Source organism: Carassius auratus, chromosome 49 (assembly GCF_003368295.1).
Source record: "Carassius auratus strain Wakin chromosome 49, ASM336829v1, whole genome shotgun sequence".
Lineage (NCBI taxonomy): Eukaryota > Metazoa > Chordata > Actinopteri > Cypriniformes > Cyprinidae > Carassius > Carassius auratus.
Genome location: NC_039291.1, coordinates 15,992,187 through 16,099,216, shown reverse-complemented (window position 1 = coordinate 16,099,216; position 107,030 = coordinate 15,992,187). Strand labels below are relative to the sequence as shown.

Sequence of the window (107,030 nt, the reverse complement as noted above, 5' to 3'; positions counted from 1 at the left end):
TTGGGCCGCGTTTGACCCATGTTCTGAAAAACCAACATAACCATGTTTCTTAAATAAAGATTTATGCAGACATTATGATCCCAAAAAAGAAGCAATATCTTGAAAATAATCATCATCAGATAATTGGATGATTATCTTGCATCATATAGACTTGAATATGAGCTCTTTCGACTCTATACACTAAGAGACCACCAAGTTACCAGAACTTGTGCAATTATCTAGCAATGCTAGCGTCTTGCTGGTCACAGTTCTACCAGACAAAAACATACAAAACTATACCTTTAACAGCTTGTCACTGAGACAGTAGAGACAAGTTTCTATCTTATCTACACCTAAAATGTGCATATGAGTACCTGGAGTATTACTATGAACCGTTAAGGGGTAAATACGGTACATAATTGTCCCTTTAAAAGTACTCTCAAAGTGAAAAGATGTTGTATCTCTGAAGTTACAGCTTGAGCAAAACTCATATTTTCTGCAAAAATATTCACATTTAACCTAAAACTCCACCCAGAATTTTACATTCCTCCATAAACTTCTCAGCCAGACACACCCTAAATAATATGCATAAATTTATATAAATAAAACAACATGCGTCAGGCTGTTTTGCTAGGATTTCATTGGCCAAGCGTCAGGCCCTCTATAACTTTACAGACTACGACAATTCCCTTTTATTCAACCATATAAAAGTCTCCTTGGTAAGAGGGACATTTTGCTTGGCACCAAATGACATGTGGTCTTATTTTCTCGCTATGCTTCAGTGAAATCTACAAGCTCTCATTTAGCATAAAACACTGCCCAACAGACCACAGACAGCAGCGAAGAAAATAACAGCGTAAGCTAAAAAACACAACATGGAAATAAACATGGCATGTGGCCGTGTACTGGATTACGAGACAATCCCGACATTACACACAAACCTATACTTACAGAAAACACTTTATGCAGTTCCTCATTCATCAATGCCTAAAAATGCTGTAAATCATGTTTATTAAGCAGTGCAAAAAGTACCATAGTGTAAAGAGTACAACATGTTGGATTAGATGTAATTGCATGTCAAACAGCCATTCTTTAAAAACACACATTGCACAAAGTGTTCATCTACTTTACAAGGGTTATTCTGAGGAAAAGCACGCTTGACCGAGGCAAAGGCATTGTCCAGGGCAAACACAACACAAGGAATCGCTCCCTATAGTAGAGCACTGTCCCATAAAACCATAATGAAATGTTAGAGACATTGACACTAGGCGTTGAGCACATCTGAAAGGCCATGGGAACATTTTGTTTGACTGTGGCTTCGACTGCGATATCCATGATAACATGCTAAACACCAGACATTCAAAGACACTTCATGAGTATGTGAGGAATGCTAATGCAAAGCTGTTACTCGATTGAAGATTAAATAGAGAAGAACCCAGCTGAAGTTGGTGTACTGCGTTAAACTTACACCCAGGAGTCAGGAATCTCAAATCCCTTGTAAATTACTCATCACTTTCAACAAGTTCATGGGGTCTGACTATTAAATGTGTTTAGGGGCACTAGTGTTCAGTCCATCCATTACAAAACCCACAAAACAGCTACCAGATTCAGATTTGAATTAGTCTGAACTGATTTCCTGCAAACAGCGTCAGTGGGCTGAACAGAACATCACTAGATAACTGATTGGATAAAGAGCGTGTGGTGTGGTCCCTTCATCAGTCAGGACCTTGTGATTGTGCCACAGATTGGGAAGGCCTGGTGTTTTCCTCCTCCAGATGTGCTGCGGTATATCACAGCCTTTCATGTTGTTCAGTGTGGAAGAGTCTACAAGATTGCTTCAATAACAGAGATGCAACAAGGGTGTATGCTAGGACTTTCTTAACAGTCCAGTCCCAAACCTATTCGGGGTTTTTCGCTCTATTTATACCTTTAGTTGGGATATCTAGAGATGCACATCTATTCTTATACAATAAATAATGACAGGACTGTGAACTACCATTGCCTAATATGTTACCTGTGTTAATTTTTTATGTATATTCCTGTTTTACATTATTCAAATTTATGTTCTTTTTTATGGGAAGCACTTGAGACTAAGCTAATACTTCAGTAAAACAAAACTGAGAACATCTGGGTCTTGAAAGAGCAATGAAATCCTCCGTGCTGTCCTCTGTTGAAGTGTGATCAGATGGATCTTCAGTATGAAAGTGAGTGCTACACGGCCATCAGGCAGCTCCTGATCAATAAAGAGACGGACAGAAGCTGTCACACACACAGTCTGTGTCTCTCTTATATTTATGTTCTGTGTGACTGAGCCAGTCCTGATCCAGCTAAGAAGCTATGTTCTACTCTACCGAGCATGGCCTGGGACATTTTTAGTTAGCAATAAACAAACCGCTTGACCACAAACTCACCGACCCCAGGGATTACCACAAACATATGAACTCAGACGCTTGCATGCGTCCCTGTCTGGCATCTAAAGACAACATCCCGGGAGATATTCTCCCACAGCCATCTCAAAAGACTGTCAGAAGTCCCTTAAAGCAGGCCATTTAAGTCAGGAACAAACACAACATATAGGAGGGAAGTTACACAAGTACATCACTATAACATGTAGACTTACATTACCTTCTCTCTTCATAAACAGCAATGCACCAGCAATCACTGAAGCTTATAAAGTCCATTTTTAATAGAACAAAAGGTGTTGACCATGCAGATTCTTCTAATTCAGCAGCAGCGTGCATATATGAATAATAGCGTTTCTGCTCTGTGTCTCAGCTGGTTGCACAGTGACAAGACATGCACAAAAAATGCAGGAATATAAAGCCTAGGCTTCAGTCAGAAGAGGTATTTTAACTCAGAATATACAACAAAAGGAACTAAAATAAGTGGAGCTATGTTAAATTACAGATGTAGTCTCTGCACTCTTCGTAAGTACAGGTTTGCTCTCTCCATAAGAACCCACTGCTCTCTCTGCTCTCTCACTTTACAAAACCTGTGCACTGCTCCGCTCTCTTATTACTGGAACGCACTGTTGAATGCACGGTAATAGTAATGATGAGAATAATCACAATAACTATAACACTAAGACAAGAGAGCAATACTTTGTTGAGATCACCTGTCCTATAGAGGGCGTCATCTGTGTGCTAGCAAATATTAGAAAATGCTTTAAAAATCAAGAAAAATATACCTTCATAATAAGTGGATTTCAAATAAAGGCCTGTAATTATTAATTAGTATAGATTTACATCTATTTAGATTAGGGTATGTAAGATGACAAAAACAGATTAAACAGTGATCAAAAGTCTTTGCACTTTAAATTAATATTAATAAAAAAAGGGTTTCTGACTAAATGTTAAATAAATGATTAGCTTTAACCAACACAGAGATAAAAAAAATGTATGCACGATTAATTAATGCTGGATCTTACCTCCTCTTTTAAAATTGCCTCCAGAAAAGTGAGTGGCTTGATTTGGAAAGATGACTTGATAAATGATTGCATGACTCTGAGTCTCCACTGGAGGAGCCATAGTGTCACTCACTGCTTATACAGCCAGACCCGATGACGTCAGAGGGACACGCCCCCTGATCACCCCGAGCCAAAAACATCCTTTCATGACTCTCTTGTACTGCTATTATTGTTCCAGTGTGCCCAAATGCACACGCCTTGTATTTTGCAGTTAAATTGCATTTTAATATAATTATGAGTAGAAAAATACACTAAACTGTACAGTACTGTAGTGTTCAATGAATAATGCAGGATAAACAGATCTGAATTAAGATTATTGTACAGCATCAATGAACCTGAGAGCTTACAGCAGAACGAGAAAGGGAAATGTTGTTAGTGTTTTTGACAGCTTCCACACCCTTCTGCTTTCACGATCCACCACAAATCCCACATGAACCTATTTGTGATCAAATCTGCCACTACAGAGATCAGTCTGTGCCATTTGACTGAGGATAGTAACAGGATCCTGACAGAACTGAGTTTATTACTCATATATAGATTTAAACTCTAATTAAAATGCCCTGCTAATCAAAATGAGGCATCTTCAGGAAGTGATAAACCTACGTCTCTTTATCTCAGAATGAGCAGCAGTGCCCCAGGACCATGTCTATGGTCAGGACCACACATTTGGGCTGATGTGAAAGCCCCTGCAGTGCTGACGCTGCTCTACTGCCATCTGCAGACATGACCGTGATCTGCTCCACGTGTTCATGATGCATTAGCAGTCTACTCTACAAATGAATGCTAATGCAGTGAAAAGATAACGGCCACTTAATCATCATTTAATCATCATATTTACAGAATATTTCATTAATCTTTCCTGTCTCATTGATAATTAACAGACTATTTGCACAACCACTTATGCATTCTATCTAGTACAGTTGGTGAGTTTAGCACACTTAGGCCCAAACCATGCACTCTTCAATGGCTTTTTGTAGCATAGACAGTGGAGTAGTGAACATTCCCGGATGGTGCACATTAATTACCATTAGAAGGTTGGACACTTCAGGACACTGATTATGAATGACAAAATAACCTTATATAATTCATCCACCTCATGGTTGAGTGCATAAGTACATAGTGTACATAAATGCACAGTGCACTGCGTTATTTGGGACGCAGCTGTTCCTCGTGAGAAAGCAGATTATTGCTATGTTTTAAGGCTGGCAGATTTTTGTTAATCAAATTCTCTGTGTTAACATGAATTATCTTCAACATGCTGAAATGTTCCTATAAATATATTTCCCTCCCAAATGTGCGTTCTGAATAATAATCTATATTTCCCCACTGCTGAAGTCCAGCGCTTGTCTTCTCATTAAGAGCTTCTCATTTTTCCTCTACCGGTCATATACCTGTTTTAAATTAATTTGACTGAAAAACACCCTTTTATTAGTCAAAGTGCATCATTTGTATTAACCTTTGTATAACCACAATTTTACTTCAAATACCATGGTTAAACTGTGGATAGTGTAGTATAACCCGGGTTAATTTGTGTTTACTATGGTTTAACTACAATTTTGGAGTTTTATTTGTAGTAAATAAAAGACTTTCTGGTCTCTGTAAAAGAGAGTCAATCCCATGTTAGAATACCCAACAATAACAGCAAAAAAAAAAAAAAAAAAAAAAAAAAAATATATATATATATATATATATATATATATATATATATATATATATGATATTATTTCATTATTATTATTTTATTTTTTTTGCAAACATTTGCAACTGATTTTTATCACTTAATTACAAGCACCACAAATTAAAATTATAGGGACTACTTAACAGACATCTAGAAGTTGATTTTAAAATGCAAGCAAAAAAAATAAAGCTATGTAAACACTTGCATTTTTACAGTACTGAGTGTGTCCCATCAGGTAATGAAAGTTCTACACACACTTGTGGTCTTCATCCTCACTTGAACACTTGAGCCAAATACAGGAAATATGTCACAGAAGTAGTGAAGACTGCAAGTGTGGGTTAGCCTGAGCTAACTTGATCACGGTGCACTAGGAGGGCGTGGCTTCAGCAAACAGACACCTTAGCTCCACCCCCACCCCGCCCCTTTGACCATTTTCGGTTACGCCAGCTCCTCATCTGAAGACTATGTGGTGTGTGTTGGAGCAGGATTGGAAGAAAACTCTCCAGGAACTGAGTTTGACAGCCCTGCATTACAGCACACTGAAAATACACAGAACCGGTAATATCTGAGCTGTATTCCTTCAAAACAGAAGAGTGTCCCAAGGGAGTAAAACAAATAAAAAATAAAGTAAGCTTGGGTGAGTAAACCATACGAAACAACATGCTTTGAGACATGCGTTCAAACACATATAAAACAAGTTAAACTAATGAATTAATCCTATCATGGTTAATATACAGAAGGCAAATTCTCCTGCACAGATGATTAATGATGCTCATAATGACAGCCAGCAGGGGGCGATGCTGTAGGTCAAAGTTCATTTACCTTTCAATGTACATTTTTGTACTTAGAATGAAACAATGACAGAATTGTTTTGTTTTGGAATATACAAACACAGATATCTCATATAATCATAAACATCTCTGACTGTGCTCAGCTGAAAGGTTTGTAGTATGTACTTGAAGAGCAAGGCAAGTATTTTCTGTCACAAAGTTTAGTGCACTGAAGGAAATCTGTTTGAAAGGTTGTTTTCATATAAGTTTGATTTGTGGCATTTTCTGATTTGTTCTTGGAAGTTAAAAGCCCTGCATGTGTTTCTCTCTGTACTAAATCCAGGTCTGAGCTGAAGAAGTGTGTTTCAGCGTCTCCATGAAGAGAATCGAGCTGTGACGCAGAAGGCTGATGATGGAGACTCTTCTGTGGACGTGTGCTGACTCTGACATTAGTCTGATTATCTGTGCTTCAGATGCCATTAGTGTGCTGAGGAAGGAGAGGGTTAATTATGCATTAAGTGGGAAAGACAGTGATGTTTTTCTAATGATGTGTGGATCACGTAGGCTGATATTAATCATGTTTGAAACTTTTTTTAGTTTAAATGCACTATTCAGGATCCAGAAGTTTTGAGAACTGAATTTCCTGAAGGTTCCTATTCCTGTTAACCCTTGTGCGCTCCTCATTTGAGAGTCTCACTCATGTCTTCACGGTCAAAAGTGACCGGACACCAGAAATGTAACTTTTTTTTCCTTCAGTAAAATCAATATAATTTTGTTCAATAATATTTTTTTCTCTTTTCTCTTGCATTTTGAGAGAACTTCATGGTACTCATTAATATTTATGCAATATTTATGATTTTTTTTTTTTTCTTTTTTCAATTAATGCAGTATTTCAGTTTGAGATAGAGACTAGGCCTTTAAAATCCACATTTTCATGGCAGAATAGCACCTCCTGGTGAGAGCAAAAAAAATTAATTAAAACCTGTAATGTCATGGTGTAACCACTAGATGCCTGTACAGGACTCTATGAATTTCCTACATGTTTTTATACATAGTTGTTTACTTTTATTAGGTTGCGGATTTAAATGTATATTAAGACATTCTCAAAAACTACTTTTTGGTCAAGGTTTATATATATATATATATGTATTTTTTTTTAAATGTTGATTTGAAGTGTAATTTATGTATTTATTTATTTTTTGCATTATTATAACTACATTCACACCTGAACACAGAAAGCTCTTTGTAACACAAAACATTAAAATTCTATAAAAATGTAACACAATCTGATTTTAACCTCTCCTTTCAGTCTTCAGAGTTGGTGTGTTTGCACTGTAGATGTTTTAGAGTCTCACCCCGTGTGCAATTTATTTCTGCATTTTGGGGGATTTGTAGATTGTACACATAAAAATGTTCTGTGTTTTTTCTTTTTTCCCACTTCCTATTTATTTATTGTCTGTCATTTCTGACCAAAGACCTTAGCTTTTTAAAATCATGCCTTCAATTTTTTTGTGTGTTCACATACCAGGTGCCATAAAAGCCATCAAGCTTCGTACCACTCTGGTGAAGCTACAATTAAACAAATTTTAAATGTAAAATTCTCAGTTCAGATATGACCGAAGACCACACAAGGGTCAAGAGATGAATTTGCATGAGTTTTCCAGTTGTTTACTGGAAAAGGATATTTATTTATTTTTTTTTATTTATTTTTTTACTTACAAAATATTTTAGAACTTAGCTTAACTGAAAAAAAAAATATATATATATATATATATATATATATTTATTATGAAAACGCCCAATTTTTTTTAGCTTATTTCACTTAATTCTAATTATTTTAAATCAGGTAAAGTCATATGAATGACAACTATAAACACATACAGCAGTGGTTCCCAGACCTGTCCTGCTCATTCTGTGTGTGTCTTATCTAACACAGCTGACTCCACTCATCAGCTCGTGAGAACTAAACTGGGTGTGTTTAGGATTAGGGAGACACTAAATGTGCAGGACAGGTTTGGGATGACAGAAATATGATGTTTTTATTCAAGCTTCTGTCTCAGACTCCCTTCTCTCTGGATGTTTCTCCTGCAGGAGTCTAATGTGTCCACTAGAGGGATGCAGAGAAATAATCTTGGCTCTTTATCTCCATCATATTTGAAGATTCTGTCTGCTGGGTGATTCCTGTCCTGAATCAAGACTGGAGACCAGGAGCAGTTTCCGGCTGACAGCTGACATTGAGAACAACTTGGTAGATCTGAGACTGGATTCAGAGCTGTAACTAGTTTGCTTTACCTTGTATTTCTCCTGTATATGACTGGTGTGCAGTGGATTCAGGATTCAGCTGGAGGCTCTTTCCTGAAAGTGAAGTAAACATCCCAGTATTAGCTGCTGTTGTGTGGAATGAAACAATTACACAGCATTCAGTGTGAAATCTGTCTGATTAAATGATTGCATGCATTCATGCAGTGAACGATGATGGCACAGGTTGATGATAGTACAGAGAGTATCGCGACGCAATGCATAAAACATGAATTTTATTCAGTATACTTTAATGTGAGTTCACATAAAAACACACTAAAGCACTATATTATCCTAAATGATTGTCATAAATATGTTAATGTGGCCTTAAAAAATGTTTCATGAAGAATGTTGCAGATTTTTTTAGAGGTTTGTGAGCTCCCAGCATGCCTTGCAGCATGAGCGAGAGAGAGAGAGAGAGAGAGAGAGAGAGAGTTGCAGTTCTTCTTTTGTTCAGCAGGTGGCGTCAGTGCACTTCTGTTTTTTGACTTGTCCTTACAGTATAAATTAATTAATTCTGTGTGTCAGTAGTTCAATGAAGAGTATTTTCTCTGTAAGAAATGTTTCTGGAGGAGAGTGAGTGCTCATGTTCATCAGAACAGAATATCCTCAGTGTATATAAAGCTATATAAATGGGAGGATTTCTGCGCTCCAATCTCAGGCTATTATCCCAGATCATCATCCAGACATCATCCAGACATCATCCAGACAGATTATGGCACTGGTTCAGTGCTTGATGAGTTCAGTCTGACACTGGGTGCTGATTCAATCATTAGGACACAACATCATCCAGCCTTTCCTCAGCAGGCCACTGATCCAGGGTCAGAACTAAACCCGAATCCTCAAGAGTTCTGACAACTTTCATTCGGCTTTTCATTTCCTTTCAGAACATGAGTGGCATGCACTTTATTATGCTATATACTATATATGTGGATACAATTTGTTTTTTAATTATTATTATTATTTTATTATTTTTTCTGTTGTCATTTGATAGCTTTGACTAGTATTGAGCGGGCCTACATAAATGCAAATGAGAAAATGAGATTTTTTTTTTTTTTTCAGTAAGTTTATTCTATTTCAAGCCAAGGTTTATTTATTTAGTTTAGGTTAACTATAATAAACCTGGGATAGTTGCATAAACATGTTCACCAATTTTATGTACCAGTTTTATGTAACTGAGTTAAAAGAAATTGTGACCAGTCTTGCAGAAAATAATCTAGTAATAACTTCTAAGACTAGTCTAAGCAGTTTATGTTTCAGAATTTTTAAAGTAAGAGATTAATATATTTTTTTCTCAATGTTATACATCTGAATTTTGAAGAATATTTTTTTAGGATATTTTTCTGCTTTCTGTTGCACATTTAATACACAGAAGAAAAGGAAGCAGTTTTCACTCAGAAACTGATAGCAAATGTCACATAATTAGAAAGAAACAACAAGTAACATTGAATTAAATGTGAAATTCATGTTATCAGATGAGAGCCGCACAGATGGTCAGAGCAGTGAGACAGCTATCACACACACACACACAGAGAGAGAGAGAGAGACACACAGACAGAGACACACACACACACCTTTGGTTGCATACAGTATGTCTGTGGAGATGAAGTCATCAAAGCACAAAGCTTTTTTGAGCTACATTTAATGTATATAATATTTTTTTCTCTCTATAATCAGTGATATGTTTAATTGAATAAAACTTTGAAAGACTTCAGAAATCAGAATAATATGATGATTTACTGCTCAAGAAACATTTCTGATTATTATCAGTGTTTAACACAGTTGTGCTGCTCAATATTTCTGTGGAAACTGTGATAGATTTTATTTTCCAGGATTCACAGATGAACAGAAAGTTCAGAAGAACAGCTTTTATCTGAAAATGTCTTTACTAACACTTTTTTATCAATTTAATGCATCCTTAATAAAAGAATTGGTTTAAAAGCCTGACCCCGACCTTTGTTGTTATAATAATAGTATATGCTTATGCCATGTTTATCTTTGATTTGGTTATAGTATTATCCATTACTCTAATTATTAAAGATCCTGATATGATGCTGGACAGAAAGCCTGGCAGTATTTCCAGGTGGATCTCCAGCTTGAACACTGATGAGATGGTTCCTCTTTCACCCGATCGCTCATTACACAGTGAGCACAATCATATTATGGGATGTTAAACGCGTTACTGTGTTAAATGTGACCTCCACTTCAGTTCACGGGACTGGAAAGTGATTTATATCGAAGGACCCCCACCTGTATACCCTCCATTGACTCGCTGTCAAGCATTTAATGATTTAGGAAATAGTTACCTATAAATGAAATACTTTCATAATGTGGTGTTTTGTTGTTTAAAATGAAGTACTGAATAATTTTCTGTTATTCTCGTCAACAAATAAATTTTTAATGTGTTGCCTATATTAGAAACTTTAAGACTTTCTCAGTGTAAAGTGCCAGACCCGGTTGAATGATTCTAACGTTGTGCATGCTAGGATATTAAATTCCCCTTGACAAGAAGGAGTGAAAGAACATGATAGATTGCTTACAGTGGAAGCAGGGGAAATGCTTTTAAATTGAGATTTAAAGTCTTCTCTAAATGCGTTTGCTTCAAAGTGTTTGCGTCAGCCATTTCTGAATGTATGGAAATAGGCTTCTCCATTCTGTGTGACACATCATATACAGTCCCTGAGCTGTCAGATTCATACAGAGATGACTGCTGGGTCCTAGTGCACCTGCTGTGTGGAGCCACTAAAACAGATTCGGGAATCTAAAGTGTTATATACAGATCTGAGCTCTTCATTTCACTGACCCTCAATATTACTGCTTGGGGATTTGACTTATTCTCAGTAACACTCGTGGAAAAAAAATAAGTTAATACCACAATACAAAAAGTATTATGGTTTTCACTTTTTTTTTTTTTTTTTTTATTATTACACGGGATAATTAAATCTCCTAGCCTTATGTTTTCCTGATTATTTTATTTTATTTTATTTTACAGACAGCAAATAAGTGATCTGTGAACATATACTGCCAGTGATTTTTTTCTTCTTCTTTATTACATTTTTCTTATTTATATATATATATATATATATATATATATATATATAATGTCATTAAAATTATTAAAAATGCAAATTTAAGAATGTGGGTATTGTAGTGACAAGGAACTGAACAGTTTTATATTGATATATAAGTGTAACTTATGTACAAATCTATCACATATTGTTTCCTTATAAATTATTGAAATGAACGTATATTGAAAAACTAACATTGACTCTTTGTATTATACTTTCATAACCGAATGAATCGTTCAATTTATGAATGTTTTAGAGTTTTTTCAGTATGTTGAATGCCTCCTAAATGTTGGAGATGAATTAGCTTTCCCTGTGGAGGTAGATTGGAAATAGATTTGTGTTTCCACTAATGGCTTTTTAGTTGTAACTTGCGGCAGCAGTGCGCTGCGTCAGCTTCTCTGATGCCGTCACATTACTCTGTTTCCCTGAGGAGCCTGAGTCGGCACACAACGGGAAGGGATTCTAGAATATACACTACTGTACATTCCCTTATGACAACTGATGCATGTGTGCAATTACACCGGCAGGCCATTAGAAGAGTGAATGTTACTTTATGTGTTTAGTGCCCTACTGCAAATAGATAAATATTATTAGATATTTCATTACAGAATGATACTAGATCATGTTGATGGTATCAGTACTGTAGGTTCATTGTATTATACGGTACTGTATGTGCATGTAAACACATAAATAATGCCATTATATAAAGTTATGATCATTTATTATCATAAAGCAGCAGTAATGAGGTTGTCCTGACCGTTATCTGTATTCCCTGACCTCTCTATTGTTCTGTAATGTGTTTCCTCTAATGAGAGATGTTCTGGTCAATAACCAGTGTGTTAATGGACTGAATCATGTTCAAACATCATGGAAACATTGGACTTCGTTAGATTGGGCTTCTTTTATGAATGATTTTCCCCAATTATACATCTGTGCTTCTGTTTTAATTTCATTCAAATTAGATTACATGTAGTTTCTTCAAATTCAGAGAATGAGTTCTGTTTTTGTAAGCATATGCCACCAATTTAATAATTCAGTGGATAGGACTGTGAAGGGATGCAGAAATATCCATTCCGCTTCAGAGCAGAATATTCCCATTAAGCTACAGCAAATATGTTGTGAAGTGTATGATAGGTGGCTGTTAATAAGTTTTGCAATTTATCAAAATTGATTAGGAATGAGAAATATAACATAACTGATTCTTCCAGAGAAGGCAGAAATAAGAGAAATGCTTTGATACACCAGTCTCAAATTGCTGAGGAAAATAAATACTAGAACACAGATAAGCAACAATGAGATAACAATAAAACTAGAGAAATAATATTTAATTGTGTTTTTGTGGAGGAGTTAGGATTGAGTCCATTAACAGGACTGAGGACTCACAGAGACAACATGGGTTCCAGAATTCTTGTGAATATTGAGAAAAAGAGGGAGCCCAGCACCGAACCCTGTGGTTCCCCCATTAATATTTAAATGAAATAGAGGCAATGCCCTTCCTCTGATGGATCTACCTGTGATGTAGGACCAGTTTGGAGAAGTTTAAGAGGAGGATCTAGGGGTTAACTATGTAGAAGGATGTAGAATGATCTAGCAAAAACTGGGCTGATCCTTTTGTAGGAAAACCTTTAACAATTTGCTGTCATGTCGTGCAAAACAACGCCCTTCAGCCATGATTTATTCACAATACATCATTGCCTCGAAAACCTTATTGCTTGGTTACAGTATGTCAGTAAAGGAGAAGTAAGAGAAGAAAGAGTGACTGAAAAATAGTGCTATATCTGCTGATTTGATGTTTAAGAAATTGTAATGCCTTGGTTTATCTTTTAGAAACGTCATTTTGTGACATTTTGCAGTTTTACTGCAATACTCGTACATCATCAGCTTGGCTCCAGGTTCCCATCTCAACTTGAGCTGGTAGCCATGTGAAGGCCTCGTTCAAAGGTTAAATGTTTAACACATGTCTTACACTGGCAGTATGAAGAAACTCTGTGTTCTGACTGCAGAGAAGGTTTTAGCAAACCAGCTGGACAGATGAAGGAATACAGTAATACAGAATACAGTAAGGAACGCTGCCTACAGTACCGATGAAACTATAGACTTCTCACTGTTGTGTTTATTTAAATGTTTTGGTTCATTTTTGACAGGAATTTATGGACAGGCATAAGTGTTGTTATCATTGACTAAAACTACGAAGGCTTTTTTTTTTTTTTTTTACATTTCCTTTAGTATGTAATTTAGTTTGAGCGAGAAGCCATCCATCATATAACATCATCCCTTGTTCAGAGAACCAAAGCAGGGAAAGTGCGATTGAGTTTCATGGACAGGCGATGACAGACAGTGGGGACATTTAGCTTGAGTCATGGCCCACAGAACTAATTGCATTCCCCCAGCTTCTCTTCACAAACTCCTGGCAACATAACAAGACAGTAGAGGGGGACTTCAATTCATCATCTCAACTCATTAGAGCCTTAGTCATTAGTGAGGCTACCCAATTAAGTGAAAAAATCAACGCCCTGAAACAAAAACACTAGCATGAACTCTCTCTCTCTCTCTCGCTCTCTCTCTCTCTCTCTCTCTCTCTCTCTCTCTCTCTCTCCTCTTCTTTGTTTAGATAAAAACTGCTGCCATGGCAACGGACATTGGTGGATGCACAGGGAGGACAAATAAAGCTCAGACAGACGCTAATTCTGTGTCATTTCTCTCAAGATCACTAGCACACTTGAAGCAGATAATAAAAGGAATATTGTTAAAGGGTTCAGTTATTCCTAGAGAGTTACATAAAGTTGCAAAGGTAACTTTAAGACTGGGTGCAGAAGATATAAATGTTAAGGTAAGACCTGTTAAATGCATATAGGATTAAATATATTTCAAGAAGGTACAGAGAGCAGAGCATAAAAAAGTGGATTGATGTTTCACAAAAATATAGGGAAAAAATAATAATCAGTAGCAAACAGGAAAATAACAAATATTGAGAAACACTGATGTAGATAGGATTTATATGTTTTCCCAACATCATCTCCATTGCTTTCTCTTGTCATCATAGTCATGTATATTCCCGTTTATACAACAGCTTTTTCTGTTTTTTTTTATTTTTTATTTTATTTTATTTTTTATCTGACTGGCTGATTTTGTTAAATGTTCCCAGAGGAGAAAGATTGTAAATGCATATAAATGCTGTAATTGAATTCAGTCAATATTATAAACAAATAGCATGCACTGTAAAGTAGAATTTAAATAGTTAAAATAAACATTTTATTTTGATTGTATAAAGTATATCGTTTTATTATATAAATCAAACATAGCAAGAATGTTCCAGGATATATTTAAAATAAATGCCATTTGGTTTCATATTTTTGTTTCAATCCACACACACACACACACACACACACACACACACACACACACACACACACGTTTTACTTTCTTTCTACGTTTTATATCCAGGTAACATTAGCCTACTTTGTACTGTAATTCAATATGTGCCTTTTTTATTTGAAGTATATAATAAGCGCTCGAATGTTCCAGTGAAGCCCTGGTTTTGTATTGGGAGGATGAGAAAGAAGCCCAGGGCTGTTTGTGCGCGCTCATCGCGTGCTGTGTTTTCTTCAGCGCTGGAATCAGATGCATTGCATTGTTGCGCGCGCGAGTCGAGCTGAGATGCAGGCGCTGTTCTCTCCTCAGCTTCAGCATGCTCGAGCTTCACCTGTGAACATCCACGCTTTACTGCTATGACACCTGGGTCCTGACAGCACCGGATCTCTCTGCGCCTCGGAGCCGACATGAAGCGCCATGGAGCGGCGGTGCTGCTGACGCTGTGCGCGCTCCTCCAGGTGGGTCTCACAATCTCACTCATTTCTCATCGGACTGCGAGGATCCACTTCACTGGCTCGTTATTGCCCTTGTTTCGAGCCAGATCGGTGCTGGCGCGTTTCTAAAGAGCCGCGTTACTTCAGTGTTTCATGTACAGTATGTGATGGAGCTAGTTGAGTCTTTGTCTCTGTCCTCTCCTCCTTCACTAAATCACAGGAGAGATACTGTAAAGACCACTGGTGGTGTCTCAGTTCAGTCAGATAGATAACCTGCATTGTGTTTAGATCTGTTTGGGGGGTTGTTTTATTCGTAGTTTTTCTTCTGAGATGAAATCAGACGTGCTAGAAGTGTTTTAGCTGTGTGTGTGTGTGTGTGTGTGTTTACATCATATGAATTGTCACTGATGGATTATTAAGGCCTTTTAAGTAGTCCACGCGTTCATGAAAACCCCATTAAGGAAGTTATGGGTGACTGAATGTAAAAATATATTCGTTATTAATTAATTAATTTATTTATTTATTTTTGCCCCTGAACAATTCACTTATTAAAAAAAAATAAAAAAAAAAAAATAATAATAATATAAAATTCTACCATAATTATATATATATATATATATATATATATATATATATATATATATATATATATATATATATGTGTGTGTGTATGCCCAACATTTTTTTTATCTCATTAAATCCCAAATTATAGTAGAAATCAATTTCATTGGATTTTTATTTTATTTTCTCTCTCTCTCTCTCTCTCTCTCTCTCTCTCTCTCTCTCTCTCTATATATATATATATATATATATATATATATATATATATATATATATATATGAGTGAACTGTCCAGGAGCTGATGCTATCAAACCTATAATGCTATTGCCTGTTTCTTGGAGAAATCGTATCTATTATAATGTAGAATGTAATGAGATCCCAAATATGTATATGTATAATACACACATTCCTGCTGAAATGCATATTTTTTCATATTTTGAAAATTTCAGTTAAAAATTAATTTTAAAACGGTTTAATCTTATTTAATTTTACCAGCATACTGATTTGATCCCAGTGGTTTTTTTTATTTATTTTTTTTTTTATTTTTTTTTATGTATGTATGTAGATGTGTACACTCAGCTGGTTTGCTGCGATCTGATTTAATGTATCTGTCTCTGTTAGCCGTTTTGCTGTGGGTTGGCTGTTTCTTTTCCAAATTACTTCCCAACCTTTGATATCTACAGCATTTACATTTCAAAGTCTCCTGCGAAGTTAAGGCATGAAGCCTCATCAGAGCTCCTCACTGTACAGCAGATACAGCGTGGTATATTTCACCTCATCATTACACTGGCCTGTCAGAGAAGAGAGAGGCACTTTGTCATAATCACTTAGATGGGACTACATCAATATGACAGCTTATTCTCTCATAAACTGTAGCATAACATCAAGGCATGCAGTGCTGATAGAGCTCTATTCTCACAGACACAGTCAAGCATGTTGTTTCTCAGTGTAATGATGTGGAGGCAGTGACTCTGAAAGATTCGTTCAGAGAGGAACGACACACATCTATCTGCCTGACTGATGATTTATGGCTCATATCCACTTGTGCCACAGATGGATAATCAGAAGAAGGCATTATGAGTTGTGCTATAGATGTATTTGTTGTAATAAGTAAAAACACTGGCTTCTTCTCAAGCCAGCCTGAATATTTCTAATTTAATCACCATCATCAAAAAAAAAAAAAAAACTAGCTTAATTTAGTTATCCTCTCGGGTGAAATAGTATTTAATAACCAGTGAATAATTAAAGGAAACCTTTAAGAAGTTGATGTGTAGCGGTGTGATGTACTGCATCTACATTTGTTTGTCACAACATATAACCACTTTATTAAGTAATGAAGGCAAAAGGGAATAAATAATGGTTAAAAAATATACTTAAACAAAGAAACTGTGAAATGCACAAAATTTGCCTTTTTTCCAAAAAAAAAAAAACTCTGAATTTATGGTAAAAAAAGGGAAGCGATGGTTTGAAGAACTGTGCTGAAGTTTAACAAATTTCAATGAATTTTACATTAACAAACCTGTATATGTCATTAACTGACGAATATTTTTTAACTTTATAATATACTGACAACCACCTTAAAATCACCTGCTAAGAAAAAACAATAATAAATATTTATTTGAAGAAAAAATCATGAAATGTTAGCAGTCACACAGAGAATTCTGGCAACGTAAAAAAATTATAATAATAAAATAAAACTGCAGATTTAGCAGCATGTTATTCTAAAATGACTTGAAATGTATCACAGCATTTTAATAGTCTTTTGCCATTGAAATCATTTTTACAGTGTAAACATCCATTATACATTCATCTGAATTTAAGCGTAAATGATGTTGATGAAATGCATGAGCTACTTCAGCTGAGCACATTTTAACCGTCTAATGAGAAGTATTGTGTTATACTGTAGTCTGTGTGTCAGTTAGGCTCATATCCAGCTTCCTGTTGTGAGTGCTTGACCCGTGTCGATTCCTGTCACTGAGCAAAGACTGCGGGATCAGTCAGAAGTTGACAGAAGACAGCAGGGGTTTGATTGGGTGATGTAGCATTGATACAGGGATTTGTGTTAATCTGTGAATCTATATTAACCAGAGACAGCGGTTTCAGCCTGATGCCGTGGATCCTCAGTTAACAGCCGCTGTCGCTCTCTGAACAGCAGGACTGTGTAGGCGGTCAGTGGTCCAGCGTTTGGGCTGACGTGTGTGTCGTGGAGCCGCTGGCCACAATAAAGCAGCTCTGTCTGGACTCATGCTAACCCCTGCTCAGAAACAACCATTCACCTTCAGTCAGGAAACAACCGTTTGCTCGCGTCTGTCATCTCAGGAGGTTTTTTGTATAAGCAGTGACATTACTGAAGGATGATAATGGAGTAAAACATAAACAGCTTCTTGAAAATATGTGCAGTTTATGGTTTGTTTGACAAGCCTTTGTTTTGTTTTGTTTTGTCTTGCATTGACTGTCTGTGCTTCATCTGGTCTACTGTAGAATGGAAACTCAGCATTGTTTCCAGATCAACATTATATCCAGGAAGATAGGTCTTTAGAAATGTGCTCTTTACATTCATATTGATTTGGCCTTGATACATGGTTGCTAGGGTATTTTGTTTGGTTGCTAGGGAGTGGCTTGGTAGCTAATGATGATAATACTCCAAAAGCGGCTTGCAGGTATTAATGATATATACCAACCTTCATGGATTTGGAGATATTACTCTTAGGGTTTTGGTTGCTAGGGTGTGGGTAGGAAGTGTTTGTGATTGGCTGTTAGCTGCCCTGAGTCAAATGATCCCGCCCCCAAGTTTCTAAGACACTTCTCTTTCAAGAGATATGCGTCTGTTTATCGGAGTCTGTGAAAGTCTACAGGATTTTTCGCCCACTGTGCAAACATCGTAAGCCTGATTTCTTACGAAAGTCATAGCACACCTCTCGTCAATAAACCACGTGATTCTTGGGTCCACGACAAACAGTGCAGGACGAGTTATGTGCAGAAGAACAGTAATAATAATGCCACAGCATAGTAATAATGATGGTTCACTGCGCATGCTCCAGTTAAATGAGTTGTTGTGTCAGTGGCCAGCCAGTCTGTGGAAGGCTTGGCAGACTGACCGCTTCTCTGGTCAGCATGCATCCGTCTGACCGTGGGCCAACCGTCTGAGAGGATGGTGTCACAGACACAAAGTCCTGATTCTGCACTGAAAAAAACGATTATGGCCCCAATTAAATTAAGCGTAAATCAATTTAGCTAGATTAATCCATTTAAATTTAGTTTTTGATTTTAATTAATAATTATTAATTGTTTTTAAACAAATTGATTATGATGGTATGATTCATTAAATTTACTAAAAAAATTATGGTAAGTGGTTGCAATCCATTTATTTTAGCTATATTTAAATAATTGTTTTTAGTAAATTCAATGAATCATTTTTTTTTCAGTGTATTTCCCATCATGCACTGGGGCATGAATAATTAAAAATGTTAAACTTTTCACAGTTTTCGAGTTGTATTTACACTGTTTTATGGTTGCTTTTGATGTTATTTTTAGTGACATTCATTTTTGTGATGCCTGAAGTTCTTTTTCTACTCAAAATGACCCATTTATACTCAAACACTATTCACTGATTGTTACCGTCATTGTGTGTGGTGTACCATGTATTGAGGTCTCTGAGAAATGGTGACTACTGAGTTACATTACAGGCACTCTTGTTTGAGAGAGCAAAAATATCTTGGATGAGAGAAATAAAGTTAGAATTAAAAACATTGGGTTTGCTTTATTTGTTTGAATATTAATGAAAGATACAATAGATAAAAATAAATTGGATTAAAACTATTTTTTAGTATGTAGAAATTAAACGATTAAATTGTTTAGGTTGCACAATTAATTTGAGTAAATTCTACTCAAAATAGTTTTAGCTAAAATTATGAATATAATTAATCTGAAATTACTGAAAGAGATTAATAAACTCAATGTATAAAATATAAGTACAACCAATTTATAAAATATAAGTAAACTCAACTTATAAAATATAAGTTCACTCAACTTAAAAAATATATCTGGATTTAGATAAATTTATTTCGTGCAACCCCTTGACGTAATAAAATTAAGTAAATTCAACATAACATTTTTTCAGTGTGTGAGGAGTTTCCAGTCTCCACATTAACTGGAACCATTTCCAATTTCTGCCTAATACAGAGAGGATTCAGGACATTACTGCAGAGGAAGAGGCGGAATAAGGTTGAGACACAACCGAATCTAAACCAGCAAACTCCCAGAGGATGTTCCTCCCAGCTGGCTTCTCTTATGAAACTGTTGTTCTTTAGCCGAGAGCAGTTAAGTGCATGTGTGATTCCTAGCATGAGAAGGTTGGTAATGACATTGTTTCTCTGAACCAAACACGCAACTCAAGCCCTGAGCTCTCACAAACAGCAGACTGCTTCTCCCGCTAGATCTCCCTGGTGAGAGGGCTTGAGATCTGATTGGATTTAGTCCTAAAGCTCGTATCGTTAGGTGGCCATGCTAAACGACTCATGGGAGGAACTGCCATCCTAGTCACGGCCTGCTTACACCATAAACTGTGACCTTTCGGATCTTCAACAGAAATTATGGACTGTTGAAATCAGCATTATCTTTCTCTTTTCATGCATAGTGGAATAATGTGGTCATAAGTATATTATGACCAAGGCTTGATTTTTATCCCTGAGAGAATCAGAAGGTCTGCTGTTTGTTTGTTTGTTTGTTTGTTTTGACGTGGATATTTATATATGAGCTGCACAGCAGTGTTGGAGAAACTGAATTTATTTTTTGGTAACACTTGAGATTAGGGAACTCTATTCCCTATGAACTAGTTCCTCATCAGCATGCATAAACAACTTCCTTACTAACAAATTAGGAGTTTACTGAGAAAAGTCATAGTTAATAGTGAATACCTGTACCCTGTTTTCAGTAGCATTACAGTATGTAGAGTTGTTTTCTTTTTTCTTTTTGAAAAATGACAAATAAAAAAATTAAGCAGACTAATGTTTTATTGTGAATATGAGATTGAGCTGTGAAGAAGAGTGTACAGTAGCTACTGTAGCCGTTCAGTGTGTTAGGAAATCTGTCCGACTGGATCAGCATCCAGATGAGTCATGTTTTTAAGGAGTGTTTTATGCTTGCTCTTCAGAATGTATTTTTAATGCATATACAGCATCTTGGCCACCGGTTTGACTCTATGATTCAGCTGTGCGTACAGTAAGTTGCTGGTAAAGCGGTGTTGTTGAGGACAGCTGGACGCACTAATGAAAGCTCTCGGCTGACTCGCAGGGTTAATTGGCCGTCTGTGACCTTCCTCTCGCTGTCAGATCTCAGTTATTTCTCCATGTGCCCAACGCAGTGACAGAGAGATGTTTGCTTCTGGATAACTCCACCCACACACATACAAGCCATTCCTCTGACTGGTGGATCTTTGTCTGCCTTGAATCCCAGTTTGCTCTCATTCGCCCGGCGAAACACAATCTCACGGCTTTATGAAATGTAATATCACAAGTTTCTAGTCTCGTGTACAGTAGCCAGACTGTTGACTGTAGTGCAGTTTAACATTCATGATCTGCTCACTGAGAAAGCTTATACATCACGTCAGCTAACATCATCAGCAAAACGCTTAGCAGGACAGAAACGCTCGGCACTCCACTATTAATTTAATCCAGCGTAGCGATGGCGGGGTTTTAGCACTCGTAATATCTTTTTTTTTTGTCTTCATCATGCTGCTGCTGCAAATAACATAAGTGCATGAATGTTGATTTTAGGTTTGCGTGTAAGAGTTGACATTAATTCAGCTCTTTCTGAACTCCGGAGGGTAGACAGTAGACGTTCAGATGGCTGTGTTGATACTGATACGCGGCTGATATCGTCCCAAGGCATCAGTGCGGTGAGACTAGATGTGTCTAATGCATATTCATCACAGACCTGGATTGCTTGGCAAACACTCGGATCTGTAAACAGTCTGTAAACTTTGGCTTTGCTGCTGTTCACAGTGTTAGTCATTACATGACTAATGCTGAAGTACTAACGCTGCCGTGGAAAACAGCCTTGGTTCAATTTCTTCCTGTTTTTTGTTTTTACTGGCACTTTCCACATGTGGGATTTATATAAATATAGAAGCTTGTGGTTTATACAGTTGTGGACATTTACACAAACACATCACTTTGCTTCAGCAGGCCTTTATTCACCCCCAGAGCCATATGGAGCATTTTTAATGATGGATGGATGCACTTCTTTGGGCTTTAAAATCACGGCCAATGCCATCATAAGCCAGGACAGTTTTTAATATAACTTTGACTGGAATCATCTGAAAGACTTTTCATTTTGGAGGTGAACTGATCTATCCATGTAATATGTGACCTGGGATCTGTGCATCTAATGCACTGTTGGAAGTAATTTTGGCATTTTTACATTATTTACATTACAAATAGATTATATTATATTCAGGAGGTCAGTATGGCTTCTGCTTGGTTGTGTATAAGTCAGTTTGTGTTTGTGTGTCTGGATGGTTACTGAAGTGTTCTGTGTGCTTCCTTACAGGCTCAGGTCAAAAGAGCCACATTATGTATTGATCAAGTGCAGTTTTCTTTCTTTGTTTTATTGTCCTCCAGTCAAATATTGCTAGTCCAGTCACTTAGAAAAGTAATAGAAAGTGGGCAGATCTTGAGATGTCATTCACATCTGTTGAACAAATGCTGCAAGATGAGTTAAAATATTAATATTTAGGGGTTTATTTTTACTTCTACTACAGTACAAATGTCTTGGATCTATCAGATTCTTTTATGTTTTTGAGAGAAGTCTGTTTAGTTCACCATTATTATATGTATACTACCACTATAAATGTATATATGATCAAAAATACAGTAAAAACAGTAATATTGTGAAATATTACTCCAGTGTGAATCATCTGTTTTCTGTGTGAATCTGTGTTAAAGTGTAATGTATTTCTGTGATGCTCCGCTGTATTTTCAGCATCATTCCTCCAGTCTTCAGTGTCACATGATCTTCAGAAATCAGAATAATATGATGATTTACTGCTCAAGAAACATTTCTGATTATTATCAATGTTGAACACAGTTGTGCTGCTCAATATTTCTGTGGAAACTGTGATTCCTTATTTAAAAAAAAAAATTTTTTAATGATGCTATACATTTTAATTGTTTATATAGCCTACTGGTAATTTTCTTCCAGGATATTTTCTATTTTCTTCCAGGATATGGAAAATGCTGAAAATTCCTTCATATTTCATGATGGTTGCATCATCAAGTTTTTGCCTTTCTGTGTGATGTTCAACAAGAGTTCAAACAATGAAATATTTGACAGTGATTCAAAAACTGGATGATATGGATGGAACTCGTTTTTTTCATTTCCTTGTATTTCTTAATGTTCAGCAGAAATGTTCAGTTTCAAATTAAATAACTAAATTGCACTGTATTTCCACACAAAATCATGTTTCATTCGCCCTCAAACTGAAATGAACACGAGTGAGCCAACACTGATCTGCGGTTTGTTTGGTTTGTGAAGAGTTTCTCATGAGCCACAGCAAGTTGTTTTAGTTGGAAGGCCTGGCTGAGGATGGCCAGATTACAGAGATTCACAGCGTGTGCTTTCATTTGTTTGCCTTTCATGTCATTGTCTTGTTTGATTCATTGCACACTCCACCTGCTTTGATCTTAGGCGTCTCCTTTAATGACATTGAGATGTTCTTAAGTGTCCAGAAACCTCAAATCAGGATGCAAAAAATGTGAATATGTAGTTAATTTACCCAGGATGTGGTAAATGTTATTAAAATAATAATCATAAAAGAATAATTCTGTAACATTTTCAGAATATTGTCTAAACATAATATATAATTGTACATTAAATGTATCTTAAGTTTAATGAATACATTTATTATTTTCTTTTTTTGCAGTGCATAGAAGCAAAGAAGTACTGCTGGTATATTGAAGGAGGATACCCCATCTATTTCATGTACGTACAATCACGTTTGTCTTTCTCTGACGGTTTCTCTTCATCTGGCAACAGTGGTTTTTTTATGTCTTTTATTTTATGACCTCAGACGTGCATTAACTCTGTTTTGTGGTGTACCACCGTGATGAGCCTCATTGGTTTGACCCAAGAAAATCTGCCATTACCTTCACTTAAGCTTCAAATCCGTGTTCATTAACACTGCATGCGCTTGTGGGTGACAAGTTAACATCTAGTTAAAGAGATAATGCCAGCTCTGGAAATAGAGCAGACAGACTTTCAGCCTTTGAAGCGTTCAATTAAGAAACATTGTAAAGAAGTAAGTTTTGAGGGCTTGGAGTGAAGAGATAACACAGAGATCCTGTGGAACTTTATATAACAATAAATAAAATAATAATAATAAATGAAGTATTTAATAATACTTTTTAAAGGTTCCAAAGGAGGTTGTTGAATGGATTCAGAGCACTTGCTTTATCTCAAAGCTTAAAGGCTCTGGTATCATTTATTGTCCTTGAATGTAAAAGAGCAGCTAGTTGAAGAAAGTTATACGGGTTTGGAACAATGACAGAATGATGGTAAATGTTTGATTTTTTGGGAGCTGTCCCTTTAAGAGCTCTAGGCTGATGTTCTGTCCCTCTGGAGTCTGTGAGGAGTTCATCGCAGGTCTCTAATTATAATGTTGCACGTTCTTTCTGTTCATAAGTCGAAGGATTCATGCTGTTGAACATCCGGTTGGCCTGCTTTTATCTCTGATTGTGTCCTGGTGTAGTAACTGCAGTGGTGCTCATTTGGGGGATATGATTGCATGGCTTTCTGCAGATAAAGCAGGAGTTGGGCTCAGTGGGACGTGCTGGATTGGTGAAGGAACACGCATCTGATCCGTGTGAGATGGCAAACCCATCACGCAGCTGAAGCCTAGACCCTGACACACAGAAAATTACACCTTACAAGAATTGTATATATCAATAACTCATTAAAAGGCACTGTAATTTACTCATTAATATGTCAGTATTCCATTCTTCATATCAATTACAGTGATATCTCTTACTGTGAATTACCGCAAATCAAACAGTGGTTTGTTCAGCAAACGGCCGTAAGATTAACTTATCGACTTTCAGTAAAGTTATCACTTCTTATAATTCAAGGAAAAATATTATCTGGCCATGAAAACATTATCCTATCATTATGAAATTTTGGTTACTGAAAAGTAAAGAGCTTGTAAGATCAGAAATTTCATTGACTCGTGACGTGAGCGTTTTAGACAGAAGCAATCATGAATATATATTGGTTTTTAATAATTGAACTAATAATACATCAAACTACAAATCACACAGAGTAAATACGCGTACAACAATACAGACAGTAAACATTGTACAAGACATAACGGAAACCAAATGAGGGAGAGAGAGAGGATGAGAGAGCGAGAGAGAGAATAGGCGCGATCACAGAATACGCTCAGTTATGCAAACTCACAGACAGTAACCTTTTGAAAGACAACAACGAATCAAATCACCTTGAAAAGGTAATAGACAAACTTTAAGCAGCATTTCAATCTCTCTAGAAAATAATACTTGCATGTGTCTCTTTGTGATTGGTGTGTTCTCTCGTGTCTTCCGGGGCTGCTGCGGACACGCACGATATTCCAAAGGTCCAACGAACGTAATGCGTCAGCGTTCGTCTTCCTCATGTAGAGAGGAACTTAGTACAGAAAACAAAAGAAAATGGAGATGGAAGCTCGACGGAAGTGCAGAAAAGAGAGTGGAGAGTAGACGAGGAAGAGGAGAAGAGAAGGAGGAACTTCCTGTGTCAGTTCTTATGGCTTGACTGGTTCACGCCTCTGTTTGTGTGTTGTATGTTACATTCATATGCAGAATTACACACATTTAAAGTTTGATTAACACACAATAAAATTGTATATAATCCAATTATTTATTTTTTTGATTATGGAAAACATGTAATGCACCAAAAAGGCAACACAGTCAATATGTTTAGAAATACGTTTTTAAAAGGTACCAGTGAGCTGGCTTTGCTGTTCTCTGAGTTAGGTCATAAAGTTTTACGACCTGGTCAGGGGGGTAGGGTTACAACTCATGCTTCTATTTGAGAACATTCATTCCAAAAACATTTCCAATTTACAAGTCAGCAATTTATAATCCTCGCATAACATGATTAACCATTTTATGCAACACACAAACCTATCAAAATACATCTTAGTAATTAAATGACGAAGGTAAAGAACGTTAAGAAAGGTTTGTGTGTGTGTGTGTATGTGTGTGTTTGTGTGTGTGTGTGTGTGTGTGTGTGTTGTGGAATGTGTTTCGTCTTTCCTTTGAGGCTCGGCGTGTATCTCTGGACTGTCTCGAAGGTGCAATAAATGTGACCCTGTCATAGGATATTGCAGGCACCCAGATGGTGAATTATGTTGGAAGATGTTGTAAAACGAAGGTCCTTGTTTACTCACGTTCTGGTTTTGAGTGCAGAATGTGTTAGAGAGTCAGGATTCATTAATATGGAACAGATGGTTGAAATACCATCCGCTCATTAGTGTTACACTGGCACATTTAGAAATGTTAATCCCTTGATTAAGTTGCTGTGTTATTGATATCTAAAGTAAATTATAGACCTTTCTCTGTAAGTCTATTAAACTTCAACCATAGTTCTTTATTTGCAGCAATGCTGTGTTTAAGGTGGAGTTTCTATCATCCCAAACTCTAATGTTTACAGGCTAATCGTGGCGAACAGACTGTGTTATTTCTGATGATTCAGCTTTCTGCCACTGTCTCCATCCCTCCTGAAAGATTAAAAGCTTCCAGAAACCCTTCTCTGATCTGCTCCAGGTCGATTCAAGCGTCAGCAGGCGTGCCGTGAGCATCGGAGCGAGCGCTGCTGTACACATTACAGATCTGAGGGATCAGGAGCTTTATTTGTCAGATCAGAACTCATAATGCTGTATTTCTGTACTGTTTTTTTCATGCAGTATCTATTTCAGTTGCTGTTGTGTGGACTGTCATCATTTATTGATCACGTGTGCTTTATACAGTATGATCTGTGTCACTTTTTAAATATAGATCAAAGATTTCTTTGAACAGCTGTAAATATTGATACAGCCTTCTTTTATATTTTATGAAGACTTTCAGTTTACCTGGACACAGTCTTGCATGTTTCATAGACGATCATATCATGGCAGGGATTTATTGCACATATTTAGACTTGCTGGTGGTGACATCAAATTGGGGAATTTATTATTACTAGATTATTAGAAATACTGTGCAGAATCCAGCTTCTTCTTTACTAACCATTGCAACACAGTTTAGTTGCTAAATGCATTTGTTTATATCAGACAGGCCTAGTGCCAGGTTTTAATCAATGTAAATACACAATATAAATTAAGGTTAATATTTTATGATTTTGATTTATTAAACTAAAAATACTAATAAAAATATTATATTTACAGTTGTAGTCAAAATTTGCATTTGCTAAATTTTACCAAAATAAGGGGGGTCATACAAAATGCATGTTTGTTTGTTTTTTCAGCACTAACCTTAATATGTGATTTCACATGAAAGATGTTTACATAGTTACATTTATAAAGATTCCCTTCCTAAAGTTTATACAGTATGTGCTTGATTTCGTAATACTGTGTTGTTAGCTGAATGGTCCACAGCGGTGTGTTTCTGTTTTGTGATGGTTGTGCATGAGTCCCTTGTTTGTTCTGAACCGTTTAACTGAACTCTGTTCTTCAGAAGAAGCTGTTTCTTCAGTTTTTCAGCATCTTTTGCATATCTGAACCCTTTTCAGCAGTGACTGTATGATTTTGAGATCCATCTATTCACACTGAGGACAACTGAGGGACTCAAACACAACTATTAAAAAAGGTTCAAACATTCACTGATGATCCAGAAGGAAACACGATGCATTAAGAGCCGAGGGACGATATGTGAACTTCTTTTGTTAAATATCTTATCCAGACCAGTACTAAATAAAAAATAACATGCATTTTGCATGATCTCTCTCTTTATTTTGGTAAAATAATGAACATTATACTGCAACTTTTGACCATAGCTGTGTATATTTCTTTATTATTTCTAATAATTATTTCTAAAGCATGACTTCTTGAGAGTTGCTTTACACCTCACTGAACGCAGGCTTGCAGTAGATATCAGAAAGTCTACGCTGGTTAAATCAAAGGGCTGTGCTGGTAATTAGGAGCTTCAGCTACAGATGTTCTGCTGAAAGCTCATCAATGGCTAATTATCTGCTTCAGCATCCACACTGCCACTGGTTTCACCCAGCATGCCAACAATCACAGGAATAGACTTTATATTGAGTTTTCAAAAATAAGACAAAGTATTGTCTAACTGTGTTTAAGCCTGCCGAGTACAAGCATTATTCATTATTTTTGAGATTTAAAGTGTAAGTTTGGATGAATTATGATTTGTTTCTCTCCATGTGGATGAATGGTGTTTTATCATCTTAAACCACTGCAGACAGCATCCATCATCATCATCATCATCATCATCATCACAGGTAAAGCTCTGAAACGTGAAGCTGTGGTCAGAGAGAAACATGTTGACCTCGAGCTCTGCTGGATGCTGAAGAACCAGAGCAGATCACAGCCAAGCAAGATTGTTCATGACGTTACTTATTTGAGCACATTTTCATTTTTTGCTGAACCAGTGCTGAATGTTGAGTTGGCGGTTTTTGTAAACATCACACTTTCTTTACCACCTTTGTTTCCAGACAGAGATTGGCTGAAGTGGGTTCGGTGAACTTTTTGGTCTGACCACTAATAGGTCTTCGTGCCCTCTGCCTTCTGACAAATAAATTTGGGATGCTGTTTTCCTGTCGTAGTATGGACTGTGGAAACAGAGGCTTTTGAAACGATGTAGCATGTTTAGTTTTGTATATGTCTATAGCAGTAATGTTAATTGCAGTAATGTGATATTCAAATTCAAGCCGTTTCTAAAGATATTTAATTTGCATGCTTTTCATATTACATTCCTAAAAAGACAACAGAAATGTAGAGCCAACACTGATCTGCGGTTTGTTTGGTTTGTGAAGAGTTTCTCATGAGCCACAGCAAGTTGTTTTAGTTGGAAGGCCTGGCTGAGGATGGCCAGATTACAGAGATTCACAGCGTGTGCTTTCATTTGTTTGCCTTTCATGTCATTGTCTTGTTTGATTCATTGCACACTCCACCTGCTTTGATCTTAGGCGTCTCCTTTAATGACATTGAGATGTTCTTAAGTGTCCAGAAACCTCAAATCAGGATGCAAAAAATGTGAATATGTAGTTAATTTACCCAGGATGTGGTAAATGTTATTAAAATAATAATCATAAAAGAATAATTCTGTAACATTTTCAGAATATTGTCTAAACATAATATATAATTGTACATTAAATGTATCTTAAGTTTAATGAATACATTTATTATTTTCTTTTTTTGCAGTGCATAGAAGCAAAGAAGTACTGCTGGTATATTGAAGGAGGATACCCCATCTATTTCATGTACGTACAATCACGTTTGTCTTTCTCTGACGGTTTCTCTTCATCTGGCAACAGTGGTTTTTTTATGTCTTTTATTTTATGACCTCAGACGTGCATTAACTCTGTTTTGTGGTGTACCACCGTGATGAGCCTCATTGGTTTGACCCAAGAAAATCTGCCATTACCTTCACTTAAGCTTCAAATCCGTGTTCATTAACACTGCATGCGCTTGTGGGTGACAAGTTAACATCTAGTTAAAGAGATAATGCCAGCTCTGGAAATAGAGCAGACAGACTTTCAGCCTTTGAAGCGTTCAATTAAGAAACATTGTAAAGAAGTAAGTTTTGAGGGCTTGGAGTGAAGAGATAACACAGAGATCCTGTGGAACTTTATATAACAATAAATAAAATAATAATAATAAATGAAGTATTTAATAATACTTTTTAAAGGTTCCAAAGGAGGTTGTTGAATGGATTCAGAGCACTTGCTTTATCTCAAAGCTTAAAGGCTCTGGTATCATTTATTGTCCTTGAATGTAAAAGAGCAGCTAGTTGAAGAAAGTTATACGGGTTTGGAACAATGACAGAATGATGGTAAATGTTTGATTTTTTGGGAGCTGTCCCTTTAAGAGCTCTAGGCTGATGTTCTGTCCCTCTGGAGTCTGTGAGGAGTTCATCGCAGGTCTCTAATTATAATGTTGCACGTTCTTTCTGTTCATAAGTCGAAGGATTCATGCTGTTGAACATCCGGTTGGCCTGCTTTTATCTCTGATTGTGTCCTGGTGTAGTAACTGCAGTGGTGCTCATTTGGGGGATATGATTGCATGGCTTTCTGCAGATAAAGCAGGAGTTGGGCTCAGTGGGACGTGCTGGATTGGTGAAGGAACACGCATCTGATCCGTGTGAGATGGCAAACCCATCACGCAGCTGAAGCCTAGACCCTGACACACAGAAAATTACACCTTACAAGAATTGTATATATCAATAACTCATTAAAAGGCACTGTAATTTACTCATTAATATGTCAGTATTCCATTCTTCATATCAATTACAGTGATATCTCTTACTGTGAATTACCGCAAATCAAACAGTGGTTTGTTCAGCAAACGGCCGTAAGATTAACTTATCGACTTTCAGTAAAGTTATCACTTCTTATAATTCAAGGAAAAATATTATCTGGCCATGAAAACATTATCCTATCATTATGAAATTTTGGTTACTGAAAAGTAAAGAGCTTGTAAGATCAGAAATTTCATTGACTCGTGACGTGAGCGTTTTAGACAGAAGCAATCATGAATATATATTGGTTTTTAATAATTGAACTAATAATACATCAAACTACAAATCACACAGAGTAAATACGCGTACAACAATACAGACAGTAAACATTGTACAAGACATAACGGAAACCAAATGAGGGAGAGAGAGAGGATGAGAGAGCGAGAGAGAGAATAGGCGCGATCACAGAATACGCTCAGTTATGCAAACTCACAGACAGTAACCTTTTGAAAGACAACAACGAATCAAATCACCTTGAAAAGGTAATAGACAAACTTTAAGCAGCATTTCAATCTCTCTAGAAAATAATACTTGCATGTGTCTCTTTGTGATTGGTGTGTTCTCTCGTGTCTTCCGGGGCTGCTGCGGACACGCACGATATTCCAAAGGTCCAACGAACGTAATGCGTCAGCGTTCGTCTTCCTCATGTAGAGAGGAACTTAGTACAGAAAACAAAAGAAAATGGAGATGGAAGCTCGACGGAAGTGCAGAAAAGAGAGTGGAGAGTAGACGAGGAAGAGGAGAAGAGAAGGAGGAACTTCCTGTGTCAGTTCTTATGGCTTGACTGGTTCACGCCTCTGTTTGTGTGTTGTATGTTACATTCATATGCAGAATTACACACATTTAAAGTTTGATTAACACACAATAAAATTGTATATAATCCAATTATTTATTTTTTTGATTATGGAAAACATGTAATGCACCAAAAAGGCAACACAGTCAATATGTTTAGAAATACGTTTTTAAAAGGTACCAGTGAGCTGGCTTTGCTGTTCTCTGAGTTAGGTCATAAAGTTTTACGACCTGGTCAGGGGGGTAGGGTTACAACTCATGCTTCTATTTGAGAACATTCATTCCAAAAACATTTCCAATTTACAAGTCAGCAATTTATAATCCTCGCATAACATGATTAACCATTTTATGCAACACACAAACCTATCAAAATACATCTTAGTAATTAAATGACGAAGGTAAAGAACGTTAAGAAAGGTTTGTGTGTGTGTGTGTATGTGTGTGTTTGTGTGTGTGTGTGTGTGTGTGTGTGTTGTGGAATGTGTTTCGTCTTTCCTTTGAGGCTCGGCGTGTATCTCTGGACTGTCTCGAAGGTGCAATAAATGTGACCCTGTCATAGGATATTGCAGGCACCCAGATGGTGAATTATGTTGGAAGATGTTGTAAAACGAAGGTCCTTGTTTACTCACGTTCTGGTTTTGAGTGCAGAATGTGTTAGAGAGTCAGGATTCATTAATATGGAACAGATGGTTGAAATACCATCCGCTCATTAGTGTTACACTGGCACATTTAGAAATGTTAATCCCTTGATTAAGTTGCTGTGTTATTGATATCTAAAGTAAATTATAGACCTTTCTCTGTAAGTCTATTAAACTTCAACCATAGTTCTTTATTTGCAGCAATGCTGTGTTTAAGGTGGAGTTTCTATCATCCCAAACTCTAATGTTTACAGGCTAATCGTGGCGAACAGACTGTGTTATTTCTGATGATTCAGCTTTCTGCCACTGTCTCCATCCCTCCTGAAAGATTAAAAGCTTCCAGAAACCCTTCTCTGATCTGCTCCAGGTCGATTCAAGCGTCAGCAGGCGTGCCGTGAGCATCGGAGCGAGCGCTGCTGTACACATTACAGATCTGAGGGATCAGGAGCTTTATTTGTCAGATCAGAACTCATAATGCTGTATTTCTGTACTGTTTTTTTCATGCAGTATCTATTTCAGTTGCTGTTGTGTGGACTGTCATCATTTATTGATCACGTGTGCTTTATACAGTATGATCTGTGTCACTTTTTAAATATAGATCAAAGATTTCTTTGAACAGCTGTAAATATTGATACAGCCTTCTTTTATATTTTATGAAGACTTTCAGTTTACCTGGACACAGTCTTGCATGTTTCATAGACGATCATATCATGGCAGGGATTTATTGCACATATTTAGACTTGCTGGTGGTGACATCAAATTGGGGAATTTATTATTACTAGATTATTAGAAATACTGTGCAGAATCCAGCTTCTTCTTTACTAACCATTGCAACACAGTTTAGTTGCTAAATGCATTTGTTTATATCAGACAGGCCTAGTGCCAGGTTTTAATCAATGTAAATACACAATATAAATTAAGGTTAATATTTTATGATTTTGATTTATTAAACTAAAAATACTAATAAAAATATTATATTTACAGTTGTAGTCAAAATTTGCATTTGCTAAATTTTACCAAAATAAGGGGGGTCATACAAAATGCATGTTTGTTTGTTTTTTCAGCACTAACCTTAATATGTGATTTCACATGAAAGATGTTTACATAGTTACATTTATAAAGATTCCCTTCCTAAAGTTTATACAGTATGTGCTTGATTTCGTAATACTGTGTTGTTAGCTGAATGGTCCACAGCGGTGTGTTTCTGTTTTGTGATGGTTGTGCATGAGTCCCTTGTTTGTTCTGAACCGTTTAACTGAACTCTGTTCTTCAGAAGAAGCTGTTTCTTCAGTTTTTCAGCATCTTTTGCATATCTGAACCCTTTTCAGCAGTGACTGTATGATTTTGAGATCCATCTATTCACACTGAGGACAACTGAGGGACTCAAACACAACTATTAAAAAAGGTTCAAACATTCACTGATGATCCAGAAGGAAACACGATGCATTAAGAGCCGAGGGACGATATGTGAACTTCTTTTGTTAAATATCTTATCCAGACCAGTACTAAATAAAAAATAACATGCATTTTGCATGATCTCTCTCTTTATTTTGGTAAAATAATGAACATTATACTGCAACTTTTGACCATAGCTGTGTATATTTCTTTATTATTTCTAATAATTATTTCTAAAGCATGACTTCTTGAGAGTTGCTTTACACCTCACTGAACGCAGGCTTGCAGTAGATATCAGAAAGTCTACGCTGGTTAAATCAAAGGGCTGTGCTGGTAATTAGGAGCTTCAGCTACAGATGTTCTGCTGAAAGCTCATCAATGGCTAATTATCTGCTTCAGCATCCACACTGCCACTGGTTTCACCCAGCATGCCAACAATCACAGGAATAGACTTTATATTGAGTTTTCAAAAATAAGACAAAGTATTGTCTAACTGTGTTTAAGCCTGCCGAGTACAAGCATTATTCATTATTTTTGAGATTTAAAGTGTAAGTTTGGATGAATTATGATTTGTTTCTCTCCATGTGGATGAATGGTGTTTTATCATCTTAAACCACTGCAGACAGCATCCATCATCATCATCATCATCATCATCATCACAGGTAAAGCTCTGAAACGTGAAGCTGTGGTCAGAGAGAAACATGTTGACCTCGAGCTCTGCTGGATGCTGAAGAACCAGAGCAGATCACAGCCAAGCAAGATTGTTCATGACGTTACTTATTTGAGCACATTTTCATTTTTTGCTGAACCAGTGCTGAATGTTGAGTTGGCGGTTTTTGTAAACATCACACTTTCTTTACCACCTTTGTTTCCAGACAGAGATTGGCTGAAGTGGGTTCGGTGAACTTTTTGGTCTGACCACTAATAGGTCTTCGTGCCCTCTGCCTTCTGACAAATAAATTTGGGATGCTGTTTTCCTGTCGTAGTATGGACTGTGGAAACAGAGGCTTTTGAAACGATGTAGCATGTTTAGTTTTGTATATGTCTATAGCAGTAATGTTAATTGCAGTAATGTGATATTCAAATTCAAGCCGTTTCTAAAGATATTTAATTTGCATGCTTTTCATATTACATTCCTAAAAAGACAACAGAAATGTACTCACACTTGCTGTCCTGCGGCAAAACACGAGGCTATAGTTGCTTTTAAGAAAATTCTGAGTATTCATGCCAGTAAATGGTGAAATATGTCCTGCCAGAATATTGCATGAAACTTATGTCTGTATCATCTCGGTGAGGTTTACACATGCACAGTAAAGCAAATGTAATGTCTTTGCTTCGTGGTTAAGAGTGGCATCGTCATCCAACAGAGTTAGGTCATAAGGTCGTTTAACAAACGTTAGCAGCGAAACCTGCATTTAGCGTCTTCATAATCGCATTCTATATATAAAGTCTATTTAAATTGTTCAGATGAGCAAAGCACGAGTCTTTCCTTGCATAATTAGCATTTTAATTGTTTGGTCAGACAGTTCATATGAACGCATGTATTCATGTTCATAAGTCGGGGATTAAACGTGGAATTATGTTTTGTATGCTGAATATGGAAACAAGCGTATGTGCGCAGTACCTATAACTGCGCTTTGCATTTGCAAGATTGACATGCTAAACTGACCTGGGTCCAGAGGCTGTACCAGTTCATGGCATTTTCATCCGTTCATTCAACTCGACACGTACCGGTTCAGTCCTTTCGTTCACCAATGAGAGCTCTCGATCTCTTTCAGACTCATATGAAACTCGCTCAGTGTGGATGACAACTCTGATTCGTTCGCTTAAAAGATACGTTCAAAAAGAACGGGGATTTGCACGATCTCTGGCCACAACGTGTGGCTTGGAGAGAAGAGCAGCTGACACGATGACGCTTGTTGGTGCTCAGCGGCCGTGTTTGGTGGGGTAAGAGTGATCATGGGTCCAGCAGAAAGCAGCAGATCTGAAAAATCCCCGGTATAGATATCTTCGTTGGAAGGAAGATTGGGCCTGAGATAAGATGACAGACAGAGCGACCCAAATGCTGACAAACAGTCCATGCCTAAAAAGCGTTGTGGGACAGGAGGAAGGAAGACTGGATATATACACGCTTGTGTGCTAGTTAAGATGATTAGCTAAACGAGATGCACCTGTGCCAAATTGGATGATTATCTTATCGTGCTCCTTCCGAACTTTGTTAATAAAACCACATCGTCTACATCAGGTCGCTGTGATTTTGCCAAGTAAGACGTGTTCCTGGATCAACATTATTGTCCAAAAATATAGACTTAACCCAATCCCTGCCTCCCTACCCATAATTTATTCCTAAAATCAGTGTGAAATGATAGCTGGCTAACAAGGCTGTAGTAGCACCTAAACCTGATTGTGAGCCTAAAACTGATATTTCCTGTGAAGTTATATCTCAATTCTGATTGGTTGATTGGAATGTTTTTCCAGGATCTACAAGGATGTTGACCAGGAACATGTTGTAGTTGGTGAAATCAGGCTCACCTCTACATCAGACGGTCAGAGTGACCTTTCTATTCTATAAAAATAATTGTATATTTGTGTCCAAAAAACAGTAACTGCCTCCTAAAAGACATGACCTGCACTGCTTGCACTGTACAACTCTTTAATTTCTGCACTGTACATTTCATTAAAACAGCTAAATTAATAAATTTAAAAAATACTGTATATATACATATATATATATATATATATAAATTCTTATACTATATAGTTTTTTGTACAGGATCAATCATATTTGAAATGTCATATTTGAGACATTTTGTTCCCCAAAATTAAAATATACACGGTGCAACCGACATGAAGAAACATGCCAAAATAAATAGATCAAATAAAATAAAAATTCTAAGCAAATATTACAATTAGCACATGCTTTTCTCTTAAATTCGTTACATTAATGACAGCTGATTATTTTATTTATTGAACAACCTTAAGTAATATTTTTCATTATTTATTTGGAATAGAAATTTTCTATATCATTATAAATGTCTTTACTGGCATCAATTTAATGTGTCCCTGATTCAAAAAAAAAGTAATGATTTATTAATTTATTGAAGTGTGTAATTTTTTACATTAAAATCTGCAGAATTCTGAAGAAGGAATTTAGTTGTAGAAACTTATCGGTAGCTGAAACTGTTTCCGAAATATCCACAGTATGTAATAACTGAAGATGCAGGGACTTGTGAGTGACAGCTGGTGAAGTTCAGCAGTATTTCAGTGATATGAATTAGTTATGAATGAAGTATTACTGATGAAACTTCACTGCACTCCATCAGATACGAACGATGTGAAGTGTGAGATACGGCACTCTCTGAAACCAATGAGAGAAAATACACGCCATGCAGGAAATGAAGTCCCACTTTATATTAAAGATGGTCATCATGAGGATGATTTGCTAGCAAGATATAAATCACATCATATTAATTATGTAGTGATCAAGAGATTATCAAGATACACTTTTTTCCAGGACCCATATACCATTTTGTATCTCCGTCAGATTTGTATTTGTGATCATCTGATTCTATTAGTGCTTAACACTGCATTTATTTAATAAAAATACAGTAAAAAGAAAAATATTATTCTAATGTAAATGATCTGTTTTCTGTGTGAATCTGTGTTAAAGTGTAATGTATTTCTGTGATGCTCCGCTGTATTTTCAGCATCATTCCTCCAGTCTTCAGTGTCACATGATCTTCAGAAATCAGAATAATATGATGATTTACTGCTCAAGAAACATTTCTGATTATTAGCAATGTTGACACTATTTGTGTGGAAATAGTGAGATGTGGGAACGGTGTGTCAGAGCTATGCTCCAGTGCACTGTTCTGCAGATATTACCTGAGATATGAATATATGCTGAGAAGCTTTAATGATTAATGATCAGGAATCATCAAACCCTGTAGAAATCAAGGAGAGAGGCAGAAGATAGTGATGACACCAGTTCTTGGATATATTAGAGAATATATAACATGCATTCCCTGTAAAAATCATTTTCATAGTCGTAAAAAAGCGAAGATTTTCTACTTCAAAATGTCATGTTTCATTTCAAGTTTTAGCCATGTCTTTGTAATTTGGAGTTAAAGTTGCTTGTGGGTTCTAGATATTGTTGTGTTTTTTGTTGTAACGTCACACTGAGTTTTGTCAGTGTGAGATGATCTATGTAATGAACGATCTGACTGATTAAACATGAATGAAGGGCTCAAGGCGATGATGGATCATGAGCCGGGTGCAGAAGTCCTCGTCTGTCTGAGATGAGCAGACCATCATTTATTTCAGCTGTCATGTTGGGTTTTCTCTCAGCTGTTTCGCACTCTTCGGTCAGAGAAACGTTTGCAGAAAGCTGTGAAACTAAGTTTGATTCATTCTGCTCCAGACAGAACCAAAGGCGCTCTGGGAACAAAAATGGGCATTAATTATTGTTTGTCAGTGATACACAGTCATTTTATATATTTATTTAAATTTTAGTTTAAGTTTTAGTAATTTTTTGTGTTTTTGTCATTTCATCAATCTTTCAAAAAAATATTATATTTCAATTTAGATTTAATTTATTTTTATTTTCCAGTTATTTGTAACAACGTTTCTAATTTACATTTTGTTTTTTATTTTTTTTATTGCATTTAATGACAAAAAAAAAACATTTTACAAAATAAATAAAAAATGTATGGTAAATATTAAAATGTCTAAAGATTCACTGAGAAGCAAAGTAACAAGACTTCTCAGAAAACAATATTTAATTTCTTAATTTTGTAAATGTAAATGTTTCATGATTTAAAGATGTTTTTTGTATTATTTGTATGGTTAATAATCATACAGAAAAAAAAGTTTTTGCAGTTTATTCAATATTTAATGCCATGAATTTAACACTTTATTTTCTAATTTAAAACCTTTTTAAGGCTTGGGCAAATTATTGAGATTAAGACCTATAAAACCCTGTAATAATATAAAGTAAAATGAATAAATGGTGCATTTGAAAATTAAAAACTATAATAATTTATGTATTAATAATTTTTCTGTTTCTTCATTTTTCTTTAAAATACTACTCTACTCACCTTGTTTCCTTCTATGTATTTACAGTGTCCTAGTTTGAATAGAGTCATTTAAAGCCTAAGGGGGGGTGAAATGCTCGTTTTCACTCAATATCCTGTTAATCTTGAGTACCTATAGAGTAGTGCTGCATCCTTCATAACTCCAAAAAGTATTTAGTTTTATTATATTTATAAGAGAAAGATAGTCTGTACCGATTTTTCCCGGAAAAACACGAGCGGCTGGAGGCGTGACGTGTGGGCGGAGCTAAAGAATCACGAGCGCCAGTAGGCTTTTGCGTTGAGCGCGTTTGGAAGCTGTGACATACCGTGAGGACAAAACCAACCAAAACAAACCATGGCTAACAGTCAGATTCAGCCGTTTATTTATTATCCAGAATCAGATCCAGAGGCTGAAACTGAACTTTTTTTACAACTTTTTTAAGCTGTACATGTGTAAAGTGCAGTTTGATGACAACATCGCATGTTGTTTACTTGATGTGCTTACACGCCGATAGCTAAGTTAACAACACAGAGATATTTGAAGCAGTTTTACTCACCGCATGCGGTTCCAACACACGATCGTGACCCTTTTTCGTTGGGATTGCATTATCCTTAAGAAATAAACGATGTGCAAATCCGGCGTCAAACTGGACCTTGTTTGTAAAACAAGCATCTTCGAAATGCAGGGAACAAACACAAACACTTGCACAACTCCGTTGATGCTCTGTAAAAATAAACTCCATCCACTGGTCCCTTAATGCTGTTTCTCTTTTGGTAATCTGTGCAGGGTTGTCTTGCCCTGGCAACCAAAAACACACTTCTTTTGTGACATTTGGCGACGCTCTGGCTCTGATCAGTGAAGTCTGTTGTGCTCTCAGTGCTCTGCTATACGGGAGCGCGCTCTTCCGGCAGAAGTGCCTCAGGACCCATATAAGGAAATTCCGCTCCATCTAACGTCACACAGAGCCATACTCGAAAAAAACTTTCCCAAACTTGTGACAAACCGGAAGAGTTTTTTTGGAACAGAAATACTCCTTCAAACGTACAACTTAATTTTTGAAACTTTGTCCATGTTTAGCATGGGAATCCAACTTTAACAGTGTAAAAAACTCAGTGTGCATCAAATAGCATTTCACCCCCCCTTTAATGTGTTTTTAAGTCATTCTTTAGTGAACTCAAAGGATGAATCCAGCAGTTTTCTTTCTTCTGAGAAGACCTTTTCTAAACGGTGTGAAAAATGCAGTCAGTTCCCATCAAACTGAGACCAAATTTCTCCAAGCGGCACCATATTGTGAAATGATCCGAGTGCTGAGAGAAACCGATGAGCCCCATCAGAACGACTGTGATGCATTAGCATACTTAATGAGCCATTAATGAGGAACCAGCGAGAGGAGAACACGATTATTAACTTCAGACTGTACGAGAACATCATCAGAAATGAAGAAAAGCAGAATTACACCAGTGTTTTCACTGATTTGATACCAGACAGCACTAGAGAGATCAACTCTAATCTCAGAAATGTGTTTTTGACTCTGATCGCTGCAGGTTTCTGAACGGTTTTTAGTTGCGCAAAATGTGAAAGGAGGATCTTAAACTCCTGTGAGCACATCTGATCTCCTCTGCTCCTTCATCTTCTGATGTGTTAGTGTTCACTTGGCCGTGGCTTCATTCATCATCGTGTGTTCTGTAAGCGAGATGTTATGGGCTCTCGGTGAAGGGCTCGGATCCATGCACACGGTTGGTTGGAAATGGAAATGAAGCGAGCTGTTTTGACTCTTACTCCTGGTTTCTCCACAGATGTCGCTCGTATGAGGATTGTTGTGGGACTCGCTGCTGCATCCGAGCGCTTTCCATCCAGAGACTCTGGTACTTCTGGTAAGAACCGCCTTTTTTTATTTACTTTTTTATTTTAAGAGCAAATTATACAGCTTATACAGCTTTTGTGTGTGTGTGTGTGTGGTGTGTGTGTGTGTGTGTGTGTGTGTGTGTGTGTGTCTCGCAGGCTGCTGCTGATGATGGCTGTGCTGTTCTGCTGCGGCGCTGGCTTCTTCATTCGCCGGAGGATGTATGCGTCTGCGCTCAGCGAGGAGCCTGCCTTCAACGTGTCCTTCACCAGACACCCGGTCAGCTCGCCAGGTGAGCGTTCACTCTCCATCACAGATCTGGACCCTAACCATCACTGACGCTCTCCAGCGTAGCTCACAAAACCTGATCTTCCAGAAGATTGGACTCATTTATAAGACATTCAAGGAGAGAGAGAGGAAACCGCTTCAGATTTTACTGGCATAATGTGACATCTTTACAGCAGGACCGGATACTCCATGAGGCTTCACTTCATTATGTCCAAGAGGAATTGATTGCGTTGTGGAAAGTGGGTGTAAGCTTCTCGAGTTTGCCATCGATCGCGGTGTGATTTCCCTCTTGAACCAGCACGCAGACGCTTGTTAAACTTGAGCAGGAGAAACAGAGAGTCATTTCTGAGGAAAAGCAGGTTCTTACATTACAGACGAAAGACTACAAGATGAACATTTCTTTCTTTTTTAAACATGAACTGATCGATCAAACGCAATAAGAGCAGGAACTTCTATTAAGAAAGTGAACAAGGTAGATATTGACTTCATAGACCATTCTAGAGTAGACAGCGAAGTTAGGCAACAACCTTCCTTGAAAATACTATCTTTATTCACATTACTGTTCAGAAGCTACATGGATTTGATCAAATATACTGTAAAAATTGTGAAATATTATTACAGTTTAAAACAGATGTTTTTTAGGTGAATTTCTGTTAAAGTGTAATTTATTTCTGTGATGCGCAGCTGATTTTTCTTCCCTAACCCCGAAGCCAAGGTTGGCACTTCACCACTGACCTGATTTATTCCCCATGTCTGTGCCAAACCAGCAGAAAACTGAAAATGAGCCATTCTGGTGATTGTGGTCATAATTTCAAAACAATGGAAAACTTGCACATTTCAACGTTTATTTGCATTGCTGCACACTTTCCTGCTCGGCTTTTATTATACATGTATAAATCACATACGTGTTTGCATGAAGAATGAGTCGAAGTGAGTCGAAGTGATCGGACACAATGCATATGATGTCAAATAATGTACAGTGCATACAGCTGACATCAGTTTCCATGAAAACACATCCCTGTTGCTTATTGAAGAGTAGCACTCATTACATTTCAAGATAAAAAAATAGATGTGTACAATTGGCAATATTCATTGTGAAATATTAAATATTCATATTTTTCCAGCCACTAAAACTTGCATTAAGAAAATAGGTCACTTTAGTTTGGCTCTCAAAACTATCTGTACTGAGGGAAAATGAAGAGACTCGTTATATTTGCTGCTCGAGAGGAAAATTGAATTGAGAATCTGATTAAGACGGCAATTCCCTGGTTTTTATCTCTTAAAGAGTTTTATTTAGAGCACAAAATAACATAAAAAAGGAAAAGCTCTCATTTATCTTAAAATAGATCACGAAGCTGAGAAACAAAGTGCTCCATTTTAAGAAGAAAACAAAACCTAACTGGCATCAATAGGAGACTGAATCAAAGTCCCCAGACCAGCTTGAGATCTAGTTTCCTTCATCTGAACGATAGACTGCATCTACAAACATATTATAAAGCTGAAAAAGCTCCATGTGAATCTGTGATTTAAATAAATAGAAAGACATGATTAATATAAAACATTGTCTCGGGTTACGTATCCTGAAGGAGGGAACAGAGACCTTACATCAGTGACTGACGAATTGGGATCTCGCTAGAGAGACAAATCACTTCGAGTGTTAACAAAACAAGCTAATGAATGTTGGCGTGCGAGATTTGCATCGCACACCTCGCCCCGCCGCGCGGGTATGAAAGGAAAGCGTGAGCAGTCGCACATTCAGTTTTTCGCTGAGGAGCCGAGACCGTGTGCCTCGGCCGTACGGCAGTGGTACAGTAACTGTGGCGATGGAACGTAACATCTCCTTCAGGGAACGAGGGTTACGTAACCAAAATGTTCCTTTTCAGTTGATTTTTTTAAACTACTTTTCTGTAGTTCGTCAATGGCTCTCTGCATCTTACCGATGCCGTTACCTGAGCAGTTGAAAGCTGTATTTATTGCATGGACGGAGCAGAAAAGCAAGTGTCTAAATCATACGCACAGTTCCATTGAATGACAAATGTGTTTTATCAATGCTGATGAACCGAATGTATGACTATTAAACTAACTAAAATAACCACAGCATTAACAACGATCTTGAAATAAGAGCGCAAGGTTTATCTCATAATCAGATGCATGAAGAGCTTTAAGAGCTGCACAGATTCAATTTACTGTTGCACACGTATTTTCATTCTCAACTGTTTACATTCACTTATTACATAACCGATGAGGGTTTATGTGTATTTGACCATTTAGGCACGACCTTGAGCTCAGCGCTTTACATGCGCAGGCACAGAAAGCCTCCTGAGCAACTGCGCAAATTCTCTTTCGTGCTTGAAAAACATGGATAAATCTAATCAACTTTAATAAATCAAGCACATCACTTCACAATACTTCACTGATTTGCACATGAAATTGGGCTTTTATGGAAGAGTGAAGGCGCACTGCTGGGAGTGGGTGCAATAATTGTTTTATCTGTTATTGTATTTTCATAATTGTTGGAGGCTGAAATTGAAACTGTACTTCAATTAATTGCACAGCTCTGATTCCAGTAACAGCATGTTGACCTACATCAGTAAACCTTGACTTGATTTCAATCAATGTTTTTCCAACAGTCTCTCAGCAAGCGGGCATGCAAGGCTACGGTGACCCCTGCGGCGCCATGACAACGACCCTGACCCCTGCATACCCGGGTCAGCCGGCTCCATCACACATGCTGAGCTCGTACCCTCCGCCGCCCTCCTACTGCAATCATCCACCTCCCTCCTACGAGCAGGTCTTCAAGAACACAGAGAAGAAGAACCACAGCCAGTCCTCACAATGAGAGACCATCGTCTCCAGGATCTCTCCTTTTTATTTGCTTGATTTCAGGACGCCTCTTTCTTGCCTGTTCCCAGTCTGTTGTTTTATCGTTTGACAGGCGCACTACGGAGGAGCCAACAGGAGAACAAACGTCTTGATGGATGCACAGTTTCAAACAGACTTCTCTAGCTGAGAGAGCTTTGAAGCGCTGTCAGGACGTGAAGCATTGAAGATACTGAGAGTTTCCCCTTTCTTTGAAAAGTGGCTCATCGGCTGAAGTGGACCTCGACAAGGTGGAAAGAACCCATTGACCTTCTGGAGAACAGGATGAGATGCCGTGGAGAATACATCTATCACCCGTCCATCAGAATCCTAACGGCAGGGAGTTACGTACTGTAGATAGTGCTTCTTATCTCCGATCATGCGTTTTATCGTATTACAGTATCATGCGATAATGATGACGGGTCACAGTACTCATGGCACCTGAGCCTCCCAAACACCACTGAATCAAAATTAAAAAGCTAAGTGTGACTTTTATCTCGCAGTTCTGACTTTTATGTGACTTCAAGAAACTCACAATTGTAAGAAAACAATATTTGAATTGTCTTTTTTTTTCTTAGAATTGAAATGTATAACTTGACTGTTTATCGAACAATTCTTAGAAAAAAATTCGGAATAATAAAAAGGTAACTGTGACTTAAATCTCATAATTCTAACTTCTAGCAATCGTGAGTTTACATCTTGTATTTCTGTCTTTACAATTGCTAGTTTATATGCCACAGTTCTGTCTTAACTCAGTTTATACCACAAAATTCAAAGAAAAAGTCTTAATCGCAAGTCAGAACTGTGAGATAAAAAGTTGCATTTTTATTTTTTATTCAGTGGTGGAAACGCCTTTCATACAAACAGGAAATTGTCCTTTTGTTCCCATCCCAAATGGGTCAGGAATCTCTTCTGTGGGTATTCATTTGAAATAGATGATGAACTCATGGAGCGAGTCTGTTGAAGCCAGCGATAGGAAGGTTTATTCACATCTTGTACACTTCATTACACCCATAGTGCCCTGTTTTTGTGGATGGGTCGGAAAATTGCAAAAGCTTGTTTTGGCTTACATGTCTTGTTTTGTTGGAGTTCACCCCCGATAATGGCCCTCTGTGCAAATTAATTATTGAACTACATTTACCATTGAAACATGTGCATATGATGAGAAATACAGCTGAGTGTTATTTGGAGGGAGTGATTTTATTTCATTTCAGGCCTCTTCATTAGAATAGAAAAGGATCAAATGTGAAGCAAATTGTCACATTGCAATGCCATCACTGGATAAACATATTGCTTGCTAAACTGTTGTTTTACACTAAGAGTGCAGAATGCAGCAAATTATGGAGAAATGTGTGGGTCACATTTAAAACCTGAATTAAATTAAATTAAAAATAAGAAATAATAATTGGCATCAAATCATGCATATTTTTAGGACCATTAATTAACCTTTTTTCTACACTTATCTACACATTAAGCACTGTAAGAATAATTTGGGCAAATGTGATGAATTAGCATTACAAAAAAACAAAACCAAACTTTGAAATATATTATCTTCTGTTTTTAAGATGAAATATGACCTATGTTCTTCATAGCATTCATCAACATAATTTTTTTTAGGGATGCAAGATATATCAACCGATAAATGTTAATTTACCTGTTATCTTTATCAAACCGATAAGAGAATTTGGCCGATATCTTTGAGCCGATAAATAATGCATTATTTCCTTCAGACGCTTCAGATGCGCACTATTTGCCATGGTCTTTAATTGCTTGAAATATTATTGTAATCACTTTGAAAAGGAAAATACAGTGAACTGCAACAAGTTATACTGAGATCAATACCTACTGTAAAATAATGCTATGGAATGTTTGTTCACTCATGTTTCATCGCTTTGTTAGAGCACATCCACAAGGTACACATTCTGGTTAGCACGTTTAACTTGGAGTTCATTTGTGCATTTCTTTTTGTGCATATATAAGTTCTTTATATTATGTTTCTGTTGTATAAAGATCTGATTTTCATACAGTATTATTAGCCTGCTAACAAAGCATTCATTCAGCTCTTCAGCTACAGAAACACTGCTATTTGAAACAGTGTTATTAGTTTAAGATACTTCTTTTTCAAACTCACTGATATATTATTAATAATAACCACCATAGTTAAACCATACGACCATATAAACCATATTGTTTTGTTTTTTTCATCAATACGGTTTAATTAAAATATATTCATTGTTGTTGGTGCGAAGGTTATTTAGTCTAATTTATCCATGGCACATGATTTATGTATTGAGATATATATGAGATATAAATATAATTTATTTTTAGGCAAGTTATGTTGTCCAGTGACTTGTTTGCATTATTAAATTTATTTGTAAGGCTGATTTATGTTAGAGTTATGTTTAGGTGTTAAATGCCTTTTAATGGATAAAAATTCAGATTTATCAGCCAACATATCGGTTAAGTTTTCATATTAAAAGAATTATCGGTTATTGATATCGGCCAAAATTTTCATATCGGTGCATCCCTACATTTTTTTAAAAGCAATGGTTAAGTCTATTAAATACGACTGATTTAGAGAGAATTACTAGAATTCTAGAAGGGAACTTTCAATGTGGTCCTGAAGTTTTTATTTAAGCTTGCTTGATGTTAATTCAACATGTGATTTGTTTGGTACATATTGTGGAAAAAACTGACTTTAAAGTTACGTATTTTGCATATTTGAGTCTTGATTGATATAGTGAATGCTGGCTGGTTTCTATTCTTGATGTCGTGATTGAACAGAATGTAGCTTTGGGATCAGGACTGAACTCTCCACAGACTGGGTATTACAGTGCATTGATTGCATCATAGCAGTCCCCATTATAAACTTATTATTGACTCGAACATTAGCCAGCATCAATAGGATTGGCTTTACCTCAAGTACATTCAACTAAGTGTTGTTTTTGTAGTAGTGCTCACATGGTTCATGGTTTCTTGAAGCTGAACTATGCAAAGACAGACTGAGTCCATTTGCTGAAGTTAGAGTTTGTTTAACTTAAGATCAGATGGTGTTTTGTTTTATTTTCATGAACTTGTGAGCGCAGAGTGTCAAGGACAGCTGTGAAATTGTACTGACACACCAGCAAGCAGTCGAAGTGAACCGCTCTCGATGTCCGGAAACCATCCACTACAATAATAAACTGTTTGAGACTTTTGCTACTTCTCCCACAGGTGTTCACCTCACTGCTCGTCTCTTTCTCTGTGTTTGTTGTTTGTTCAGGTATTGGACGGCTCTCTCTGTAAGAGTTTAAGTTGTACAGTCCCAGCATTTCACTGGAAACAGCCTCCAGAATTAGCATTGCATCAAATTAATTCAACTGTTTAGGTTAAAGTAAGACAGCTTTTCTTGGCTGCTTCAATCCAAACTCAAGTCTTGGATAACCAGGTTCTCCAGCAGATGAGTAAACGTCACACAATCGTCTTGTGTTGAAATGTAATTGCTAATATATTCAAAAAGGGAAATTATTTGATGATAAAATGGAAGAAAATTGGCACAAATTTCTTCCTTTAACATGTTTGTGAGGGTTATTATAGCGCCCCCAAGAACTGAAAAATTGGCACCAAAAGAGCTGCAATTAATTGTACACATCCATGAAGAATTGCAAATGTAGTTTGTTACAAAGATTATTTCAGCACATTTTACAAGAAAATTACATTTCTATGAAACGGTGATGCATTGTTTTACATTTGCAATAAAATAAATAAATTAATAAATTAACTTAATGACCCCAAACTTTTGAATGCTAATCATTCTGTTGACTCAACTAGACATCTCTGGCTCTAATTTTGGATTTCTATTTTATTTATTTTTCTGGTGAAAGAAATACTTAAGCGAAGAAGAAAGCCAGAACATTAAATGTCATGGATGATTATTTCCTGAGTAATGCACTCTTCTGTAGAGAGGGGTCAAAATGTCAGAGCCAAATTACAGGGGTGTAAAAATGACTTCAGGAAGACGGCAGCATCATTACGGTTCTCTTCTAGTGACATTAGAATCTGAATATGGCTCCAGAAGGAAACTGTTAAATTGTACACATTTTCAGTGGTTTAAAAATTAAAACCAAATGTGGGACGATTTTTCTTTTAAAGAGGAGTGACTGAAGAACAAATAATGTTGAAACTAGTATTGTAGGTTGTTGATCTCTGTCAAAATAACTGCATAGAGCACACCTGTCAAGCAATGGTCAAGATGAAGCACATTCAGTGTGAACATGAATTATTCTTCAGACATTCTTCTTTAAATACAGTATAAGTTGTATACAAAGTGACCAACATTAGGTAGATCAGTGTGAAATGTAGCGGTTTTCGAATGTAAATGATGAGATATAAAGCCAATAGTGCAGATAAATAAAGTTACTGTCTCCTAAAGTAAAGAATCGACTCTGTCTAAACGAGTCATTAGTAGTAGTGACACATTTGCATAATTCCCGCCTTTGTTCGAACAGCTTGACCCCGCCCACAAACTCTGCAGCTTGTTGGTGTGGTTATCATCACGTCTAGAAGACGCGTGCTCTACGCTGTGAGAGTAAATTCATTTTATTTTCACTTCCAAAAGATGAGGCAACACAGAATCAGTGGTTGAAATCATGTTTTTCCACTGCACCACAGCTGTACAACCCCAATCTTTTTAAAGACTGCTTCTCTAATCTCAGGGAGATCAACAAGCACTTGCTCTTGAAAGATGAATCGGTCCTCGCTTTATTTGGACCAGCTGGCTCCACTGAATCACAACCTGTAATTATGATCAATAATAGATGTTTATAATTTCTATACAGCGTTCCATATATGGAACTGGCAATGGGTGTATCCCAGCAGACCAATCACAAAAGACTGGGCCATCTGACCAATCAGAGCAGAGCAGGCTCACGGAAAGGCGGGGTTTAGGGAAACAATCTTAGGTTCTTTTGAGAAAACTAAAAGGGTTTTTTGACCTTGCATGCATGTAAACCTATAGTAGTAGTCTCCCAAAACAGCATTAGGAACTTAAAAAAAAGGGTAAGTTTAAAGGGTAACTTTACTCACCGGCTTATTTTCATGTTTGGGTGAACTAACCCTTTAAAACCCTCTATCTAAAAAGGCATTAAGATATCTTTAAATCTTGAGTTATAGGTATTCAAACTTTGAAGAAAAACTTGAAAAGTGCTCTTTCCCTGTTTTTGAATGATCATCACCACTGCACTATAAGGTGACAAAGATTGCTAAAGTCATCATGGTTTTCTAGAGCTACCAATTTCTGTGTGACATTAAGAACATCACAGTAATAGCATGCTGCCAACTTCCTGAAGTCATTTTAAACCCTGTAATTTGGCTCTGAATCTCAAGTGAAAATCAAGTCACTTTGTCCTCTCTCTATAAAATAGTGGATTACTCAGTAAATATTCATCTATGACATTAAATATAGTGTTTATCTTCCTTCAAAATTATTATTGACTAAACCAAACATTTGAGCCGGGGAAGTTTGATTTGAATTTAAATGTTTTAATCGGTTGATTTGACAGAATTACAAAGAGTCTTCACATTCACATTCAATGCTTCACAGGATGAGTAGTTTAATGCCTGTCTTTCTGGTTTTCATAAGCTTTTTTGTTGATTTCTTTCCTTATTTTTCAAATTTGGTTCATAGATTATAATTCTAAATATATTTTTGAATCCCTACTGGGAAAAGGAATGTAACAAATACTTTGTTATATATATATATATATATAAACACACACTAGGGGTGAATTCAGGTAAAGTGGGACCCTTTCTGCCACGGAGAAGACTGGGGAAATAGATGTCCCAATTAACCTTAGTTGACCCAATATGGTTTTATAGAGATGGATGTACTGGATGGATATACATGTTATATATGAGATGTGTTTGTTCACACTTGAATAATGTGTCTGAATAGTTATAAACTCAAGCAATCTGAGAGAGCGAGCGTTCATCATGAAGCTGAACTCACTGAGGTCCGTCTCTTCACCCACTCAACACTGAACACAATTACACCTCGTCTCACATTACTGCAGGCTTATTTCACACAGAATAAGGTCAAGACATAGACAGACATAACCTTTACACAATGCACATTTTTCATTGCTTTCTCTCTTCATTAAAGGCACAGTTCAGCCAAAAATGTAAATTAGCCCGTGATTTACTTGCCCTCAAGCCATCCTAGGTGTGTATTACTTCCTTCTTTCAGAAGAATCCAGTCGGAGTTATATATAACATGTGCTGGCTCTTCCAAGCTTTATAATGGCAGCAAATGGCTGTTGAGATTTTGAAGTTCAAAAAAGTACATCCATCATCATAAAAGGCTCTTACTCACGCATTTGTGTGAGAAAAATATCCATATTTACTTTATAAACCATAATATCTAGCTTCCGCTAACTGTAGTACACGTGTTTACGAGAGAGACGTCCAGCCGATGACGCACTGTAGGACGAACTGAAGTGCAGCGGAGGAAGCAAAACAAAACTCCGGTCATGAATCAGAAGCATATTTGAGGATTTGTTAAGAAAAATGTGGGAGGATTTCCATAGAATCTGATAGGAGACTGGTTTTCCTTTGCTTTGAACAAAACGTGGCTCTCGCGAGACTAGCATATTCTCATCGGAGCTCACGCTGCGCCTGCGTCATCCGCTCTCTCGCGTGAACATGCGTACCACAGCCAGCAGATATATTACTGATATCATATTTAATAAGTCTATATCACCCATCCCTACTGCATTAAACATGGTGTCACATGACACACTTTATGAAAGTACATTTAACACTTTTTGTGTGGTGCAGAAGAAAAAAAAAGAAAGTAAAATAAAGTGTATTTTCGATAGTTAAAAACTTATTTTAATTCCTTTCTTTCCATGTGTATAACACTCCATTATCACATGTTGGCCAGATTCTGGTTGATTGCAGTGCAAGCCCAGTCCATGTGTGTGTTGAGTAACAAACAGAGCGGTGTCAGAAAATATCACAACATTCATGCCATATTTTTTGACTTTGATCTGTTATATTATTTTTAGGCTCAGCTGTACTTAATGTCATCTGCATATCTATTGTTTAAGGCTACAGTGATCTGTCAGGACACATTAAAGTGTGGCAAAACCACATTTATTGTTTGTATTTTGAGATAAATCAGACAGAATTTGAAAGTTTTATATCAAAAGTAACAAAGCACAAAGTTTATTGTGATTACTGTATGGCAGGCACTATGATTAGTGTTTTATTCACACATCGACAGAAAACAGACTAATAGCAGATCTTGGGAAAGATTAAAACAGAGAAACCAGTGTTGTCAGGTCAGTTCTGAGTGTTAGACAGTGAAGTCCAGCGGATTACTGCAATCTGACACACTTTACAGCACAACCTCGCTTTCATTTCAAATGCTGTCGTTTCTTTGCAGATCTGAGAAGACTCGTACATCAGGTGAATGAGAGCAGTTCAGAAAAACACCAGTTTATTGTGACATTCATTACACATTTTGCCTGAGGAAACAATATTTATCAGATCTTTCATTCAGGTATAATGGATTCTTTCTTTCATCAAGACATTTAATCAACGGCGACTGGAACGAAACACTGACATACGCACAGTACAGACTTGACAAGCACAGCATGTGGAAGCTGGATACATTTACCTACAGAGACACTGACACATTCTGACATGAGCACGTGCTGCCATCCTCATGCAAAGACAAAGAACACACAGACAAACGCTCCAGTGCGCGACAGACATCGCTTCGAGGCACTGCTGATAACCAACAAGCATGCAGATGCAACAAACACTGCTGTGCTGGAAGATGACCAGAGAAAAACCAGAACAAAATAATACTTTAGCATTAAATATTATACAAAAGAAAACAGCCGCATACTGATAAAGACTACAAGCTACGACGACCGAACTCAAGGCGGCATTCTTTCAAATTATAGGCTGAAGGTTGGGTTTTTTGTGTCCATGAGGAGGAAGAAATGGTCTTCTTCATTTTAAAGGGTCGGTCCAGAGCGATGTAACTGCACCAGCATGTAAAAGCATGTCAAGCTCCTAAAAAGAGTAACAGTCTATGCTTCCAAACGCACAGGTCAAAGTTCAAAAGCAGGGAAACGAGAGCCGTCCGGCTGGACCACATCTGAGAGATAATGGATGGCTCCTGCCATACCTACAGCAACAACACAACAACAGTCTGTTAGAGATGATTTACATCTTCTCACAATATCATCAGATCTCATGTGCTTAAAGGAGTAGTTCAGCCAGAAATGAGATTGTACTCACCTTCGGGTCATCCCAGATGCAGATGAGTTTGTGTCTTCATCAGGTTTGTAGAAATGTAGCTTTGCATCAGTGTCTCATCAATGGATGCTCTGCAGTGAATGGGTGCCGTCAGAATGAGAGTCTGATAAAAACATCTCATTAATCCACAAGTAATCTTGAGTAGTCTTAATGCTGGATGTGTTTCAGGTTTTGTCTTCTCCAGATGTTCACTGATGGACTGGAGTGCTGTGGATTATTGTGATGTTTTTATCAGACTCTCATTCTGACGGCACCCATTCACTGCAGAGCATCCATTGATGAGACACTGATGCAGTGCTACATTTCTACAAACCTGATGAAGAAACACACTCATCTACACTGTGGTTGGCTTAAAGGTGAGCACATTCTTATTTTTGAACTAAATATTTCAAATCCACAAGCAGTTTGTTTGTGAGGTCATGTTGGTCTGCAGAGGGTTAATGCAGGACCATCTCTGACCTCTAACTACAGAGAAAGCGGCGGGAACTCGAGCGACCAATCAGAGTGTGACTTTTAATGAGCATCTGAGTGCAGGAAGTGGGTTGCCATGACAACAGCCCAGATAGATCACTGCAGATGCTGAGCGTGATGCTGTCGGTGCATCTGGACTGAGCACAGAGGACAGTGGAGATATTATACTGAGAGAGAGGAATCAGGGAATAATGAGGGGTTCGATCCTCTGGGAACACATGATAGGTAAAATTGATAGCCTGAATGCACTGTAAGTATCTTTGGATAAAAGCGTCTGCTAAATGCATACATTTAATTTAATTTAATTTAAGATTTATTTTCAGCAAGAATGCATTCAATTGATCAAAAGTGACAGTAAAGACATTTCAACGTTGTTCAACACTGATAATAATCAGAAATGTTTCTCGAGCAGTAAATCATCATATTATTCTGATTTCTGAAGATCATGTGACACTGAAGACTGGAGGAATGATGCTGAAAATACAGCGGAGCATCACAGAAATACAGTACACTTTAACACAGATTCACACAGAAAACAGAGGATTCACACTGGAGTAATATTACACTGTTTTACTGTATTTTGATCAAATAAATGCAGCATTGGTGAGCAGAAGAGACTCCAACCCCAAACGTTTAAAGGTTTATATATTGTATATAAAGGATTAGATATATACACACACACACTATTGTTTATATAGTATACAATATAAATAGTTTTAATAAGCTACATGAAATTAAAAACCACAGTGATCAGTATTTCCACACAGAGAATGAGATCATGTGTAATGTAGAAAGGGGCAGAGAGCTTTAATGATGAGAACTGGCTGGAAACCACCTTCTTTTTACCTTCAAAGAGGGAATACGGGCGGTCAGGAATACGGCAGCCGTGGGTCCCATAGTCTAGACACCATTCAGCAAACTAGAACCAGATCAAAACAGAAAACCATCATTTGGAACACGAATTACAAGCTTGACCGTGCAAATCCATAAAGCATGTCCAATTCCTCATAATGTGATGAGCATGAATCAACTGTTGTGATGGAGCAATGTTTACTTCACTTTCTCCTTTTCACTCAGCTGCTGCACAAAGTGAAGAACTGGTCACCAAACTCTACATTTCATTAATCATCAGATTGATTCAAATAATGAATCAGAATGTGACTCAAGCAATTTGACTCTTACAACTGAAATCAAGAAAATAACAAAATACACAGATATCAGTATTATACAGAGATGAAACTGCTAACCAGCCCTGGATCAGACGTCATATATAGACTCACACAGAGCCGTGGTCAGGTGACCTGCTCTGTTTCCATGATGTCAGGTTTAATAACACGCCTCATTGGCTGTGAGCGGCATGTGTGTGTTCAGAGATGATGACCGCTTCACTAACCACACACAGTCACCTGAACATGCTTCAGAGCGGTGAGGGAGTGTGTGTGTGTGTGTTGCCGTACCTTGCAGGCCCGGTACAGGTACTTCTTGTCCTGTGTGGCGTGGTAGAGCGAGAGGAAGGCGTATCCGTTCCCCGCCGTGCCGTGACAGAGTCCATAACCCTTCCTCAGTAAACCTCTCTGCCAGATCACCTCTCCACACTCAGCTGCGTCTCGCAGGTACTTCTCCTCCTTGAAGATCTGCAGCGCGCACACACACGCACACACACGCACACACACACACACACATACACAATGAGCTCCTACAGTTGCAGACTGCAGACTCATTTGATTTCCTCTCAGAATCAATGACAAATCAGACTTAGTAAGCTTTAATTTTAGTAATTACATCATTAAAGTCAAATGCAATAATTGCAGACTGTGGCCTGCTCTGTATATTTACTGTCATAACCCTTTTGTGTGTGTGAGAGAGCATGAGTGTGTGCATGTGTGTGTGTGTGTGTGTGTGTGTGTGAGAGCATGTATGAGTGTGTATGCATGTGTGTGAGAGAGATTGTGTGAGTGTGTGTGTGTGTGTGTGTGTGTGTGGGTGTGTGTGTGTGAGAGCATGTATGAGTGTGTATGCATGTTTGTGAGAGAGAGTGTGTGAGTGTGTGTGTGTGTGTGTGTGTAAGAGCAGCTCCTGCCGTCCGTCTTCATTTGTCAGAGCTCTGGTGTAAAAGTTGCTGGAGGAAAAATTCACTTTCCAAATATAACACATGCTCAATTTTCTCTTTCAGTTCTCAGGCGATGCACAAAACAGAGATAAAGACAGACGGAGACAAAACAAGAGAGAAAAAGTACTCTTTCACACAATAAAACTCTTTCTTCTGATTCTATCTGACTACACATTTAAATGTGTGAACAAACAAGTCCAACTTTTGTGTGTGACATTTTTCATCATCACCAAGACGCCTGATAAATAAGGTTATGATGTTTAATAATGTGAGTGAGCACTAGATGTCAGTGCGGGCTGCTGTATGAAGAAATAACCTCACACATGTCCTTTAGAGCAAGTCTTCAGTGACAGATATCCGTCTCTACACTGAGAGAACGAGATGCTTTTGTTTGTTTTATTCACATCATAAAGGAACATAACAGGATATTGTGTTTATGAGAAACAGAGCCCAGAGTAAAATATCTGCTGTAAATCTTGATGTGGTGTGATCATGCTTCATACATTTCTATATAAATGAATGTAAACTTTGAGTATATTCATATACTCTTGCATGTGTACTGAGATGATGACGATGTGTGTGTGTGTGTGTGTGTGTGTGTGTGTGACTCACTCCGTGAGCCATGATGAGCATATGTATGACTCCAGGAGCTCCGTGGCACCAGTGCACCAGTCTGTCCGTCTCGTTGCTGAGGGATGATGGGTAATTACCCGAGCGAAACTTCTTGTGCCGCACGTAATCCACACTGGGCCGCAGCAGCTCACTCAGAGTCTCCTGACTGACTTTAGCACTCGGCTGTGAAGACAAACAGAGTTACACTCAATATTTTGTTTAAAACATGCTAAAAAAAACTTTTTTCTAGATTCAAGAATTTTATATATTAAATACAAAAAGGTATGAATAGCCTACTTTTCTGAATTACATTTCTTTTATTTATTTATTTTTGTCATAACGTCAAAACTATCCAAGTGAAGCTCGCCTGATATCATATAAGAAAAATGCTGCATTAAAAGATTGAAAATTTTATTACTTCAAGAAACTTTGCTCAAGACTTTATTATTATTATTATTATTATTATTATTATTATTTCTTAGAAAGAAAAAGCAAGCAGTTGTGTTACATTTGAAAATGTTTTACCATAACAAGAAAGGTACAATTGACATCTAAAAATATAAAATAATCTGACCTTTTTATGTCATGTGGAGTGACTTCTCAAAAGCATAATAAGATTTATGAATTATGTTAAAACCATATGAAAGCAATATGAATATGCATTTGCAGGAACTTGTGTTCTTCTGTTTTTATCTAGGATTGTTTTGTTCTGTGGCACAGATGTTGCATGTGTGTTGTAATGGCCCAGATTTGTGAAGAATGAAGTGATATCAGGAGCGTTCAGCACAGCAGCATCAAGCCTGCAGTGGTTCGGTTCTGTCAAGACCCACACACATCAATATTTATCTCATATTTCTCATTCCTGGTGTCCACTCTTGGCAGTTAAAGAGCGTAGCGCTCCAAGAGCTGCTGCTGTCTGAGTTATTAAAGACACAGATGCTCTAACACTGGAAGCACAGCTGGACCTGACACAGATACTGACCTGCTGCAGTGTAACACCAGCCACTGGACCACCTCCATCTGTGTCACCATGACGCACGCTCATGTTGCCGTGCCAACCAGTAGCAGGCCACACCCAATCAGCTGCAGCACACCTCACAGCTGATCCAATCAGAATCAACACAGCCCTGACACTGCGCTTATACTAGTGTTACACATCATACTGTCTGTCTGATGTTCTATTATACTGTCATCTACTAGCTTAGCATTCCGCTAATCAGTTAATGCTAGCTGTTCAATCTGCTAAGCTTAGCCTTTGATTCTAAACAGCCAGCGGTCATTCAGAAAGCGTCTCTGTTAGTGCACGGGATGAGAAATGAGGCATTCTAGTGCTTTTCGCCTTTGCTTTTCACTGTGTAGCCTGGAAACGGTCCATAAAGATGTAGCTTACATAGGAGCTTTATTTCACTCAGAGGAGCCATAATTTGCACCAAACATCTTCTGCAGCCAAGTATATTTCACTACCGGAAAGAGAATAAAGATGCACCAATATTAAAATCCTGAACAATGTCAGCAAGCTTATTCATGCTATGAACACTAACCAACAAATGTATGATTTTATAATTCTATACCATTTATTACTTTTCTATTCTATATGCTATTACTATTTAAAATAAAAGATTTAAGGCTAACCTGAATTATTTTAAAAGCTAAGTGAATTTAGGCTTTACAACATTGTAATGTACAGTAAAAAAAAAAATGGACATTGGATTTTACGATTTACTAAAGATTTCATTTAATGGTAATTAAACTATTTGTGTATTTAAATATTTATTGACCTTAAGTGACCATAAGATGATAGCAATAGATGATGAAATGGGAAAACTTCATTAAACATAAAGATTAAGTACTAATTTAACCCTAAAACGGGCGACATACCCTGAGGGATATGAACATTTGAGAAGCTGTGGGGAGAAGCAGTGAAAGCGTAGCTCTCATTTCTTGGTTTCATCTTGGAACAGAAACATTGTTGTGAATATTTAGATGAGGTGACTTGTTTTTTCATTCTTTGTCTAGCTCACAGGAAGCATTTTAAACTGCATGGCCACATGTCGTGGGGTAAAGGTGGATCTCGTTCACATATTTACACACTTTGGAGGGGACTTACCAGTTCAAAAAGCTTTTGCTCAATCAATATTTGCTTATTATGTTTACATTGACATTTTATAAATTAAAAAATGCTTATGTTTTTTGTAATTGGTCTCTAAATGTTTGTATCTCAGGGGATACGTCTGCCTTTTTAGGGGTATACGTAAATCAAGATATTAAACATACAGTGTGTCTTTTTGGCTTGTGCTTTTTTATTTTTGTAATCTTGACAAAACACATATTGTTGAACAGGTCTGACAGTCATATTGTCACACAGTTCCATATTTGGTGACTGTTTTTTAATAGAAGTCATGTTGTGACAGAACATGATTGATTTGTAACAGAAAACAGTTTGGGTGTAACCCAGTGGTTATTTTTGGTATAGCGTCCAAAGAAAATCTCACAAGAATTTTTGTGATATCAACTTCAAATTTGGTTAGAAATATGACCTTGATTTTATAGCAATTTTAGAGTGCAACATATTTAATAAAATATTTATATTATATAAAGTAAAAACAATTATCTTTACTGTAAACTAACTTTTATTACATTTTTATACTTACTTTTTTATGCTTTCACTCCAGCAATAATCTGCTATGTGTCTTCTTTAAAAAGAGACCAACGTTAGCTCTGTACTCCGAAGCGTTCAGGAATTACAACCATACTGTAACAAGCTCTGATAAACAAGTGTTCGGTTTCCAGTGAATTTATAGCCTCAAAGTGGCAATGTATGTGAAATAAAAACATTAAAATCAAATAGAAGAGGCAAGTTTAGAAAAAAATAAAATCATGAAATTGTAATATTTGACTCCCAATAAGATTTTAATTAATTTGCTGATGTCTCTTTATGGGTTTGCCCTTTTTAGGGTTAAATAAATCAAATTCTTATATATCATTGTGTCACCATTTTCCGTGGTGTACCTCAAGGATACATTCTTGGTCAACTTTTATTTCTAATCTTGCTTCCTCTTGGTCAGATCATTTAGGTTCATGGTCTGAACTCCCATATCTATGCTGATTGTAGACAAATGTATCCAACTCTCCAGCCCAATTCTGTTTTCCTCCTCCTACGATCACTTCCTGTCTACACGACCTCAATGCGTGGATGGCTGAAAACTTCTCATTACTGAATGCAGACAGAAATCACAGAAATCGTGTTAGAAGTCCCTAAATCTCCTCCCAACATGACATCTCCAGTCGTACTGACAGAGTTACAGTAAATTATTTACCCATTACACAGAATAGTATTTGATTGTAAAGTATGCTTTGGACCTCTTATCAGACAGCTTGTTAAATTCAGTTTTTTTTCCACCTTCGCAGCATTGTCTCATAGAGTTCAAAAGAACAGCATTTATTTGAAATATAAATATTATAAATGTATTTACTCTCACTTTTGATCATTATAACCCGTCTCTGAACTAACATGTGAACAGTAGTGTGTCTCTGCTTGACTCTTTACTTGGAGCAACAATTTGATTACAGACCTGCATCTATAAACACTGATGTGATTAAGACTTCACTAAAGGGTTCGATATTAAAACTTAATTTACTTCAGTTAAGCGTTGTTATCTGTCTCACAGAAGGGTGCTGTGTCTGCATTAAAATCAGCTTCTTAAAATGTGAACGATGCATTTGTGCGTCCCTCAAATCTGGGCTAAATGCGTGCCATAGTCCGTCCGGGCAGACGTCCAACAAATCCTGTTTACAGATCAACATCTTAAAGTTCAGGATAAATTATTCATCACCTCTGCGGACCTCTAATCAATCTTAGAGCCGACTGCTGTTAACTTTAGCTAATATAAGAAAGAGTACAAGAGTCAGCAGCTATTTTGGAAGAAGGAAAAAATGCTGTTTTTCAGTGCCTCCTGCAGTCAGTTATGCTTGAATAGATTATTTAATGTTGCATCCATCAAATAATTGGAAAAGTGTTGTATGTGACAGAAAATGCTCCCTGATGCAAAAGCGATGTGGCTGGGGGAAAATAAAGAAATACATGTTTTCTGCGCACTGTGTTTTACAGCTGCACAATCAGCTATCCTAAAGACAAGAAATTAATGGAACAAAGCGTTCAAACAAAAAGGCAACACTGCTTTTGAGCTGGTGTGAACCCTGAGAGTGTTTAAGTGTGTTTGGTTCAAGCCCTTCCTTGTGCCAAAACTTGCAAAAATCTTGCTTTTTACTGGAGGAAGTGTTATTCTGGATTATAGACTCTATGTGTTTGAGTTAAAATCATCTTAATGCTGGATGTGTTTCAGGTTTTGTCTTCTCCAGATGTTCACTGATGGACTGGAGTGCTGTGGATTATTGTGATGTTATTGTGACTCTCATTCTGACGGCACCCATTCACTGCAGAGCATCCATTGATGAGACACTGATGCAATGCTACACTTCAAGAAACAAACTCATCTGCATCTCGGAGAGCCTGAATTAACAAAACTATTGCTTGAATCAAATTTTTTTTGAACCTGGTTTCGCTTACATTTGTTGCACATTATCTATAAAAAATGAATTAATACAAAAACATTAACTCAGACTCCGAGATACCAGTTTGACTTCAGCTCAGGTTGTTGTTATTGACATTTTGCATAAATTGCACATGGCATTACAAAATTAGATGTAATTATAACATCACTTCCAGATACAACAGGCCTAATTCAATTATTCTAGTTCTGATTATTGAATGCTTCCATTAATGATTCTTTTACTACTTTTGTGAAGAAGACACACGACCCCCAGCAGCTCAGTTTCATGTGATGAGCTCATGTCAAACAGTGTGTTTGCAAACACTAAAGCGATGTGAGTCTCACCTGCAGGAGCATGTAGTAGATGCCTGCCAGACCGTGAGCTGCTCCCACATACGGTTTCTTGTGCCACTCGTACAGCAGCGGACAGCGCTCCGCCTTCTTCTCCTCTTTAGACAAGTTCTTTCCCGACTCCAGAATAGCTGTCACCACCTCGAGAGCAAGAGAGAGCGCACTGGGATTAGATCAAAGTGTCGGTCACTTTCCAGTAATCAGCAGGTTTATTCACAGCGGTTCAGCAAAGGTTGAAGAACTGATCAGCAAATGACTGCACTGCAGCAATGCCACAGAAACCTAACAGAACTGTCTAGAATACTGTAAATCTCACATCTGGACTATAACAATGTGTCATGCATGGATTCTTCAATTCTCTTGTGTTAAACAGACAAAATAACAACATGAGGGCTTAGCTCTGTGCGTCTCTAAACAGCGCTGTTATTACCTCGCTAGTGAGAAATGTCATGTGTAGTCTTTAAGTTGCTACACTATAAAGGCTAACTGATAAAATCATTAGGGCAGCGCTGACAACACTTTTGTGCAAACTGCGTGACTGTTATTACAGTTAACTATGTGAAGTGATATGAACAGTAACGCGGTCAGGAGAGCTGCCTGGAACTACACTCACCGTGCGTTTCCCAGAAGATAATCGCACACCTCAGAACGTTCGTCAGCCAATCAGAATCAAGCATTCCACGAACCCGTGGTATAAAGGGTTACACTCATGTTGGGTATGTATGTTTGAAAATGCATGCTTTAAATGTTTCTATGAATCAATACTTTGTAAAATGTATCATATTCTTGTTATTATATAAGTTATGTTCAAAATTATACCCTGCAAGTGCAGAACCATTCGGACCATGTGACTGATAAGATAACATCTGATTTATGAATTGGGAGGAGAAACGTATAACACCATGAGCAAAGACAATATCTAGTTAGTCAAGACAGCATTTGGGGTGAGTCTAACCAACCAGATTAAATACTCAGGACACCATCAAATTATGCTTTTTAGGTTTCTCTTTTTGCTGCACTGTGTCTTGATGCTGCTTTGTAGCACTCTTCTCCTCCAAAACCACGAGGAGAAACACTACTGCGTCTCAGTGACCAGCCGTAAAACAGTGATTCTGTCCAAATGCCCTTTAAAATCTTAAATGATTCCCTTTGAGCTAAACTGACCTGATCCCTTACAAATGAAAAGCCTCGCACAGTTTTCTGAAGCTCATTCTCTGCAGTTCAGAGCGAGACACACATGCAGTGCCCATGAAAAACAGATTCAAAACCAGGTTCTGAGTAATTGCATTCGCAGTTAACGTCGCTGAGGCTATTTCAGGCAATGGACCACAATACTGGACAATGTGCATTCAGCACAAGCTATAGATTCACCCAGGGATAAGAAAGACCTCCGGTCAGCAAAGATGAGGCGGCATCTCTCTCTCTGTGAAGCTGTTTAATAAAGTGTGAGCTACAACAGTGTGTGTACTCCAGCGTGATCAGCGACACGTCACAAGAGAGATGAAGACTGCAGAAGCATCTGAAGTTACGATCAAACAGATGCAGATGCTGAGAGCAGAAACACTACTACTGTGTGTGTGTCATCAGGCTATGAAGACCGTTATTACTCACAAAATCAACTTCAAAAATATGTATTCGGTTTGATGAAGTTGTGCTAAGTTAACAAATGACAGCAGGTTATTTAAGCAATATTACATGAGCATTAGTAATGCTGTACTTAATATCAGCATGTAGGGAATGTAATAATAGATTCAATATACTTTATTAAGATGTCATATAGTACATGTAATATATTCGGAAAATAATTTGTGGTATCTGCACGTCTAATCTATCTTATACACAAAAAAGGTTTTCAGGGAATAAGTGCAATAAGATTGTAACATCTAAAAGCAGACTTCCACAGTTGCATTGCTATGATATCAACCTTGGTCGGAAACTAGACATTTTTTGTCTTTGTGAGACGTGGCATTACTCAAATGAAAGTTACAATCTTAATTTGGCTTTGCCACCTGGATATGCTTTGATAGACCTCCCCTCACTGGTAAAGGTGGTGGTCTTGCAATTTTTCATTATTCTGATTAGTCTGCCTCTGTAATTAGCACACCTGTTATATCTTCATTTGAGTGCCTGGTGAAAATTAATGGCAATGCTCCTGTACTTCTCATACTTATTTATTGTCCTCATCAATTCTGGGTGTATGGGACTGTTATAATTTGACTCAGCATGTTGACTTCCCTACGCATTAATACAGCCAGACACTGGATTCAGTTTATACTACAGCTCTGACATGATGAATTGCTTCATGGTCTGATTGCGGAGCTACCTGTGATTGATTGTGTCAATCTTCTATTCTTGATATTGTGGTACCTTTAAAAGAAGGAGTTGTTTCTTTCACTCGGTCATCTCCTTGGTACACTAAGCAATTGCGTGCTCTCAAAGTAGAGGGAAGGAAGATTGAGCGCTTATACAAAACATCTAGTTTTACTGTCCGTAAATTGATGTATGATAAGCAACAGCTGAAGAATCATCTTGGCCTTGATTACGCCAGAAAGGTCTTCTACTCACACATGATTAATGAAGGTGTTGATAACCCAAGAAAGTTGTTTAAAACAATTAGCTGGTTTTTGAAAGTAAAGATTACATTTACAAGTGCTTGTCAAATAATTAGAATATCATCAAAAAGTTGATTTATTTCACTAATACCATTCAAAAAGTGAAACTTGTATATTATATACATTCATTACACACAGACTGATATATTTCAAATGTTTATTTCTTTTAATTTTTATGATTATAACTGACAACTAAGGGAAATCCCAAACTCAGTATCTCAGAAAATTAGAATATTGTGAAAAGGTTCAATATTGAAGACACCTGGTGCCACCCTCTAATCAGCTAATTAACTCAAAACACCTGCAAAGCCTTTAAATGGTCTCTCAGTCTAGTTCTGTAGGTTACACAATCATGGGGAAGACTGCTGACCTGACAGATGACCGAAAGATGAACACTGACACTTTGCACAAGGAGGACAAGACACAAAAGTTCATTGCAAAAGAGGCTGGCTGTTCACAGAGCTCTGTGTCCAAGCACATTAATAGAGAGGAGAAGGGAAGGAAAAGATGTGATAGAAAACAAGTGTACAAGCTATAGAGATAACCGCACCCTGGAGAGGATTGTGAAACAAAACCCATTCAAAAATGTGGGGGGGATTCACAAAGAGTGGACTGCAGCTGGAGTCAGTGCTTCAAGAACCACTACACACAGACGTATGCAAGACATGGGTTTCAGCTTCACATTCCTTGTGTCAAGACACTCTTGAACAACAGACAGCGTCAGAAGCGTCTCGCATCAGAAAGGACTGGACTCCTGCTGAGTGGACCACAGTTATGTTCTCTGATGAAAGTTAATCAGGGTCTCAGAGTCTGGAGGAAGAGAGGAGAGGCACACAGTCCACGTTGCTTGAGTCCAGTGTAAAGTTTCCACAGCTTCCAAAGCTACCCTTGCCTTGCCTTAAGGACCATGGCTTAATTGGCCAGCAAACTCGCCTGACCCAAACCCCATAGACAATCTGTGGAGCATTGTGAAGAGGAAGATGGGATATGTCAGACCCAAGAATGCAGAAGAGCTGAAGGCCACTATCAGAGACACCTGGTCTCTCATAACACCTGAGCAGTGCCACAGACTGATCCACTCCATGCCACGCCGCATTGCTGCAGTCATTCAGGGGAAAGAGCCACAACTAAGTATTGAGTGCTGTACATGCTCATACTTTACATCTTCATACTTTTCAATTGGCCAAGATTTCTAAAAATCCTTTCTTTGTATTAGTCTTAAGTTATATTCTAATTTTCTGAGATACTGAGTTTGGGATTTTGGGATGACCAGCACCTGTATATGAATGCATTAGTGAGAGTGATTGCGTGTGTGAATTATTTCTACATGGCAGCGTCTCTTTAGTAGTGACACCGTGGGATTTAGTTATTAACAAATATATGTTTGAACTTTACAGTTTTTAAGCAATTTTATTGAGAAATCACAGAACAGCGTTGACAGTACATTTCTTCGCAGAATGATTCTGTGTGGAGTGATCTGTGTGTGATGTACGAGCTGCTGTCTGTAATCTATGTGTGTGTGTGTTACATACAGCAGCGCATTAGATGAGGACAGTGATTAATTCACCTGTACAATAAACTGTTCAGAATGTGCATTCTCCCATTCAATTTCCAGCATCCAATAATATAATCGCACATCTTGTGGACCTTTCGGAGTATACATTTATTTATTATTTTAAATGTTTGGAAACGATGCGAAATTGAGGAAGCCCTTCAAAAATGTATTATTCTGTTGTGCCTTCTATAGGACTGGCGACTGTCGACCGTCAAGCTTAAAGGGGGGGTGAAATGCTCATTTTCACTCAATATCCTGTTAATCTTGAGTACCTATAGAGTAGTACTGCATCCTTCATAACTCCAAAAAGTATTTAGTTTTATTATATTCATAAGAGAAGGATAGCGTGACGTGTGGGCGGAGCTAAAGAATCACGAGCGCCAGTAGGCTTTTGTGTTGAGAGCATGTGAAAGCTGTGACACAGATCCAGAGGCTGAAATTTAACAAGAGCAGCATCAGCAATCAGTCTCTGTGTGGTATGTACTGAAACTGTATATATTTGCTTAGCGGTTTTGGAAAATGACTAAGTTCCACTTTGTCGTCTTTTTTTTTTTTTTTTAAGCTGTACATGTGGAAAGTGCAGTTTGATGACAACATCGCATGTTATTTACTTGATGTGCTTACGCGTCGATAGCTAAGTTAACAACACAGAGATATTTGAAGCAGTTTTACTCACCGCATGTGGTTCCAACACACAAACTGGGCCTTGTTTGTAAAACAAGCATCTTCGAAATGCAGGGAACAAACAAAAACACTTGCACAACTCCGTTGATGCTCTGTAAAAATAAACTCCATCCACTGGTCCCTTAATGCTGTTTCTCTTTTGGTAATCTGTGCAGGGTTGTCTTGCCCTGGCAACCAAAAACACACTTCTTTTGTGACATTTGGCGACGCTCTCGCTCTGATCAGTGAAGTCTGTTGTGCTCTCAGTGCTCTGCTATACTGGAGCGCGCTCTTCCGGCAGAAGTGCCTCAGGACCCATATAAGGAAATTCCGCTCCATCTAACGTCACACAGAGCCATACTCGAAAAACACTTTCCCAAACTTGTGACAAACCGGAAGGAGTATTTTTGGAACAGAAATACTCCTTCAAACGTACAACTTAATTTTTGAAACTTTGTCATGCATGGGAATCCAACTCTTTAACAGTGTAAAAAACTCAGTATGAATGAAATAGCATTTCACCTCCCCTTTAAAGTTTATGGCAGAGCATTGAAGTCGATTAGTTGGTGCAACCCCTAGTGTTCACAGTGTGTGTGTGTGTGTGTGTGTGTGTGTGTGTTCACTACTGTGTGTGTGCACTTTGCATGGGTTAAATGCAGAACACAAATTCTGAGTATGGGTCACAATACTTGACTGTAGGTCACTTTCACTTTTTCACTTCACTTTCATTTAAAGTACATTACTGCAAACTCACACTGCAGCACATCTGTTAGTTTAGTATATGGGTGGATGATATGGCAAAAATATCATATCACGATTCACAATTTTATCATGATTCTATTCTTTGTCATGTTGTTTTTACCATTTTACATGATGTCAGAGCAGCACAGTCCATTTTAGTATAATAATCTATGGTCAAATCGTAAAAAACAAATTCAGGGGGGATGGTGTGGTCAGTTTCTTTCAGGGTGGGGGGGTCCCAAAGCTAATTTTACACAATGATTACAAAATTTGTCTAAAAAAAGGTTTTAATTTCAAAAATGCTAATTAAACAATATTTTGCTGAATGTGTTTTTGCAGGCACCTTGGCTGCTTTAGGAAAGTCATGGATAAAGATGACAACAGAAATGCCCGCAGGTGGCACCAAATCCCTGTTTTAATAATTGATTTATTGAATCATTCAAATCAAACGATTCGTTCAAAACGGCTGATTCTGCTAGAAACGAAACAAGTGAATGGACCGTTGAATCACTGGCTCACGTTTCGTTCAAAAACAGACTCATCCAAGGAATTAAACACTGCATTGCTCGACACTGTTGAATAAAATCATTATATGTATGTGCTGATATTCAGAAAAGCATATAAAAACTTAAAAACTGAAACATGGGTATGTTTGTTACAGTACAGAGTTCTGATTGGCCAGTCGCTGTTATTTAGTTTGTGAATTATTAAGTAGAGAATTTTAACATTTAATTTGCACAGTACATTTTACATAATGCTTTTTGTGATTTTACTCCCACCAGGGGGATGCAGCTTTGAGAACCAGAAATCGCCCTCACGTCAGATTCAGGTCAACTACAGCTTTAATCTTCCATAACTACTGAAGCAAACATGCCACACAAGTGCATGACCCTCCTTCAACTCGCTGCTCTCGTCTGTCCACATACGCTGGGAAACTGGACACTGGCCAATGCAGAGACTGTGATGTGTGAGGTGCAGTAAAGCAGCCCACGAGAGGTGCAGGTCAGAGGATTAATGCATCTGCTGCAGACACACACACACAAACGCTCTCTAGAGACGCATGCAGACTCAAGAAGATGAGTTCTGCAGCCTGTTGTCTTTTCGTGTTTCTGTATGAATAGAAAGCATCTGTGATCATGAGTAGCGTGGGAATCACCTTTGTGATGGTGGTCTGGTCCACCGTGTCTGGCCCGAGCTCTTTGTTGAGGTACAGCAGGGCGTAGAGGTATCCGGCTCGTCCGTACAGGAGCTCATCAGGAACATCTGAGTCTGGACTGAGCACTGAACGCTGGAGCTGGAGCAGTCTGGAGCACAGACAGAGGAGAACCGTTATAACCCCTGCAGGACGGTACTGACCACTGCCAAAATAACACGTTACCAAACACTCTGTGCAGCACACGTGTTAAATGCAGCAGCTAACGTGTATCCATGTTGATACTGACAGGCCTTTTAAAATAAGAATTAATTTATCTAAAACAAGTATATTCAAATTATTATGTTTTTTTTATATATATCTGACAGTGTATATATATCATATATTTGCAGACACAAAACGGAAGAATAATTACTCATTTATCTATTTACTTTTATTTGTTTTTCAGTAGTTTAATTTGTAATTTTAATTATAAATTATAAATACGCAGTATGAATTTGTCAGATGATTTGAGCCAATGATTGTCATGTAATTTCACAGTAAAGCTGCTGATATTTTTCATTTTATGATTAATTTTAGATTTGTAGATAAAATGTGAAATATGTAATGTATTTCTGTGATGCTCCGCTGTATTTTCAGCATCATTCCTCCAGTCTTCAGTGTCACATGATCTTCAGAAATCAGAATAATATGATGATTTACTGCTCAAGAAACATCTGATTATTATCAATGTTGAACACAGTTGTGCTGCTCAATATTTCTGTGGAAACTGTGATAGATTTTATTTTTCAGGATTCACAGATGAACAGAAAGCTCAGAAGAACAGCTTTTATCTGAAATAGAAACTTTGTTACATTATAGATGTCTTTATACCATTTTAAGCAATTAAATGTAACCTTGATGAATAATGTAGTAATTATAAAAAAATAAATATAAAAACACTACTGACCCCAAACCTTTTCACGGTAGTATATTTCTCCATTATATAAAGCACGCTATTCTCTGGTATAATATAAACATTAAAAATACACACAAATAAGTTTAATATGATTTGAACATTATGTAGCATTTCTTCTTCTTCTTCTTTAACCTAAAGCTGTGTTTGAACAGTGAGAACACTTTGAGCCAGTGCTCATTCAGTAACGAAACACTGATGAGAGACGCTCAACACTTCAGCTGTGGCTTAGACCAGATCTATTTTGTGTATTGTGACTCAACATTTGTAGGGCGGCACAAAATAGGATTGTGTTTCTGCGCAGCTCGTCGGTGAACAACAGCTCGGTGTAGTAAACGCTGCTCCATGTGAAGGAACACACGTGTAGAGATTTAGCTCTGATTACAGAACCTGCTTTACTGACGAGATGCACATTCAATATAACATGCCTTTATCATGCAGCCCTAGGATATTGTATAGTTGTATAATATCAGTGTCACATTTGCAGTGGTGCAGACATTGGGGAGAAACAGCACTCTTGGTTAATTTAAGTTTTGTGCATCATTTTTGTTTTGTTTGCAAAACCACAGCAAGCTTCCCCAAACACACTCGCAGAGAGCAGACAGTGGAAGCGACCAGAGATTACAGACACAGAGAGAGTCAGAAACACTCTTACTTGGTGAGGCAGTCCTGGGACTCGCTCTGGTTCTTTAAGAGATGATGAAGCACTGCTCCTACAGCGAGCGGCCCGGCGTCTCCACACAGGAAGGACACGCGCCGGCCGTTCAGGTTCCTCAGCGCACGTTTGATGTAATCCAGAGCGCGCTGCAGGTGCGAGGCGTCCTGTGTCCCTCGATACAGCTGCAGGTACAGCAGGGCGATGCCTGGCGATGACATCACCACCAGCATATCACAACATCTCACCTTTCACATCACAGTTTGCTATTTCTTTACGTCTGAAACATTTAGATTCCCGGAGTTGAATGTCTGAGCTTCACAAATGCAGTCAATACTAACAAATGAGCACTGAATGAGTTTATTTTCTTATCTATGCTTCCAAATAAGGATCCAAATAATCTTACTTTTTAAACAAAAAATTAACAGCACACCAATTTATTTTTTCTGGGTATTAGTCCATGAAGCTCAGTACTTTAAGTGTTTGGTGTTCACCTGTCCAGCCCGTGTAGGTGGAGAAGTCGTGTGGATCTGCAGTCTTCAGGCCCTCCTCCATCTGTTGGAGAAGATCTTTGATCTTGCTTTGCACTTTCTTCTGAAAGGCGTCACTGATCTATTTTCAGGGAAGGGAAAAAAAGAGTTCGTGAATAAGATTCTAAGCTTTATTTGGCCAACCGTTGTTTTACTAATGAGTTCACATGAAGAGACTCTGGCACTGAATAATGTACAGCATTGTGTTTGAAAATGTAGCGGGCCAAATACAGAGCCCTGTGGGACCTCCATCATAAATTTCTAAATATATGGATACCCATGCATCAGTGTAAACTGCACCTTAGAGGCTTCTTTGGAAAAGCAAAGGCTTTTATGTAATGCACACACACTAATTCTACGCATTACATAGAGCAAACATCTGTTACTCAAAAATACTGATGCACATTCTGATGCGTTAGCTTTGCTGAGCATCGAGGCCTTCTGCTGTCTGAGGAAAATTAAATAAAGATGTATTTCTGCAGAGATCCGCTGAACCAGAGACATGAGAAGCACTGCTGGGAATACACAGAGAAATCCAGCGCAAATCTTCTGCTCGTTCCCCAACAACGCAGAAAACAGAGATTAGACAGCAATACCACGATAATCTGATATACAGCATGTGCTGAATGATTGCCATAATCATGTACCATGTGTTTTTGTGTTTGTTTACATGTCTCTCCAGTGTAGTTCAAACAATAGCATGGTATTTTCATACTGGATGTCCAGATAACCATAGCAACCACAGCTTTTGATCAAAATTAGACGATGCCTAAAAATATATAGCTGCACATTTTGTGACACTACAGTTCCACAAGCCTCTTTCTGCCATGGAATAATAATTAATAAAAAGGTATTCGCAAGTTTTTTTAAATGGCAATTCGAACTGCTTTTGTTTTGTTTGTTTTCTCCGAACTGCAAGACATAAACTGATTTTTTTCCTTATAATTTTGCGTTTACATCTCGCAATTCTGACGTTTCTATTCTTCTATAAATTCTGAGTTTAAGTGTTGCAATTTTCAGTGTGGAATAAAAAAATTTAATTCAGATTTTATTTCTCACAAATCAGATTTTACATTTCATAATTCTTACTCTAGGTCTTGTAATACAGATTTTACATCTTACATATCAGAGGTGTTGTTTCTTTCTTTCATTTTTTTATTCTTTTGTTTTGAGTTTGGGTTTTGTCATTCTTATTTTTATTTTTTGCTATTATTTTGGTCATCTCCTGATTCTGCCTTTTTTCGGAATCCAGAATTATATCGTGCGATTCTGAGAATTATAAGAAAAACGTCAAAAACCAAATGTGGGTCACTTTGCATTCTAACGCTACTTTTCTTTTTTAAAGATGGATGTCTGACAGGTATGAGCTAAACATGTGTGTGTGTGTGTGTGTGTGTGTGTGTGTGTGTGTGTGTGTGTGTGTGTGATTACAATTAATCATCAAAATCACATAATAATCTGCATAATCATGACAGCCCCAATCCCAATTTCTTTACGAGTAAATCTTTTTTAATGTCACAAACCCTCTTTATTTTCAGCCATCCGCTCAAATCTAGAGTGTCCCAGTTCCCATCACACACAGATCATCTGTGTTACTGGTCCATCGCTCGAGTGACAATCCTGAGTGTGAAGATCTGGAGTCAAAGCGGATTAACTGACCCTAAGAGCCCAATTCAACCAGGAGCATTAAACCACAACTAATCCCTGACCATGATGAAGAATCAACGGTCAGACAAGACAAAACAAGCCTGAATTCAGCTATTAGATTATTATAAACTGTAATCTGTTACTGATTATCACAGAAACTGTAGTTAGTAACAATCTTTAATCAGACTACTTCATGACTACTTTTGACACTTTACTTGATCACATTATTTTAAATAGGAAAATCTTGTAAAAATACAAAGAGTAATAAAGTATATTGCATTAATTTTAATTATCAACATAAAGTACATTAAACATTATATTACACCAAGGTTTCCCAGACTGGGGTTCGCTAAGGAACTGCAGGAAACTTATGAATTTAATGAAAAGTTTACAATTAATTATATCATAAAAATTTAAAATCATTTTAAAATAACAATAAAAAAACACTTAATAAAAAAGATTAAATATTAACCAAAGAAACTTGAACATGCAAATGTGTTAATTATTAAAATGTTTATCTTAAAATCTCAGGGATGCTTCAAATAAATATACAAGATGAAAGAGGTTCAAATGACAATAGATTGGGTTTTAATGAGTTTGACAGACAAGGGCCTTCTAAAGACACCGTAATTAAACAACCAACCGAGTGATAATTAATTAATTGCTATTCTGTGAATAACGTTAACGTTAACGTTAATAGTAACGTTAATCCAAAAAAAAAAAAAAAAAAAAACATTCTGATTACGAGTATTTTAAAATCTTATTTACTCTAATTACAAGTATTTTATTTATATCTGATTATGTAACGTTAACCAGTTACTGCCCAGCCCTGTTTATGATATAAAAGACTAGCTGTGAAATTAGCTATTAGATTAGATTGAGAGAGACGAGTGCTGATGAGTTGCGCGTCTGAACACAGATCTCGTGCGGCGCGTCTGACAGAAGCTAACATGCTAAAAACAAACCAAACCACGCGAGATCACAGACCTTCCCGTCGGCGTCGAGCGGCTCCGAATCACTCGGGGTCCCGGAGGCGTCCTGCTCCCGCTGCTCCCGGTGGTCCCGGTGGTCCGGGAACGGGTTGATGAAGCTGCGCTCCTCCATCTCCGCCTCGGAGCCCGTGACCAGCTTCAGCCGCTTCGACATGTTCTCGCCCATCGCGACGGCGGCCCGCCAGGGACACTCTGTCTCACTACGGCACAAACGCGTTTCGGTCCTGATGCTGCTGCTGATGATGATGATGGGGAGGCTACTGATGAAGGTGAGGAGTCACTCCGACAGTCTTCAGGGCTCTGTCCCTAAGGAAACGTGCAGATACTTTAACAGAAACTTAATTCGAAATAGATAATCATATTTACTGTATTTATTGAATCAAAACTACAGTAAAACAGTAATATTGTGAAATATTACAGTTTAAAATAGCTGTTTTCTGTGTGAATGGATTTATTTTTTTCGGATATTTTTTCTCCACCTTTATTGTTTTTAGTTATTAAAGTGTTTAAATGCTACATTCTATGCTATCTGAAGGTGTGTGTGGGTGTGTGTGTGTGTGTGTGTGTGGGCGTGCGTGCGTGCGTGCGTGCGTGTGTGTGTGTGTTATTAATCACCACAGTTATCAAGAGGCCACTTGTGAAGACATCATGCATATTAAATGAGAATTGAACTGGAAAATATTCTCATTTAATGCAATATGTAAAATTAAAGTGGTGTGTTGTCTATGATAAAAATAAAAACCTTTACATTGCAGTGATGATGTACGTCCATTCCACTTTAATAACTGATAAAGAAAATAATGTCATCAAATGGTCAAATTAAAGTTTTGTGCAAAGAAAAAATAGTTGGATACAAAGATCTTATGAGATGATGAAAATATGTTGTATGTGCTTCTATGGTGTAATATTAATATGGCATTATCCAACAGTAGCTGTGTTAATAGTCAGGTGAGCTGTGGAGCCCAGAACTGCTTCAAACATCATGATTCAATCAAAGTTCTGCCAACCACAGCACGATCTGTGATGAGGATGAGGAGGATGAGGATCTAAACCAAAGCAGAGGTCGCTCGTGCAGATTACAGGCGACACAACAGCATCTCATTCAAGAAGAGTGGACGCGTGCTTACATTCAGGTCCGGTGCAGAGTCCCGAGGAGATCAGCTGAAGCCGGTCCGGATCGAGTCAGATCTGCGCCTCCTCACACCTCAGCGATGATGAAGAGGATGAAGAGGATGAAGAGGATGTGTCTGCCTCTGTCTTCAGCTCATGTGGAGGAAACAGATGGCAGTTCCGCTCTCCCATCCAGGATTACACGGCAAACAAATCCATAAAGCCCTTCAGTCTCGTGCACACAATCTCTCGCGCGCGCCCGCGCTCACTCACACACACACACACACACACACGCGCGCGTTGTCGTTTACGGTGCAGAAGTCCTGCAGACTGGCGACTGAGCGATGACGAAATCTAAATATCCACTCCTAGCCTGTTTATGATGCAAGCCCGATATAAATGTCTCCAATCATATTAATTCTAGAAGAGTTGACTGCAGGAGGGATGATGCTCCCTCCATCCGGGCTCCTTCGAGAGCGATTTCATCTCACGCTTCTTTTTTCTTTTTCGCTTCGAGTTTGTATCTCCACTGAATCAAAATAATAAAGTAATTGTGAGTTTTTGTCTATCAATTCAAATTGCTCAAAGCTGTTGTAAAATACTCTGCTAAAGATTGATGAAATGTATATTATATTTGCAATAGATACAATTATTTAAACAGTGTGTGTGTGTGTGTGTGTGAGACTATTTGAGCCTATTTCCATGGCTGGTATCAATATTCTAATATCTAGATATCTTGTGTTCTATAAATAATTCTTCCGTCTGAAGACTTGACTAGATGTGAATAAGGTTATTGGACGTCCTGCGGTTGGGTAATACTGTTAAACCTGAAACATACGTGCATTTTTCCAGCATCTGTTATTGCTGTCATATTCCATAAATCACTGGGAGGAAGTGAACTCTGGTATAGTACTGTATGTGATTCTGCAGTCAGATCTTCAGGGCTGCTTCAGTTTTGGCCAAATTACAGAGAATATCGCTCTAAATATAGACTCCATCTGTGCTTCTTAGCAAGACACGTCCCTCAGCAGAGCTTCTGTTGTTCATCTCCATTCTTCTGTCGTGTGAAAAACACAAAACTAAACCTGTATTAGACAAAGATCAGCCGTCAGATTTCACATCAGCCTTCTGAGCAGTTTGATGCAGAAAACACTTAAAATAATGCCACCCTCTTTACAAATCTTTACTTTGAGAGTGTATTTAATTCATACATTATTGCATTTTCATTAGATTAACATCATCTGAGTCAGAAAGATATTAAGGAACTAAAGAAAAAACAAAAACAGTCAACAATATTAGTTTGTACACCATGTCAGACATAGTATTTACTCGTTACCATTGCATGTAGTACATCTCATATCTCAATATCACTTGATTTCATTTGAATTTTTAACAGTAATTTCTTACTGTAAACCAGAGATGGAAATAATTATAAATGTCTTACAGTGCAAATCAAGAGTAAGCATGAGTAAAATTTTATTTCATTTCAGTGTAGTTTTCTAGAAACCAGAAAATAATGAATAATGTTTTCTGGCACATGTCCTGATCTGATCTGTCTCGTCCAGCGGCTGCTGCGATGCCAATCAGTCTAGGAATCGCTTAAAGGTTTAGTTTTTCTTCTTATTTTACCAAAAAAGACTTTTTCTTACCTAATCACTAAAAGACTGAAAAGTAAGTCATTTTATACTAACCTCAGATTTGGAGCATAACTTGTTTAGAGTTATGGCTCTGATCTCCATGCATTTCTAGAGCAAAACATGGTTTGGGAAATGATTTGTGTGAAATGTTTGTGCTCCATAGCATTAAAGTTTAACACAGTTTAAATTGGAAATTTCATTTTCATCTCTTTACTCAAATTAGTGTTTAACAGGTTATAAATGGATCTTAACTCTTCCATAAATATAATTTGACCCTCCGTCCATCAGAAGGCCTTGGGTCGTCAATTGGAGAGACAGTGCAAAAGAACTGGCCTTGGAGAACATAAGCAGATGTATTCTGAGCATCTGGTTTCCTACAAGGCAGCACTGAAAGAGCTAAATCATCGTTTTATGCTAATATTATTGCTAATGGACAGTCTTTTGCAAGGACTTTGTTCAATACTGTTAACAGACTGTTGAAACCTCACAATACTGTTTCACTTTCTCCCAGTCAATGTGTGTCCTATTCTAATTTTTTAAACTCTAAAATTGACAGCATACATTATGAATTGGTTAATTCTGTTTTGATGTCTAGTGATTATCAAAATGGACTTAACCATATTTGTTGGTCTGCAAGTATTTTCTCTAATTTTGAACTGCCCTCAGTTGATTATATTACTCAGCAGATCATGAAGTCTAAGTCTTCCACCTGTTCACTTGATCCCTTACCTACTGTTTTAGTGAAGTCCTGTTTCTCTTCAGTTTCTTCTATTATTACAGCTATTGTGTGTTCATCAGTATCAACTGCTACAGTTCCCTCATCTTTAGAAATGGCTGCTATCACTCCAATTATTAAAAAGACTGGCGCTGATCCTAATGATCTAAATAATTACAGGCCTATTTCTAATCTCCTTTTATTTCAAAAATACTTGAAAGAACAGTAGCAGCACAACTTGAATCACATTTACAAAGTAATGACATTTACAAGCATTTTCAGTCAGGTTTTCGACCCAAACACAGTACGGAAACAGCTCTCGTTAAGGTTATAAATGATCTTCTCCTAGCTGCTGATTCTGGTCTTCTGTCCATTCTTATTCTGTTAGATATTAGTGCTGCATTTGATACTATGAACCACTCAGTATTATTGGAAAGGCTGGCATAGGAATAGCTAATATGTGCAGATTAAGAAAACACGTTCAGATCCTGTCTAAATTACTCATGGTGTTCCACAGGGGTCGGTGTTGGGTCCGCTTTTATTCATCATTTATATTCCACCTCTTGGTCGTATTTTTATTTCCTATGGTATTAATTTCATTTTCTACACTGATCACACACAAGTGTACATTTCTACAAGAACTTATGTTTCTCATCCCCCTCCTGACTTTACTAAATGTCTCCAGGACATTAATATTTGGATGACTAAGTTAAATACCAATAAGACAGAAGCCCTCCTTGTAAGATCTAGGTCTTTCTTATCTAAAACTCAACCCTGTACCTTGTTCATTGATAATTGTTCAGTCAATATTTATGCCCAGGTAAAAAGTCTTGGAATTATACCGGATGGTTTGCTTTCGTTTGGTTCCCATATCAGTAATATTTCACGTTCTGCATTTTTTTATGCAATATTGCTAGACTTCGTTCTTCACCCTCTCAACATACAGTAGTACTGAAATTATCATGCCTTGGTTACATCTCGAATTGATTATTGTAATTCTCTTTTATTTGGCATTCCTGAAAATCAACTTCATCGATTACAGTTCATCCAGAATTCAGCAGCTAGGATAGTTACCCGTTCCTGTCCTTTCGCTCACATAACTCCTATTCTTTTTAAGTTGCATTGGCTTCCTGTTCATTATCATGTACATTACAACATTAGACTTCTTATCTACAAAGCTCTTCATAATTTGGCACCTCATTATTTCCAGATCTCCTCCATTTGTACTCTGCTTTGCGCTCTTTGAGATCATCTTCTGCACATTTATCGTCTGTTCCTAACTTCAAGATGAGTTCCTGTGGTGGTAGTGGAACGTTTTACCTTTGCACATTCTCCAGCTGGATTCAGTTTCTCATTTTAAAGTTCAGATAAAAACCTATTTGTTTAGAATTGCTTTTTAATGGTGTTCTTGTTTAATGTGTTGTTATAATGCTTGCATTTTATGTTTTGTTTTATTGTACGGTGTCCTCGAGTCTCTTGAAATGAACCTATAAGTAAAAGGCATTATTATTATTATTATTTAGAATCCCCTAAAAATACACAATATTAAAGAGAAGAAAACATTATTGGACTAAAATATAGTACATCTATTTCACTCAAATAAGATATAAAGTTGCAATATAAAAAAGTAAGAGAAAAGTTTCCTGGAAAGCTGGACTGCTCAAGTAACCCATCCATCAACTTAAAAATTCATGTGAAAATGTACAATGTACAGCTGGAGATGCATTAAATATGAAGCGTCTGAGTCTCACAGCAGAGTGCAGAGAGATGTGAAGGCCAACAGTGTCCCCTTCTGGAGGAAGATCTAGATCTAGACTTCCACACAACCTGCTTTCATTCTCCAGCCTCTCACAGAGAAACAAGCGCCTCAGAAATCAGAGGAAGCTCGGACTGACCTTCAGATCACTGAAGCAGACTGGGGAAGAGACAAAACCAGAATCTAGTTTAAAAAGTACAAAAAATAACAAACAAAAACCAGTGTGAGGTGCAGTCACACCTGCAAATACAAAAAAAAAAAAAAAAAAACGATCACATTGTGATATATGAAGACTCAAATATAAGACACAGATACACCTCGCAGTTAGGAGAAAAAGATACAGTGCAAGACACACAGCTGTAGTTTCATGAAGTAAAGTCTGTTTGGGAGATGAGGTTGAAATTAAAAAATTAAAGGTATATTGTAAGATACAGTTGCAATTACAAGAAATAAATTCACATTGTGAGGCTGAGATGTCAAGTATCAAATATGAGAAAAAGTGATTGTTACAATGCAGTTATGAGAAAACTCACACCGTAAGATGTTAAGTCTCAAAAAATGAGAAATAGTTACATTGGGAGGAAGTGTCTAACAACGTAGCAGTTTCTCAAAAAAATAAGGTGAGATATATTGTGATTTTTGTCATAATGTCAGATATAAAGACACAAGAAAGAGAAAAAAAGGTAAGAATTATGAGCAATAAAGTCACATTATGAGATGGAAAGTAGCAATTCTTGTGAGAAATAGTCACTGATGAAAAAAGTCACAATGTTAGATATAAAGTAACAGTTATGAGAAATAAAGTCACATGAGATGAAGTTAAAAGAGATACTGTTGCAATTCTACAAATAATTAAAATCACATTGTGACATATGAAGTTGGAATTGATGAGAAATTTGAGCAGCTTTACAAAACTGCATGTGTCTACATTACACAGCAGAAGTGAATGTGTGTATTTCACAGAAACACACAAGTCACACACACTTAGCTTACATGAATTCATCTGATACAGAAGCTCATTAAAGCGATGATTACAGGTGTGATCATAATGATTACAGTAGAGAGGAGGTGTTGAGGTCACCCGGGGTCCTCGCAGGGGTCAGCATCATCTCCCAGAGCCCCAGACATCATCAGGAACACTACTCCAGAGTTTAGGAGCCAGATGGGAACGGGATCTCCCTTCTTCAGTGGACTTAGACATACTGGGTACTAGTAAAAGTCCAGCGTTTCTTGACCTTTAAGAGCCTGATTATAGAGCATAAGAAGATGTGTGTGTGTGTGTTTCATACCTTCTTATTTCTGTGCTCTGATGAGGAATGCTCTGGGTTTGGTGTCTATCCTCAGTCAAAGGTGTTTTTGTGAGCTGCAGATATCTGCTCCATCTCCATCAGATCCAGGTCTGAGACCGAGGAGACTGTGAGTGTGTGTGATCCTTTCTGTGAAGAGCACAGAAACAGAGCTTCTCTCTTCATCTGAAAGACGCTCCATCAACAAACTGGAGGAAGAGAAGCACTTTACGCTTGAGAACTCGACATCACAGGACTGAAGGAGCTTTCCAATCAGAGACCAGTTATAAACACATGATCGCTGAGGTCCTCACTCGACTGCGTCTTCCCTTCGGTGTTCCTTCATCGAGTCTAGTGATATTAAACCTGTGAAGGTGACTTCATCCATGAGCTCTCAGCTCAGAATTAAACTCCTGATGGAGAAATAGAAACTCTTTCTGTCTCGCAATTCGGACAGTTTCTCGGAATTCTCAAAAGTAAAAAATAACAGTTGTTTATCTCTTAAAAAAATTAATGTGAGATACAAAGTTGCAATTAGTTTAAATTATTTTTATTTTAAAAAAAAATCTGTTATATTGTAATTAAATGTAATTAATATTATAATGCTCTTCCTTAATTTACTGAACTGATTCTGGTTTGGAGAAATCCAGCTACATGACTGTAAAGCACTGTGTCTATAAATGATATACTGGATCATTACATTTCAGTTAATCAGCTACAAGTTTATCAAATGTGTCCCCAGATTCAACATTTAATTAAAACACACTGATGTGTCACATATTCATTATAAATACTGGCTGGACCAGACTGATAGAACAGCGTGAACAAATCCAGGAGAGCAATGAAGCCAGAAGTGTGTGTAAAAGTTGAATGTTTTATTGACACCCATCTCTACTTCGCTATGTTAGAAATCAACACAACATGGCTCTGCTACGAGTCCTTCACTTTCTCTTTCTCTCACATTACAAGGCATTTCTGTACAGCTGAGGAGGCATTAAAGGACAGGAGACATCAGTAAAGCACTTGTAATTCATACAGAACAGGAAAAGAACAGAACGAAAGCGAATAATGCTTTAAAGAAGGAATAATAACACAGAACACAATCCCAGCGACATCGAGTCACTTCAGCATCTCAAGAGAAACATACACTGAGGTATAAACACATTGGTCTTCAGAGGAGGTATTTTGACCTTTTCAAACCTATTTTTTTTTTTTTATTATTAATGTTCTTTATAATATTTTTTTTTCTTAAAAAAAGCAAGTGATGCAAACATTAGAAATAAGTCCCATGCAGTGCATCATTCCAGGTGGAATTAAAAAACAAGTCAAACTTAGGCACCAAATAAAACACGATAAAGCTTTCCACTTCCGTCCAATCAGCAGGTGAAATGCACCATGGGAAATTCCCCAGCTGCCCTTGAGTGACCCAGAGTCCTCCTCAGTTTCACAGTGTCTGTATAATAATAGCAGAGCGGTGAGATTAAGCTCTAATAACAGCACGATGAGGTCCGTCAGAACAAATACATTCATATAACGAGTGACGGCTGGCCGCTCCGCTCAGACGCAGACTCTTCTGACAGCGTCATATCGTCTGTCCTTCAGGAGTCACTGATGAAGAGTCTGGGTCATGGAAGGGCTTCGCTGGAGATGGGCTTTTCTCTGCACACCTGCACCTCACACCTGTGTCAGCGCTCCGATCTGGAGAACATCAGAACCACGTCGCTGCTCCAGTTTAACACAGAACGCAAAAAGAGATGTTTTGAAGAATGTCCCGCTGCTCTTCTGCAGTGAATGCAGTCAGATTTGTGAATCTCCAGAACAGGAACAGACTTCCCAGGGCTCACACTGAGGAAAAAACTAATTTCATACTCGATTACTCAAATTCGTTCAGACTAGTTTTATGATTGCAAGTTCTTTCTGAAGCTTGAGAGATTGATGATCACTGATATTGCAGTGTGGCCGGGCATTATATTCAATGGCTATTGTAGTTTTAATTTCACTCATTTTAGTGGACTGTAATAACCCTGATGCTGATTAATGTTAACAGCATGAGAATGAATCAGTGAACTAATCTGAACTAGTCTCTCGTTCCAGCCGATGGTTCTCGTCCTCCCTCCAGATCCAAACTGGACACATCTGACAAACATTACACATATTTATACACATGTACACATTATTTATAGACACTACGTCCTACATACACAGTAAAAAGTACTTCATTGAGGAACTGTGCATCTGAATGTGTGGCAGAAATCATTAATATGAAACAGCATCAATAATCCATCATAACACTTCAGTCCCTCGAACAAGCTTTAAAACACATGGTTTAAAACAACTGAGTTTAGTATGAGATGCTGAGTCCAGCAGAGACTGGTGATGCATAGCAGTGGAGTCTGACCATCAGGAGAGCAGAAACACTATTGCTCAACACGTGACATCACTTCCCTTTTCAAGCAATATCCCACTTTCAACACAAGTCTCACTACATTGACAGCATTCGTTGGTTTCACAAAAATGTATTTCCTTTAAAAACATCTGCGTTCTAGTGAGGTACTTACAATGGAGTTTAAACATACACTCACTCATCTTTCACTAACATTTTACAGCTTTGTTGTCATAAACCAATGGCTAAAACCTAGAAATGATCCTTTGCAGCTCCAATAATGGCCATCTATTTTCATTGTAAATGCCTCACTGTAAACCTGATTTTAGATTTGGAATTGTTCTACATGTTTTATTTAATGCTAATCAACATCAGGACACAAATGCTGTCGACGGAGCTTGACTTGCATGGATCTGTGAAGATTCCTTCCACGACTGACTATGAAGATGACGGAGAACTCACCAGAGGAAAAGTGCCAAACGCATGGATGTAGATAAATAAGATCTCAAGTTGCAGGCCTAAAGAAGCACCAGAAAGCAGTTGAGTTTGGCTCTTGATCCGTCCACACACACGACTGCAGCTACGTCGAACCCTCGGTCCTGAAGACAGACGGTTGTTACGGTCAGCTCCACGTTGGTCCCTTAAGACTCGCTCCGAAGAGTTTCAAAGCAGTCCTTGATTCTTCTTCTCATTTACATTCTATTAGAAAAAGTTGCCACAAAATGTTGGAAAACCTATGGCTTAGTAGATATCCTTGTTCTGTATTAGCGCAGCTCATCTCTAATCATACGTTTGGGCAACATTCAGTTTGAGTGTTTGTTCCAGCTCAGTGTGAGCAGCTGTGAATGAAGAGGTCTGAGAGTTGTGCTGCATCAGTGAGAGGATGAAGAAAGGATGGAGAACGCTCTCGTGAGGGTTGCTTGGTTGCTTGGTTCAAAGCAGTGGCACTTTCTGGTAACACCTGGCTTGGAAGGCATGGTTGTCATCGTAGTTGTAGCAGAGCAGTAAAAATATAAAGTGGAAAGGTTTCATCTATATTGCATATGTCACAGCATGTTCGCCAGGACTGAATGAGGTCATGTCCAGGTTTGTTTTTGCAAACACAGAATGCACGTATTTAAAGTCACGCCGACCTGAAGAGCTGCAGCGATGAGCGGAAACTAAACACCAGGTCGAATCAGCCAAACCTCCACTGGAGAAAAACCAAAGCCTGTATAAATAATAAAGAGTCCTTCTTGTGTTAGACGACGGCCCATCATCCTCAGGAGTCCGTGTTTGAGAGCGAGACGCAGACGTCAGGGAAAGTGCGGCGTCCTCTCGTGAAGACGGAGTGTGATGCGGTTCTGAAGGATGATGGGAAACTGTGGCGCTCTACATCTTGATGCCCTCCTGCTGGCTGAGCTGGGACAGTGTCTTCTTGATGCGCAGAGCCGTGAGACGAGCCGCTCCGTTAGCATACCAGCACTCCCTCATGATCTTAGCCATCACACGCAGAGCCTGGAGACACACACACACAATTCTCTCTTTTATTTCCTCAACCCAATAAAGCATTTTTTATGTAGTTAGTATACTGGAGATGAAACATGACGTGTGCAAAGAAAAATAAAATATAAATAGCCCAACATTTTCAATCAAGTTGTGATTTTGGTAATTTAGAGTGTGTAAGAGACTTCAGTTCTTAAAACACACACAAGGTCCAACAGCGGCCAGTTTGGCAGATTTTCCCCTCATGAGAAACTAGCTCACTGAAGAGTGTCATGCAGCTCAGATTGTATTTTGTACTCTGACGTGTAAATCACTACAGCTCCTGGAAGTCTTTCCAAGCAGTTAAATCAGTGTTTCGGTTCATGTCCTCTAAGAAACGCTAGAATAGATACAAATGCACTGCTTCAGACATTTATTGGTCTCTTGGCATTATTTTCACATCATCTTCTAATGACTCCTGCAGAAACGCTCATCTTCGTGAAGCTGGCAGGAGCGACTGCGTTTACTCAGTGCTGGGATTTTTATTAGATCCAAATCAGACAAAGCAAGTAAAAGAGCAAAGAGCTGCAGCGCTTTATACTTGGCACTGTTAGCAGCGGATAGATGCAGAACAATGTCTGCAGAGACTTTGGGTAATTACTGACACCCACATTTGGCTCTCAGGGTGAAAGATTTCCACCCAATGCAAATCAAATCATTTCTGTTTCTGCCGCAGACACAAAAGCACAGTTTAGTTCATCTAACTGCTCTCCAAACACAGAGGGTTATCCGCCGCGAGGAAGACAGTCCAGCCTTACGAAAGCACTTAGGACTATTTTGGACAATTGCGTCTTGTTTGTATCTATTAGTCAACAGGTAGAAATATGTGGTGCAGAAACATTGCTTTAATGTTGTTGAAAGATTATGTTGAATTAAAATGTTGCTTTCTGTACTCTGAAAATAGAAAGTGGCAATATACATCCTAAACAGTATTTAAACGCTACTGAGTACTAGCGGCACACCTCTGATTCACAGAGCGTTTGGCAGCTTTCATACGCTGGAGACGGATTCGATTTCACAGCGCTGTTATCTGGGATCAAATCGAATCAAGTCGTGTCACTTCCCCAGTAATAAAGAGGCCAGCGCTGTTCTGATGAACGCTTCAGTGATGCTCTGCAGGCCGCGGGCCGCAGTGATGAGATTACTCCGGTCCTGAGGGCAGATCTGTGCACGCCATAATGAAATGCTGCAAGAATTAACTTTATTGATCTAGATGGGAAAATTAAACATGCTCTTTCGAGAACAAGACGATATTTGAACACAAGAAATCCAAGCGCATAACTACACACACATTGCCTGTTGTTATATAGAGAAATGTCTGTTTGACATTACACTGGTCTCACTCTTCAGTGTCACGTATTCTGGATGGACAACATTCCTCACAGTCAGCAGAAATGGTGAAGGAGAACCCAGCTATCGCATGATGTAAGGGTCAGGTCATTCATTTATTGCCACTTTTGTCCATTTCATGACTTACTAATTGACAACGGAACACTGCATGCTCTTAGCTTCATTAACATCAAATTAACAACTCTCAACGTACTTTGGTAATTTCATGACTAATTTGCAAAGAAACTGTAGTGTCATAGGTCCGTAATTTCATTTCCATCAAATTAAGAGTTCCTTATACTGGTTCTGATAACCAGAATATGCTATTTAAAATGTCTAATTAAACATCAGCACATAATGAAATATTTCCTTGCAAGTGATATACAACATACACATCTACATTAACTAGTGACTAGAACCGTAACGCTGTAACTAGTGACTAGAACCGCAACGCTGTAACTAGTGACTAGAACCGCAACGCTGTAACTAGTGACTAGAACCGCAACGCTGTAACTAGTGACTAGAACCGCAACGCTGTAACTAGTGACTAGAACCGTAACGCTGTAACTAGTGACTAGAACCGCAACGCTGTAACTAGTGACTAGAACCGCAACGCTGTAACTAGTGACTAGAACCGCAACGCTGTAACTAGTGACTAGAACCGCAACGCTGTAACTAGTGACTAGAACCGTAACGCTGTAACTAGTGACTAGAACCTCAACGCTGTAACTAGTGACTAGAACCGTAACGCTGTAACTAGTGACTAGAACCGCAACGCTGTAACTAGTGACTAGAACCGCAACGCTGTAACTAGTGACTAGAACCGCAACGCTGTAACTAGTGACTAGAACCGTAATATGGTAACTAGTTACTAGAATAGTAACGCTGTAACTAGTGACTAGAACCGCAACGCTGTAACTAGTGACTAGAACCGCAACGCTGTAACTAGTGACTAGAACCGCAACGCTGTAACTAGTGACTAGAACCGTAATATGGTAACTAGTTACTAGAATAGTAACGCTGTAACTAGTGACTAGAACCGTAACGCTGTAACTAGCGACTAGAACCGTAACGCTGTAACTAGCGACTAGAACCGCAACGCTGTAACTAGCGACTAGAACCGCAACGCTGTAACTAGCGACTAGAACCGCAACGCTGTAACTAGTGACTAGAACCGTAACGCTGTAACTAGTGACTAGAACCGTAACGCTGTAACGAGCGACTAGAACCGTAACGCTGTAACTAGCGACTAGAACCGTAACGCTGTAACTAGCGACTAGAATAATAACGCTGTAACTAGTGACTAGTACTGTAACACTATAACTAGTGACTAGTTAGTGACTAGAACCATAACGCTGTAACTAGTGACTAGTACTGTAACACTATAACTAGTGACTAGTTAGTGACTAGAACCATAATGCTGTAACTAGTGACTAGAACCATAACGCTGTAACTAGAGACTAGAACCGTAATGCTGTACCTAGCGACTAGAACCGTAATGCTGTAACTAGCGACTAGTACTGTAACACTATAACTAGTGACTAGTTAGTGACTAGAACCATAATGCTGTAACTAGTGACTAGAACCATAAAACTGTAACTAGTGACTAGTACTGTAGTACTATAACTAGTAGGGCTGCACGATAAATCACATACGATATTTAATTTAATGAAATCATGCACGTGTAGAGATTTACCACTGATTACAGAACCCAGCTTTACTGAAAAGATGCACATTAAATATCGCATGCAGTATATCGGGCAGCCCTAATAACTAGTGACTAGAACTGTAACACTATAACTAGTGACTAAGACTGTAACTAGTGCCTCATACTGCAACACTATAAATAGTTACTAGATCTGTTACACTGTAGCTAGTGACTGTAACGCTGTAACTAGTAACTAGATATGTAATGTTAACTAGAGACTAGTGAATTGTACTGAAAAATTGTAACTAGTGACAAGAACTGTGACTAGTTACAGCATCTAAATATACTTAAAAAGATATACATTGTAACCTTAAATCATAATGTTATATAATCATAATGTCTTAAATGGTACAAGTACAAGTCTTAATTATGATTTCAAGTTCAAATTTGGTATGGGAATGACAAGAATTGTGATATGGCTTAATGTTAAGCCTAAACTTCAAAAGGCTATGATTACATTGAATAAAGGTTTTAAAGTCAGTGCTGCGCTGCTTTGTTTACAGTCGGAGAAACCGCTGTTTTTCTGCTGTTCAGACAGTGCCATCTGCTGGCAGAGAATGAATGTGCATTTTAGATAAGCACGTCTGCTGTTCGGTTCAGACCAATGCGAACATTCACCCATGTTGTTATGCAGCAAACACGCAGCTGTAGTAGAGCGATAAGAAGATAATACATTACAAAAATCTAAATTAATTAATTGTTATTTAATTAATATAATAATCAATTGATAATAATTGTTTAAATTAATAAAATAATTGATACTTTTGTATTTATATTCAATTTCTAAAAGAAAAAAACACTTTGTTTTATAAATATATATATATATATCTATCATTGTCAGAGACAGATATACATCCCTCAGTTTTAAGTTGTGTCCTCACCTCACAGCTCTGCCATCTGTTTGGGATGTTGGGCCGTAGCTTCTGTTCACACACGACTCTCCTCATCTCCTCCACCGACGGGTCGGACTGCACCAGGTCATGGTACGGCAGCTGGTAGTCCTCGTGAATGCCTGCGCAAAAACATGCTTCATTTAAGATGAGTCTAAATACTCATAACTACAGATGATGCTGCTGCTCAAAAGAGCAGACAAACTTCAGAATGCAACCTTGTCTGGTGAACTAAAACAGTTATTAAAGTAGAGCTCATGTCACATGAAGATCCTTATGATACCTCCGATAGAACATCTGCTGGCAATCTCCCAGAAGACCAGCCCCATGGCATAGATGTCTGCCCTCTTGAAAGACTCAAAATGCTTCATGTTTATTGAATCGTCAAGCACTTCTGGGGCCATGTACCTGTTGAAGGATACAAGGGCATTACTTTTGATGCAGCAAAGCAAAATCATAATGCAGAGATTTCGTTACAGAGATCGTTCCTTTCCAACACATTAATTCAATTTGACGCAATTTCATCTGCAGCATGCAAATTACAGTGGATAAATGTGAAACGTCTGCATGCTCTGTGAATCACGAGAAGAGCAGAAGTGAGTAATGCACAAGCTAAAGCAGAGCGAGACTGTTCCTCTGACTGACTCAGTCCACATCTGCTGCAGATATCCAAGCGCCGCATGAATCATGAGGGAAACAGGCTCAGGAGGACCACACTTATAGAGTTATATTAATATACACCAAATGAAGCAATGGCATACAGATTCAAGGTATGCACAAGTGCAGTCAGTAATCACACACAGATTAAAGCTGCGGTAGGGAACTTTTGACGCTCTAGCGGTTAATAAACAGAACTGCTTGCGTCTTGCGGAAGAACATTGTAGCCGGAACTACTTCTCTCTGTTTATGTCTATGAAGAATCACAAAGGTACTGGGTTACTCCGCCGCGGTACCCCCGAAGCAATCTAAAATAGTCCGAATATAAACACTTATTATAGGTGCACCCTAGTGATTCAGGACAAGCCAAGAACACGGTTTGGAAAATGGATTCATGGTGTATTCGCTTATTATATACATTTTTCTACATTTTGAACACAAACAAAGTTACGGACCGCAGCTCTGATTGGTTGTTTTTTACCGGGAGCGATGGAGTTTCTGCAAATGGCAATAGGACACTGGGAGGAGCCAGAGGAGCTTGATTTTTACACAGATTATCTGTCTCATATTCTACTGTCAGGACATAATGACAGGTTTCACAAATATGTAAAAAATATTTATTTACAAAAGTTCCCTACAGCACCTTTAAGAGCACTTTTCTCTTTTTCTGGGATTTATTTGACCTGCTATTTTAGGAATGTTGCTAATGATGCTTTCAGTTGAAGACTTTAGCAGCTCCAGATTTAAACCAGGCTTTCCTCAGCTTTAAACAGATAAATGTAAATTAAGGAATTAACGTTCTCTGAATGTATACATCATGAGTTCACTTCAACACCTCAAAGTTTGAAACTACACAACATTCAACTAGTGATATTTCAGTATCATCGAGGTATTATTATAGTGTTTTATTAATAATTAATAATAATATATATACTTTTTTTTTCTTAATGTTTAAGTTATTGTGTTGTTTATTTAGAACTTGTTGAATTAAATCATTATTTTGTTTTCTAAGGGCACAAAAAATAATTATCGTATGCCTTGAACGTGGTAGTTCCCTTGCTGTATATACAGCGTCAGAAAGCTCTCGGATTTCATCAAAAATATCTTCATTTGTGCTCTTAAGATGACATGAGCGTGAGTAATCAATGACAGAACTTTCATTTTTGGCTGAAGCTCAGGACCGTACCGTTTGGTGCCCACTCTGTGGTTGGGAGCGATGTCGATGGTGTCTGTGGCAGAGTCGTGACGCACGGCCAGACCCAGGTCTGCGATGCAGCACGTGCCGTTCTTCTTCACCAGGATGTTCTTGGACTTCAGATCCCTGTGAGCGATAGCAGGCTTGCCTGGAATCACACAGAGGAACACGGGATTAGAGAAAGAGCTGACCGTCTGAGGAGAAAGAGTCCAGTTCTCAGACAGATGAGACGATAAAGACTTCAGACAAGTCTTCACACTCGTGTCACTACACATGGACAACAGAAGCTCAAATGCGTGTTTAACTCAACGTTAACTTCTGTTGACCATCTCCATCCATGTTGTGAATGACTGCGAGTGTTAAAGACTCTTATATGACACGAGGGAGAGTAGATGATGCAGGAATGGTCATGATTGAGTGAGTTTTCTCTTGTAACGAGGCCAAAAGAAGCTCTTTTCTTCTTCGTGTAGCGTGGTACAACACTGTTTTTGTGGACATGTTGGTTGGTATTTCAGAAATAGACCTTCATGAACACATCAGATATGAAAGGTTTCTCCGGACAAATGTTTTTGTAGATATGTCCCATTCTAATAATGTTATTTTGCCATGTATCACTGTAATGCCATGATTTCTGACAAGTACAGTGGTCCCAGCATGGCTTTTTGTATAAATACACAGCCGTTCACATGTTTGAAAAGTCTCTTCTGCTGAAGGCTGCGTTTATTTGATCAAAACTACAGTAAAACAGTGAAATATTATTCCAGTGTGAATCATCTGTTTTCTGTGTGAATCTGTGTTAAAGTGCAATGTATTTCTGTGATGCTCCGCTGTATTTTCAGCATCATTCCTCCAGTCTTCAGTGTCACATGATCTTCAGAAATCAGAATAATATGATGATTTACTGCTCAAGAAACATTTCTGATTATTATCAGTGTTGAACACAGTTGTGCTGCTCAATATTTCTGTGGAAACTGTGATGCATTTCATAATATATACACACACACACACTCACATAACTCACTCCAAACCTACTTCAGACTTTTTGAACTGATGGTATATAGGTCAGAGAAATATTTATGATGATGAAAAGGAAAAAAATTACGTTGAAAAGATGTGATAAATGATTAAAAACATAATTCATGTGTAAAAAAAGGATAATTTTTTTAATGCATATTTTTATATAATTTTAATAATGAATATTACTGAGGTCTGAAGTGATCTTACCATGTCATAAAAGGTAAAGAACTGGTTTATCAGAGTCATGACTCAGTGTACCTTGTGTCCCCACGATCTCCATGTGCAGGTGCGCCAGACCGCTGGCCGTGGACAGAGACAGCTTGATCATGCCCTCCACCGTCACCGTGTAGCGGTTCAGATAGTCGAACAGAGAGCCGTGCTCGTGGTAGTCTGACACCAGCCACAGCTGCGTCCACGTGCCGTTATCTGAGAGAAGAACAGACACTGATCAGCTCACGGAGAGACCCATGGTCTCGTCCCAGCATGCACCAGTGCTGCTGACCTTTGTTGTCTGCGGCGATGAAGCCGAGGATGTTCTCGTGCCGCAGCATCACGGTCTGATAGATCTCAGCCTCTCTGAACCAGGAGCGCTCCTCTCTGGACGAGAAGATCTTGACGGCCACCTCCTCTCCTCTCCACTTGCCCCTCCACACCTCCCCGAAGCGGCCCTTCCCAATGCTCTCCTGCAGGATGATGGTCCTGGCGATGGTCCGCTGCACCAGCAGAGGGAGCCCTGACACACACACACACACACACACACACACACACAGGTTCATATTAAATACTGTTGTGGACACACAGGAGTCTTGTCTCTGAGAACAATGAGAAGAGGTGAGCGGAGGAGAATGTGTGGGCCGTCTCAGTTCTGCACGCTTCTGAACACGGCTTCAGTCTGCTGGAGGTCACACAGATGGAGAAGTGTGCCATGACTCAGACTCAGACTCAGACTCGAGACAGTGTGTGTGTGTGTGTCTCTGTGTGTGTCTGTGTGTGTCTCTGTGTGTTTCTGTGTCTCTGTGTGTGTGTATCTGTGTGCGTGTGTGTGTCTGTGTGTCTCTCTGTGTGTGTGTGTGTGTGTATCTGTGTGTTTCTGTGTCTCTGTGTGTGTGTATCTGTGTGTGTGTGTGTCTGTGTCTCTCTGTGTCTGTGTGTGTGTGTGTGTGTGTGTGTGTGTGTGTGTATCTGTGTGTGTGTGTGTGTGTGTGTCTCTGTGTGTGTGTGTGTGTCCCTGTGTGTGTGTCTCTGTCTCTCTGTGTCTGTGTGTGTGTGTGTGTGTGTGTCTCTCTGTGTGTGTGTGTGTGTGTCTCTGTGTGTGTGTCTCTGTCTCTCTGTGTCTGTGTGTGTGTGTGTGTGTGTGTGTCTGTGTCTCTCTGTGTCTCTGTGTGTGTGTGTGTCTCTGTGTGTGTGTGTGTGTGTGTCTCTGTGAGTGTGTGTGTACCGGAGCCGGAGCCGGACGTGGTCATGTCGTAGATCAGGTCTTTGAGGGTGGTCCCGACGGTGATGAAGGGGTGGTCCATGGAGGGGTCTTCCTCGTTAGGCACGCGCTGGTGTATGAGCGAGCGGCTGTGGCAGATGTAGAAGACGGTGACCATCAGGAAGCACACCACACACACGGGCCCCGCAATCAGAGCCGCGAACGCTACGGGCCCCAACACTGCCGGCTTCTGTGTGGGCACTGAGCGAGAGAACAGAGACACGTCACAAACACACACACACACACACACCTCAGTTCACTGCATCAGATAACACACAGCGCTCAGGAAGGAACATGCAGAACCTTATACAGGGATACAAGCAGACATTTATAAGCAAAATTATTTCATTGATTACTTTACAAAACGTACACTAGGTATTAAATATTTTAGCTTCAAATCTTCGTCATCAAGAGGGCTGTCAACAGCGCATGCACGAGGTGAACGATGAGAAGTGGCACTCGTCTGTGAGTCTGACCTGGGAATGAGGTGATGACGGGGTCCTTGTTGCACCAGTCGCTGTTGCAGCACATGGGGTAGATGCCGGTGTCCTGTTTGGTGGAGGGCGCGCAGACGAAGGGCCGGTCTCGAGGGATCAGCTCGTTCTCACTGATGCACGAGGTCTGCTGTGTGGTCGAGCCGCCGGATTTAGTGATGGACACGTAACACAGGCCGTCCGTGACACACGTGTGGTTCGGACACCGGTGACAGAAGCACTGTAAGCCTGCAAACACACACACAAACCACATCAGCATTTCAGAAGATTTCAAGCATTCATTTGGTAAAATTAATTATAGACAAAACAACGTGATTAAAGCATTTAATGCAGCTGTCCGTCCAGAGCTGACCGTCATCTTCCACTGAAGCGGTCTCTGATAATCATGATGCAGGATGAATGAGAATGACGTTATATGAGCCTAAAATTCAAGGTATGAGGAAAACCATCACATAGAGTATTTAAATCACATGATGTAGTTCGGCGAGAGAGCTGTTTCTCCACAGTATCTACAGCACTGCAGATGTGATGCTGATTTACACAACAGCTCAATAATCAAGAAGTTAAATGTTGTGTGACACTTTAGACACAATATTGTCCGCTTCGCTCAATTCCACTAGATATTTCCAATCAAAGTGTTTAATGAATCAAGTGAGTCAATGCTTTGTTTCTGAATGAATCAGCAGTTCGAACGAATCAGTTGAATAAATGATTCAGTGACTCACTCAATAAATTGTGACTTGCCACTTACTGCCGCTTTTAGTTTCATATTTGGAGTATTATTTTAAAATATATCTATATATATATTATATTTTATATATTAATATTAATTTCAAATCAGTCAAAATATATATTTCTAAAGCTACATTTTGTAATATCTAATGCATTTATGAATACAATAAATTATATTTTCAGGGGTAACTTCTCAGCACAAACTGATGTGTGATTAATTAGATTAATTAAATGGCACAATATACAATAATTAGATTTAAAAGTAGCTTTTTTCAATGCAGTTCTGGACCCGTTCTCAACTTTATAAACGTACCAAATCTAATATGTTGTAAATGGATTACAGTTACAGTTTTTTTTAAATAATCATTATTCATTTTAACTAATTACTCATTTTAATTAATTACTATTACTAACTTACTGATTAATAATTTTATCAAAATAATACTAATTTGAAGTTTGAAATGAATGGTGACCAAAGTTTTGTGAAAATTTTGTGATGAACTGAACTAGTTATTGAAAAATAAAATGCATCACAGTTTCCACAGAAATATTGAGCAGCACAACTGTGTTCAACACTGATAATAATCAGAAATGTTTCTTGAGCAGTAAATCATCATATTATTCTGATTTCTGAAGATCATGTGACACTGAAGACTGGAGGAATGATGCTGAAAATACAGCGGAGCATCACAGAAATACATTACACTTTAACACAGATTCACACAGTTAGTTAAAATCACAATAATATTTCATCATTTTTACTGCATTTTTGATCAAATAAATGCTGCCCTGGTGAGGAGAAGAGACTTCTTTCAGAAACATGAACTCCAAACGTCTGAAGAGCAGACAGCTTCTGTCAGTGATAATTTTACTGTTAAAGTGCAGAACTGCAGCTAAAAATATAAAACTTGATAAACAAAGAAAAAAACCCTCACAAACTGAGCTGTCTATAACACGTGTGCTGTCTGTCTGGCGGCGCTGCACTCACTGAACTGGTGTTACTGTGATGAGAACACTGACGAGCGAGGACAGAAACACTAGCGTCTGAAGCGCTGACGTCTGTGTGATTAGCATGCAGCACTGACGGGTTCAGGTGAGGTGATCTCTGCTGCTGCTGATGGTCTGTCAGACCCACACGGACTGAAGAACCCTCAACACAGACACACACACACACAGAGACACACACACACACACACACATATCAGTCCGCTCACTGATAAAGTAACAACAAAATTAAGATGATTGTTGCTGTTGATACAGTTGATCATACAATTCTTCTATCTCAAATGGAATATTTTGAGGGCATCCAGGGAGCTGTTCAAACCATATTTAACTAATAGAAGTTTCTCTGTTATATTGGGTAATTTTTCTTCATCGCCTGCTAAACTTTCCTGTGGGGTGCCTCAGGGTTCTATTCTCTCACCCATTCTTTTTCTTTGTATGTACTTCCTTTGGGCTCTATTTTCTATTTATGAAAATAAATAAACATGCTGGAATCTCTTTTTGCATGCCATGATGAAGTTGTGATTCATAGATAATAATGATAAAGATAATGACAATCATTATTATTAATATATTTTGTTGTTTGTAAAGTTCTTTCTCAAGTCACCGCTGATATTATGATATACATCTAGTCAAAGTGTGGTCAGGACACGATAGTATCACAGTCCTGTCATGAGGAGGACAGGACACGTTAAACATTCATCTCATAACAGCACTACAGTGGAGGGAGAGCTGCAGGGATATGATATTTAGTTGATTTGTCCTCTCATAGAGGAGACAGACAGAGAGGAAATGAGTCGTGACGTGAGTCTGGAGCACGGCTGAGCAAAACCACAAACTACAGTAAATCCAGCTCATATCTGAACATCTGTCCGCCTACGAGCACCTCAAACACCAGACACTTTCAGAATCACTTCCCTCGAGGCGATCAGGAGCGGCACACAGTTCAGCACTCTTGAGCCAGATAAATTATTAGCTGTACAACTCTTTCATGTTTGATACATTTAATAAACAATGTGTATATTCTCATATGTGTATACATCTTAATAAATGAATGTGTGTGTTATTTAAAACAATATTTGAATATTTTTTTATATTATTTTTTTTTGTCCTTAAGCAGAACACAGGAAAACAGAATTGTGTGATATAAACTCAGAATTGCAAGAAATTATAAGATAAAAAAAGTCACAATTTCCCTTTAAATTTTAGTTTTCCCCGTGGTGGAAACAAGTTTTCATACAAACACAATTCAAAAGTGTTTCATTCATGTATAATATTTGGTAAATATAACAAGATAATAACTAATTTTGAAGTGTAACAATTTAAAATGTATAAAACAAAGTTTCATGTATTTTATTGTCACATTTAACAAATGTAACGTAATTGTCTATTAAAACGGTTATTTATTAAATAATAAACAAATCCATCTCTCAATGGTAAATGGCAATCTTTTTATTTTAAAAGCACTATACGTCAATCAACATGTTAATTAATGTACCACTTATTCAAAATCATATCTAATTAAAAAACCTAGTCAATCTTACTAATTAACTGGTTCTCCCATCTCTAGAGACATGAACAGTACGGCAAGACACTTTAATAAAATGCTTTTGCAGCTGAATCTTGATATTTATGTGGATATCTGGCTCTGTGCGGCCCACGAACACAAGGTTTATCAGGCAAACGTTCACAAGCACAGAAGCCTTCAGAAGGTCCTCGTTATAAAAGCCCATGCTGCAGTAAATCTCATGGGAAGACCGGAAAATTAAAGATTCCCCGTCCATCAAAGGTGAGCTGGAGCTGAAGGAGAAGAGGATGCAGATGGAGAGAGAGACGGACACACACACACACACACACACACACACACCTGTCTGATGAACAAAGCTGAGGTGTGTGGCTAAACAGCTGCGCTCTCAATGCATAGCGCTGGGATTATCCTCTGATACTTTGAAAAGAAACCTTGGAAAAGCGGAGGACGTGTATGAAACCCAAAGGCAGCAGGACTGGAGCTGTTTGAATAGCATGCGCTGCTCAAGGTTTCTCTATTCTCTCAAGCAGCCTTGAACACTAGTGAGTCATGCAAACACAATCGATTGAAGAATAAATGATGTGGGTTTGCTAGAAACAGAAAGGGATGGATCTGTGAGAGTGTGTGTCCCGCTAACACTGTTAGCACCAAACAATCATCTGGATATACATGTTCTGACAGTTCTGCTCCTTTACGAACACATGCTTTCACTGAACAAACACACGTATAAAACAAACCAAACCAGTAACAATACAAGCACAAAATACAACAAACACAAAAGAAGCACAAACAAAACCAAATAACACAAAGCACCGAAATAAACCAAACCAAAGACAAAAACTAAATAAGCAACCAAACAAAATAAAACAAAGAAAGCACAAACCAATAAATATTTATATGTATTAATATATATTTAACATTATTTAACAAATATATACTTTTATAACTGTATTTCTGATTTGTAAGCTCTTATCTCTTGAAGAGAAACACAAATGAGTGTGGTTAGGATTGTTCTGATGTTCATCTCTATATCTGACACACAAGAGAATCAGATTTCCTTCCACAGTTTCACCCCAAACCATCCTTTGTGGTCTGCTTTGTGCTTTAAAGCGTGTAATAAATGAGAAGTTTTCTCTAGAGAGTAATGATAGCGTCGTGATACTGTAGATTATGAAGCGTAGCTGATTTATACAGTAAAAGACTGTCTGCACCGGCTCTGCGTTGTTTCCTCGAGTCTGTCAGTGGCAGTAAACACAGCCCTCACATATTCATATGTTTTTAGAAATACCAGCAACAGGGCAGATTTGATTTACATTTGTCTGGTGGAAATACACTGCAGTGTGCTCTGACAAGGTCCAAGTCTAAATGTAATGCGTCTTTTAGAGAAAACAGAAGCGGTCTAAACCCAGCTGAACATTACTCCAGTACTTCACACAGACACAGACAGAAGAGTCGTGATCAAAGCAAGAAACCAAAACCAAGGTGTCTGTTTCTCGATACCAAGCATAACTGTGTGACTATCATATTTAACCGCTTTAATTAACTCCTATAAACCCTAAAACTATGAAAATCCTAGATTTATATTCTGGCTTCTGATTGGTCAACCGTATTACTGTCCAATGAAGACACACCTTCAATAATCTCTAAAAATCTGATCGGAAAATACATTACAAAATAAACATCATACCAACAGAATTTTATCTCATTTTATTTTACTGAATTATATTTATAGGTAACCACAAACTAATGGCCTACATTACATGTCAAACATATCATTGACTGGAATAATAATACATTTAAATTTTATTACATTTTTGCAATAAATGCAATTTTTATCAATTGTATTTCACTAGTGTGTTATAATATTCCTCTGTCACTAAGGCTTATAGACCTTACAAACTTTTTCTTTGTCAGAACAATATTTAAAAAAATGATAATTTACTCATAACCCTCAAAACCAAACACTTGATGCAGCATCACTGAAAGTAATAGCCTGAGTTTCCAGGAGTCATTGAGTCTGTGTTATTGACATCGAATGTGTGTTTGCGTCTCACATGATCTAACACTTCTCCATCATCTCCACTTCTGTTCTCTGTGAGGAGGAAGACTCGGTCATGGGAGGATGCTGCTGTCATCTGTTGACTCTCACACGGCTGGAGTAATGAGGATATGAGATATTCAGCGCTCTCACATGAACGGAGCTTCTGATTCACATTCACTCTCTTTATTTTGTCTTAAAGGGACAGTTCATGCATAATCACAGATTAATGGATGAGATTCTTTCAATGGATCAAAATGTATTTAAAAAAAATGCACAATGAATGTCAATGGGGTCCAAACTGAACATTCAGCCACTTATTCTCTTCAGCGTTCTGCAGAAAAATGAAATGCATTCTGGTTTGGAAGGACATGAAGTGGAGTAATTCGAGTTCAGTTTGGGGTGAAGTATTTGGGCCATGTATTAGTCATCTTCATTTCTTTTCCTATCAGAGCAGTTCACAAAACACTTGAAATATATAAAGGGGTCATTTGTTTATTATTTTACACGTCCTAAGGTGCACTTATAAGCGTAACACGTTTTTTTTTCATCATAATTTTGAATCTCTCCTGATCTGAGTGCTCTGTTGGAAGGGGCGTGTCTGCTGTGTTGGCACACTCTCGTGATTGGATAATAACTTTGCATATGACATGAGCATTATGTGTGGAACTCATAAACCTTTACTGTGTTTTACTGTAACCAGGAAGAACTGATTATAGTGTTATATTTAGAGCATTGAAGGATGCAGCGCTGCACTGTAGCTGAGCACAAGATGATCCAATACTTTCATCATAACCAGAACAGTGAAGACAGTGTAAATCAGAGACTCGTTAGCAGATGTAACTGTGTTATTGATTATAATGGGAGTTTTGATGAAATGCAGAAATCAAATCACTGTTGGAGTTGTGCTTCTGCAGCGAGTGCAAAGAGAACGTCTTTGATCACTGTCTGTGTCACTATACAAATAACAGATGCTTTTCATGTTACCAACATAAATCTGGCCCATCAGAAGGGGAGAAGAGAATAACTCATATTTACAACTGAGGAGTTCTGAAACTTGCAGTATGTGTGCATTAATTGTGAAATAACCTCTTATATGTCTGATTATCAAGAACATTTTGATTCTCCATTTCATTAGCCTCTTAAGCACGCCTGCTGAAACATAAAAGAGGAATACTTGAATTACGTTGTGGAATACAACAGATCATTACATTACGTTCATGAAAAGCATGCTGTTTTGAGTCACTTAACTCAATAATGCTTTCAATGAACCCAGTTCAATCTGATTAGGAGCATCTATGAATGGACAGAATGTGTGCAGGATTTCAGCCTCAGAAATCAAAAGAATGGAAGCGGTTTCTAATGCCAAACAAAAACTAAACTCTAGACAATGAGTACTGATTTTGGAAATCAATTGCAATTGGATTTCACATCTTTGGAGCCTCTGGCTTGAAGCTCTAATGATCAGGGACTGAAAGCCAAGTGCTGTTCAATGTCTTCTCGTCAGAACGCCGAGGAAATCATCAGTGTAGTCCAAGCACGCAGCGGAGAGTCTGGATCATTGTGCTGTTTGTGCAGCGTCTCTTCAGCTCTCTGAACGACAGAAGAGCGTGTCGAGGTTTCAGAGCCCAGCTAATTCATCTTCATCCTGATGTAAATTGGTAAAGTGGTTGGGTGGGAGGGTTAGCATTCCTAACAACAAATCTCGCTCGATTGAGCTCGAAAGACTCTCCCAAACTGGAAAAAAGACCCGATACGAACGTCAGAATCAAACAGCTTCCATTTTACTCCTGTAACGGGGCAGGCTTCATTAAACTGGAAAATAACCAAGAAAAAAAGAAAAGGTTTTGCTGATATATGTGCAAGAAATAAAAAAGTTTTATAGCCACAAATCAGAAATCCGTTTAAATTTACCTTGAGAAGTAATCTTGGAAACAAATTCTTAATTCATCCTACAATCATTCACAATATAAACAAAAATACCCAATTTTTTAAGGTTTGAAATGGACCAATCAACTGTAATGTCACCAATAAACAAATATGAATTGTCATCTGAAGGACATGTTCACCACAGTATTGAGTGAGTGATTACCATGCTGCGTAACACTGTAACACAAAGAACTGAAACAATACTGTGGTATTACAAGTCTCCAAACTGCCATATTAACACGGCACAAGTCCAAAATCCAGCATGACATGGTAATATTGGTCATATTAATTCTGTAGTGCCAGTTAAGATTGATTTCTGTCGCTTATATTTCGTGATAGCTGATGGCGAAACAGTCACGCAGGTACTAGCAAAGCGGTTTCTCCAGGGCCATAATCCATCTCAATATTTTTAAGATTATCATGAAGACAGACTGTTGTAGGCTAAACACCAGAGCAGACTGTGTGCAAATAAACACACGATGAAGCTTCAAACCAGACTGAAATCAACACAAGACACACCAGGGTCTGGCCTGATGACCGGATTTAAAGAAATACACACTTCTGTAATAACAGATACGGTTTAGTTATGAAAGCCACTACCAATCTTAATACTGAGAGCTCAGTGGATTGTATATGTACTACTGTATCTCAACCAAATCATTACACACAAGCAGACATCTGTGCGTATAATTTGGCAAATAAATCTTCTTATCACAAGTTATGAGCATTATCCAGTCTTCCTAGTGAACACAACCATTTTTTTAACCATCTATAGAAATGTGAAAAATACTATAACAGGATAACAGAATAATTTTTTTTTTTTTTACTAAAGCACAGTTCTGTTAATTTTACTTTTTTATCAAAAAAAAAAAAAAAAAAATCCATATGGGTTCATCTTACATTTCTAATTTAGAAAAATTCAAATTTCATTGCAGCAAATGTTATGCATGTTATTTAAATTAAATGGTGTAATATCATAAATATTGGCCGTAGAGTAGATGACCTTGCTTTCTAAGATATCGGTCATCAAAAACCATAGTGGAAATTGTGGACTGCACTCATTCAATCCCATAATGCACCTCAATAACGAGCATACATGCGACGTACACTGAACAGCTAGCCGTTAGAGAATACCATGCATTATATCTGTGGAGTGATGTAGAGAACAGTGAATGAGGGTAGAGTTCGACCGATTAATCGGCACCGATAACTGATTACTGGAACAATCGCTTATCTGCCAAAATCCCTACCAATAATGTTTTCCGGATTGCTGGATCAGCTGATAAGGTCTGTACTAGAGCGCCCTCTAGAGGCAGAACTGTGCACAGAGAGGAAGACTTCACTGGCTTTTTGTACTAAGCTTAAACCCCATTTTACTGGAGTTGTTTTGTTTTCATTATCGGCCACTGCGGTCCAACCTAGTTATTGTTATCTGTAAAATCCACTATGGGTCAAACTCTAAATGAGGGAATAAGCGCTGATTCCAGATATAGCCAATGATTTGCGGTCAGTATAAGGGAAGAGGACATTTTCAGAATAGAGAGCATCTGATTAGACAAAAACCTTTGTGGTGTAGGATGTCATTAATATATCTGCTTCAAGACAATGACTGCTAAATGTGAATTGTCAACATCTAGGAGTAAAAGCTCATAAAGCTGCCTTTAAACGAAGGTTGTCTATCCAAGGCTAGCACAGTGCCCAGACAAAGGAAGGCTCCAGAGCCGGCTGGAGAGATTCAACAGAGGATGGAGCTCTGCGTCACGTGGGTTCTTCATCAAAGAAAGCCTCACCTTCCGTGTGCAGCCGAATTAATTACCCTGTGTCTCCGAGCAACCACAATCCCTGCACGGCCGGCTGACGGGGAGGAGCGAGCGTCACACACAGAGCTAGCATTCGAGACGCTCCCTTCCCCCTTCAGTGCGGTCCAGAAGACACATTTCCATAGGTCAGCGCTCGCCCCTGACCCCTACCCGCCCATTACTGCCAGCCTTTTGTCCCCGACAGATGTGGGTTCGGGTGTGAGGAGCTCAGATGGACCCCTCCACCTCCCCCACAATGCCTTCTGCTAAACCTGTCTTTGTCTGCACATGATACAGAATCACACTCTTGGTAAGGAAGGCCCTGACCGCTCTCCCTTATATATGCTCATTCACACACAAATCACAAAAACGCTTGCATTTTCAAGTAGGTTCACATGGGGGATGGATGTGACTGTGTTAAACCGAGCTGAAAACGCTAGAATACTATTAGCAGAAACCATTAGTTAATTAGCAAACATATTTAAAGCTGTGCAATACATAACGATTAGCAGCACCAAACGGAGCTACAATCTGCCTGAGCTACTCTCATTGTTAATCACGAGGATTTCTGTTCATCTCCATGAGTTAGAAAGCTAACGCAGGAATCCGTGACGACAGATAGGGGAAATACGACTCTGGACATGTTTTCATGAGCCCTCTTTGTTCCATACTATGGAAGTCAATGGCTACCGTTTACTGTTTGGTTTGCACTATTCTTCCCGATTTCTTTTTTAATGTTCAACAGATGAAACAAGCTCAAACAGGTTTGAAATGATATGAGGGTGAGTAAACGATGACAGGATTTCCATATCTGGATGAACAATCCCTTTAGAAACCGTTTGGGACAAATAATTGGGGAAAATACGTGCAAAGATGGTGGCACAAACGTTTCCAGTTTCAGTGAGTTTTTCTGGGAATATATATTTGATGTGTGCTGCAGTAAATTAGAGAAAACTTCAACGTGAAGCAATCACCCCAGCCAGCATATTTATTATTATCAGGTTTATTTAAAAGATGTATCTCATGAAGAGACAGATGACTATTACAAATATATAATCAACTCACAGGTCATTAGCAAGTATCCACCGTTTTCCTAACAAGATTACTGTATTCTAGATTATGTTTAGAGTCGTTCCACTCAAGAATAATGAAACCAATCATCTCACGTCATGAGGTTGGTGAGATTTAAGAAGAATATCTAAAGAGCTCTTTTTCAGTCTCCTGATTGTTTTCTTCACTGCATTTCACTGTCACAATTTGAAAAAGACAGCATATACTGCATATCTGTAGTTTAATTTACGACATATGCCATCAATAATTCTCAGACAGCACTGAAGAACCTTCTCCACTAATCTCCACTTCTCTTTCCCAGTTTGTTTCCACACGGATGCTTTAAAATTAAAATTGCCATCTTCGTCTAATCCCGATTAGAAGTGCTTCTGAAGCAGGTAAATACAATGATTACGTTCTGCCAAAACAAGTGAAATATTAGCACTCAGTGTTAATGTTAATGAACATTTTGGATTAAAGCAATGTATGTTACATAATACAGACATATTTTAGAGTTTTTGGGGTTATTCATGGTCTCTTCTATTCATTTCTTCCTGCTTTTACACTGTTAGATTTCCTTTGGTTGAATGCGAGTAGAATAATGAAACCTCACTGTGTTCAGTTTGTGGAAATCCTTGATATTGTGTTCATAGAGTCAATCTTTCACTGATTGTTTACGGTTTAACAGAAGTTACTCTCATGCAAAAAGCTTCATATGGCTGTTGGAAAAAGAGTGGATATTTCATGAATAGTGAAGAGTCTGGTGTCTGTACACACGGAAGATCACGGTAACTTCAGGATGACTCTTCTAAGCTTGGTTTATAAGACGTCAAATCAGAGCGAGCTGGTGTTTCAGACAGTGACCCAGTTGTGAGCAGAAGAGTTTGTGCACAGCTCCACGCTCGCTCCGTTTCCCGGGGACGTCTTGTCTTGTCTAGTCTGTGGGTGGAAGCCAGTGTTAGCCGGAGACAGCTTTTCTAGGACACTCCCAAACCTGACTGAAGCTGACGCGCTAACAAGCCTTCAGAGAGAAAGGCCAGGAAACCGTCGAACACACACTTCTCTGGCAGACTCTCTCTCTGCACGAGGCTCTGTTAATTACTAGTGTGTCAGAGCACATGACGGGCTGTTCTTCATAGATCCCCGGCGCTCCAGGGATCATAAACCTGCCGACTGGACTGGACCGTCTCCACTCGGGGAAACGAGCCGCAGGAGGAAGAGGAGAGCGCCGTAAAACCTGCACAGCTCTCTTTCAGATCAGCAGTAAAACTAATGAGTGCCAGAGAAGACAGGACTGAAGAGGAGGAAGAAGAGCTCAGCGGACGGACACTTGTTCTCTCTCACACTTACAGATTCATCTGACACATTTAAATGGTTAGTCAACTCGCGAAAGAAAACTCAGTCATCATTTACTCAAGACCGATTCTGAAAGTGTCGATATTAAAAAACAGTGTTTAGTGAAATCTTGAGCAAATTTTGTAATGAATATCCATTTTTTTATGCTGTACTTGCTGTTTTCATTTTATTTAGATATCTAAAGCCATATTCAGAAGTTCTGATGTCAGGATCTCTCGACCAATCGTGTGAAGTATGAAGTGTGAGATTTGTGAGCTGCTGTGAAATGGGAAGCTTCAGTGGAATGATGACTTTAATTTAGGTCTTTTCCTGACATAAAGCCACTGCGTGAGTTCAGGAGAAATACTGAATATTTCTTGCATTAGAATATAGAGCATGAGTCATATGAACCACTTCTATGATGCTCATCTCTGAAGAACAACAGCATCTGTTCCAGTACTTTGTTTAAACGTTTCTACTGAAAGAAGTCTCTTCTGCTCATCAGGGAGGAGTTTATTTGATCAAATTTACAATAAAACAGTGAAATATTATTCCAGTGTGAATCCTCTGTTTTCTGTGTGAATCTGTGTTAAAGTGTAATGTATTTCTGTGATGCTCCGCTGTATTTTCAGCATCATTCCTCCAGTCTTCAGTGTCACATGATCTTCAGAAATCAGAATAATATGATGATTTACTGCTCAAGAAACATTTCTGATTATTATCAATGTTGAACACAGTTGTGCTGCTCAATATTTCTGTGGAAACTGTGATAGATTTTATTTTTCAGGATTCACAGATGAACAGAAAGTTCAGAAGAACAGCTTTTATCTGAAATAGAAATCTACTGTAACATTATAACTGTCTTTACTGTCACTTTTGATCAGTTTAATGCGTCCCTGATGAACACAAGTGTTCCTTTCTTTAAAAACCTAAACATTTGAAAGGCAGCATATATGTCTAATTTCAGTATTTCCAGAAGTTACACAGGTTTGCACTGACATGAGAAAGAGTAAATGTTGATTTCAGGATGAAACTAATGCTGAAAGTGTTGTGTATGGATGGTTTTTCTACACACAATGTCAGTTCAATCTGCAGAAACGCTTGATTTATGTGCATTGACAGAGACCATTAATCATGCCACAATCTCTTATTGCATCCAAACCACAATCCCTCAGTCTGAACGTGTGTATAATAACAGTGTAAAGTGATACGGGATTCCTCCGATCGAACACGGGACGCTGAGAGCGCTGCGGTCTGCAGGGAACAGCTCATCCCAGAGGAAACTCACAGAGACGGCTCAAACACAGGAACACGAGGAGGACACCTGACCCAAATCACTTCAGTAAATACACACAACAACCGGTTCATAACGGGGTCAGTAGAGAATAAAACAGTCTCTGGTATCAGTCTGAGCTCAGCTCTTCAGAAGATGCAAATGTGCCTGTTATTAACCGCAAAACATGAATACTGCTGAATTCAACTCCCAGAGACAGATAAAAAGTCGCCGCTGATAACCGCAGTCTATTACTGTAAAATGAAAGCCTGAAAACTCTATTACTTTGTCACTTTAAGAGCCGCAAGTCAAGTGTAACATAAAGTGCTGTAGATGCACACAAGCCTCGGAGCGTTTTATTTGTTTCTCTGAGCCAGATATACTTTAAAACACTGCTTCTGCCAAAGACAAGGCCTTCGCTGCATTCTCTCACCGCTGGCTCTGATTAGTCTGGGTTCTGTAAGCTTGGACAACAGGCGATGTGGGGTCACAGAAACACTTCAGATCCCATCCCAAACACAACATTACTGTATGAGCATGCATCAGACACCTGCTCTTAAGGTTATCTTTAGTTAACGTTCGTGGTGTGGACGAGTCTTAGCCTCCTCGACTTCTGCTCTTCACAAGTCAGTTATGTTAGTGGTAATCAATATTATGCCACAAATGCAGATTGAGTTTTAACAATTCACGAACCAAAGGCTGACCTAACTGATTGCATCTACAAAACACAAAATGAACTGCAAACACCATTTCACATTGACTTGATGCATCACTGCTCTTCTGACATTCGTGATTCATACACGGTGCCAATCAAGCAGCCATCTCCGATTTACTGAAAGTGACAATAACTGAGCCTTCAGACAAAGCAGAATTATTATTATTATAATTATCACCCAGTGTGAGTGAAGTCTGCAGTCATGTCCACCACAGAAGTGCATGTGAGGAGACTGATGAGAGGCAGAACAAACCCACAGAGCACTACAGGAACATCTACAAATACTCCTACTAACACATCACAGTCGACCTTCAGTCTGTATCTACACCATCATCTGACATCATCTGTATTTACACTACTGTTATCACTGTTATTATCATCACCAGCAGTCAGTCATAAATCACTACTCATAATAACACACGCTTTAGAAACACATATGAAGCTCATCCGACAGCACTCTGATGTCTCGAGCTAACCAGCTGTACTGAGTTATTACGCTTTTATTCCGGTTTGGAAACTGAAGTGAAAACAAGTTAGCCAAACAGCTAAAGCTAACACTGTACACAAAAGTCAAACGAGGAGACGAAACACGCTTTTAAAATACACCAAACGCCAAAAAAGTTATCTTCTGAGAAATATTAGCACTGTTTATGACTTTTAAAGCGTTATCCGGAGTTAAAGCGGAGTTTAATCGTGTCTCGGACTGCTAGCTCGATCCAGCTGGCTAACGGTACACGGATTAAACACAAATATATATATATGGCGTAGTTTAAGATTAGTTATGCAAATAAATGAAACCAGATAAGCAAAACAACTTTTTTTATCTGGTAAAAAGTTAATAAAAAGCTATTTATGAGATGTGACGATTAATAGACGAGAGCAAAATAAAGTCCGAAGAGTAACGTGTTTATAACCGATTTACTTCTTCGATATCATCGGTTTATAACGTGTGTGTGTGTGTGTGTGTGTGACACTGATAACCACAAACACAATCTCCTACAGTCAGACTGTAAACATTCCAGCATTAATCACACACACACACACACACACACACACACACACACACACACACACGTGAACGCTTTCGGTCCGCTCGGAGGTGTGATGTGATATATGATATATATTCCTGCGAGCGTGTGTTAGATGAAGGAGTTTCTCCGCTTTTCATTTCTGTCTTTGAGGAATGAAGAATCCTCTCTCTCTCTCTCTCTCTCTCTCTCTCTCTCTCTCTCTCTCTCTCTCTCTCTCTCTGTGTGTGTGTGTGTCTTCAATTCAATGCAATATTGCTTAATTAGCATGAATGTAAATTATACAATATTGCCAAAGCTTAGTGTACATATATAGAAAAAATTAATAAAAAAAATAAATAAAATGAACATCACAGTAATGGAACTCTCTCTCTCTCTCTCTCTCTCTCTCTCTCTCTCTCTCTCTCTCTCTCTCTCTCTCTCTCTCTCTCTCTCTCTCTCTCTCTCTCTGTCTCTCTCTCCCTGACTCTCTCCCTCTCTCTCTCTCTCTCTGACCTGCGCCATCTTTGCAGAAAGACTCTCGCTGGAGCTCAGTTGCTCGCACACAAAGAGCAGGCTCCGAGGCCCCGGATGAGCGGCTCTGACGGTGCTCGTACCTTCTGTCTGCTGGATCCTGGCTCCGAGGAACAGCGCTACAAACAGCAGACGGCAGGGTCCTGCACCCATCATCATCATCATCATCATCATCATCCTCCTGCTCCTCATCATGCTCCTCATCCTCCCGCGCTCGCGCTTCCTCTGCGAGACTCCAGCGGTGTTCAGTGTGTGTGAGAGAGAGAGGGAGGCGCAGCGCGCGCGTCATCGCGGATCCGCCCAGCGGAGGAAACGCGTCGCTCGCGCTCCGTCTGGAGAATTGCATAAGAACACATTCCTGCCTCCTCTTGTCTGCTCGCTCTTGGCCAGGCTCTTCTGCACGCACAGGACGATATTAAAAACATGCCCGAGTCTGACCGGAGTCTTACAGTCTGTCTGGATATAAAACAACACAACAAGAGATGTTCTAGACTGCTGTCACACACAAATAAACATGCCATGACTTACATTGTGCTTGTTTAGGCTATATATAATAAATAAAAAAGCAGAAACATATGCAATAATTATATTATTTTTTATTTTATTTTTTATAGTTTTGCAAGATTATTTATTTATGTGCATTGGCTTTAAATAAATCTGCCAGACAACATAAACATACTGAAGTCACTAATGACAGGGTTTGGTAATCATTCAGTGACAGGTACACACTCTGTTTTTATGACTTCAGGTTCATGTAAACGCATGCTATATGAATTTAATCACAAGGTAACTCGAATTCCTGCCAAGACACTATCAATCATGAAGTTATTACAGTAAAATCATGAATCATAATTGAACAAATCAAAATTAATGTAAATGATCAAAACGTTGAAACTTGAAACAACGATTGTGAATCGAGACTGTAAACACATTGGTGATTAAAGAGCGATCGAATGCAATATTTTGTATAAAATAAAAATAGCATTCACAAGGATTTTTATATGAAGTGTTTCACTCATGAGCAACACTGAATACAATCCAGCTTAGTCTGATAACATGAACATCCAGAATCATCAGTAGTTTCGATTAGTGACTTCACAACCATCTCTTTTCACCCAGATATTGTCCAGATCTAGTCTGTAGACAGCCTCCTCATGCATATACTCATCCATCTGACCTCGTGGAGCCTCCATCCCCCTGAAGACAGACACTGATGAGACACCAGCGTGTGATCAACCCTGCGTCTGATGGAGCTGTGTTTGCTTCTTCCATTACTGAAAAATAATTTTACTAATTGTAGTTAACAGAGACATCACTGATTCAAAGACTGCGAAAGAAAGAGGTCATATTTAATAAGGTGCCTTTGTATTCCCCCACATCAGCCTTTCTGTACAAATAGTTATTAATATATACATTACATTATGTTGTTTGATGTCTTGCATGGTATTTTGTTGTTGATTAATAAAGTCTGCAATTTAAAGTATGATGCGTTTTAAAACTTTCTGCAGTGTTGCTGGCAGCGATGGACAATTACACACAGGTTAATTATAGATGTAGTTGTTGAGCACAAGAAGTGGTTTACATCCAGTATTAACCTGACCTGGTTTTGGCAAATGATGGGTCTGGTGTTTAACCTTGAGATGTGTTAGAAACGGCCCGTCTGGCACACACCTCATTTAGAGCCCAAACCTCAGAAACACTCATTAATATACGCTGCAACAGTGTTCGTCTAAAATAAAACCCTGTCTACGCTATTAAGCAGTAATGGGGTTAACCGTAAGTAGGGCAAACAAAAAATCTCTTCACTTAAGGGAATATTTTAGTCCACAGAGTAATTCTTCAACAAAGTTCATGTTCAAAAGAATATAATGCCATTTTTGTGCTAATTGGGCAAATAAAAGAAGTACAGTGTGTTACTTTCTAGTATGAGAGACTTTAGAGCTAATGCATCTAATGCATAATTCATTTATTGC

At 38.2% G+C, this 107,030-nt stretch overlaps 3 protein-coding genes across 4 annotated transcripts; 1 reads left to right on the top strand and 2 right to left on the bottom strand.

The window, feature by feature from the left end:
• Positions 1–23,405: 23,405 nt before the first annotated feature.
• LOC113065975 (vesicular, overexpressed in cancer, prosurvival protein 1-like) lies at positions 23,406–46,232 on the top strand. The gene is made up of 6 exons (XM_026237503.1): positions 23,406–23,410; positions 23,585–23,606; positions 29,053–29,111; positions 39,843–39,920; positions 40,048–40,181; positions 42,808–46,232. The coding sequence occupies exons 1-6, from the start codon at positions 23,406–23,408 to the stop codon at positions 43,014–43,016; spliced, it is 507 nt and encodes a 168-aa protein (XP_026093288.1). The 3' UTR covers positions 43,017–46,232.
• A 3,982-nt stretch (positions 46,233–50,214) lies between these two features.
• lancl2 (LanC lantibiotic synthetase component C-like 2 (bacterial)) lies at positions 50,215–72,340 on the bottom strand. The gene is made up of 10 exons (XM_026238275.1): positions 72,068–72,340; positions 70,936–71,246; positions 68,266–68,383; positions 67,772–67,979; positions 66,165–66,312; positions 59,432–59,578; positions 54,537–54,719; positions 53,272–53,448; positions 52,661–52,733; positions 50,215–51,212 (listed from the first exon to the last, which is right to left on the bottom strand). The coding sequence occupies exons 2-10, from the start codon at positions 71,104–71,106 to the stop codon at positions 51,136–51,138; spliced, it is 1,302 nt and encodes a 433-aa protein (XP_026094060.1). The 5' UTR covers positions 71,107–71,246; positions 72,068–72,340; the 3' UTR covers positions 50,215–51,135.
• Positions 72,341–78,298: 5,958 nt separating this feature from the next.
• LOC113066355 (TGF-beta receptor type-1-like) lies at positions 78,299–105,304 on the bottom strand. 2 transcript variants are annotated; one of them, XR_003279153.1, is made up of 10 exons: positions 105,141–105,304; positions 90,098–90,343; positions 89,586–89,822; positions 88,650–88,880; positions 88,406–88,573; positions 87,122–87,278; positions 85,562–85,686; positions 85,270–85,400; positions 80,290–81,324; positions 78,299–79,580 (listed from the first exon to the last, which is right to left on the bottom strand). XR_003279153.1 is itself a non-coding variant. In XM_026238274.1 (9 exons), exons 1-9 carry the CDS (start codon positions 105,259–105,261, stop codon positions 81,199–81,201), a joined length of 1,542 nt encoding a protein of 513 aa, XP_026094059.1. In that variant the 5' UTR covers positions 105,262–105,304; the 3' UTR covers positions 78,299–81,198. The 2 variants fall into 2 exon arrangements, 1 of the variants encoding a protein (XP_026094059.1); XM_026238274.1 differs by having other exon boundaries at positions 78,299–81,324.
• Between the last annotated feature and the right edge of the window lie 1,726 nt (positions 105,305–107,030).

Coding starts and splice junctions, on each gene's coding strand:
- lancl2 (XM_026238275.1), bottom strand. CDS start 71,106: ATGGGCGAGAACATGTCGAAGCGGCTGAAGCTGGTCACGGGCTCCGAG. Junction 54,720..59,431: donor TCTACTACATGCTCCTGCAG/GTGAGACTCACA, acceptor TTGTCTTCACAG/CCGAGTGCTAAAGTCAGTCA. Junction 51,213..52,660: donor CCCGTATTCCCTCTTTGAAG/GTAAAAAGAAGG, acceptor TTGTTGCTGTAG/GTATGGCAGGAGCCATCCAT.
- LOC113066355 (XM_026238274.1), bottom strand. CDS start 105,261: ATGAGGAGCATGATGAGGAGCAGGAGGATGATGATGATGATGATGATG. Junction 88,881..89,585: donor CACGTCCGGCTCCGGCTCCG/GTACACACACAC, acceptor TGTGTGTGTCAG/GGCTCCCTCTGCTGGTGCAG. Junction 85,687..87,121: donor CACAGAGTGGGCACCAAACG/GTACGGTCCTGA, acceptor ATCCTTCAACAG/GTACATGGCCCCAGAAGTGC.
- LOC113065975 (XM_026237503.1), top strand. Junction 29,112..39,842: donor GGATACCCCATCTATTTCAT/GTACGTACAATC, acceptor GTTTCTCCACAG/ATGTCGCTCGTATGAGGATT. Junction 40,182..42,807: donor ACACCCGGTCAGCTCGCCAG/GTGAGCGTTCAC, acceptor TTTTTCCAACAG/TCTCTCAGCAAGCGGGCATG.